General features: G+C 33.9%; 9 protein-coding genes and 3 long non-coding RNA genes across 21 annotated transcripts; 7 read left to right on the forward strand and 5 right to left on the reverse strand.

The window, feature by feature from the left end:
• Nucleotides 1-1725: 1725 nt before the first annotated feature.
• LOC142627351 (toll/interleukin-1 receptor-like protein) lies at nt 1726-11607 on the forward strand. 2 transcript variants are annotated; one of them, XM_075801196.1, is made up of 2 exons: nt 1726-2405; nt 10899-11607. In XM_075801196.1, exons 1-2 carry the CDS (start codon nt 1807-1809, stop codon nt 11146-11148), a joined length of 849 nt encoding a protein of 282 aa, XP_075657311.1. In that variant the 5' UTR covers nt 1726-1806; the 3' UTR covers nt 11149-11607. The 2 variants fall into 2 exon arrangements, 1 of the variants encoding a protein (XP_075657311.1); XR_012842813.1 differs by lacking the exon at nt 1726-2405 and adding an exon at nt 4336-5771.
• A 7379-nt stretch (nt 11608-18986) lies between these two features.
• On the forward strand, nt 18987-20134 carry LOC142629800 (uncharacterized). Its single transcript, XR_012843123.1, has 2 exons — nt 18987-19433; nt 19514-20134. It is a non-coding gene; the product is annotated as an uncharacterized LOC142629800 (long non-coding RNA).
• A 7574-nt stretch (nt 20135-27708) lies between these two features.
• On the forward strand, nt 27709-28396 carry LOC142629723 (uncharacterized). Its single transcript, XM_075803763.1, has one exon. It carries the CDS (start codon nt 27746-27748, stop codon nt 28232-28234), a length of 489 nt encoding a protein of 162 aa, XP_075659878.1. The 5' UTR covers nt 27709-27745; the 3' UTR covers nt 28235-28396.
• A 9557-nt stretch (nt 28397-37953) lies between these two features.
• Nucleotides 37954-38745, reverse strand: LOC142629100 (uncharacterized). The gene has a single exon (XM_075803088.1). It carries the CDS (start codon nt 38743-38745, stop codon nt 37954-37956), a length of 792 nt encoding a protein of 263 aa, XP_075659203.1.
• Nucleotides 38746-38805: 60 nt separating this feature from the next.
• On the reverse strand, nt 38806-39225 carry LOC142629101 (uncharacterized). Its single transcript, XM_075803089.1, has one exon. The coding sequence runs from the start codon at nt 39223-39225 to the stop codon at nt 38806-38808; it is 420 nt and encodes a 139-aa protein (XP_075659204.1).
• Nucleotides 39226-55242: 16017 nt separating this feature from the next.
• On the forward strand, nt 55243-59072 carry LOC142629798 (putative serine/threonine-protein kinase PBL28). The gene is made up of 7 exons (XM_075803837.1): nt 55243-55668; nt 55746-55930; nt 56305-56503; nt 56589-56752; nt 57002-57106; nt 58552-58674; nt 58779-59072. Exons 1-7 carry the CDS (start codon nt 55599-55601, stop codon nt 59013-59015), a joined length of 1083 nt encoding a protein of 360 aa, XP_075659952.1. The 5' UTR covers nt 55243-55598; the 3' UTR covers nt 59016-59072.
• Nucleotides 58756-64004, reverse strand: LOC142629799 (GCN5-related N-acetyltransferase 5, chloroplastic). 3 transcript variants are annotated; one of them, XR_012843122.1, is made up of 4 exons: nt 63203-64004; nt 60359-60656; nt 59948-60075; nt 58756-58891 (listed from the first exon to the last, which is right to left on the reverse strand). XR_012843122.1 is itself a non-coding variant. In XM_075803838.1 (3 exons), exons 1-2 carry the CDS (start codon nt 63898-63900, stop codon nt 60401-60403), a joined length of 954 nt encoding a protein of 317 aa, XP_075659953.1. In that variant the 5' UTR covers nt 63901-64004; the 3' UTR covers nt 59793-60075; nt 60359-60400. The 3 variants fall into 3 exon arrangements, 2 of the variants coding, with proteins under 2 accessions (XP_075659953.1, XP_075659954.1); XM_075803838.1 differs by lacking the exon at nt 58756-58891 and having other exon boundaries at nt 59793-60075; XM_075803839.1 differs by lacking the exons at nt 58756-58891; nt 59948-60075 and adding an exon at nt 62887-62961 and having other exon boundaries at nt 60524-60656.
• Nucleotides 64005-77774: 13770 nt separating this feature from the next.
• Nucleotides 77775-79775, forward strand: LOC142630053 (xyloglucan O-acetyltransferase 1). Of its 2 annotated transcripts, none has more exons than XM_075804127.1 (2): nt 77775-78169; nt 78301-79775. In XM_075804127.1, the coding sequence occupies exons 1-2, from the start codon at nt 77914-77916 to the stop codon at nt 79404-79406; spliced, it is 1362 nt and encodes a 453-aa protein (XP_075660242.1). In that variant the 5' UTR covers nt 77775-77913; the 3' UTR covers nt 79407-79775. The 2 variants fall into 2 exon arrangements, with proteins under 2 accessions (XP_075660242.1, XP_075660243.1); XM_075804128.1 differs by having other exon boundaries at nt 78304-79775.
• Nucleotides 79776-89021: 9246 nt separating this feature from the next.
• LOC142628443 (uncharacterized) lies at nt 89022-99365 on the forward strand. Of its 6 annotated transcripts, none has more exons than XR_012843020.1 (11): nt 89022-89214; nt 91412-92254; nt 93065-93093; nt 94493-94559; nt 94894-94951; nt 95106-95198; nt 96396-96510; nt 96591-96633; nt 96752-96797; nt 96963-97033; nt 98962-99254. XR_012843020.1 is itself a non-coding variant. In XM_075802547.1 (11 exons), exons 2-11 carry the CDS (start codon nt 91436-91438, stop codon nt 98999-99001), a joined length of 1386 nt encoding a protein of 461 aa, XP_075658662.1. In that variant the 5' UTR covers nt 89022-89214; nt 91412-91435; the 3' UTR covers nt 99002-99254. The 6 variants fall into 6 exon arrangements, 4 of the variants coding, with proteins under 4 accessions (XP_075658662.1, XP_075658663.1, XP_075658660.1 ...); XR_012843021.1 differs by having other exon boundaries at nt 96963-97023; nt 98962-99039; XM_075802547.1 differs by having other exon boundaries at nt 96591-96638.
• A 2685-nt stretch (nt 99366-102050) lies between these two features.
• Nucleotides 102051-103240, forward strand: LOC142626753 (uncharacterized). The gene is made up of 2 exons (XR_012842639.1): nt 102051-102452; nt 102907-103240. It is a non-coding gene; the product is annotated as an uncharacterized LOC142626753 (long non-coding RNA).
• A 920-nt stretch (nt 103241-104160) lies between these two features.
• On the reverse strand, nt 104161-107147 carry LOC142629581 (uncharacterized). The gene is made up of 3 exons (XR_012843078.1): nt 106616-107147; nt 105030-105075; nt 104161-104437 (listed from the first exon to the last, which is right to left on the reverse strand). It is a non-coding gene; the product is annotated as an uncharacterized LOC142629581 (long non-coding RNA).
• A 13671-nt stretch (nt 107148-120818) lies between these two features.
• Nucleotides 120819-121991, reverse strand: LOC142629102 (putative F-box/kelch-repeat protein At1g15680). The gene has a single exon (XM_075803090.1). It carries the CDS (start codon nt 121989-121991, stop codon nt 120819-120821), a length of 1173 nt encoding a protein of 390 aa, XP_075659205.1.
• Nucleotides 121992-144179: the final 22188 nt, after the last annotated feature.

The following is a 144179-nucleotide window of genomic DNA, read 5'->3' on the forward strand; positions in this document are numbered from 1 at the left end:
ATATAGAATCACAGGGGAATCCAAAGAATGATTCTTAATGAGAACCAACTACATTCTAGTATCTGATTCTACCTTTATATAAAAGTAAAAAATGGGTATCGCAATTGGTTAAAGTTGAATTTTCAGACAAGGGCTCTAGCAGATACGGGTCTTTGTGAAAATATAGTAGTTTAGCATTTTAGATATAAATTTTATTTTAGGCTCCATGGAATATGAACCATTCTGGTGAAAGAATTATGAAAAGATTCGCTTAGTAGTTTAGTATAAAATCAACGGGAACAAACACAGTTGGTTGACAACTCTGCACCTTCTAGAAGGTTAACAAAGGCACTTGCCATTAAAGAATCAACAGTGGTTTGCAAACTCGTTACCACTGAAGAAGTGTCTTAAAAATCAAAGCTTAACTTCTGTTGTACAAAAGTTCTTTCCAGGTAGCCAATATTGTCAATAATTAGTTATACGATATATGGTTCATGAAAACTATAAAAAATTTCAATAAAGTGTTTTGGGTTAGATAGTGATTTGTTAAGGCAAGTGGTCTTTTGACTGGTGGAAGCCGAAAGGGTGGTGGTGATTTGTTAAGGCAACTTCATCATTTGGCAGAGGCTGAATCAAAGATTGCACAGCTCATGCCTGTTCAGAAAAAGTTCTCCGACCTTAAAGCACAGTTGGAGCTTAAATCATATGACCTTTCATTATTTCAGGGCAGGGCTGAGCAAAATGAGAATCATAAGCTTGGTGAATTAGTGAAGAAAATCGAGCTGGAACTTGAAGAAGCAAAATCTGCGGCTAAGGAAAAGCAACTTGTATATGAAAATTGTGTAAATACAGTTTCATTGCTGGAGAAATCTATCAAAAAAAAGGGTTAGATAGTGAATGGGTTGTGGCTTGGGTTTTAAGAGACAAGATTTGGGCTTGAGCCTGGGATCCACGGGTTTGGAACTTTAATTGGGCTGCCTTTGAAAAACCCATTTCATCCACTTTCCCTTCATCAACGATGACCAACCAGATAAACAGGAAAAAGCAAGAATGAAAATAGTAAAAGAGCAATCAACAGATTACAATAAACATTTTTTGGAATTCTTAGTCCTCGCGTTGTTTTTGTAAAAGTAAGTAACAACAAAAGAAAAAGCTGTGCAAAACTAGAAAAAATAAAAAACAGCGTGCACAAAGTCAAAAAGTCCCACTGGAAAACTTGCACACGACACAGAATATAAAAGATTGCATTCTCTCTCTAAATAGAAACTGTGATTTTATTGATAATGAAAACGAATCAATACAATTTGCTTCTAATCCTATCTTATATACAAGTTAAGACTAAAACAGAAAAATAACTAACTCCACATTATCAGGTGAAATTGTTACAATTAACTTCCAACTTCAACCTTACACGTGTACATAGATCAGACCATAGAATTTATCAACTGATCATAATGTGGAATTGATTCTAGCAAATCCTCTATGATGCCACGTGTCAATCCCATTGTAACTACCCTTTTAGTCTCTTCCTGATGATGTAATATAAGTTGTGCTGCGCTGGATTGTATCTGTTCTTGTGTTGGCACACTATTCTGATGTAGTGCACTCTGTGCTACACGTGATGGCAGCCTGTCCTGATGACTAATGCATGTCATGCCGACCGTATGCTCTGTTGCTGCCCTGTGCTCTGTTGCTGAAGTAGACTTGCAGCTTTAACACACCCAAAAAAAAAAAAAAAAAAAAAAACTCGGAAAGCTAAAAGAAAAAAGAAAAAAGAAAAAAGAAAAAACCTGTTCTTGCTCCTTTGCTCATCTGTGTGTTGTAACCATGGCTCGTCCCTCTGCTCCATCCTTATCGGCCCTTGCTGCTTTGCTCTTGAGTTTAAGCATCGCACTACTGGTCTTACCTCAATTAGTTCTGTGTGTTGCAACCATGACTCATTCCGAGGGCCAAGAAAACTTTAATCCATCTTTATCAACACCAACATTGACACATGAATATGAGGTCTTCGTTAGTTTTCGCGGGGCCGATATCCGCACAGGCTTTAAAAGCCATTTTTTTGCTGCTTTAAACCATGAAAGGATTGGTGCGTATAGAGATGACAAAGATCTCCCAAGAGGGGGAGAGATTGGACCTGAGTTGTCGAAGGCAATTGAGACTTCAAGGATTGCAGTTGTTGTGTTCTCGAAAAACTATGCTACTTCGAATTGGTGCCTTGATGAGCTGGTGAAGATCATGGAATGCAAAAGGCTTTTAAATCAAAGGGTGCTGCCTATATTCTATGATGTGTCTCAATCCGAGGTGCTAGAACAGAAGGGAATTTTTGCGGAGGCGCTCTTGAAGGGCCCTGAAGACAAGGTTAACAATTGGAGATCTGCATTGACGGAGGCCGCAGACTTGGCAGGCTTGCATTTGGAACAATATAGGTAAATATTATATTACATTTTTTTTATTAAAAAAAAACTCTCGTTTATGCATTTATATTTTTTTTAATTGAATTTAAATTTTATTTGAACACAAATATTTTATAATAAATATCTCTTAATAGCTATTATAATTATAAAACTTCATATTACATACTAGTGTTGTATAATTTAATGTGCATAATACATACTTATTAGCATTTATCATTCTCTACATTTCAAGCCTAAAATGCAAAATTCATCATTTAAGTTTCACTTAACTTCATTTTAGTATTCTAAATTTCAAGTTTAGTCAATTAAGCATTTTCTTTCGATTTCTGTTAAATTAAAAAAAATATATAGAAAATGTTTTTCAATTATTAATTGGAATTTTTTTAATTTAAAGTTTTTGAAGGAAAAATTAAAAATTTGGAAAATTAACTGCAATATATAACAAAATTTGATAAAGATGCCTTAATTAAACAAACTTGAAACTTAAATGATTGAAATGAAAAAAAAAAAAAAAAAAAAGTTGGATGATTGAAATTGATCATGGTGAAATGTAGTTGTAGATAATGGGTTTTGCATTTTAGCATTTTTTTTTCCAATACAAAATTGTCAAAACAACCTCCACGGCAGGGTTTCTCTCTAGCGTGTATGTGCTAGCCAAGTTCATTACTGGAGATAGAGACCCAGCATCATTCTGTGTAACATTCCACAAGTGTATCCAATTTCCAAAAACAAACAAAACTATGATTTTAAGTCACATTTTGTAACTTCAAAATTTTGAATTAGGGTCTGTTTGGATAGAATTTATTGCTGAAAACTAAAAATTGAAAACACTGTAGCAAAATAATTTTTAAATGTGTGAATAATACCGTGTGACTCATTTTTAATATTTTTTTTCTAAATAAAGTGTTTGTGGGTCCTATGAATAGTGCGTAAATAATGCATAAACAGTAACTTTATCTCTCACACAGTGCTGAACAGTATTAATTACTGTTCATGTACGTTGAAAAAAAAAAAAACACAAAAACGCAACAATTATAATTTGTATCCAAACAGATACTTAAAGTTATAATTTTTCTTATTTTTGGAGAGTATATGTAGTATGTGTACATTAAGGGATGCACTCAACATTCCCCCATTCCAAAAAATATAATTAAAATGATTTTTCTTTTTTCTGAAGTTGGTTTTTGTAAAAGTAAGAAACAGCAAAAGAAAACAAAAAAAAAAAAGGGCAGGATTTTTTGGCATTTTGCTCTTAAAGTCAAGTTTACACTAGTACAAAAGTTTTGAATTCTATTCTGAAGATCTTTTCAAATTGGTTATAAGAATGAAATATTTCCCATTCGGGAGTTACTGCTTGATACATATATATTATACTGTAATAAATATAAATAAATAAATTTTATATAGTGTATTTTTAAAAAGAACTAATAAATAAATCGGAATGGTCATTTTGTAAATAAGCAAGCATCATAGGGCATTTGTACTTTCCAAGAATTTTCCATTTTCCAATTCACCGTTTCACTCCAACCCACGTGACTACCCTGCCTTACTGTTTTTTTAATTCTAATAATTATCTCACCTTACCCACTTCAATCTTATCATTTCAAACCCACGCCGTGACTCTGTGAACCACTTCTTCTTCTTGATTTCACAGTGCGTCTTTCTTGCTTCATTTTCAACTTTCAACCATGGCTCGTTCCTTTACTCCGTCCTCGTTCCTTTGCTTTTCTTGTTTTAAAATTTAAAATTTGGACAATTAACCCCAACATCATTCCATGTAACATTCCACAAGTGTATTCAATTAATTTCAACAAAAAAAAAAAAAAAAGGCAAAACTATGACCGTAAGTTACAATTTTTTACTTTAAAATCGTGATTTGAAGTCAAATTTTTTGTTTGAGAGTATAGCTGAATTTGGATACAGCTTATGCGTTTTCTGCTGCGTCCGCGTCTGCTGCGTTTTCTGTTTTCTGTTTTTTTTTTTTTTTTTTTTCTTCTTCTGCTGCTGCTACACGGGTCAGGGGGACAAAGGATACTGTTCATGATACTGTGCATGAACAGTAGTTGCATTTTGCTGACTTTTCAGCACATCTGTGGGTCCTGTGTACTGTTTACGGGACCCACAAACTTCACTTTACAAAATTTTTTTTATTAAAAATGGATCCCACGGCACTATTCACACATTTAAAAATTATTTTAGTACAGTGTTTTCAGTTTTCAGCAATAAGCTCTATCCAAACAGACCCTATGAATGTGTTTGGATGGTGCGTCCACGTTCAGCGTCTGGGCTCCTTTTTTTTTTTTTTTTTCTTCCCAGCCGCAGTTGTTGACCAAGTCTTAAGTGAACAGTACATTCATGCACTATTCACGGACCCACAAATTTCATTTTTCAACCATTTTTTCATTAAAAATAGGTCCCGCGGTACTATTTACACATTTTAAAATTATTTTGTTACAGTGTTTTCAGTTTTCAATTTTCAACAATAAATTATATCCAAACAGACACTATATATTATGTGTATGTGAAGGGATGCACTCAACTTTCCCCCATTTCAAAAAATATAATTAAAATAAGTTTTCTCTTTTCTCATGATGGTTTTTGTAAAAGTAAGAAACGAAAAAAAAAAAAAAAAAAGGTGTTTTGCTCCTAAAGTTAGGTTCACACTAGTTCACACTTGTGTACACTACCTACAACGTTGCAGAAGACAGCAAAAAGAAAGAGAGAGAATTTGAAAATCTAGAGAGAGAGAGAGAGAGATCCCAAAGAAACAACCGGTTCTTGCATCTTGCTTCTTTGCTCCTTTGCTCCTCTGTGTGTTCAACTTTCAACCATGGCTCGACCCTGTCCTCCATCCTTATTTGTGCTCGTTCCTTTGCTTTTCTTGATTTTAGGCAGCGCACTTCAATTAGGTCTTAGTGTTGGAACCATGGCTCATTCCGTGGGCCAAGAAAACTCCCCAGCGTTGACCTATGAATATCAGGTCTTCGTTAGTTTTAGTGAGGATACCCACAAAAATTTTACCTGCCATCTCTTTGTCGCTCTAGACCGTAAAGGGATTCGCGTGTATAGATTGGAATTTATTCAGACTGAACTAATGAAGGCAATCGAGAAATCAAGGATTGCAGTTGTGGTGTTCTCTAAAAACTATGGTAATTCGAATTGGCGCCTGGATGAGCTGGTTAAGATCATGGAATGCAAAAGGGTGTTCAATCAAAGGGTGATCCCTATTTTCTACGATGTGTCTCCATCCGAGGTGCGAAAACAGGAGGGCAATTTCGCAGAGGCGCTACGGAATGGCCCTGAAGACAAGGTGGACAGTTGGAAGGTTGCTTTGACGTACGTTGCAAGCTTGGCAGGCTATCATTTGAATCCCTGTCGGTAAGATTATTTACATATGACTTTGTCGCTCTGAGAGCACTTGCAGCAGTGGAGCTAAATAGCTATATAGCTATTTTAGCTCCACCAAAACACCAAAAAGAAGCGTCAGAAATTTAAATCTATATTTTTTTACCATTCTTACTGTATCTATAGATAGATGTCTGTTAAGCTAAAAAAAAATTAATTTTTTATTTTGTGTTCACATTACCTTTTTTATTGTGGTGTTTTTATTGTAGTGAGATGTATTATTTTATTGTGGTAGATATATTATTTTATTGTGATGTTTATATTATTTTATTGTGTTGAAAGCTAAAATAGATCCACTGCTGCAGCATGTGTGTAGATAAAATAGATAAAGTAACTTTTAGTGGAGCTAAATTGCTAAATTTTTAACTTCATTGCTGTGGATGCTCTAATATTATTTACGTTGCAAGCTTCGCCTCTCTCTTTTTCATTCATTCCAGCCCTAATTTTCGACTATATAGAAATTTCTCTTCAAACCCCAAAGACCCAAAAACCCTACGTGAAAGCTATTGAACTCTGAACAACGCAAAAATTAAGAAACAACGCAAAGATTAAGAAAACAAAAGCAGTCTCCACTTCCTCCCGTAAATTGTGTCCATTAATTCATTTTGGCTTTAGGAGTTGGGAGAGGAATAGGAATGCCTCTCCTACAAAATATGTTTTTAACTTCTGTTTTAATACCTGTATTCTTTTTCTTATATATCTGTTTTCGCTTTTTTGATTTGGTTCAATCTGGCACTCTCATTGAATGCCAGGTAAACAAGCCCACGCAAAATCTGGATTTATAGTGGACTTCACTTGTAGTTGACATATATGGATCACATGCAGTGATGTTTAGTATCCGTTTGGATACAGATTAAATTTGGCTGCGTTTCACATTTCTTTCTTCTTTTTTACAAATTTGTCAGTTATGATACTGTTTATGCCCTCTTCATGAATAGTGAAGTAACTTTTGATTTTTCTGTGTAACTAGTATATTTGTGTACTGTTTATCATACTTACAAATATCAGCAATTTTTTTTATTAAAAATAAGTCTTATAATACTATTTACATATTTAAAAATTATTTTATTATAATTATTTTTAATTTTTAGCAATAAATTCTATCTAAACGAACTTGACCATAAGGCTGCCTTTCCATTTTTTTTCTTTTTTCAATAAAAAAAGCCTGCCAAAGTATCATTCATAGATCAACCACTGTTACCTAAAAATTGCGGGACTTGACCGTAAAAGTACACATTCAAGCCCCAAAAAGTTTGAAAGAGGATTGAAATTCAAAGTTGTTATTAGTTGATTTGTGTTGTTTTATAGTCATATATTTTAGGAAGACAATGTACTATTCTTTGATATATTTGCTTATTAGCATTTATATGTTAGAGGAAGCTTTCAATAAATATTCTTAGGTTTTTAGACATTAAAATTGGGATTTATTTGATTTTAGCTTTCATTCTTTTGTGGACTATGTGGTTTTTTAAAAATCAATTGGCACATTTGAAATTAAAGTTGCAAAAAAATCACATTAATTTTATGAAAATAATTTTTTGTCTTTCAATTTATTACTAATGGTTCTTTTAACCTTACAACATTTTTTATATTTTGCTAAATATTTGGCAAAGTATTCCTATTAAATTATAATGATATGATGATTATAGTAAATTAAATCAAGATTAAATCATATCTCATACTCAATAGCATTCTCATGTATCGCACGGGTTAGCGATTATATATATATATATATATATATATATATATATATATATATAAAACAATTTAATTTTGATTGATCATATGTTCCATATATAATATTTTTCTTTAAATGATCAAATATATAGTTTCATATACAAATACAATAATAATAAATACTTATTAATAGTTATTAAATTTCTATTTAAACAAAAAATCATATTATATTAAAGGATAAACTACATAGATGGTTCCTAACCTTTAAGTTGAATGTCAATTTGGTCCTTAACCTTTTAAATGTGTCAATTTAGTCTCTAATTTTTTGATTTTGTGTCAACATGATCCATACTATTAAGTAGTTGATGAAAACTACTGACATGACAAACTGTCGAAATAAAATATAAGTTTTAGACCAAATATGACTGCTACTTGGACCGCTATGTCAACCATAAATAAATAATGTGAGGCTGAATGTCCTTTTTATACTTTAGTGTTGTTCTATTTTCTAAAAACGTCATTTTGGCTTGGTTCTGATCAACATGGCCTCTTATAGAAGCAAGAACAACTAATTATAGCATGAAGATCTACACTTGTGTAATTGAAGTCCAAAGGTTGGATTTGGTCTTCAACAACCATCAATTCTTGAAACAACCCAACAAACTGTGTCGTCACACAAGAAATCGTATCAACCCCATAAATTCCAAAGCCCATAACTGTAATCCCCAAAATCTATCGCCTAATCCTCAAATCCATAAAAAGAAATTACCTTTCGCGCTTTGACCGCTTTCTCTCTCTGGTTGTTCAGTCTTCTCCTACACCTCTTTCTCTCTCTGACAACAAAACCCACCTCTCAATTTCGTCGTTTGGCCGCTGTAAACCACCGCCTTGAATTAGGGAGACGGTTTTCGTCCTCTAGCCGTTTGGCTGTCTTCCATGGCTGTCACCTTTGATGATGGGTCTTCCATGGTTGTTTGGTCCTTTGGTTGGTTGTTTATTAATTGAAGAAAGGTGGAGGAGTGGATTTGGGTTTTTTGGCTCAGTTTAAGTTTTGTTGATGTTGATTTGGGTTGTATCATGTATATGAAGGGATTGATCTGGGAGAGAGAGGGGAAGATAAAAATTAGTGGGACAATTTGGGTCGGAAGGAACATAGACAGAGGGAGAAAGATTATAAATAATGAACAAAATAATATTTTAAAAGTAGAGTTTTTAGTTTTTAGTTTAACTTATCTTTATTACTTTTTTAGCAGGAGATTTCCTTTTATTTTAAATAGACAGCAGTGAATTTTAATCTCCACTTTGTATCTAGTTAGTAGGTAATATGACAGTTTCTCATTATAATAAAAGGAGAATTCAGCTAAAAAAGTAGCTGGAGGTAAGGCAAACTCTCGAGTTTTTTAAGTTGGGGTATTTTTATATATTTATTAGGCTGACATCTTAGTCCAAGTGGTAGTCTTATGTGACTTAAAACCTATATTTTATTTTGATTATTAGTCATGTCAGCATTTTTCATTCTCCACTTAACTGTAAGGACCATTTTGACATAATACCAAAAAGTTAGAGATCAAAGCATTTTTCATCCACCACTTAACAGTAGGGGATCATTTTGACACAATATCAAAAGGCTAGAAACCAAATTGATATATCTAAACGGTTAATGACCAAATTGACATTCAACGTAAAAGTTAGAGACCAAATATGTAGTTTACTCTATATTAAACCTTCTCGTGCATTGCATTGATTAGTGGTCATCAATACCAGCTAGTTTTGTTTAAGTACTAAATATAACATTTATCATTCTCTGTTTTTTCAATTGCCAAAACGGCATCACATAAAAAGTAGGCTTGTGTAGAACCTACATTTCTCCTTGGTGTGTGGAGAATTGTTTCTCTTTGTGCTATAGGAAGGAGAATGAATGCTATGTCTGATAACATATTAGTTGGAGGATGGTGTGTTTGTATGGAGACATTGGCAAAAATAGGGAAAAGCTCTCCTTTTTGGTAAGGGAAAGGGTGTAAAATTGATCTAGCCATCAAAGCAAAATAGCAATGTGCATATTGTTGCTTCATACCTAGAAGGGCATTGAATTTAGATGCGGTAGCAAGGACTTTTAACCCTTTATTGGAGAACTTGAAAGGGCTTCCAAATCTGTGATATAGAAGTATAAATTGTTGTTTGAGTTTGAGGGAGAGACAAATGCGGATAGAATGATAATGGGTAAACCAAGGTCCTTTAATAAAGATTTGGTTGTTATGAAACGATTGTCACATGATTAATCGATCAAATCGGTGAGCTTCAAGGTGACTTTATTCTAGGTGCAGATCCATGATCTCCTAGTTGGGTTCACCATTTAGATAGCATTTTTTTTTTTATCATAAACCGTTGTGGATGTGTTTGGATGATGAGAATTCTCAAATTTATAGGAGTTGACGTCCTTTTCGATTAGAAGCCACTATTTTTTAGTATGATGTTTTACTATCCATGTTTTCATCATATTGTTATTATAATCTTGACTTTCTTATTTGATTGATCAAATTTTATTACGTGTACGTATTATAAATTTAAATTAAAAAATTATTTTGAAGTATAATAATATAAGACAATAAATAATATAATTTGTTTTTTTACGCAAAATCATTACCAAAAAAATTTAAATATATTGAGTATTTAATTAATTGGGTTTTGATATATATATATATATATATATATATATATATATATATATATACACACGCTAGTTGCTAACCCGTGCAATGCACATTAAATCATATTTTTGCTTTGAATTTATTAAATTTTATTATAATGAAAAATATATTTACTAAACTATCTACTTGATTATCAATTATTCTGATTATAAATTATCAAGCAACAAAATTTGAGTAAAAGATCAACATTAATATCTAGAAATTCACTTTATTTTTTTTTAATAAGTTATACCTAGGAATGCATAGCCCTCTTCGATCTTAAGAGCTAATAACAACATGAAACATAAAGCCAAATTATAGAAATTCACAAATATATTTACCAAACGTACAGATTGTAATCTATAACTATTAAAATAGGGGAAAACCTCATTGCTCCCCACATGAATAGTTCATAACATATAAAAGAAAATATTTTAAGTAATTTTCAGTTTTATGTTTTACTAGTATTTCTAGTGAACATCCAAATTTTCATATTGTTATTATAATGTTGAACTTTTTTGGTTGTTAGTTACTTGGAACTTGGAAGTAGTTGGTTCTAGTTTGCCATGGAAATACTGCAAATCAATTAAATTTAATTTCAATGAATAGGCAATTAGATATTTGGCATTTCATTCCATTTTTCATAGCTCATTTCCGCTTTATTATATGATCAGTTGATCGCTGACTCTATTCTTAAAAAAAAAAAAAAAAATTGTGGTTTCGCTTGCATTTGCAGTCTAGAGTCAGAGTTTATAGAAGAAATTGTGGAGAACATTTGGAAAATACTAAAGGAAGAGGAATCAGCTGCCGCCCCATCCCGTCGTCAGATTGATGTTTCTGGTCAACACGCTGTACCAATCATCCCTCCGCAAAATGACGCTTCATCCCGTCATAATCGTATTTCTGAGTGGACTCCCTTTTTTTTTTTTTTGAAAAAAAACAAAATGGGCCCGTTCATAGTAGCCAAGTCCCTGTCTCCCCAATAGTTATTCTAACTTTGAATAATATAAAAAGAAATTCAAGAACCTTCAACGCCGTTGGCAAGTAAATCCTATTCCACGTGGAGTCGATTCATCCCTCCTTTTCGTTCCCTGCTTTTTTTCTTTTTTTTTTTCGCCATTATTATTGTTTTGTTTCTACGTCGGGGGGTCCACATCAACCAGAAGTATCTCTCTTCTCTTCTCTCTTTTATTTAAGAAAGACAGGTTCGTGGAAAATGCGAGACAGCATGGGGCTCACAAATTGGATCGTTCTGATCAGTCTATAACATATGTTCAAAACTTCAAATAACATGCATTTTTTTTTTTTTAAGTATGATTGCACAGTTGATGTTTGCTTAAAGGAATTAGCTCTTGGGAATTGGGTTCCACCCAATCCATCCCTTCTTTTCTGAAAATAATATATATGCAACACCTCCACCTATATGTATTTGCTAAGTTATTTACAACCACTGTTGAACTTTATCATATCACGTGTCTCATTGCAGATGTGGATGCTATAAATGCTAGTTCATTAATTAGTACATTATAATCTGATATCCAACACAATATTGAATAAATTTAAAATAATAATAATAATAATAACAATAACAACAGTAGTAGTTAGGCCATATTCTATATATGTGTTCATAATATTAAGCCTTATAATCTAACTATATTTTTTCTCATTTCAATATGTGAAATCTACCATTCAACTTGTTGTAGGTGAAATTTGTCTTCATATGTGAGATGGTAAATTAGCAAGCTTGGAAAATCCCATTTTTAACAAATTGGGTTGACCATAGCTAGCTAAATAAAATTTGATTGAACATGGTTAAATCCTATTAGCTATTGCTAGCAATTTATCCTTAACTAGTCACAAACTAATGTGATGTGTGGGAATAGATAATCATTTTATAATTGTAATATAGTGTATAATTTTTTATCTAAAATTTGTTGAAGATAATTTTGCTCTAAAAATTAAACTATTTCTAGAAATATTTTTCATCTTTCTATCTCTACTAATATATCATTCTATTATTTTGGGTCTGTTTAATTGGTATTATTCTCGTATAAGGTGTCTATATTCTTCGAAATTATGTTATAGTATGCTTTTTTTTTTTTTTCTACAACTAAACCTTTTAAGTTTCAAATAAATCATTCACACTACTAAAGGAGATTATTATGATATCAAAACTCATAACAAACTTATACTTAATATGTATAATTTATTTTCTAAATTTTATTGTACATAATTTGTTCTTCCTAAAAATTAAACAATTTCAAAAAATAATTTCCATCACCCTATTTTTTACAAATATATAATTTTTATGTTTTTTTATTGATATTATTATTCTTTTTTGAAATAGTCTATATTCTTCTTACTATTGTTATTATGCATTATTTTCTCCTAATTTCTTTCAGTACAACTAAAATTTTTAAGTTTTAAAGTTATTATTCAAATTCTCATTTTCTTAAGGAGATTATTATGATAATCAAAACTTATTCTATAATTACAATTGGTATTACTCAAATAATTGATAGTACTCTCAATCAAAACTTGCATTTTTCCATTCTTAAGTAAATATACCTAATTGGACCAAATGGACTGAAGTGAGCTAAAATGGACCAAATTAGACCAAATGGACCAAAGTGGATAGAATGGACTGAATATACCGAATTGGACAGTGTGGACTGAATAGACTGAAGTAGACTTAAGTGGACCAGAATGGATCAAAGTGGACCAAAGTGAACTAAGTAGATTGAATGGACCGAAATGGACCGAAGTAGACCGGATAGACCAAAGTGGACCAAATAGGACCGACTTGATATGTTTCCTTTCTCATGAAGAAGAAAAATTGAACCTTACTGATGATAATTTGGACCATGGATTTGAGATGCAAATGACAATGCATGTTGCTTGAGGAGTTCCATATATAGTCTGTATTTTCCAGCCTAGTGCTGCCGATTTGGAATGACCCTGTAAAAAAAAAACAGTTTAAAGTGAAAAGATGCAATATCCCAAGAAAACGACAATAGTAATCAGGCCATATTCTATGTGTTAATAATAGTAGGCCTTATAATCTAACTATATTTTTCTCATTTCAATATTTGAAATCTAGGATTCAACTTGTTGTAGGTGAAATTTGTCTTCATATGTGAGATGGTAAATTAGCAAGCTTGGAAAATCCTTTTTTTAACAAATTGGGATGACCCTAGCTAGCTAAATAAAATTTGATAGAACATAGTTGAATCCTATTGGCTATTGTTTGCAATTTATCCTAAATTAGTCGCAAATCAACGTGATGCGTGGGAATAGATAATCATTTTGTAATTGTAATATAATGTATAATTTGTTATCTAAAATTTGTTGAAGATAATTTTTCTCTCTCTAAAAATTAAAATATTTCTAAAATTATTTTTCATCTTTCTATCTCTACTAATATATCATTCTATTATTTTGGGTGTATTTAATTGGTATTATTCTCATATAAGGTGGTCTATATTCTTCAAAATTATGTTATAGTATGCTATTTTTTTTCTACAACTAAACCTTTTAAGTATCAAATAAAGTATTCAAATTATTCACACTATTAAAGGAGATTATTATGATATCAAAACTCATAACAAACTTATACTTAATATGTATAATTTATTTTCTAAATTTTATTGTACATAATTTGTTCTTACTAAAAATTAAACAATTTCAAAATATAACTTCCATCACTCTATTATTTACAAATATATATATATATATATATTTTTTTTTTTATTGACATTATTATTATTTTTTGAAATGGTCCATATTCTTCTAACTATTGTTATTATGCATTATATTTTCCTAATTTTTTTTAGTACAACTAAAATTTTTTAAGTTTTAAAGTTATTATTCAAATTCTCATTTTCTTAAGGAGATTATTATGATAACCAAAATATATCTCATAATTATAATTGATATTACTCAAATAATTGATATTACTCTCAACCAAAACTTGTCTGTTTTCATTCTTAAGTAAGTACACCGAATTAGACCAAATGAACCGAAGTGAGCAGAAATGGACTGAATTAGACCAAATGGACCGAAATGAACAGAATGAACCGAATATACCGAATTGGATAGATGTGGACTAAATGGGCTGAATAGACTGAAGTAGACTGAATTGGACTAGAATGAACTGAAGTGGACTAAATTGGACCGAAATGAACAAAGTAAATTGAATGGACTGAAATAGACCAAAGTACACCGGATAGACCAAAGTAGACCAAACCAGACCGATTTGATATGTTTCCTTTCTTTTTTTTCTTTACCACTAAAGTTTTAAGTTTCAAATTTCTTATTCAAATTCAATTCTCACTTTCAAAATAACTAAGTGTTAACTCAAACAAAAATCAAATCAAAGCTATAAGAAGGAGAGAGACTAATTGTGATGAAAAACTCAAAAATACAACACCAATATGTATTAAAACTAGATTCATCAACCTAAAATAAAGTTTTAAACAAAATAGGGTATGGCTTAAAACTGAGAGGAACTGGCCTCTTGAGAAGCATGTTTTTCATGAAAAACAAATATCATTAGTACGTGACATTAGAAAACTGCCACTGCTGCATAAGCAAGTCACCTTACAGGCAAACTAGCAATCTCTAACAACATTAGGAGAACAAATCACAAAAATATTTCTAATTTAACACTCTTGCATCATGAAACGTTAATTTTCTTTGTTGAACTTTTAAGCCAACATTATTTTTGGATATTGCAACATATGATAGGCCCAAAGACAGTACGTTTTGACTATAAAACTGAGCAAGTGATCATCAAGTAATCTTGCTGCCGATATGGAATGACCCCGTAGAAAAACACGGCTTAAAGTGAAAAGATGCACATGGTCCAATGGGTGACCAGCAATGTTCTTAGGGGCAAAAATAAAGAACACAGTTTAAGGGGATGTTTGGTGGTTGTTTTCAAACAACTATTTTCAGTTTTTAAACAGCATTTCACGCATTTCTACACACTTTTTCACCCACACGTATTTCTACAAATGTTTTCAAACAACAATTTTCAGTTTTTAAACACATGTACCAAATTTTCAGTTTTTAGACATACTACGACATAAGCCACAGCAACATCCCAGGAAAACAAAAAACACAAAAAAAAAAAAACAAAAACAAAATTTTTTATAAATCAAAGAGTAGTGCTAAGCAAACTCCATTACCAGCAATCCACAAATGATATTCAATGCCAGTCAATTACCAGATGGTACTAACAGGTGAACAAAGCACAATTGAAGAATTCCTATATCCCAAAGATTGTTTCACAAGGAAAGCCCCCTACCCAAAAGAAAAATGGCAATGATAAGGAAAACAATGTAACATACACATACAACTCTTCTCAAATAAATAAATACATAAATCTTTGAAACAAAACGTAACCGATATGTTAAAGACTTGAAGCCAGTGAGCTTGGACTCAAATGGCATTTCCTCCTCCCATAAGAATGAATAGAGTGTAAAGTCGTAGACTCATAGGTTCAAAACCCATTGGCTGTCTATCAAACTTACTAACAAAAAAAACGACATTTATTGATAGGGATAAATCCCAGACTAGACAGATTCAATTTCCCAAGTGTAAGCGACGGTGATACCAAGAGAGACGGTCTGGGCTGCCCAACAAGACAAAGGCCCTGCAGACGAAGTCATGTCTTTAACGGACAGAATTCTTGGAGCAGACGGAGCCTTTAATGTGGACATATGCAACAGAAATGAATCCAAGGGAGACAGATTGTTGAAGCTACGTGGCACCTACGTGGCTTGAGTGGTCTCCAAGAATCCTAAAATGGAAATATTTTGCATTCTACACCCAACCATAATCAGAGGAATCACTACAAGGAAAGGATCCCACGAAATACGAGCATTTATGAAGATCTTCCCTACAAGGAAATACCCTCCCCACCAAGAAATTAAGGTCGATTTTACACTACTATAAAAAACCCCAAAACCCTCACAAATCAAGGTATGCATAATTTACCCCAACTTTGGGACTTTAGAGCTGTAAAAGTTCTCAACTTAACCTTCGGAGGGTATTTGGCCGGTACCATACCGGTACTCTCTGTGAGGTCTTCTTCTTTTTTGTTTCGCAAGTTTTGTCTAGAGCACGTGAGGACTGTGCTACTTACTGATGATTTTTTGGCATCATCAGTTGGTGTCATCTGTAGGAAACGTGTAGCAACAACTTCATTGTAGTAGAAGTTGTACTACCACTTACCGGACAAAGAGTTGTATGGTACTCATTCGCTTGATGGCTACCACCAACAACCAAGGAGACAAACCACGCGCTACCACCCTTGAAAGACAGGTGCAGACTCTAGCCGCAGTCGTGGAACGCCTCACCATGCAAAACCACGACCTGGAGGAACAACTATGTCAAAGGAATGTAAAACCCAACAATCATGGGGACGAGCAAGAAGGTACCAGCACACTAAAATACCCTTAAAAAAAATCATTAGTGGTAGTGGTGGTGGTGGTGGTGGTGGTGTGTGTGTGTGTGTGTGTGTGTGTGTATAGACACACACACCACCACCACCACTAATGATTTTTTTAATTTTTCTTAGCGTCACTCTATTAAACATGAAAAATGGTAAAAAAAAATAGATTACCAAACTTTTTTTTATCTCTTATTTGATATTTATCTATTTATCTCTTATTCCTCCTACACAACAATTTTACAACATTCACGAACTAGCCAATCACTTTACACATGAACCTACCATAATCTACAATTTTTTAAATGGTAGGCTAATTTGGGAATATTGTGAATTTTATTGTGTTTTTAGGTTGTTTTGCAAAAAGATGTTCGCTGTTTATAACTCCAATCTACAACTATAAAGGTTAGACCTTTTTATAGTTGTACTCTAGTTATGTATTATAAATCCAATTTAAAACACTATTATTATTATTTTTGTGTGTGTTCTAATAAACATTACTGTTTACTCAAAAAAAAAAGATCATCTAAAATTTAGAAATCTCCAAATTTATATTTATCACTCCTTTTATTTTGTACATTGACATCAGAGGTCATAGAACTATTAAATCTATGAAGTATGGTCCCAGGTACCATATTCGCATTCATCACAATAAGAAAAGTTGCACTCAATGAATCAATGGAATGCGCATTCTGCATAATCTCCAAAAGGAGGTAGGTCACTGGTTTTGAATTTTGGGGGGGGGGGGGGGGGGGGATGTTTTAGTGGTTCTAAAAGCATTGGATTATGAACTTAAAAAAATAAAAAAATAAAAAAATAAAAAATAAAAAAAAAAGAAGAAGAAGAAGAAGAAGAAATTAACTAACTTTTTTTTACAATTTTTTATATTTCTTATGAAAATAGTGTTAACAGTTTCTTAAAATTGTCCATTAAAAAATTTCCTAAGAGTACTTGTTAACAGATTACTTCTTAACATGGGTATGGAGTTTCCAAGAGAGTGCCATTGATTTTTTTTTTGATAGGAGTGCCATTGATTTTTGTTAACTTGTCATCATACAGTCATTTCCATATATATATTTAGTCTTTGGTTAATAGGGTTCTACAATCCGAAACCGCTACAGTATATCAAGGAGGTAAGGAGGTAAGGAGGTATCAGCATATTAGATATAAGAAATAATTTTAGGGCCAAAATTTAATCTACCCTTCCCACAAGTCTAAGCTTTGTAAGAAGATTACAATGGCAAAACTTGAATTTTGAGATTGGGGTGAAAGTAATATCAATTATAAAATGAAAACAAACTTAAGAGGATCATTAACGATTTTTTCCCCTCTTCGGTGGTTATTTACTTATTTATTTTGGATACTCTTGCAGGAAGAAGAGTTGTCCATCTTGTTCATGAGATTGGTCTTTACAACTCTGTCTTTGAGAGTGATTCCGAGATATCCATTAATGCTCTTGGTCTTGGATATAGGACTCTGTTACACTCCTCCCTTGGTCATCTGATTAGAGACACTCTCTCTCATATGTTTAGGAAGACAATGCTTTGACTCATGCTTTAGTCAAGAAGGTGAGATTATCTTTTCTTTTGTTAGTCTAGATGGAGTTTGTTCGTCTTTATAATTTTCATGTTTATGATTTTGAAGTTCTTGAATAAGAAGCCGTGATGGTCTTTTTCTTAAAAAAACAAAAAGGTTTAGGTTGTTGCAAAATTAAATTGAAATACAAGGACAAAGCTTGAAATATTAGAAAGTTTAGGGAGCCATGAGCCCCCAAGTATATATGTAGTTCCATCCTTAACTAGAAGCATGTCCTATGTTCAGTGCTAACCTCGTTACTAATTGACCATTAATGATCCTAAGAAGACCATTAACCATTAAAGGAAGCTTTTTGATCACCCACATTAATGTTATAAGGAACCAGACAAGTCCAATATCCTCCTTTCTACGGAAGCCCAAAAAAACAAAAACATGCTATATGTTTTGTTGAATGCAGTTGGTGTGAACTTTTAAGAGCTCTTTTATTAACCACCAATATTTTATGCTTTTTGGTGACTTCAAACTAGAAGATTGGAATCTTAGGTCCCACAGATCTATGTGTAAATTGTAAATAGTTGATAATAAAAATAAACTTTTTTTTCCAATTGTTTATCATAGAGAAAATGAAGGGTTGGCTATGGAAACAAATGAAAACGGCCTCACAACAGCCACCATTTTCTTTTCACCAAAATAATCAAGAAGTAAAGATTGGAAGTAGAGGTTGCAGCTTCTATTTCCTTATCAAACAAAACTTCCCCACCACTTCTCATCCAAAGGTAAGCAAGCAATACCTACTTCTTCCTTTCTTTCTTATGCTTTGTTTTCTTTACCTTCAAGTACATCTCTAGCTCTCTCTCCCACAATCCAAGTTGTTGGAACATTGTGTTGTTTGAGTATTCTTTTTATCTAACTTCACTTGCTCTACACGTACTCTTGAGAGTATTCTCAATTTCTCATACCTTCCAATCTCATTTTTTGCTCATAATTTTCACCTTTTTTTTTGGTTTGAGCAAGACTTGTGAACTCACTTCCAATTAGGCTGCATTGATTTTCTGCTTCTTCCTTTTGTCTAGTGTAAATGTGACACCCCAACGGTGTCATGGCACTAATTAGTTTCTCCATCCAATTGTGTGTTTCATTAAGAGATATAATCGGTCATTTTAATCCTTAAACAGAATTATATCATATTCAAGAAAGAGTAGGTAGCCATTATGCCTTTCGGATTGGTTTCAGCGTGGAACAAGCGCCGGAGAAGCAAGTCCCAAGATCACACAGACCCTTGTATGTTCTTCACTTCTTCTCTTACTGTTTCTGCTTCTCCACAATATAATTACATAACATTCATGTCTTCAACTTTTCAGGGGTTTATAAACCTGTGGAGTTTTGGCAACTAGAAGATCAAACCCCCCCAACACATAAAAAGGCACCATGGATCAGTTTTCACACTCAGGGAAATGGAAGAGGCAACAAATTCATTCAGTGAAGAGAATTTGCTTGGCAGAGGAGGATTTGGCCGGGTTTATAGAGGCACTTTGCAATCAGGAGAGGTGGTATGTTCTGCAAGTTTCTTTCTTATAATAGGATATTAATGGTTAGCTTTGCGTTTCTTTGGAAATTTTTTTGAGGGAGGGGGTAGGTAGTATCTTCTCCACTCACGGTTCACTTGATTACATCATTGAAAAATTTTAAATTATTAGCTCTACTAATAGCCTCTTGTTGTCAAATAAAAAACTTGAGTATGAATTTTGCTTAAACTTAAAAAGTGCGTTAAAGTCTCAAGTTGATGGTAAAGAATAATCATAAGCTCATATTTTATATCGTTTAGGAAAATAGATAAAGCAAAAAGGAGTGTAATATTAGCATTCTAGTATCAACTTTTGCTTCTCTTTTGAATATCAAGGTTGTATCAGATTTTTTTTCTTCCAAATCTGTAAAATATATATTCTTTTGAAGATATATGTTTGCATTTCCTTTTCTTTGAAGCCATATATTTTCAATCTAAATTTTGCTACAAATTACGGTATACATTATTGCATTATTGCAAACATCATGACTCATGAGGCAAACGATTATATTTTTAAGGCTTTTTTTTTATTTCTTATTATTGGTTCTCTTACATTTCATTCTTCTTCTCTTTGTTGCGGATCATCGAGTTGTTCCTTCCTATGATATGGGTCTTCGAGATCTTCAACAAATACAAGAATTCGAATAATTTGATTATGAATTATGAATTATGAATTATTTTTTATTCTATTTTTTATCCAAATAATAATATTTATTTATTTTAGAGTTCTTTTTATTTTTATTTTTAGAAATATAGCGACTTTGATCATCTTTCTTTTAAAACTCTTCGATCAAGTTATAACGGATCCCAAGGATGAAACAATTAGACAAAAAGATATTCATATTGGAATAAATGAAATCAGTAAAAAAGTCTCTTTTAAAACTCTTAAAGCAAGGAGACACCTTTATTTTTTCTTTTCATTTTTTGTTCTTTAACAATGGATTCAAAAAATTAAAGTTGGTTTTGGATCAAAACTTGTTTATGTAATTCAAATTTGTGATGAATTCAAGTTCGACTTGTGTTCAAAATAAAATAAAATAATCTAATTTTGAACTTTTAATACTTATATCAATAATATTCATTTACAAAGTATTATTCATTACCGTATGTTTGTATTAACATAAGCACATTTCATATCAAACCAAATATATTGATCCAAGGTAATTTTGAACTTTTAATAATTGTATCAACAATATTCGTTCACAAACCCTGCAAGTATTATTCATATCCATAGGTTTGTATTAACATAATTATATTTTTCCTCAAACCAAATGTATTGTGCCCAAGGTTTTCATGTTACTCTCTTTTAATACTCGTATCAACAATATTCATTTACAACATTTTAAATGACTAAAGTGAGGTGTATAACTTGTCTTATTTATAAGACATCCACAAAAACCCTAAAAAGAAATTGGAAATTTGGAATTGATATCTCTAAGGAGTAAGGGACTTCAAATTCCCAATAACAATGAATTTTACAAAATTTCATAATATCCATCAATACATCATCACATTAATTACCCTTCATTATTGTAAGTATCTAATATAGGTTCATATTCATCCTCGACGTGGCCAATAATATACCAATGTGTCCATTAGTCTCAACAATGAATGTTTCCAGCTGAAAGGAAAAAAAAAAAGGAACCAAAACATAAGAAGCCTCAAAAGAATACCACAAAGACAAATATCCAGACCCATCAGGAATATAAGGGAGGAGCTCTAAAGTCTAACCAAATTTGCATGGAAGATAGACAGTAAAAAGCAAGGAAAATAGAATATAAGTCCTTTGAGCTGATTTAAAAGAGCAAAAAAAATTACCCAAAAAAAGAATCTAAGATGAACACAAAATAAGAAAGAGACATCATTTTTTCAGGTCCAACAGAAGCGACCCAACTCAGCATGATCAACCTAATCTTTTTGTTTAAAAAGACTTAATTCTACAGGAAACTCCAAGAAAGAATGCAAAAATCAACAATTGGGTGGATTTGCAATTATACAAATGCAAAGATGGGTCTTCAAGAAACATTCTTGGCGAAAATGCACTTTTGGTCCTTACATTTTGGGTCAATTTCTATTTTGGTCCCAAAATTGATTTCTTTGCTAATGTCATCCCTAAAAAAAGAAAATCGTTTTTAAAATGGTCCTTTCCGTCAGGCTAGAAACGGAGAAATCTTACGTGGCTAACGGAATGCCCTATTTGCTGACGTGGCGCTGATGTGGCTATTAAAATATTATTAAAAAAGATTATTTGGCATATTTTAAATGCTATGTCAGCATTTTAATTTTTTTAAATAAAGCCACGTCAGAAATTTTATATAAAAAAGAAATTAAATTTAAAGAAAAACCTTAAATCTAATTTAATTAAAAAAATAACTTGTTTCTCTAAAGTTTATCCTAAAAAAAAAAAAAAATCTGTAATTCATTTTTTTTCCTTTTCTTTCTTCCACTTTTTGGGTAACCAAACACAACATCCTCCTTGAAAACTCCACAAACAATCCAGAAAATCACGTCCAGATCTGTGAATTGAAATTCAAAACAAAACCCATCACTAATAGTAGCCACAACCCATCTCTAACCCAAAATGAAACCCATTCACTTTTGCCTTCACCAATCCTAACAGTAGCAGTGGCAATGGACTCCAACCCAATGGTACATCTCCGACGACCTGAAGAAACTCCTCAATGGCGACAACTTCTGCAGTCCTTGTTGGGTGGTTGAGTCAAGCGACCGCTGATCGATCGGCGCGACTGAGGTTTGGTCTCGCCGATGGTTAGATTGCGGCGTTCAAGCTCTCCCCATCGTTTGGTTTCCGAGAAATCGTGAGAAAAAAAAAAAAAAAAAAAAAAAAAAAAAAAAAAAAAAAAAAAAGATTGGCCCCAACTAACCCAAATCGCTGGTCACGATGGGAATTGCTGTTTAATTTTTTTTTTTTTGGCCACTTCTAATCAGATTTACTTGATTTGTGGTCATTGTGATTTAGCTTTAGGGAGCTGTTTCTGGGTTATACTCCTTTCAGTTTGGCTTTCTGTAATTCAAGTGGGTTTCTTTTTTGGGAATGTGGGTTTGAGTTCTTCCTGGGTTTGATGGGGAAGAACACCTAGTTTTTTTTTTTTTTTTGAGAAACAAGTTGTTTTTTTAATTAAATTAGATTTAAGGTTTTTTTTTTTAATTTAATTTCTTTTTTATATAAAATTTCTGACGTGGCTTTATTTAAAAAAATTAAAATGCTGACATGACATTTAAAATTTGACAAATAATCTTTTTTAATAATATTTTAATAGCCACGTCAGCGCCACGGCAGCAAATAGGGCATTCCGTTAGCCACGTAAGATTTCTCCGTTTCTAGCCTGACGGAAAGGACCATTTTAAAAACGATTTTCTCTTTTTAGGGATGACATTAGCAAAGAAATCAATTTTGGGACCAAAATAGGAATTGACCCAAAATGTAGGGACTAAAAGTGCATTTTCGCCAACATTCTTTTATAAATAAAAATGGATTTTGTTAATGTGTGCCCTAAGGGCACACAATAATTATTCATTTTTGGAAAAAAAAATTTCTCGGAAATTAAAAAAGTATTGAAAGCTTTTTTAATTCCCGAAAAAATTTTACCATAAATGGATGGCTTAATGTGCGCCCTAAGGATACACATTAACCGAACCCAATAAAAATTAGGCCCATTAACATGTATCAACTTTACATCTATTACTTCTTGCCACACTTTCACGGAACCTATTTTTACCATCCTTTGATTGGTAGGACTGTGTCACTTTCATCAATAAGTTCACATTCTTCTACCATAATAACATTATCAACAGCATATGATTTTAAAAATTGGACCGATCAAAGAACTGAAAAAGAGATCCGGTTCTTAACTGATTTTTTTTTGTTTTTCAATTTTGACTAGTTTTTTGCCGGTTTTGACCAGACCAGTCCTAGATCTGGTTTCTAATTCAACCAGTTGACCAACCCGTCCGGTCTAGTTTTTAAAACATGTATCTAGACGAAGCATAAGTGACAGGACCCTCACATAGATCCCTCTCCTAAAATTAAGTTGAAAGCAGATCAAAGCAAATATTTAGAAACAGAAATCATATAGAAGTTATATATATATATATATATCTGAATATGGTGATATTTTTAAAATTGAGTTAAATTTCTTTTTTTTTTTTTGAGTTGTTGAGTTTAACATAAAAACCTAAGTCCTAAGGTAACACTCAAGAAAATATACCTAATTTAAAAACTTGATCATGGAAGGACGGACTGTATTTTGAAAATAAATAAAGTCAAAATGATTTTTTTTTTCTGGGTATATATATATAGAGAGAGGAGACTAGAAACAATTAAAACCAGTTATTCAGTTCTTGACTAACATGGTTGTATGATATGCCAATTGCAAGCATTCTCAAAATTTTTAGTGTTTTCAATTCATACTTCCAACAAATAGTTTTAATTTTGACATTTTCACAAAAAATTAGTTTCAAATTTTGCTTCTCTTTTTTCCTAAAATTCTTTTAAAATTTTCACTCTTAAATATTTTTTGGACTTTCAACTTTATAATTTTCAACTTGTGTTGTCAATAAAGTTTTATAGATAATTGGTGCATATTTTTATAATTTTTAACCTGGTTCTTGACAGATTTTTTTCTCTTCGATTTTGAATGGTTTTTTGCCCCTTTTTTTGGTTTTAACTGGACCAATTCTAGATTCAGTTTCTAATTCAACCAGTTGAACCGGCCAATCCAGTCCGGTTTTTAAATCATGTATCTAGGCAAGGCATAGATAACAGGACCCTCACATAAATCCCTCTCTTAAAACGAAGTAAGATGAAAACAGATCTAAGCAAATATCTAGAAAAAGAAGTTATATAGAACCACAGGGGAATCTAAAGAATGATTCTTAATGAGAACAACCTGCATTCTAGTCTCTGATTCTACCTTCAGAATAAAGTAAAAATGGGTCTCACAATTGGTAAAAGCTGAATTTTCAGACAAGAGTTCCAGCAGATACGTGTCTTTGTGAAATTATAGTAGTTTAGCATTTTAGATATAAATTTTGTTTTAGGCACCATGGAATATGAACCATTATGGTGAAAGAATTATGAAAAGATTCACTTAGTAGTTTAAAAAAAATCGATGGGAACAACACAATTTGTTGACAACTCTGCACCTTCTAGAAGGTTAACAAAGGCACTTCCCATTAAAGAATCAACAAAGGTTTGCAAACTCATTTTCAAGTGTCCATCATTCCTAATAGGGGTGGCAATTCGTGTTCGCGTGTCGGGTTCGTGTCGTGTCAAGTCATGAGTATTCGACTACATAGGTCAACACTAACCCAACATGTTTATTAAACGGGTCAAGATTCCTCAACCCTAACACGACCCATTTATTAAACGGGTCAGTCGTGTCGACCTGTTTATCAGCTTTTATCAAAATGAAAAATAATAATTAATGAAAAAACAAACAAATAAATATTTTTAATATAAAATTCAGAACTAACGAGTAACTGCATCACAAATAATCATTCAAAATTAAAACATATCCCAATATCACAAATAATCAATCACAATATGTCAAAGAGAATAAATCACAACAACTAATAAGTTTATATACCAAGAGTTTGAAGGGTATATTGGTAAAATATCATTTAATTAAACGGGTCAGACGGGTCAAACGGGTTCTATGTGTTCAACACTAACCCAACCCATTTATTAAACGGGTTAGACATGTCAACCCGAATATGACACGAACCCATTAAGTCTCAACCCATAACCTGCTAATTTCGTGTCGTGTCGTGTCGTGTCGGGTTCGCGGGTCGTGTCAAATTTTGCCACCCCTAATTCCTAATTACCACTGAAGAAGTGTCCTAAAAATCAAAGCTTAACTTCTGTTGTACAAAAGTTCTTTCCAAATAGCCAATGTTATCAGTTCTCAACATTTTCCTTTGCTTAATAAGTAATCAGGTTTCTTGCTCATTCTCCATTCATATTTCAAGTATTAGTTATACAATATATGGTACATGAACAGCTTACTAAACTATAAAAAAAAATTAATTTCAAAACCAATAACTTTTCCAATGCCTGGCCAAGTTTAATTAAGATATTACAATGGCTTGAAGTTGGATTTTTTTTTTTTTTTTCTCTCTTTTCAAATTTATGCAACATATGTACAAGCCATGTGGAGAGTATAACCCCAACCCCCAAGCGCCCAAAAAAAGAAAAGAAGAAGAGACTTTAATTAGTTTTTTATTTTTTTCCCGGTCTCTTCCCTTAATAATTTTATTTCCAATAAAAATATTGAATCAATTCTGCTCCTTGCTCTAGCCGTAGAGCTGCAACCCATAAACCTAAAGATATATTGTGCCATGTGGTACCATTAATAGCCTGCAGAACCTTTACTAAACCTGCAACAATTACTCTGGTTCAATAATACTGCTAGAAGAACTAAAGTATCATCCACTCCAGGCAAATCAAGACTGAAGCACTGATATACAAGGATTGACTCCTACCAGTAAAAATTTCAAACGCACTAGTTGCCGCCTCCTGTGATTTATCTATAGCATCTTTTAAAAACAAATCAATAGGGAGCCCAAGTGCAAACCAACTAGTCCTGTGAACTTGATTTGCAGAAGATATCAGAGACTAAAAGAAAAGGCACCATAGAGTCGACACTAAAACCTAAAATCATAGAGTTGGGACTAAAGCCTAAAATCTAGATATTCAAGATAAAAGGGGGAGGAGGGGTTGTTACAAAAGATCCTGGAGTTCTACAAGAAACATGCTAGTTGTGGCTATCATGTAGTTCAACTAAAGCCGTAAAACATATAAAGTGTATATTTGAAGCATACCTTGTTAATTTCTTTTCCTGCTGGAACAAGAATGCTAAATAGATCCTCTACTGGAAAGTGTCAACCATGTGTTTTTTGCATTCCTTCAGCCAGCCTTCATCATCAACCCATCATGCATATTCAAAAGATCATTGAGCAGTCTCTTGGTAGGAGTAGCCTCCTGTTTCAAAATCTCCCCTCCAAAAAAACAAAAGCAATTAGAAAGTTGATACACAAAACATAGAATAGAACCAAAATTGTGTTTTCCAACTGTACTACTACGGATATATTTTTGTCAGATCTGTATCAGACACATCCAACAAGTGTACAGAAAACAAAGCAGGGAACAAGTAATATATTTATAATTCACTAAATTATTGCAAAAAAATAGTCCCTTAACCAGTTCCTCTGTCATATGGACTTCTCAAATTGGCAACATATTTATGTCAAACAAGTATGCAACATAATATTTTCATCTACTCAACAGCAGGGATGGAGCTACAAAATGATTTGGACCCCTCAAAACAAGTGAAACTTCATTCTCATCCTTTGCAGATGAGGCAGGTGCACGTTCTTTGGGCAATAATTGAAGGTCCTTCCATCACAAACTTATGAATCACGAATGTATCATAAGTAAACTAAAAACAGGCAAAGAGAGAAAACGTGGGTGAAGTTAGTGGTATTGTATATTCATGTTTCTTTCAGTGTGATAGCCAAATTTATTTTGGACCCCAAACCAGTTGAGTTTTATTAACTACAAAATAAAAAAGGCAAACAAAATTTAGGTTGCTATGTCTTAGGTTCTTCAATTAAAGAAAGCACTGTCTGTGTCTCATTCCTCCAGACACCAAACACAACACATTTTACAATTACAACAACAAAGACAATTGCCAAACTGTAAACCAAACTAAATATAGATATTAAGACATAGATATGAATTTCCTATAAAAATAATAATAAGGTCTCACACACCTGAAGTACTGCCCATAACATTCACACAGCACACCAATCTAAGCCTTGGCCTTCTCTAATAAAAGCTCTTCTTCTTCTCTCTCACAGAGAGAGCTAAAAATGGACTGACACCCTTTTTCTTCTCCTTCTTCTTCTTCTTCTTCTCTCTCACGGTCTGTTTAGTCTTGTTTACTTGTGTGAGCTGTGTCTGATACTATCGCTCAAACGCAATCGGAGAGAGAGAGAGAGAGTGAGAATGATAGCCATTACGAAGCTGCAAAAATGGCGAAGCATGTCGATGATTCCTTTGAACAACCTCATAGCTCGCTGCGACGTCGTTTGTATCCGCCGGCTCTTGCACAACGGACCTGACACCCTTGAAGAGCTCTTGGACCGTCACCTGGCGAAGGAACAAAAACCTACTCTTGACGACGATGAGGCCGAGCTGCTAAATCGTCGCCGACTCACCAGCACTCGGCGCGAGGCACTGAGTCTCTACAGGGACATCCTTAGGGCTTCCCGGTTCTTCACGTGGACCGATTCGCGGGGCTTCCTGTGGCAAGACATACTGAGAGAGAACGCCCGGAAGGAGTTCGAAGCTGCTCGGTTCGAGACCGACCCGGAAATCGTGACCCGGTTGCTTCTTGGTGGTCAAGATGCTGTGGAATCGGCTCTCGATAAGCTCGCCGAGAAACATAGGCAAGAAATTGAGAAGGAACGTCGTGATGGTGGAGATCGACGGTGATTGTTGACCTTCGGTACATTTTGATCTTGATTTCGATCTCTTTATTTTTGTATTTGTAATTGAAATTTCTGTTGTTGGTTGAGAAATGAGGAGTTGGATCGTTTACCTGTAACTGTATAACTGTTGCTGTGCATATAATTTTGGTTGAATGGAATTATGGTATTTGAATTGGGAAAAAAGGCCTTAATTTTGTGTTTAGGGATTTCGAAAAGGATACAGTTAGGTTTTTTTTTTTTTTTTTTATGCCAAGTATAAAATGAACGTAAGAATTTCTTTACACATCAAGCCATATGCAAAACCAATTGTTTAGTCTTACTATAGGCAATGTCGTTGCTGATTGCACATGCTCTCTGGAGAGTACCAGAGAGCATGGGGCTCATAAATTGGATCATTCTCAGCCTGTAATAAAAATTTGTTAAAAGAACGGATTAGGATCTGCGGCAATACCTAGGATATTGCATCGGATGCAATTCATCTTCTTTTCTCACAAATTTTTTTTACATTTTACTTTTTAAACTTTTACTTTTTACTTTTGTTAACTTTTATCTTAACTTTTTTAATAAATGGTTGAGATTGAAAGTTGTTTTTTGCAACTATCAATCTCAACCATTGATAGTAATTGCATTAGGTGCAATATGTAGGTATTGCAACACTTCCACCTTTGCATATTTGCTAAATTATTTACTGCCACTATTAACTTTTATAGTTGTCATCTCATATCATGTGTTTCATTGCATGCTAATATATGTGAAAGATGTGGAATCTATTAATAGTTCTATCTTTCATCGCTATTCTAGTTCAATAATTGGTGCATTATAATCTAACTATATTTTTTCTTATTTCAATATGTGAAATCTAGGATTCAACTTGTTGCAAGTGAAATTTGTCTTCATATGTGAGATGGTAAATTAGCAAGCTTGGAAAATCCCATTTTTAACAAATTGGGTTGATCCTAGCTAGCTAAATAAAATTTGATAGAACAAAGTGTTTTTTTTTTTTTTTTGGTAAAATTGATAGAACATAGTTGAATCCTATTGGCTATTGTTAGCAATTTATCCTAAACTAGTCACATACCCTTGCAATAAGTGGGAATAGATAATCATTTTGTAATTATAATATAATGTATAATTTGTTGAAGATAATTTTAGCTCTCCCTAAAAGTTAAACAATTTCTAAAATTATTTTTCATCTTTCTATCTCTACTAATATATCATTCTATTATTTTGGATGTGTTTGATTGGTATTATTCTCGTATAAGGCGGTCTATATTCTTCGAATTTATGTTATAGTATGCTTCTTCTTCTTCTTTTTTTCTACAACTAAACCTTTTAAGTTTCAAATAAATTATTCACACTATTAAAGGAGATTATTATGGTATCAAAACTCATAACAAACTTATACTAAATATGTATAATCTATTTTCTAAATTTTATTGTATATAATTTGTTCTTCCTAAAAATTAAAATTTTCAAAAAATAATTTTCATCACTCTATTTTTTACAAATATATAACTTTTTATGTTTTTTATTGATATTATTATTCTTTTTTGAAATGGTCCATGTTCTTCTAAATATTGTTATTATGCATTATTTTTTTCTAATTTCTTTTAGTACAACTAAAATTTTTAAATTTTAAAGTTATTATTCAAATTCTCATTTTCTTAAAAAAATTATTATGATAACAAAAACTTATCCTATAATTACAATTGATATTATTCAAATAATTGATAGTACTCTCAATCAAAACTTGTCTTTTTTCATTCTTAAGTAAATACACCGAATTGGACCAAATGGACCGAAGTGAGCTGAAATGGACTAAATAAGACCAAATGGACCGAAGTGGACAGAATGGACCGAAGTAGACCAGATGGACAAAATAGAACCGATTTGATATGTTTCCTATTTCTTTTTTCTTTGCAAATATTTTTCTTTACAACTAAAGTTTTAAGTTTTAAGTTTTGAATTTTTTTTTTTTAATTTCTTATTCAAATTCAATTATCACTTCCAAAATAACTAAGTCCTAACTCAAACAAAAATCAAACCAAAGTGATAAGAGGGAGAGAGACTACTTGTGATGAGGAACTCAAAAATACAACACCAATAAGTATTAACCCAAAATAGAATTTTGAAAAACACAATTGATGATGCCGAAAAATCACCAATGAGCTGCACGCTCTCGAAAACTAAGACAATACCTACAAAACGAAAAGAGAAGACTTCATAGAGAGCACCGGTGTGGTGCCGGCCGAAAACCCTCCAAAGGTCAAGTTAGAACTTTTTCGCAACCCTAGAGTGCCAGAGTTGAGTGAATAATGCATACCTTGATTTGTGAGGGTTTTGGGATATTTATAGTAGTGTAGTGTTGACATCCGTGCCTTGGCCAAGAAGTCTATTCCTTCTAGGATTGAAACTCTTCCCTTTTACATTCCTTTTAGAGTTCTTTTCCTTATAGGAGTCCGTTGATTAGGGTTAAACGTGTGACGCAAGAACTCTTCTTATATACATTTGCATGGAGATCAAGCAAAAGCCACATCAAACTTAATCGTAAAACGCAAATTCCATTTAGGGATCCTTGGAGTCAAACCTAGAAGGATGAATGCTATGTCGTATTCGTCCGTCCACTGTGGATCCGTGCTCCTCGGTTTCGCCAGCTATAACCCATCAGCCACATAGATCCATCATATTCATTTTTATTTCCCTTCAATTGCCCCCTCATTCCATGAAACCGTCAACTATTCTCTATGGGCTCATGGAATGACGGTTAGTTTGACCCTTGATAGGCGTGTTCTGATTGACAGGTTGGAACAGAGTCATAAATGCATCAGGGACACGTGGCGATACTCTATTGGTGGCTTGTTGGAATCGATACATTCCTTCGTCTTCCACGTCGTTCCCTCTATATATACTGTCCATCCCTTTCATTTTTATGTTTTGGAAAAATCTAGGCTGATCAGAGCGCAACTGTCCACTTTGTGTGATCCATCGCGTCAGTAAGTTGCGATTAATCGTCCTTTCAGTTCGTCTGTTGATTTTTTGTACTATCCAGCTGTGAGTACCTTCTTTGCTTCATTAATTTCTGTTCTTTATTTTGTATGTTGGTCCGTCATTAGTATAGAACTAGAGTCTTAGGTTTCCTTTACCCATCATCTATAGGTGTCAGATGTCTAGTGAAGCGTCAAGCGGTCAGTCTTTTGTCCATGAGAGAGCAAGCTACAAAGAGGCGTTCTCGTCAGGTCAAGCAGACCAGGATACCTCTAGCGAGAGGGAACCATCAACCAGCTCTCCTTCCAATGTGGAAGATGAAGGGCAGGATGAGGATGGGTCAGAGTATGACTCGAATGATGACTTAGACGGTATAGATCCACTGATCCAGTCCGTCATAGGCCCTGATGGTTTCAGGGAATTTGTCATGCTTCCTTTGTGGACGATGAACGATTTTATCTTCGGCATCTAGCAATCACACTTTAATACGCTTAGGCAGAAGTATCAGATTCCTGATAACATCCCCATCTGTCTACCTTTTAAGTCTGAGAAGTGCTATTACAAGGGTCTTGAAGACGTTGGTGTGTATGAGCAGATGCTCAAAGCGAGTCTATGATTCCCATTAAGTGCTTTGCACCATCACCTCCTTCAGTACCTAGGTTTGGCCGTCAGTCAAATCTCACCAAATGCCTAGAGGGTTTTTCTAAGTGTTGAGGTCTTGTATGGTATGATGTCTAACAGGACGAGATGATTAACAGTGGAAGAGTTCTTCCATTGTTACCATCCATCTGAGACTACCAAGTAGAAGGGCATGTATAGCTTTGTGCCGAGGAGTCCGGTGCTTAGGCTAGTGTCCGAGACCCCAGACTCCAATCGCAACTGGAAAGGTTGATATTTCTTCCTTCAGGGGGACGATTGGATGTGTCTTCCTGACGACCATGAATACATGCCAGTAGATAAGACCTGGGGGATAATGCCTCCGTCCGATATGAGCCCGTCCTACTTACAAGTTTTTATCAAGCATTGGAGTTTATTCTAACCGCTCACTTTGCAGCTAGGGACCGTCCACCTGTTACAACTGAACAATTTGGTTTCTTAGAGAGAATCTTCCAGACCACCAAGTTCTCGGAGAGAATGTAAGTTAAGTTGGTCATGTTGGATACTCTACATTGGTACTGTGACGATCCTGAACCCTCCAACGCTGCCTGTCAATACGATAATCAAATCCGCCGTCGTAAGTTATTTATGTGCCATCCGTTTTTATTTTTTATTACCATAATTTGTACCTCTAGTTATTATCTGTCACCTTTCTTGTAGAAATGGATGCCGCTAGGAGAAGGGCACTCATCAAGCAGCAAGCCGCCGTCAAGAAGAAATAAGAGGGTAACGCACCTTCCAAGACGAGTTCGTTCCATCCATCCATAAAGAGGCCGTCAGAGAAGGTTGATCGTCACTCAAAAAGGCAGAAGGTGGTGACGGGGTTGGCCGCCGTTCAAGGATCCAGTGGGTCGAAGTTGCCCCCTAAGTTGGGCAAGGGTAATGGTTTAATGACCAATCCTGATCCTGTCAAGGAGAAACCTCCCATCTTGCTCCGAGAAGATCCACAGTACGCTCTTACTCAGGTGACCTCCATCATCACAAAGGAGGATTATGAGGATTTGGGTAATCATGTGACAGAAACAATAGGGTAGACGGCTCTGTATAGCCTTACTCAAGTTAGTACCCGTCGTTTACCTGCTCTGTCATATTATTAATTTACTTACTCATTGTTTTTTTTTTGGGTGTAGACGGTCTTAATGGCTAAAGGGTTAATGGACCGTTGCCTTGCTCAAGAAAAGACGCTAGAATGCATCCGTGCAAAGTCAAAGGCGACGATGGAGGAACTTGATGAGCTCAAACTTTGGAAGGTTCGTCACGAAGAGAAGCTAAAACTGTCCGAGCAGGCTCATGAGAAATTGGAAAAAGAGGTGGAGTTACTGAGGGAGATAGTAAAAGCTAACAAAGACAATATCTGTCAGGCAAAGGTAGATGCTATCAAGGAATATTGAGATTCCGACACCCTCCTAGCCGAACTAGGTTCCTCTTTTGGTGGCGGGTTCAATGATTGTCTCCATCAGGTGAAGGCCTCGTATCCTGATTTGAATCTTGCACATATCTCCATTGATCCAAAAGGTCAGACTCTAGCTCGTCCCATTGATATAGAAGATATCGATGAGCTCTTTGGTGGAGAACAAAATGGTGGTGAGGCCCGGAAGGTTGACGAGAAGGTATCCGTTGTTGATGATGTTCGTCAACCCTCACCCAAAGGCCCTGATGACCAAGAGGATACCGTCGTAGCCCAAGAGTAATATGTAACTTTATTTATTTATGTTTAAAATGTATGGGAAAACAATTTATCGAACACATTTCAGTCCGTCGTCTTATGTTTTTAACATTGTACTTTTGATCAGATTTTTTGAAGCATTTCTTTTTTAAGCTTTTATGATCTTTAATCGTGCTATTCGTAGTTTATTATGTTGAACAAGACATGCTTGCCAAAATTGACCCGTCCTGTGCGGGGATGGATGAAAAATTTTATCCCTTATTGGACAACTTGTCAATTTGAATAAGTTTCATCCTTCGTAGGAGGACCCGTCCACCTTATGGACTTCATAAATTTTGCTTTTCATTGGACAGCCTGTCCACTTCGTGGATTTAATAAATTTCATTCTTTATAGGATGATCCGTCCATTTTGAGGACACAAATTTCATCCTTTATAGGATGATCCGTCCATTTTGTGGACTTAAATAAACTTTGTCCTTCATGGGACGACCCATCCATTTTGTGGACAAATGAATTTCATCCTTATAGGATGATCCGTCCACTTTATGGACTTGATAGATTCATCCTTCATTGGACGATCCGTCCGCTGTGTGGACTAAATTCATCCTTTATGGGACGATCCGTCCACTGTGTGGACAATAAATTCTGTCCTTTATAGGACGACCCGTCCACTTTATGGACTAGATTTTCACCCCTCCTGGGATGATCTGTCCACTATGTGGACTTGATATATTTTCATCCTACTTGGGATGATCCGTCCAGTATGTGGACAATAAATTTTGTCCTTTATAGGATGACCAGTCCACTTTATGGACTTTGTAGATTTTCATCCCTCCTGGGATGATCCGTCCACTATGTGGACTTGATATATTTTCATCCTACTTGGGATGATCCATCCATTATATGGATTTGTAAATTTTCATCCTTCTTGGGATGATCCATCCAGTATGTAGACTTTGATAAATCTTCATCCTCCTAGGGATGATTCGTCCAGTATGTGGACTTAATAGATTTCATCCTACTTGGGATGATCTGTCCACTATATGGTCTTGAGAAAAATACATTCCATATGCTCTGAATAAACTCCTCTTATTATAATGGATAGGTAGAATATTGTTCATAAAAAATAAGAAAATCGCCTTTTAGGCTCTAAAAGTACTTGTAGGAAATAAAAACTACAACTATCTACTGGAAAAGATAAACTAGAAATGAGGAGGGTGATATTACGGTCGTCTTCGTTCTTCGTCTACTGGTAGTACTTCTTCAGGTGCTCTGTGTTCCATGGATGACTTAGTCTTTTCCCGTCTAGTGTCTCTAGGTAGTACGTTCCCTTCCTATGCCATGAAACGATCCTGTATGGTCTTTCCCAGTTAGGTCCTAGCTTCCCCTGGGAGGCATCTTTTGTAGCATCGAGTACTCTTCTTAAGATAAGATCTCCAATTTGGAAGTCCTTGTTCCTGACCTTAGAGTTGTAATGCTTCGCCATCTGGTCCTGGTATTGCGCTAGTCTCTGTTTCGCTGTCGTCCACAAGATTGAGCTGCATACGCATGGCTTCGTCATTTTTGTTCTCGTCGTAGTTCCCAACCCGTAGCTTATTAGCCCCACTTCTGCCAGTATGACGGCCTCACTACCATACGCCAATCGGAACAGTGTTTCCCCTGTTGGTGTTCTTGTCATTGTCCTGTATGCCCATAAAACACTTGGTAATTCATCCAGCCATATGCCCTGTGACCCCTCTAGCCGGGTCTTGATAATCTTGAGCAAGGACCGGTTCGTGACTTCAACCTGTCCATTGGCCTGCGGGTAGGCGAGTGACGAGTAGTGGTTCTTGATCTCCAGCTGGGAACAAAAATCTCTAAATGTGTCGTTGTCGAATTGCTTTCCGTTGTCTGAAACTAGCACCCTCGGAATACCATACCTGCAAATAATATTCCTCCATACAAAACTTCGGATATTCTTCTCCGTGATAGTGGCCAAAGCTTCCGCTTCCACCCATTTAGTAAAGTAGTCAATGCCAACTACTAAGAACTTCAGTTGCCTTACCGCTATTGGGAACGAGCCCATAATGTCTAATCCCCATTATGCAAATGGCCATGGGGCCGTCATAGGGGTAAGCTCTTCTGTTGGTTGCCTTATGAAATTGCCAAATCGTTGGCACTTGTCGCAGGCTCTGACATATGTGTCAACATCCTTCTGCATTGTTGGTCAATAGTATCCTGCACGAAGTAGCTTGTGCACTAAAGACCTAGATCCAAAATGGTTGCCGCAAACTCCTTCATAGACCTCCCTCATAACGTAGTCCGCCTCTTCGTGATTGAGACATCTTAGGTAAGGTTGGGAGAATCCTCTTTTGTATAGGACGTCTTTAATCAAAACGAACCGGGCAGCTTTAACCTTCAACTTTCTTGTGGCCTCTTTGTCGTTTGGCAGTTTGCCGTCTTTTAGATATATGGCTATTGGAGTCATCCAACAGTGCTCACTACTTACCTCCTGTACGCTAGTACTATCTAATAGAGATGATATTTGAACGAAGGATAATACCTGGTTGGGGACGATCATAGGTTTTGCGGAAGCTGCTTTTGCAAGTCGGTCGGCATCTTGGTTCTCCTCCTTTGGGATTTGAACCAACCTGATTTGAAGGTTACTCGTTCGACCCTTCACTTCCTCGAGATATCTCTTCATTCTTTCATTCTTGCACTCGTAGCTTCCATTAACCTAATTGATCACCACTTAGGAATTAGAGTACATGACCACATTTTTAGCTTCGGCTACTGTTGCAAGGTCCAGTCCTGCATGACAAAGGCCTCGTACTCTGCTTCGTTATTGGTCGCGGTGAAGTCCAAACGGATCATGCATTCGATCTTATCTCCCTCCGGGGTGTGGAGTACCACTCCGGCCCCTCTTGCATGTTTATTGGAAGATCCATCTGTGTGGATCCTCCACATAGGAGTCTCCTCTGCCCCCTGGTCTTTCATGGTGAACTCAATGATGAAATCCGCTACCACTTGTCCCTTCACAGCCGCTCGTGGTTGGTACCAAATTTCAAACTCACTTAGCTCGACCGCCCACAACACCATTCGGCTCGCAGCTTCGGGGCTACTCATTGATCTTCGTAAGGGCTTATCCGTTAGGACATTTATGGTATGTGCTTGAAAGTATGGTTTTAGTTTGCGTGCCGCAGTTACTAATGCAAATGCGAGCTTCTCCATCTGTGGGTACCTCTCTTCTGCTCCTTTGAGTGCTTGGCTTATAAAGTATACGGGCCTTTATACCTTATCTTCCTCTCTAACAAGAGCTGCACTAACAGCTGCTAAGGAGATGGCAAGGTATAGGAATAATTCTTCCCCTGGCTTGGATGGGCTGAGTAACGGTGGAGTAGAGAGATACGCCTTTAAATCTTCAAATGCCTTTTGGCACTCGTCCGTCCATTCAAATAATTTTCTCAACGTGCGAAAGAAAGGGAGACATTTGTCTGTTGCCCGAGATATGAATCTGTTTAAGGCCGCTATCTTGTCGTTTAAACTTTGTACTTCCTTTACCGTCTTTGGAGGAGCCAACTCCATTATCACCTTCACCTTTTCTGGATTGACCTCGATACCCCTTTGAGACACCATAAATCCCAAGAACTTTCCTGCGGTTACCCCAAACGCACACTTACTCGGATTCAGTTTCATTTTATATGACCGAAGAGTGTCGAAAGTCTCCTAGAGGTCGTTCAAGTGGTCGGACTCCCGAATGCTTTTCACCAACATGTCATCTATGTAAACCTGCACGTTTCTCCCAATTTGGTGCTCGAACATCTTGTTCATCAATCTCTGATACGTGGCTCCTACATTCTTAAGTCCGAAGGGCATTACTTTGTAGCAAAAAAGCCCTTGACTCGTAACAAACGAGGTTTTCTATTGATCAGCCTCATCCAACTTGATCTGGTCGTAGCCGGAGAAGGCATCTATGAAGCTCAAAAGTTCATGTCTTGCGGTGGAATCTACCAATGTATCAATTTGAGGGAGTGGATAACTGTCCTTGGGGCAGGCCCTATTCAGATCTGTGAAGTCGACATACATTCTCCACTTCTCATTGGCCTTCTTGACCATTACGACGTTTACCAACCAATCCGGGTAGTGCACTTCACGTATGAAGTCTGCTTCTCGTAACTTCTGTACTTCCTCGGCTATGGCTCAATCTCACTCAAGGGCGAACACTCGCTTCTTCTGTCGGACGGGAGAGAATGAGGGTGATACATTCAATCTGTGGACCATGATTGACGGGTCAATCCCCGGCATGTCCTCGTGACTCCATGCAAAAACGTCTTGGTTTTCCTTGAGGAACAATGCAAGTGCATGTCGAACTGATTGGCTGGCCAAGGTTCCGATCCTTGTGGTCCGTTCGGGCCTAGAATCGTCAAGGGGTACTTCTAATAACTCTTCCACTGGTTCTGTTGGGGGTAATCTCCTACCGTCACGGACAATGTGATAACGCCAAGGGGGTAGACCCTTGTTCCTCCGAAACCAACGAGGGGTGCGTTTGTTGGAACCAGTCGCTCTCTTCCGATTCCCATCTGTTGGAATACAGGGTAGTAAAGGATATCAGCCGAGCTTCCGTTGCCAACCAAGACCCGGTGCATATTGTTATCCCCTACTTGTAAAGTCACAACAATCGCATCATCATGCGAGTGGTGGAGACGCTGTGCATCCTCTTCTGAAAACTCGACGACTGGGTTGTCGATCCATCTCATCTTTGGCACGGCACCTATCATCTGGACGTTATAAACCATCCTTAGGTATGTTTTGCGGGCCTTTTTGGACGACCCCAACGCTACTGCGCCCCCAATGATCATCCTTATGTCTCTTATCGGGGGCCTTAGGTGCTCGTTTTCCCATCGGGGAGCTAGGTCTTGAGGTGGATCTGTCCTTTCCTTACTAACGAACCTCTGCAGCCTTCCTTGTCTAATAAGAGCTTCTATTTGTTGCTTCAAGTCATAACAGTCTGCTGTGTCATGGCCATGATCCTGATGAAAACGGCAGTATTTTTCCCTTGGTCTCTTATTAGGATCTCCCTTCAGCTTGCCAGGAAATGTCAGGGCTCCTTCATCCTTAATCTGCATCAATACTTGGTCGATTAGGGCAGTAAGCGGGGTGAAGCTCGTGAACCTTCCTAAAGGTGGTTTGGAGTGTCGATCCTCCCGTCGTTCTCTAGTTTTAGCCATCTTCCGCCCCCTATCCGATCGTGCGTCTTCCTGCCTTTCCCTTTTTCTGGGCTTCTCTTCTCAGGCCAACAGTGCATCTTCTGTATTCATGTACTTCGTTGCCCTGTAAAGCACATCCGACATTGTCTTCGGGTCATTCTTATATAGGGAGAATAGGAACTTACCCTTCCGCAGTCCGTTTGTGAACGCTGCTACAAGTATCTTATCGTTCGCTTCATCGATTGAGAGAGCTTCCTTGTCAAAGCGAGCGATGTACGATCTCAGCGTCTCGTCCTCCCTTTGCTTAATGCTCATCAGGCACGCGGTGGACTTCTTGTACCGATGGCCCCCAATAAAGTGTGACACGAATTGAGCGCCTAACTCCTTAAAAGTGCTAATTGAATTGGGCGTCAGTCTTCTATACCATATCCTCGCAGGTCCCTTCAGCGTAATGGGGAAGGCCTTGCACATGATCTCATCTGGCACACCTTGAAGGTGCATTATGGTCTTGAAAGATTCTAGGTGATCTAAGGGGTCCTTGGACCCGTCATAACTCTCCACCTGAGGCATGAGAAACTTTAGGGGAAGGGGGCATGAACTGACGGGTGTTGTGAAAGGTGAATCAGTTCATTGGACCAAGTCATTGAGGTCGCTGGATACTCGACCTTTGAGGGCATTCATCATCACATCCATCTGTTCCCTCATCATCTACATCTCAGCGGCTATGTGAGGAGGGAGAGTGTCCGAGAAAGATGGCTGGCTAGTGTCCTGCCTCTCCGGTTTGCTCGGAGCGTGGCTACCTTCAGGTCCTTCCTGATTCCTCTTTTCAGCACTTGTCCCTTCCTGGTCTTCCTCCTATGTGCCAAGGTGCGCATTCCTTTGCTGCAACTGCTCCTCCAAATCATGATTTTGCTTGGTTAGGCGTTCGACCACTGCCGCGAGCGTTTGGACTTGCCTCTCCAAGGCCATGTTGTGTGGTTCGTCACCCTGATTGTTGGTTGTTGCCATCGATCGAGTGAGTACCATGCAACTTTTGTCTCAGGGATAAAGCAAAGGCTGATTTCTCGCTATTCCACACAGACAGCGCCAACTAATGATGCCGAAAAATCATCAATAAGCTGCACGCTCTCGCAAACCGAGACAATACCTACAAAACGAAAAGAGAAGACCTCACAGAAAGCACCGGTGTGGTGCCGGCCAAAAACCTTTCGAAGGTCAAGTTAGAAATTTTTTGCAACCCTAGAGTGCCAGAGTTGAGTGAATAATGCGTACCTTGATTTATGAGAGTTTTGGGGTATTTATAGTAGTGTAGGGTTGACATTTGTGCCTTAGCCAAGAAATCCATTCCTTCTAGGATTGAAACTCTTTCCTTTTACATTCCTTCTAGAGTTCTTTTCCATATAGGAGTCCTTTGATTATGGTTAAACGTGTGACGCAAGAACTCTCCTTATATACGTTTGCATGGAGATCAAGCAAAAGCCACATCAGACTTAATCGTAAAACGCAAATTCCATTTAGGGATCCTTGGAGTCAAACCTGGAAGGATGAATGTTGTGTTGTATCCATCCATCCACTGTGGATCCGTGCTCCTCGGTTTCATGAGCCACATAGATCCGTCATATTCATTTTTATTTCCCTTCAACAATGATTCGTCAACCTAAAGTAGAGTTGCAAACAAAATAGAGTATGACTTAAAATTGAGAAGAACAGACCTCTTTATAAGAAGCATGATTTTCATGAAAAACAAATATTAATAGCACGTGACATTAGAAAACTGCCACTACTGCATAAGGCAAGTCACCTTACTGGAAAACTAGCAATCTGTAACAACATTAGAAGGACAGACCACAAAAATCTTTCTAATTTAACACTCTTGCATCATGAAACGTTAATTTTCTTTGTTAAATTTTTGAAGCCAACATTATTTTTGGATTTTGCAACATTATAATAAGCCCAGTGACAGTACGTTTTGACCATAAAACTGAGCAAGAGATCATCAAGTCATCTCTGCACAACAAAATAAGAAGAAAAAAAATTGAACCTTGTGATAACTTGGACCATGGATTTGAGAATCTGAGATGCAAATGACAGCGCATGTCGCTTGAGGAGTTCCACGTATATATAGTCTGTATGCTCCAGGCTGGTGCTGCCGATTTGGAATGACCCTGTAGAAAAACACGGTTTAAAGTGAAAAGATGCACATGGTCCAATGGGTGACCAGCAATGTTTAGGGGCAAATATGAAGGACACAGTTTAAGTCTTTGACTTACTACGACATAAGCCACAGCAATATCCCAGGAAAAAAAAAACAAAACAAAACAAAACAAATTTTTTTTATAAATCAAAGAGTAGCACTAAGCAAACTCCATTACCACCAATCCACAAATGATATTCATTGCAAGTCAATACCAGATGGTACTACCAGGTGAACAAAGCACAATTGAAGAATTACTATATGCCAAAGATTGTTTCACAAGGAAAGCCCACCCAAAAAAAATGGCAATGATAAGGAAAACAATGTAACATACACATACAACTCATCTCAAATAAATAATACATAAATCTTTGAAACAAAACCGACATGTTAAAGACTTGAAGCCAGTTAGCTTGGACTCAAATGACATTTCCTCATCCCATAAGAATGGATAGTGTAAAGTCATAGGCTCATAGGTTCAAAACGCATTGGCTGTCTGTGTAACTTACTAACAAAAAAACGACATTTATCAAGGTGTAATTCATGCAACATTGCCTAATAAAAAAAAACCTTTAAAACTTAAAAGACCATAAACTTCAATTACTTGCCCCCAAATATCCCAACTACAGTTTCACATACCCATACAATTCAAGCTTCATAATCTTCATACATGCACCCAATTAGGCAATTACGCATAATACTCCACGCACATACATACATTTAGCACAAACATCTAAACATACAAACACAAATGCATACATATTTCACAAGAGCCCATGCAAAACCCAATGCAAGACGTAGAATGGAGACATGGTTTGAACTCAAAATCAACCGCTTTGATACTAAAATTAATTTAAAAAGTATAAACACTCAACAGTTTTCATGACTTTTTGCATAAATAAAAGTAATATCAGTGATAGATCCATGTGAAAAATGTGACATTGCTCCAATTCCAACAACCTAAAAAAGTCACATTGACTAAACACTTAATTTAAACCATTTTAACCATAATTCTAACATCGGTCCCTTCACATTCAAAAGCGTGAGTGGTGCAGTAAAAGTAACGGGTTCACAACTCTACCACTCATAACTTGCCATTGCCACGTGAGCAAGTTGTCAAAAGTTGTGGTCCTAGTATTACTCTTTTTTTGTTTTGTAATGAGCTACAAGATTCTTGGCTATTCAAACTTGTATTTACACATAAAACACCAACATTTGCCAAAAGTTTTGTAGCTCACCTGATACTCTCTTGGTGTTTTCAAAGAAGATGTCTAGAATGCAAATCTCATCTATTCTATTAAAACATCGAATTATCGACACACAAAACTCACCAACATTTTATTTTATTTTTTTTCTTATAAATTACCCCTATTAGTTATTAGTAAATCTTAATTGAATTGGCTTTAAAAAAAATGAATTGAGTTGAGTTGAGTTGTATATATTTATTGAGTAATATTAGTTTGTCACTTAAGATTTGTTATGAAATTATTTTGTATGTTGCATTTTATTTATTGGTTGCTATATCATCTCTTTCTAGCATTTTGCAAAGGCCCATCCTTGTATCAACTATCAAAGGCCTAAATGGAGTTGGGCAAATCTTCTGCTCTTTGGGGTGTAGACGCATCTCTGTCTTCATTTCGTGGACTATGATAACACAAGGCCCATCTTTTTCACATACTATATGCTTTTTAAGGTATATGTGTGGCCCAATGATCGAGCAAATTTCTAGTACTAAAGTCCTATGCTAATGGTTTTTTTTTTTTTTTGGAGGTAAAATAGTAGAAGAGGAGTGAGGTGAAGTTGGAACCAAATACAAAGTAGCAAAAGGTTTCGTTACTGCTGAGCTATCACTTGAATTTCTATCGAAACGATTTTCACATGGACTAAAATTCATATCTCAAATAAAAAAATTTGGTATATTATGTTTAAATTAAGTATTCGGCCATAGTGATTGTGTACCAACAAGGCCCATATTTTTCACATACTATATGCTCTTACGGTATATGTGTGGCCCAGACGCCCAGTAATCAAGCAAATTTCCAGTGCTAAAGTCCTGCGCTAACAACTTTTTTTAGGTAAGATAGTAGAAGAGGAGGGAGGTGAAGTTGGAACCAAATACACAAGGTGTAGCAAAAGATTTCATTACTGCCGAATTATCACTTGAATCACTAATTCACATCTCATATTTGGTATATTATGTTAAATTTAGTATTTGCCCATGGTGATTGTGTACCAGCAACTAGACCTGCAGTCTACCGATGGCTGGGCTATGTTTAAAGAAACTGTAACATCAAATTATTCAGCGTAACAACAAATCAAATTTAGTACTTCCTTTTGTTTTACTTAGTCATGTTTGTTAGTTTAATCATTATTAGCTAGTTTAATAATTTAAGTACAACTTATTTTAAAGTTCATTGTTTTTCAATGTTTACACTATACATATTATTATTAAAAAATTATAACATCACATATTTGTATGTTTGGGAACATATTATAAGCTAATTTTTTGCATTTTATCTTTTATGTACAGTTTATTAAAACTTCACTTTTTCAAAATAGAAATATACATTAGCACACTTTTAGCAAAAATATCTTTAGTAGAAAACAAAATAAGGTGTCTGGAAACGGACATGTAAAAAAATTCTCATATTTAAACAAACCCATAAAATTAATTTGCCCAAATAAACTATGTCAAAGAACACTACTCTCTGTCAAAACTATTTGATAAGATAATGTAAATGAAAAACCTTAAATTTTATAAATAAATAAAAAATGCAAAAGATGATGTGGAAGAAAAAGTTGATAGAGAAAAGGAAAAATAAAAAATCATTAGTGGTGTGTGTGTGTGTGTATATATATATATATACACACACTGAGCAACAGAAAGAATATCATGATCCTTGTCTTAATAGTGCCACTTTTTTTTTTTTTTTTTTTAATTTCTTCTACACAACATTTCTAAACTAGCCTATCACCTCACACATGGACCCACCATAATCTACAATTTTTTAAATGACTAGTGTTGGCTGCACGTGCAAGGCACGTACTGCTCCAATAGTGAGAAAATTAATACAGATTTTGTGTGTAAAACCATGAATTTTGGCTCACCCAATTTGACTATATTAAAAAAAAAAAGTCTAAGGATACAACAAAATATCACAATATTTTCACAATATCTTCATTTTTAGTATCTGAATAGATATTTTTTTATTTTATTTGAGAGAAATGCTATATTCATAACATTTTTAGAACAAATTTTAAATGACAACTTATTATTGGTTTTAAATTGATAACATTGTTATTGTTATTCTCAAAATATTTATTTTTAGTTGTGATTGGTCACAGTCTCATATTTTATTATTTTATTTCGACTTGTACGAAATTGATACTTCAATATTTGTAAAAATATTGTGAAATTTATTGTGTCGATATAACAATATATATGCCAGCTTACATAAATATTTAAAAGAAAAAAAAAACACAAATTGATTACTGGGAAAAAAAAAAACATTAGGCACGATAGAAATTAATATTAAAATGTTGTGAACTTAGCATTTTTTTTTATTTGATCTATAACAAACTAGGATCTCAACAATTGTGAAAATATTGTGATAATAATAAGTGTTGTAATATTTTCTCAAAACATTTATTTTCAGTTGTGATTAGTCACAATCTCATATTTTATTATTTTATTTTGACTTATAAGAAATTGACACGTCAATAATTGTGAAAATATTGTGAAATTTGTTATTTCAGTATAACAATATATATGCCAGCTTACATAAATATTTCAAAGAAAAAAAAAAACACAATGAAAAAAAAAATTTAGCTACAGTGCCAGTTGAATAAACCAAAAGCAGTTTAGCTCCAGTGCTATCTATCAATAATATCTTACCTATGATTTGTTATGAAATTAATATTAAAATATTGTGGATTTAGCATTTTTTTTATTTGATATATAAGAAACTAAGATCTCAACAATTATAAAAATATTGTGATAACAATAAGTGTTGTAACATTTTCTCAAAATATTTATTTTCAATTGTGATCACAGTCTCATATTTTATTTTATTTTATTTCGACTTGTAAGAAATTGGTACCTCAATAATTGTGAAAATATTGTGAAATTTGTTGTGTCAATATAACAATATATATGCCAATTTATATAAATATTTAAAAGAAAAAAAAAACACAAACCGATTACTGGGAAAAAAAAAAACTTTAGGCACTATAGAAATTAATGTTAAAATGTTGTGGACTTAGCATTTTTTTATTTAATCTATAAGAAACTGAGATCTCAACAATTGTGAAAATATTGTGATAACAATAAGTGTTGTAACATTTTTTTAAAACATTTATTTTTAGTTGTGGTTGGCTACAGTATCATATTTTATTATTTTATTTTGACTTTTAAGAAATTGACACGTCAATAATTGTGCAAATATTGTGAAATTTGTTGTGTCAGTATAACTATATAAATGTCAACTAACATCAATATTTAAAAGAAAAAAAAAAACACAAACCGATTACTGAAAAAAAAATGACTAACTAAATCAAAGCACTGTTGTAGCTACAGTGCTACAGTGTATTGTGATAACAATAAGTGTTGTAAATTTTTTTAAAATATTTATTTTTAGTTTCTGGTTGGCTATAGTCTCATATTTTATTATTTTATTTCGACTTGTAAGAAATTGACACGTCAGTAATTGTGAAAATATTGTGAAATTTGTTATGTCAGTATAACAATATAAATGTCGGCTTACAACAATTTTTTTTTTAAAAAAAACACAAACAATTACTAAAAAAACCCAAAACACTGTTGCAACTACAGTACTACACAGTGTTTTGCATTGGATGCATAGTGCCGAGGCATTGTGCGCGCATTACACAAACCGATTACTCGAAAAAGAAAAAAAAAAAAAAAAAAAAAACTCACTAAACCAAAACACTGTTGCCGCTACAGTGATGCACAGTGCAAAAGCACTGTAGCGGCATTGCCGCTTTTATTATAAAGATAGACTAATTTGAGAATATTGTGAATTTTATTGTGTCTCTATATTGTTTTTTTTGCCTTGTCAACATGTCATCTATGTCACTATGTGTGCATGACCTAAAAAATTGATTAGGCTTTCCTATATCACATTCTCAATTTGTTGTATTTTTTAGACCTATGATGCTAAATTGCTACTTTGTCGACATTTCATATTTAAATTGAAGTTTTGATTAGTAAAATAATAAAGGTTAACATTTAAAGGTCAGGCATAGGTCCAGTGTCCAATGACACTCGACCAGTTGAGAAGGTGACATGTATCGACTTTTGGACACGTGTCACCATATGACCGGGTTCAATGCACCAATGCACTAAATCTAAACCAAATCCAACATTTAATAATCTCCTAACTTTTACTTCACTAGAGGCAGCAGAAATTTTAATAATTTTGTCCTTCGTTCTTTGCAGTATTAGCCTAATCTAATGGCTTGGTAATAATCACATAGGATTGGAATTCATAAGATGAATTAATGGCTTGTATTGGGGTACTGTGACTCCATCCCTGCATAGGGAAAAATGATAGTATATTTAAAGTTTGTTTGGAATGTGATGAAAAGTTCGCTTATTTGATTTTTTAGCTTCTTTTTGGTACTATTCATGAGTCTCATTATACGATTCAGCTAGCTTTTAACTTCTTTTCTATACTTTTAACAAAAAATTTCAGTTTCAGCTAAATAAGATGTTATCAATCAGACTATTAACTTGGTTTCACTCGAGTACCATAGTTCTATCATTGTAAAGTGACCTTTGTGTAGTGGTTTTCTTGTACTGGCTTTAGTTTCTTGGCCATCTCTTTTTTTTTTTTTTTTTTTTGTGCATTCATAAGTTTTAAATGGAATTAAATCTGGTAATTAAACTACAATATTTGTCCAGTAAATTCTATGCGGATGCCAATCCCAAAATAAACAAGATTGTGATGTGACCTAGCACCAATAAATGAACATTGAAACAACTTCCAAGTCAGTATTTCATGGGTTGATTCATTTTTTTTTTGCTGCCGAGTTTCAACACACTAATATTTATTTCAATGATGGGCAAATAAATAAAATTCATTGGACAAACACATAAGCCTCGGGTTATAATTAATGAAAAATTTTGGGATTAAAAAAAAAAAAAAAACTGTGTGGCTAGTTTCTATTAAAATACCCATAGGGAAATACTTCATTTACATACATAATTATGTTTAGAACTTAAAAAGTTCAAAAGCTACACATAGTTTGTTTTTTTTAATGAAAAACTTATTATTATGAAGAAAATAAATTCAATAAATCACGAGTAATAACTTACTCAATCAGTGATGGATTTTCTTTTATTCAAGTTTCATAATTATCAAAGCTATCTATTTTTTGTGCAAGTCTATTACCCTACCGCTTCACATGGGAGACGAGCTAAGCTCTGAAGTTTATGGACTACACCTATCAGAATACTGGACACAAATACACAATCATATGCGGGGTACATAAACCCAAAGGAGCGTCAAACACAATCTTGGAATCACTCTCGATTGCCATATCCCTTATACCAACATCCTAAGCAAAGAACACTTTGATCTCCATCATGGTTTTCAGATCCGGACCGTTCAAAAAACTAGTAAAGGAGAGAGTTCAAGGTTTTTAAAGTTTGACTAAGGTTGAACTGCAATGATTTCATAATTAATTTAATAATTAATTAAAACACAAATAAAGATATTAAAATTATAAATATTGTCAAAAATGAATAAAAATATGCATAAATTTAAAAAAAAAGCTTTAAAATGAATTTTTATAATTTTTATAAGGTTATTAGAAAATAATAAAAACATAAACAAGCATTAAAAAAATATAGTTTAGTAATCCTTTAAGTAGAAAGCATTTTAATCTAAAATAAGAGAACTTTTTTAAATAAATTCATAAATACCACTTTCACCTTCAAAGATACAATTCTTATTTTCACAAATAAATTTAGTGAATAAAATTTAATGATATGTTGAATGAGAGGATATTAGAGAGGGGTGATATAATAAAAATGAAACACACCACCGCGCTGTTAGGATGTGTGCCCTTAAATCCTATTTTATAACATTCTGTATGACTTTATGTTGTGATTAATAAAGTTGTTTTATTATTATCTAAAAATAATGGTAACATAAATATTTGGACATTATCATATAGTCCATAAGATGCATAGTATGTGATTTATGTGATTTAGTCATAGAAGATATAAATCACAAGTTTTTTGTAAACTCAGAATTTTAATTCGTAGTCGGTAATGAAATTGGGCATTTCATCTACGAAAACTATAACATATCAACTAATATGATTTGTCTTAATCAAGGAAATGGAAATTTCTAGTTGGTATGTTAATATGTTTTAAGAGTTAAGGCATATTGAACAGAACCACTGTGAGATTTATTATTCTTCTAATGACTGTCAAATGAATAATAAATCTCATTACTTCTATTTACATAAACTCTTAATCCTGAGAGAATAATGGACTTGATCATTAAGTGTAAGTTGCTTTGATATATCTGGAGTGAGGTCAAAGTCACAATCAAAACCTCAGTATGTTGGGCAACCACATTTAGTGTTGATAGAACATATATTCTCAAGATGGAATTCATAATCTCTTAACGGAAATATAAAATATTCCTTTGAGATAAGTTTAATGGGTTTGGTTATTCGAAATGTTAGGCCTAATCACTTTAGTAAGGAGTTACTAAAGTATATATTTGTGAAATTGAATTTCATAAATATATGATGAATAACTTAAAGGATTAAACCGGGTACTCAAGAAATTAAGATGTAGTAATCTTCAAAGTGGCAGTCTATATTTATGACTTTGTATTATTACGAATATTTTATGAAGGGGTTGCATGTACAATAAAGTCTTGGGATATAATTTATAAATAAGGCTTAGAGTGCAACTATATTTATATAGTGGTATTAAATATAGTTAATGATAACTTTGGACTTGTCAAGGGTTGACAGAAAAGCCCAAGGCCCATTAGAGCTAGTGTCTTATTGGTCCTTTTTGGTCCCACTCCAAGCCACACATTTAGCCCAATTGGAAAGGCCCAAAAGGCCAGCCCAATTAGATAATCAGTTAGATACAAATGGAGAAACATACAAAATTTTTAAATAGCTAACAACACTCTTGTGAAATGGTGTGTATGTGTAAGAAAAAACCATTCTTATATTCTCCCTTGAACTAATTGAGAGACCACACTTTTTGGACGTTAATGGAATTGAAGTGAAGATTAAAAGTGTTCCCAAGTGCTTCTAGTCTTTTGTTTTTGAATTTCACCGCACTAAAGTACGTTCTCTTGTTCTTGAATTCAGAAATTTACATAATGCATGTTGTCTATTGTGAATGAAGTAGATCCGTTAATTTTCCGCTGCGTATGTTTTGTATGAGATACAAACATGTATTTATCCTACACGCGCACCCTTGGTACAGTAGTCACTCCACAAGTATAAGTGTTTGTGAGGTGTGGCGGGCAAGGGCTGGGATTCAAGTCTCCAGGGGGGAGCTTCACACACATATACACTTAGATTAAGCTAGAATAAAAATTCTATCTTGTATGAAAAAAAAAGTAATATATATATATATATATATATATATATATTAATCACAAGAAAAATGAAAGGTTTGTTGGCTATTAGGACAAATCTTTAGAAGTGTGGGGTTGGAGGAGGATTCGCTCAAGTTCGAACCATGCCTTCTTTCTTGAAAAATTTTCTAGTGCTGTGTGAAGTATTAAGGGGGTGTTGGTTTGTGTTTTCAAACAATAATTTTCAGTTTTTAAACAACATTACACGTATTTCTATATACTTTTTCACCCACACGTATTTCTACAAATGTTTTCAAACAACAATTTTCAATTTTTAAACATATGTACCAAACGGGCCCTAAAGAATTCTTACTTCTTTTTTTCCCTCCTCTTTTTTATTTTATAAATTTAAAAAAAAATGATATTTAGGTATGTGTCACACCCATTCAAGAATGCAAATATCCCTATAAAAAATTAAAAAAAAAAGAATGCAAATATCATTTTGATTGTATGCCATTTTCTTTTTCCTTTTGTTTGACATTGTTTCAAATGTTTCAAAAGCAATTAAATTTGAGCAAGAGTATCATATTTTAAATTAATTTTTTCGAATATAAATCTTAGAAAAATAATATCGAAATCTTCATTATACTTAAATAATTAATACACCACTTAAAATAGGTATTATAACAAAATATGTATTTATCCTATTAATGACATTTTTAATTACATAAAGCAAATAATACAATGTTGGTTCATATATATTACATGTCACTATAATTAAGAAGTTAGGAAATCTAAATGGTTAAGATTAATTTTAGTGAATTCACAAATATTTAATTTTTTATTTCTTTTGTGTCAATCATTTTCAAAGCAACTAAATGTGAGAAAGAATATCATATTCTAAATCAGTTATTATTATTCCAAATAAAAATAGTTTTTTATATAGATTTTATAAAAAATAATCATATAAATTCATTGAATATAAAAAATTACAACTATAGATATTTAATCTATGCATTTACTCTTCTTCTTCTTTTTTAGAGAGTTTTGACTTATGACGTTTGCTCCTAATAAGCGATTTTTGTCATCAGACCAAGACATCAATCAGTTTTTGGTGTAGGCAAGGATTGAACCCTAGATCTCTTATTTAACCATCAAAGACTTTAACAATTGAGCTAATTGGAACCCACAATATATGCATTTACTTCATTGGTTAATTCAATGAACTAAATAAAGATAATCTCAAAGAATGCATTATGTGGTAAAACATCATGCTCTTCCACATGAAATCTCTCTCTCTCTCTCTCTCTCTCTCTCTCTCTCTCTATATATATATATATATATATGAGTTAGGTTAAAGTTACACCTGGTGTAACTCTAAGCAATGTTACACAACCTAATAACTTGTTATAAAATTCATATTTTGAAAATCACACCATTGAATTACATTTCCTATATGTACTTAACATTCATGCTAATTTTTATGTCAATTGGATGTTATTTACCATTCGATCTGTAAACTCATTTTTTATGCATTATTTTAAACTACAAAAACTTGAATTTAAACAATTAATTGATGACATAGCTATTAATTTTTGAACACCTTGAAATTTTGTAAGCATGAAGAATATATAAAGATAATGTAATCTAACGGTAAATTTTTCAAAATTTACATCCCATTAAAAAATATTGAATGGTGGAGTTACACCAGGTGTAACTTGAACCCAACCCTATATATATATATATATATACATATATACAAAGATAATATAATCTAACGGTGGATTTGTCAAAATTTAAATCCAATTAAAAAATATTGAGTGGTGGAGTTACACCTGGTGTAACTCTTGTAAAATTACATTTTTTTTACATCTTAGATTTCTAAAAGATCTAATGGTTAAAAAAGACATCATTAAATGTTATTGCTTTCCACTTTTGTCTCTTTCCTTATTTATTTTTTTTCACTTGATTAAAGGGCATTTGCCATTTTCAACAACCCACTTTTCAAATGAGTCATTAAACTCTCTCCACCCAACCCACTTGATTTGGCCATGGTTTTGTTTTTTTGGCAAAACTTAAGTACAGTACCTTAGGTTCCTTACTTAAAATTTTGACATCTATCTAATTTAACAATCTATGCAAACGACGTTAAAACTAAATTTTTTTTCCTTCTTCCTTCTTTTTCCTGTACTGCAACTGCAAGAGAACCCACTACTTCAAATCTCCAGTTGCCTCTGATTGATGCAAAATAGGCTTCTGGGCTTCTATCTATTATGTTCGCCTTCCTACAAAATGGTAACCAATGACTTGCAAACTTTGCAGCTTCCATACTAGCAAAGAGAGTGAGCTGTGAACCACCGTCATCTGATACATAGACCGAAATCTTCTATGTTGGATAGTCAAAAGCCATGATTGATAAGGTTGTGCTCACCAACTTTATTGGTGGTTCCTTGTACGGATCTGTTGTGCAAATGAACACATCCAGTGCTAGAAAATTTGATTTCTTCATGACCACAAAGCCATTGTCACAGCCTCTTTCATTATTTTGTCTAGAGAGAGAGAGAGATATGAGATATTCTTTTCTTTTCTTTTTTTCTTTTTTTGGGTTTGGAAGAGAAGGGTCATGGGTGGTTGATTTGAAGGAAGCTCTCTGCTTTTTTTCCCATCTTCCTTATTTTTTTGTTAGGGCTTTTTTGTTTGGATGATGATATCTATTTATTTTTCAGCGAAAGGCATAGATCCTACCACTTGAAAGATTTGAAGCCATGGGTTCTTTTGCAGTTGCAGTACAGGAAAAAGAAGGAAGAAGGAAAAAAAAAATTTAGTTTTGACGCCGTTTGCTTGGGTTGTTAAATTGGAAAGATGTAAAAATTTTAAGTAGGGAAGCTAAGGTACTGTATATAAGTTTTGCCTTTTTTTTTATAAAGATAACAATGGCACGAGGACAAATCATTTTAAAAATGATAATACAATAATTCTATGCAACTTTAACTTTAAATTTAAATCCTCACAATGCCGAATCACAAAGATAAGAAAAGACTCAATTAAAATTTAAGAGTAGAAACTAATTTCTAATTCTATATCCTATCACCATAGCGAGGCAACTTCCTAAAACATATATTGGTAGAACAATTGCACTCACCCACAGCCACAACAATCTCTAGTAAAAAAAACACTTCCAAATTAATAGCAATAAACCACACAACCACAACTGCAACCACCCAGAAGAATGTGCTCTTTTAGTTTCAGTCAGCTCTGGATTGACCAGCTCAAGAAGAAAGGATGATGCCAACAATGAGACCATAGAGAGCTGATTCTTCGGCAAAAATAAGAATAAGAATCATCCCAACAAAAAGCTTTGGCTATTGTGCATTGGCCCTGAAGTAGATTAGTATGGTTTCTAGGTTGTTGAAAATGGCGTCTGCCTTTAATCAAGTGAAAAATAATAAAACATTAAATAAGGAAAGAGAAAAAATTGCTGGTATTTTTTTTTTTTTTATACAAAATAGAATTTCTATTCTAGCCTAATCTAAGTGTATATGTATGTGAAACTCCCTCCTGGAGACTTGAACCCCGGCCCTTGCCCCTCATACCCCACAAGCACTTATATGTGGAGTGACCAACGCACCAAGGGTGTGCGATGGTAAAAAATTGCTGGTATTAATTAGGAATAAAGTGGAAAGTAATAGCATTTAATGATATTTTTTTAACCGTTAGATCTTTCAGAAAATCTACGGCGTAAAAAATTTTTAACTTTACAAGAGTTATACCAGGTATAACTTGAATATATATATATATATATATATATATATATATATATATATATATATATATTGATTTGATAAATTTGAGCTTAAAATTTAATTTTTGTCAATTTAGTTTCTCACTTTGTCAAAATCAGTCACTCCAACCCATTTGTAATCCAAATATCTTAGCAAATGAAGTTGTTTAAGCTATATTTATTTATTTAGTCCTTTGATCTTTAATAATACTGGCATCTATACTAATACTGGCATCTATGTAGCATGAATGACATTATTGTAGATCCATAATCCAGAACTGAAAGAAATGTAATTTTTAGTTCCCGTGATTGAAAAGTGAAAACTATGTTGTTTTACAGAAAGATGTCCGCATGATCATTAATTGTAGAGTAAATAGTAATTGATCATTAATCTCCAAATTTATATTTATCACTCCTTTTATTTCGTACATTGACATCAAAGGCTGTAGAACTATGAAATACATGGACTATGGTCCCAGTTCCCATATTTGCATTCATCACAATAAGAAAAGTTGCACTCAATGAATTAATGAAATGTGCATTCAGCGTAATCCCCAAAAGGGTGGTCATTGGTTTTTTTTTTTTTTTGGGGGGGGTGGGGGTTGTGTGTTTTTAGTGGTTCTTTTAGTAAACGATTTTTTCGCCCTCAAGAGGTATATATAATAGTTAGTATTTAGTAATACATAAATGGTATGGTTAATGTATGCCCTTAGGGTATACATTAATATTTAACAATCCATTTTTAAAAAAAATTATTAAGAACTGAAAAAATTGTCAAAAAGTTTAACAAATTTCAATAAAAATTTTCCTAAAATAGTTACTAACATATGTCCTAAAGACATACATGAGCCGTACAATTAGATAACACACGGTGGGCCGTACCTATGGCATATATCCCATAAAATTTTTAAAAGCAATTTATGGGAGCTTTCAAGAAAGTGTTATTGATTTTTGCAAACTTGTCAACATATGTTCATTTCCATATATACATATATATTCAGTCTTTGGTTAGTAGGGTTCTACGATCCAAAACCACTACAGTATACCAAGGAGGTAAGGAGGCATCAACGTATTAGATATAAAAGAAATTTAAGGACCAAAATATAATCTACCCTTCCCACAAGCCTGGAGCTTTGTAAAGAAGACTACAAGCATGGGAAAAACTAGAATTTCAAGATTGGGGAGTGAAACTAAATTATAGAAGTAAACAAACTTAAGAGGACCAATAAGGAGAATTAAGAAAGTTTAGGTAGTGGAAAAATTAAATTGAAATAGAAGGACAAAGCTTGAAATATTAGAAAGTTTAGGGAGCCATGAGCCCCCAAGTATTTGTGTAGTTCCATCCTTAACTAGAAGCATGTCCTATGTTCAGTGCTAACCTCGGTACCAATTGATCGTTAATGATCCTAAGAAGACCATTAACCATTAACCATTAAAGAAAGCTTTTTAATCACCCACATTAATGTTATAAGCAACCAGACAAATCCAATGTCCTCCTTTCTACGAAAGCCCAAAAAAAAAAAACAGGCTATATGTTTTGTTGCACTTTGGTGTGAATTTTAAGAGCTCTTTAATTAACCACCAATATTTTATGCTTTTTGGTGACTTCAAACTAGAAGATTGAAATCGATGTGTAAATTGTTAATGAAATCATTTTTGACCCTCTTCTTACGTTGTCATATTCAAAGAGTAATAAAAATAAACATTTTTTTTCAATTGTTTGTCATAGAGAAAATGAAGGGTTGGTTATGGAAACGAATGAAAACGGCCTCACAACAGCCATCAATTTTTTTTCACCAAAATAATCAAGAAGTAAAGATTGGAAGTAGAGGTTGCAGCTTCTATTTCCTTATCAAACAAAACTCCCCCACCACTTCTCATCCAAAGGTAAGCAAGCAATACCTACTTTTTCCTTTCTTTTTGTTTTCTTTACCTTCAAGTACATCTCTAGCTCTCTCTCCCACAATCCAAGTTGTTGGAACATTGTGTTGTTTGAGTATTCTTTTTATCTAACTTCACTTGCTCTACACGTACTCTTGAGAGTATTCTCAATTTCTCATACCATCCAATCTCATTTTTTGCTCATATAATTTTCACCTTTTTTTTTTTTTGGTTTGAGCAAGACTTTTGAACTCACTTCCAATTAGGCTGCATTGATTTTCTGCTGTCTTTTTGTCTAGTGTAAATGTGACACCCCAATGGTGTCATGGCACTAATTAGTTTCTCCATCCAATTGTCCGTTTCATTAAGTGATATTATCTGTCATTTTAATCCTTAAACAGAGAATTATATCAAATTCCAGAAAGAGTAGGAAGCCATTATGCCTTTCGGATTGGTTTCAGCGTGGAACAAGCGCCGGAGAAGCAAGTCTCAAGATCACACAGACCCTTGTATGTTCTTCACTTCTTTTACTACTGCTGCTTCTCCACAATATAGTTTTATAACATTCGTGTCTTCAACTTTTCAGGGGTTTATAAACCTGTGGAGTTTTGGCAACTTGAAGATCAAACCCCCCAACACACCAAAAGGCACCATGGATCAGTTTTCACACTCAGGGAAATGGAAGAGGCAACAAATTCATTCAGCGAAGAGAATTTGCTTGGCAAAGGAGGATTTGGCCGAGTTTATAGAGGCACTTTGCAATCAGGAGAGGTATGTTCTGCAAGTTTCTTTCTTAACATAAGATATATTAATGGTTAGCTTTGCGTTTTTTTGGAAATTTTTTGAGGGAGGGGGTAGGTAATATCTTCCCCACTCAATGTAAAGAAAAAGTCACGTAGATTGCATTGTTGAAAATGTATAAATCATTAACTTTACTAATAGTCTCTTATTGTCGAAGTATGAATCCGCTTACACTAAAAAAAGCGCATTAAAGTCTTTAGTCGATGATAAAGAATAATTATTATGAAACAGATTTCATAAGCTCATATCTTACATCTTATATCATTTAGGAAAACAGATAAAGCAAAAAGGAGTATAATATTGGCATTCTAGTATCAACTTTTGCTTCTCTTTTGAATACCAAGGTTGTAGCAATTAAGAAAATGGAGCTGCCGCCATTTAAAGAAGCTGAGGGGGAGCGCGAGTTCCGGGTAGAAGTTGACATCTTGAGCAGACTCGACCATCCAAATCTGGTTTCCTTGATAGGCTATTGCGCTGATGGGAAGCACAGATTTCTGGTGTATGAATACATGCTTAATGGGAACCTGGAAGATCACTTAAATGGTTGGTTTCAAATTAATTCGAGAACCCAATTCTCATGTCAAATGTCTTTACTTAAACTTTTGGTTAATCTGCAACTCTATGTTAGGAATTGGGGAAGCAAAAATGGACTGGCCTACACGGCTCAAAGTGGCACTTGGAGCAGCCAAGGGACTTGCTTATCTCCATTCAAGTTCGTCTGTTGGGATTCCAATTGTTCACAGAGATTTCAAGTCCACTAATGTTCTTTTAAATGCCAACTTTGAGGCCAAGGTAAAATTTGAGAGAATTTTGTCATGATTACTATGTATTAGCGTCTTTTTGAAAAATACGCATTTTCGATGAAACATTAGGAAATCCCAGTTGAACTATAAAACTCTTGTATTGGTGTCTATTTTTTGTTTCTCCTTTGTGTGCTTAAAATGTATATACCTACCACCTAAGTTTTCTCTGGACTCTTGAGCCTTTTAGGCCAGCCATTAAGATTGTGACCAAAGATTGACTGACTAATAATTTTCACAGATATCTGATTTTGGGCTTGCCAAGTTAATGCCAGAGGGCCACGAGACGCATGTGACCGCTAGAGTGCTTGGTACATTTGGCTATTTTGATCCTGAGTACACATCGGTATGCATCTATGTGACTGAAAAATGCGGCAAATTTTCATCGTAATATATGTTCAAAAGCTTCAATAAAAAGTTTCATTATAGATTTTTCTCTCTTGCCTTCACATATAAAGTTTCATTAATCTTCATACATCCTCCAAGAACTCATTGCTCACAGGTCTGCAACCAAATTCAAATTAGGAATAAAAAATTTTAAAAAAATATTGCAATACACATATTATGGTAGAAACCCAAAACTCACTAGACAATATAGAAGATACACATGCATGTAGTGCATGCAGCTTTGCATAATCTGTAGACTCGTGTATTGTGAAAGCACCTATTATGCCAGTTGAGCAGAAAATAGGGTGTCATAACTTAAGTAGGTTTAGAATATTTTTTATTTTCTATTTTAGTACCCCATTTTTTAGATTTTACATTGATTTTCATGCATGCCATGTCAAACTTTAATACGAATATTTCCCAACTTCTCCAAATCAAATGCGATGAATAAAATAAAAATGCCTTAATTGATAAGTTTTGATGCCATATCAATGTGTTGAAAACCAGCCATAAGTGGTTGTGTCACGTCTAACAAGAACTTGCAACAGCACTCTCCCATGCATGTTAGATCCATGTGTGCAGATCTCACATGCATGCAATGACGGACCAAAAGGGCTCCCAAAGGGGCCCAGGCCCCCGACCCAAATAATTTTTTTTTTCTATATATATATAGTTGGCCCCCTCCCCTCCAAAATTATCAGCCACTGCCCCATATTGCTAGCTCATAATGCAACAATTAATGTTTTTAAATTAGATAAATTTATAAATTGAAAACTAGTAAATCTATAAATTGAGTAGATGATTGCACTATAATGTATTAAAAATACAATGGTGTTTTGTATTTTTTTTTCCTCTGTTAGTAGATGATTGCATCTAAATGTATTAAGAAACAATAATTTTGTGTATTTATCTTAGTTGATAGTTTGTTAATATTATATAAATGATTTTTGGATTTTTTTTTTTTTAGATCCGTCCCCACATACATATGAAATGAGAAGAGTGTTCCATACACCTATTACATAGACTCACTGAATACCAATGTCCCAATATACCCTATTCACATAATCTAAATCAAGTAATTAATTATATTTGTTTATATAATACCTTGATGTGCTTACTGTATTGGATACACTTCCAACATATTCAGCCAAAAACGGAAAACACTTCCTACATAATGAGGTGGAATTCCAATCCCCCCTCAACACTACCCATCTCATATTATAAGATTATGAACTCTAAAATATCGCACCTGTCCATTCTTACAATTTAATAATATCATTTGTATAGATTCTTGCCTTAGAAGTTAAGTTCTTTTTTACCTCTCTTTCTCTCTTACTCTCTCTCTCCACTGGATTTGTCTAACAAGAGGGCCCTGAGAATCGAATTTGCCTCCTTTGACAATAGACAGGAAAGCTAACTCTACAAAGTGATGTTTATGCATTTGGAGTGGTTCTTCTGGAGCTTCTGACTGGACGCCGAGCCGTGGACTTGAACCAAGGACCAAATGATCAAAACCTTGTACTACAGGTATGAAAATTTTCCTCTCGCTGCAACTGGCTCTGGTTCTCAATCTCCAAGAAGTTAGCAATTGAAAAATGACAATGGTATAAGTATGCTTCTTTCTATTTCAGGTAAGGCATATACTGAATGATCGGAAGAAAATGCGTAAGGTGATAGATCCTGAGCTGAGCCGAAGTTCATACACCTTGGAGTCTATAGCCATGTTTGCAAACCTGGCATCACGCTGTGTCCGTACTGAGAGTAGTGAGCGACCCCCAATGGCAGAATGTGTAAAAGAACTACAAGTGATTATTCATATAAATTCAAAAGGCATGAGCATGGCTATGCATACTCTGAGAATGATCTAATAAAACCAGATGTTTTTACAGCAGGGTGCAACTATTTATGTAAATAAAAAGATGTTTTTCTTCTTCTATTAACGATTTCTCCTACCAAGAAAGCTTGTGATCATACAAGCTCAAAAATATGAACTCAAAATTATTTGGTCAGGATCCCTGACCAAAAACAAAAGGCACTTGAACCATGTTATCAGACACATAAAACACAACCCAAGATCAAGTGGAAGGTGGCTTTGTTGTGTATTACCAAGTGAACATAGGCAGTAAACCAACAATAAGAAGGTATTACTTCCTAACATATCCAGTATCCTGCTAGTCAGCTACCATTACCATTTGTTTTGGAATGTTTTATTTACTGACATTTGCTTCTATATGCTATGCACTGATTCTATTTTCGGCATGTGCTATATGCCATAGACCAAGATCAAAAACTATATGCTAAATATCCAAAGAACGCTATAAGATTTCCATTGAGGAAATAATCTTGGACCTGGAATAAGAACTATTTAAATCAGAATTGCCTGTATTGGTGCTCTCAGATTAATTAGCAAATCTCAAAAGAGAATTTAAACATCCATACTTAAAATCATTGATGAGATATTAGAATTCATATAATTTTACAGAAAAATATAACAAAAAACTGCTGACAATCTATATTTTCTAGTTTCAGTTATGTGTATTTCAAACTCAGCAATGCAAAATATGATTCAACCATCACATCAACTTTGGCAAAGTAATAGGAAGAGTTGAAAAATCAGTACCACTATTCATGCTTGATTTTGTATTAGTGTTAGAAGCTTGGGAGAAAAAAAAATTATATTAAAATTTCAAGATCAAATATATACAAAATATAAATTATGTGTCAAAACTGTAACATGTTCTTTTTATAACAACAACAGGACTAAGATCACATTGAAATAGAGATGCCTGATGCAATTTACCTGCAACAAAATGGAACTCTACATACACATAATATAATATAAGCAAGGAGAAGCTCGAACATCAGGTTCACCTCCTAGCCAAAATCTAACCCAGCTGAATGATGATCGCAACCTCATTGGCATATATCCTGCAAAATAAGAACCAAAAAGAGCCCCAGAAAGGAATATAAATAACATAACAGAAAAAGATTCATATCTCAAATCATCACAACTACAACTTAAATAAATATCTTGCTAAATACAATCTAGATATCAAATGGAAAGAAGTGATGGGAATATACCATATCAAGTCACATGCATGTGTGCGTATGAGAGAGAGAGAGAGAGAGAGAGAGGAAAGTAGTAAATGTTGCACAGGAAGATGTGAGATTTTTTGGAATATGAATAATACATGGTAGTAATTGCTTGTACCTCTTGGATATACGTTATGATCCACAAGTCCATTCAACATATTTATTCCTCATCAGAATCTGACATATCAAAAGGGCTTCTTAGAACTGGAAGTTTCTTGCACATCAAATGCTTACGCCTCTGCAACATCAACAGGATGAAAATGCTATCCGTATTCACAACCTTATAACCTGCTTTTATGTACATGTTGAATGGAGCTGCATCAATCGTTCTGCAGTGCAAGTACACCTCTCTTGTGGAATTCATTTGAGAAATTAATTCCTCACTTGCTTTAAGTAGATGCCAGCCAATGCCCCTCCTGAAAGATAAAAAAAACATAAACTTAGAAACCTGAAATGCTATGGCTTTTAAATTAGTACTATAGTCCAGAGAAGTTTAAATTAAGATTACAGTTCATAACAAATAGAAGAAAATTTTATTTTTGTACAGGATACCGTGACTAACTTTATCATGCATCACTTTGCAAGTATAACTTTACTGCCTTTCACTGTACAATCCATCAAGAAATTTTATTTCAGAAATTTTCCATATTCAGATAAAATTAAAATAAGATTTATTTATTTTTCGTAAATCCACTATATGCATTCTGTTTCTCATTTGAACTAATCTTAATTTCTGGTATTTTTCAAATTTTCAGCCTCTTGACAATTGACATCCAATGTAAATGATACAACCCTGGAGTTTTTTTTTATAAGTAAAATCAATCGTGTTAAATAAAAGATTGTACAAAGATACAAAAGGAATAGTTGGAGGTTTTCTTTTTGGTTAGGTGAAGGGTCTAAAGGGGATGGCCCTCCCAGGATTTGAAGCCAGACATTCCTCATAGGAGGGAACCGGACATGCCACTAATCCAAGGGCACTTGGCGAGGGAGAAAATGGATTATTCTGGCTATATATTAAAAAGTTCCCCAACCAGTTCAACAGTAACAATGAGTCTATGGAAGCACTTATATTTGAAGATCTACTCCCATCCAAACGCATCCAATAGAAAGAGACCCAAAAAACTGGGATTTCTATCTCTCTATAGACATCTCTTGGCAAAAATCCTCCTATTTCTGCCTTCTACATTTGCCACATCAAACACAGGGGGAATTATATTCCACAACCTATTTCTGAAGGAACGTGGTCTTTGTTGCAAAAATTGAAGCACTCCTCTCACCGAATGATAAAATTTGGATACTGAGGAATTATGTATGATTCAAGATTTTAGAAAATTGGATGTCATCATGTTACGGGTGTAACAAGATTTCCCACAAAGGTCAAGCTTATAATGCCTGAGTAGCAGCTAGGAAGTTATGGGGGAATTCTAGTTTTATTATCTGCAGAAGAAGGAATTTAACATGTATGTCACATATCATGATGATGCCATCAATGTGCTGGAATGATGTTCACAATAACAAGACAAGGATTAAGAAACCAAGCAAATCTCGTATAAGGTAATTTTAGAGTATAATAGAAAGACAACTATACTCTGCCTAGCAGCTGTTGTCTTGACCATCTGGCTGTACGACATCAGGAAAGCTGAAATGACTAGCTCATATGCTACCATTACTCCTAGAATAACGGTAATAAATGACAGATATGGGAAAAAACTATTTCATGTGATTTCCCATAAGTTTTCTGTAAAGCCACTATATACATTATATTTCTTCTCATTTGTATTAAACTATTAATCTTACTTTCTGGTGTCTTTCAACTTTCAGTCTCCTGATGTCCAAATTAAATGTTAAAACTCTGGGTGTTTTTGATAGGTAAAGAAATTGTGTAAAATAAAATATTGTAAAAAGACACATAGGGAACAATTGGATTTATTTTATTTTTTTTGGGTGACATAAAGGGTCCAAGACTCTAAGGGGATGACACCTCATTTTTTTGAACCCATGCACTCTTTAAAGGGGGAGCAGACATACCACTGAGCAAAGGGCTCTTGTCTAGGGAAAAATTGGACCAAAGTAGCTACATATCCAGAAGTTCCAATATAAGATCACACATATTTGAAGATCCAACCCATCCAAAGACTTCCCATAGAAAGAGACCCAACAAATTGGAATTTCAGTCTCTCTATAGATAACTATTGCCCCTCAAAACCATCCTATTTCTCTCCCTCGATATTTTCCACATCAAACACTGGGGAACCATATTCTATACCCTAATTCCGAAATCTGAAGGAATTGGGTCCTTGTAGCCAACATTGAAGCACTCCTCACCAAACGATAAACTTCTGGATGTTGGTAAATTAAGTATGGTTTCCATAAATAAAGAAATTTGGATGTCAATCATTCAACAATTAACATGTTATGGGTGTAACATGGATTTAAATATTGGTAAAGCTTCTAATGCCTGACTAGCAACAAATTAGTTAAAGCACAATTCTAGTTTTATCTACATAAGAAGAAATTTAACATGCATGTGGCATACATGATGATGCCATCATTGTGATAATATAATGTTTACAACAATTAGACAAGGATTAAGAAACCATGAAAACCTTATACAAGGTACTTTTAGAGTATAATAGGCAACTATACCATCTGCATTAGCAGCTTCAATCTTGACCATCTAGCTGTATGACATCGGGACAGCCGTAATGACAAGCACAAATCCTAGCATCATAACAGCATCAATAGGACCAATTAACTCTATTTATTTATCTTAATATAACTTGCTATACTAGTAGCTAACAATAAGTCTCTAATGAAACCGTGATGTTGACTTCAACATAGCATAAGACCCCAACAAGTAAATTTTGTGTCTTAAACACTGAATTCACAAAAACAGAGATAAAAGACAAGAAATTGGTGAAGAAAAATAGCAAGAGTGGAAATCCAAAAACCAAAAACACACCTGCGAAGTGGCTTATCCACGGACATGTTACAAATATAAGGTGAATTCTTAGGAGGAGTAGGCGTAGGAGGAGAAGCATTTGCACCCCTTTTATCAAAGCAAACCTCCACAGTCCCCGCCAACTCTTCCTCCTCTTCTTCTTCTTCTTCTTCTTCATGTTCTAGTCTTTCATTTTCCTTCTCTCTGTAGAACCCAATAAGCGTGGCAGTGTGAGGCATTAGAGCTCGTCTCTCAACCAAGTACTGTTTCACCAAGAACCTCAACAACGAAAGGTAACCAGAAGGCCAAACCATGGACTCAGCAAAGGACTCAGCGAGCAAAGCAACTGTGTTGTCCATCTCCTCTGCCCTCATCACCCGAATCCACAATGACCCAGATTCCAGTTCCTGACAATACCTGAAATCCTCGAGGAGTTTGAGCTTTTCAAGCTCTTCATTGCTCAGAAACCGACCTGTTCGAAATGGGTCTTCGAGAAAAGAAGAGCTTGTTGTTGCTGTTGTTGAAGGAGTTGAGGGAGAGGAAGAAGAAGAGGATTTGAAAGCGTAGCGGTTGTGTCTGTGAGCAATAGTAAGAAGTGGGTATTTGGGGAAAAGAGGTGAGGAAGTGAAAGGAAGAGTTTGGTGGGGTTTGAAGTGGGAAAAGTAGTGGTGTTGTGGTTGTGGATCTAAGGAGAAAGAGAGTGAAACTGTTGCAGCCATAGAACGGAGGTGAGAGAGTGAGTGCCTGGTTGGCCTTTCCAAGTTGATGAGACAAACAACATCCTCGTCTAAACTCTAAACTGCTTTGGCTCATCCAAACTCCAAATTCTCATGCCTAGTTTTAGCCACATAAGGCTGAAACTATTTAATTATGGATATTAAATTTAATAAGGTAAAACTAAAAACGCTAAAGACCATAACAAAACAAACAACTTTTGTTACAATTTGTACACAAAATAAGTTGTGCGTAATTAATTTTATATATGTATATTTGTTTAAAATATACTTATATAGACTTTGAAATTGGATTGTATAAATTTGTAGATAGATTAATACTTAATATTATATCAAAGTATTATTTGTAATTTATTAATAATATTAACCTATTGTCCAGGGTAAAAGATTCATATATTTGTGATGGGTAAAAAATTTTAGCTATAATTTTATTATATATGGGAAAAAATAGGTAAATCAAATAACTAATGGACAAATTCGAGCTTGTTTAACAAGAAAATTAACTAAACTTTAACTTATATTTTTGTTTAGTGATGAGGTCAAGCTTAACTTGCGTTCGAAATAAAATTAAATAAACAAATTTTTTTTTTATAACATTTTAAATGAACAAACCTAAACTTTACAACCCTACTGCTTTTCATTCCGTATAATGTACGCAATGGGAATAAATATTCAACATATGGTTTTCATGTGATCTTTTAGGTGTGCATATGTGCATGGGTGGGCACTCCCAAATATGTTGCACTCGATGCCTTAACCATGTCTTATCTTCTCTTTTTGCTTTTGAGTATTCAATGTGAGCTAGTTGGCCTCATCTTGGCAAAATATATTGGTTTTCTTGTTCATTACCAAATACACAAGAATTCTTGGCTTTCCATATAACATAAAAAGATTACAATTGCCGTTATAGTGAATTGCTCATTTGGAAGGAGACCTCAAATTAGGTCATTGGAGCATATCTATATTGGTGGAGCTACTTTTTAGCTATTTAGCATTACAAAAAGTTATTTTAACTTTTAACGCAATAAAATAATTTAAACACTACAATAAAATAATATTTCATTCAACAGCCAAAACACAACCACAACCACCATCAAAGCCATGAAAACCACTAACACAGCCACAACTCCACCACTGTAACCATTACCCATAAAAAAAACCAGTGAAGAAGAACAAAAAAAAAAAAGTAGACAGAGAGAGAGAGAGAGAGGTAAAAACCAAACACATGCAAAGGGAGTATCACATTGACACATGCCTGATGCTTGGTTAGAAGAGAGTTTGTGTAATGAAAAAAAAAACATTATTTTGATGGGAGGTTTAATAAAATACTTTCTTTTCTTTTTTTTTTAAGTTTCTTGCTACAATGCACAACTATAAATGGCTATGCACTGTAGATGAAGAGCTAAATTTTTTAAGTTTAACTCCATCATTCCAGCTTATATTTTAGAATTGGTGGTGTTAATAATAACAATATTGCTTTTTAGCACCACTAATAATAACACTTAGCACAATACCTAATTCCACTATAATTTGTTGTAAATTCAAATTAATCTCATCAAATGCAAAACCAAAACATTTTTGTAACAGTACATTTATTACTCCATTCTATAAGAATAACATAGGTCTAATTCAGCTAATAAACTTTCAAAGGTTCTCAAAAAAAAATCAAAGGAAACGCATCACGTCAACCCTTCACAACATTATCTTTAATCTTATGGATTTTACATTTACATAATTTATTGATAGAATTTCCGGAAAAAAAAGCTCCAAAGTCCAAACTTCTCCAAACTACTTGATTTGGCCTTGGTGTTCTTGGAATCTGAATCATTTAAGATTACATTCACATAATTATTATCAAACAATTGCTCCATAAATTGATTGTGATATTGTTCATGATTTTAACATATTAGTTGGGCTAACCATTTTAATATTTTATTACAAAAATTTTAAAACTATAGTATTTTTTATATATTATGATTCTTCAATTTGATTAATAGTGTTGGTTTGAATGTGTGTGTTATGAAAAAAAAAATAGTGTTGAATCATTTGAATAAATTTTTTATCTTTGTTCTCCCTTTAGTATTGTTGAACTCAAAGGAGCTGTCCCACCAAAAGTTGTAAATTGGCTTCTCAATTTCTTCATATAAAAAAGGAACAAAACCTAAAATTCAAGAAGTAAGTACAAATAATAAATAAGCTTTAATTTATATCCAAAACTAAAGTAAAGAACAGAGATCTAACGCTAAAATGAAAACATAATGTCTAACAATAAGTTAAAACAAAATAAAGTACATTTGAAAATAAGCCAAATAAAAAACAAAATAGTTCCAAAAATTTGTTTAATTTTAGGTCCAATGGTAAAAGATCAATAATTGGTATAAACTCAACGATAACAATCACAATTTCTCAGTGAGATATTCGTGGTTTGACAAAAGGAAGCAAATGCAGCAACTTTTTTTTTTCTAAGAGATAATTACAACGTGCTGTTAACTCCATAACTCAAACATTTTTTCCCCTAAACCCCAAGCACTTTGTGCAATGAGAAGTGTCAATTCAGCTACAAGGCGTTTGGCAAATACAGCAACTTGCTCTATATTTTCAAATGAAATTTACTGTGATATCATTTGTAAAATGACATGCATGTAGCTAAGAATCCAAACCCAATTTAATTATCATAATTGATAGTAAGAAACAATAAATTTTGATAACTGGATTTAATATGAGTGCATGTTAATATTATTAATTTCATGTCTGACACCTTTTAATCTTGCAACTTAACTATTTGGGAAAAGTACTATATTTTTTCTTTTTATCATTTTGATGATATAATATCAAAATTGTTCAATAAAAAGGTAACTCATGCAATCTATATTGTTAGTTTTCGCGCAAAGTTGCAATGAACACGAACAGAAAGAAATGTTGAATTTTATATGGGAGGTAATAACTCTTGCAACAATGGAATCTAGTTGTATTCGTCACTCATGAGCATGAAGGCGGTCGGAAGGAAAGCAGGACTAGATAGGGTATAATTTTAGAAAAAATTTGGTTTAGTTCCCTTCACAATGTGCAATATATTTTGTTATTAGTTTCCTCCAATATTTCAATTATTTTTCTTGGAAAAAAAATTGCAATATTTTAGTGTTCTATTTTATAATAATATATAATAGAAAATAAGAGTAATATAGTAATTTGACCATATTATATGTATTTACAAATTTGAAAATTGCATAATAAAATGACTGATATAGATAGACATGTTTCATACTTACTCAAGAATGCAAAAATCATTTTGACAAAATAAAAATGCAAATATCCTCCTTATTTTTTCTACATTATTGATTGTGTTGTTATTATTATTATTATTTTGTTGGACTCTACTTCAACTTTTGCAAAAGTGACTAAAATTGAGAAAAAATATCATATTTTAAATCGGTTGTTTCTCATATAAATCTTATAAAAATAATATCAAAATTCATTATGCACAATTTAAAATCATTAATATAACAAAATAAATTTATTTATCCTATTATTAATTTTTTAATTACATAGAATAAATAGTACAATGTTGGATATATATATATATATATATATATATATATATATATATATATATATATATATAGATAGATATATATATATATCACCAAAAGAAGTTAAGAAATCTAAATGGTTAAGACTAATATTAGTGAATCACAAAATTTTAATTTTTTATAGCTTTTTTATCGATCGTTATCAAAGCAACTAAACATAAGGAATAATTTCATATTCTAAAAATCAATTATAATTATAATAATAATAATAATTATTATTATTATATCAAATAAAAATAATTTTGTATATAAAATTTATAAAAATAATCATGAGCTGGTCAACCCTTGTTTTAATTGGGGATGGGCTGAACTTTGTGTTTTTATCATGTCCACCAGAACTTGAAGTGAGCGTGGGCCTTGACAAATTGAGTGCCCAAATTGCCCAATCGTAATTTTTACCCTTTGAGGCCTGGACTTCCAAAGGGAATTGACATACCCTATAGTCTTGTATCCTAAAAAATGGCTTGTCAAATCCTTAATATCGGGCGTTTTCCACTCAAAACCAGATCTTTATAAATTTCAAGTAAAGAGTTATTTCTATCCACCCTTTTGGTATGTTGGTCACTTTATAAGTATAAGTGTTTGTGGATCACTTTATAAGTATAAGTGTTTGTGGGGTGTGGAGGCGCAATGACCATGGTTCAAATCTCTAGAAAGGAGTTTCACACACATATAACATATTATGACACTTTTAAATTTTTTGTTTGTCTATTTTAGCATAAAGCAAGACTTAAGTATAGTATTTAGGTGTTGTTCCTTTAATTTTCTTTTTAAGATTCTGTCATGTGAATTTTTTCTCATGGGATAGAAGTGTATTTTTTAATTAAGTAACCACATGACTGAATCTTAAGAGCGGAACAACACCTAAGTTACTGTACCTAAGTTTTGTCCTTTAGCATAATACTTAATTTTTTATTTTACAATTTCATTTTTATCTACTATATTTTAAAACAAAATTATAAAATTTTCTCAAAAAAAAAAAAAGATTCACCGCAATTGAAAATAAAAGTATGTAAAAATATTATGACACTTTTAAATTTTTTGTTTGTCTATTTTAGCATAATACTTACTTTTTTATTTTATAAATTCATTTTTCAAAACATTCACATCAAATTATCTATTTTACACTGTATTTCATTAAATATCAAACTTTCTTGATTTCTTTAAATTTTTATTTTTTTTTCACACATAACAACCATAATCTACTTTTTTTCCTTTAATGAAATCTACTTTTTTTTTCCTTTAATGAAATTAAATAGTTTCAATGTAAATTGGTAACTGTAAAATTATGTATTTTTACATAATTTTGCCTGATCATGTAGATAAATTTTAGATTTGATTGGCTAAAATATAATCTTCTCTATTATACAATCGCTAATTCGAGTGATCAATAAAAGTCCAATTTGCTGAGTGAATCCAATTTGAGGCAACCCATGTGATGGCAGGTCCAAAGAGTGATTATTTATTATTATTTTTATATTTTTATTTAAAGAGGTCCAGTGATTTGAGCACATTTTTTTTGTGCAAATTCAGACCCGTCCCTACATTTTTTACACTTCAGTTGGTGCAGGCTAACAAATGAAAACACGCCACATGGAATTAAATTTATAGAATTTTTATGGCATGTATTAGCACAATCAACCACAAATTTATTTCTCATGCAAAGCTTGGGAAATTTTTGCTTATTTTTGAGGTACACAAATATGATTCTCCACTTTCTTTCTCGTATGAATATGATGAATTTTGCAATAAATTAAATTTATAAAATATATTATTATGTTAAGAGGAAGAAATACTATATCAAATAAAAATATCGTGCTTCCAAAAAAAAATTATATAATTTTTAGGTGTAAACGTATTGTCTAGAATATTGGTGAACAATCGTAAGACTTTTCCAATCCTTTTTTTCCCTAATCCAAGGGAACACACATTCGAAGGTGCAAAAACATTGTTTTGTTTGTTCCTATTGGTATTGGGTTTTCACAAAATGGAGAAAACTCAAAAAAATATGCAATGATTCTGTGGGGTGTGTGGGATACACGATTGATGATAAGGATTAAATTATACACGCCTACTCTCAACGCTACGTTGTCATATTCAAAGGAAAGTCTCCCCACAATTCCACTTGTTCATTAAGAACACTATGTACGACTAAAACATGGGCAGGATTGTTAGAGTTACGTTGTTTTCACAGCGTTTTTCATGAAAGAAAAAAAAAAAAAACAAAAAAAAACAAACAAACACAGTGTGAGTGAGTTGTGTCTATTGTTCTTTTTATGTAGTATATTTTAGAGAGTTTTAATTTATAGCGTCCGCTTTTGATGATACTCTTTATCATTAGACTAAAATATCAATCAATTTATGATATAATAAAAAATTAAACTTTATATTTTTTATACAACCATAAAAATTTTTACTAGTTGTAGTTGACTCATACGAAAAAGACCCAAAATGGTCCCTAAACCTCTTTGTTATTCCATTCTGGGAGGTGAGCTGGTGACCACTCATTCTGGTCATCATGCTCACTGGCCAAGCATGCCGTGCATCCAAGTGGCCATGTTCTCTCCTAGGTTCAATGTACGGACGACACATATTTATAAAACCACTAAAACTTTTAAAATATTATGCTGTTCTACGATTACTCTTTTTTTTTTTCTTTTTTTTTTCCTGGAACCTTCAAGACTTTTGATAACATTTAAGCAAATTTTATAGTCAACATGTTCATGGGACTATCTAGTATAAACATTTTTTGCAATACAATTTTATCCAATACATAAATAGGGTGGTGTCCCATAATTAATCCCAAACTCTTATACAACTCTTCGTGAAATAAATTTAATCATGATCTCTAGTCCTATTAAAATGTAAAGTTTTTAAACAACTCATTGCTTGGAGACACAAGATTATATGCTGCATTTTTATAGAGATTGATTTATGAAATTTAACTCATCAAATCAAATATACCAGTTAGTTCGAGTCCTCATTCGCGCAAGACATGATTCTTGGGTGTGAGATTATGTATCCGAAGTTTACTCTTTTAGGTGAGTTCAAAGAATCTTGCCTTCGAAGGTCGTGTTATTAAAAAAAAATAGTAGACTTTTTTTTTTAGTATATCATTTTTTTTTTATCTATTTAAGGTATGGCTAAGGGCATGACACATGTCCTTGGAAGACTTTTATTTTTTATTGTTGTAATTGTCAATTTTTTTAAAAGAGCGTTTTATCTTCTTGTTTATAAAGTTTTTAGAAGTATTTTAATCAAAATTGAGTTATTAATTATATGACCCATTAAGATATGTTTAAGGTTAATTTTGTATGAAAATTAGCTGTTCTAAGCATGTTATTCAAACATCCATAAATCATTATAGATTCAATAATGTCACATGCTCAGAGATCTGCAAGCTCTCTCCAGCAAGATTTGGATGCTATATTATTATTATGTGTAGGAGTAGTAGCTACATTATTAAATTTTATGTTTTTACTTTTTACATTCATAAACTAATTGAATATGTTCTCTCAAAAAAAGAAAAAAACTTCTTGAATATGCGTTGATGCTTGGAGATTACCATGTGATCAATCGGCTAACTTGTCAGGTAAATACTAAGAAAATAATGCTCGATAACCAATGTAATTATTCCAAAACGTAAAAATTGGATGAGAATCCAAAGAAGACAACTTGTGATGGTTTTGCAGAAAAGTTGAAGACCAAGCCAGATTTATTAATACTAAAAAGCATCATTACAGTTTACACGTGATAAAAAATAAAAGCTCTATATTACCAAGACGGTGTATCATGTTTTGAGTGTCTATACCCAGACTTTCACGTACAATACGTTGAATCTACAATTGAGTCCCACGTGTTATCAGAAGCTGGATGTACACACTTAAAACATAATATCATTTTGCCTATATCGCATTCCAAATAATAGTTTTAATTAAGATGAAAGGGCACTTTACAAAATGTGGACTTTCCACTATCTATCATATTCTCATATTTCTGAAGTCTAATAAGAGCTTGCTAATATTGATATACATTTGATACGGCCCATAGGAGAAGTATTCAAGTGTAGGTGATGATTTGAGAATAAACTTACCTAGCTAGCTATATATATCGTGTTAATATTAAATTAGAAAAAAAAGATTGTGGTGCTTTTTATTACTTCTTTTTCAACTCATCACTTACCATCCATAAACTGGTTCTATTACTAAACTAATAATATTTCAACTCATCACCGGCTCTTGTAGTATCTCAATGGCTTGAATACTTATAACAAGTACCAAGATCTATCTCAAGTCTCAACTTCATTTTAGCTATTTAGTTTTTTAATCAACCTTCGCACTCTCATAATTATTACCAATGCACCTATCATGAAAATGAAACAATTATTCACCTAGTGAGTTGTGTTTATCATTAAATTAATACACATGTGAATGACTACAAAAATGATAAGAAAGTCCAAAGGGTTTTCCCCATTGGTTACTACAATCAAAGCGGCTACTTTTCAAAATAAACATGTTTTATTGAAGGATAAAATTTCTCTCGAAACTTTTCAAATTCTTACTAAAAAATAAACTTGACTAGACATTTTAAAAATCTAACAATTGGATTAATTGCTTGTTTTTTATATTTTTAATGCGTATTTTTAAAGTCTAATAATTAGATTAATTGCATATTTTTTTATATTTTTAATATGCATGTCAAATTTCGTTCAAATCATATGTTATTTACCATTCGATTCATAAACTTATTTTTTATGTATGATTTAAGACTACAAAAAAATATTCGATTGATGACATAACTATTGATCTTTGATTTTCTTGAAATTTTGCAAGGATAAAAGAGATAATAAAAAATATAATCTAATAATGGATTTATCAAAATTTACATGCAATAAAAAGATATAAAAGTACGTTGAAGTTTGGAGAGAAATTTTTTTTTCTTTATTGAATAAAACTCTACTATCATATTCTTAATTGAATAAAACTCTACATGAATACATTTCTCTTTTAGGAATCCAACATTGTGATCAAGTATAGACATGATATAGGTAGGATAAATCAAAAATTACTTGGTGAAACATAATAATATTATATTTTTATGAATAATGATTTATAATATTTATTTATTTTACACAATGAATATTTAGTAACATATATAAGCTAAAAGAAATTAATTTTTACCCCCTTGAATGAAAGGATAAAGGACGGTTAGTTGTACAAATCTTATAATGGGGATGATCGCAAACGCTCCTTAAGGTAGGTTCAACCAAAGCTTATTTAAATTAGTTTTCATCAAAAAAGAAAACAATTTCTCTTCTTCTTATTTTATTTTATTTTATTTTTAATAAAGTGTAAAAAGAAAATTTTAATCTATGTTTTTCACTTTAATATCTAATATGAGAACATTTTTTACCTATTTAATGGCTTAATAAATAAAACTAAAATTGCACACACAAAAAAAGTATTTTGTGTATAATTTTTAAGTATACTGCACAATCATTATTTTTCATATATATATATATATATATATATATATATATATTTTTTTTTTTCTTGGCCTCTCACTTTCACATGATTTCTTTCTCAAAAAACAAAAAAAACTTTCACATGATTATGAGTGGTTTGTTTGACTTTATTAGCTTTTCTTTGTGCCGTTTTTAGGTGGGACGTCTTGTAAGAGTAAGCATTCCGTGGCCTTTTATGCATATACATCTCTGCATTATGAATGTAATAACTACTAAAGGCCAAAATCATGCCGCTTACATCATCATTTATTAATGTCGACGAAAAGAATGGTTGCCAAGTGTTAACCCAACCAACATACGACTCTAGCATCATATCATCACATGCAAACTCCCTCTGCATCACAAGCATTTTGGATCATTAGCAATTAGCAAAGAGTAGCTTATTACTAAAATCATGAGAATAATTTGTTACCCACTTACCTTAACTATTGGAGTACAAATTGGTATAGTGCATATATGGCTTGCTTTCATTTGAAAATTGCTTACGATTCCTATATTAGTGTAATTTGCGTAAAATTTAGAGCTTATAATACCTATTTAGAAGCTAATCAAACAATATGGAATGCAAAAACACATAATTAGCCTATGAATATTGCTGTAGTGAATTTAGTTTAGGCCATAAATGATGTCGCGAAAGTCTGAAGAAAACATACACGATATTTTTTTTTTTGGAACAAATACTAAACTGTTTGTTTCGGGTAATGAATCTCAAATCCATGAGAGATTCCTTGAATTTACAAGGTAATAGGTTTGGAATCCGCTAGAAAAACAATAGAGAAAAATTCTGAATTCTATTGATCTGAGTTATAGTTTGACTACGTCTGGAGGTTGCATCACAAATAAACATTAAAAAGACAAAACCTTAGGACGACGAGAAAAACATGTAAAACCCAAATTCGCACTAATCACAAGATTAGGTGGCACAATACCGATTTTCGCCAAAAATGAAAATTTTGGGTTAAATGCAAAATCATAAACTATGGACATTAAGAGTCATCCAAAACAAGCAAGACCTTATTTTGACTTTTGAGCAAAAAAGTTACGCAAGAGGGCAAATTTGATGTTTCCAAAGCCTTAATGAAGGAATTCACCAAAATTAAAGTGCAGTTCAAGGCAAAGTGATGAATTTCAATCAAAATTCAAGCAAATTTCGACACCATCACTCTTATGGGTTCTATTAGTACCCCTTGGTCTTGCGCTTTGATTTCAGGCACTCTCATTTCTCTGGCCATGTGCTATCTATTCTACATCAATTAAAATGCCTAATTGCTTCACTTATATACTTATAGTTCCTCTAATGATTAGCTCTAAATGAATTAGAGCTAATCTGAATTGATTTTTTTTTCGGATATATAAATTTTTAAATGTTAATCCTAAAAGGCAGCACAATCCACTAGGGATAATGCTTTAGGAAGGGAAGAATATTAGTTCAAATCTCCCATTTTTTACCCTTGGAACAAATATTCACTTATTAGAAATAACTTCCTAAATATCACATCTAGGTTATATAATGATGGGCTAGTAATCATCTTTACTTAAGAATAAATTAGATATTTTCTTGCGCGATGAATGGATGCTTTGCAAATTCATTTGAAATAATTTTATGTTTTTTAAGACCTATTTATAATACTCATTATATAATATTTATGTTTACCACAGTATTGCTGAGCCTTTTGAAATTCAATTTTCTTAATTCATATTTTGTAATAAAAAAATTGTCATAAAATTGGTTTTCAAAGATGGAGTGGATTTGCTCTACTAATCTAAAATTTTGAGGTTGGAATAGTCAAGTTTTTTGACATTTGTAGGAGACTAACATATTATATTATTTGTAATATTTATTTATTAAATTGATTAAATGATTTTGAGGTTTGAAATTTATAAATTTAAATTCAAATCAAAAAATACTTTCATATCCTAAAATTATAAAAATTCAAGCAACCTCTCAAACACTTCCTCAAATACTTCATTTTCACAACCAAATACCAAGCCCCAAATCTCAAACACTTATTTCATTATCTCAACAAAAAGAAATCATTTGTAAGTACCAGCATATAGAGAATGTAATAATATAAAGAAAAAATGGTCAAATTTTTTTTCATTTATCAAGATTTAATTGCCTTTAGCAAAGCTTCCACATTAAAAAAAAAAACATGAAAAACACTCTAAAATCATCATTAACTTTTACTTTTATCATCATGATTCATATTGATATTGCACTACATAGAAGTAAAAAAAACTACAAAGAAACCTATAAATTTCGAGTTCTAAAACATAATTAAAAAAACAACTAATCTCATCAATAATCAATTGGAAGGTTTGTTTCTATTTTTTTTTAGTTCTAAGAAAAATATTTATGGATTTCTCACACCAACCATCTAATGATCCAAATTCAATCATAGCCTTTAGAAAACCCATAACATTTGACCTCAACATCAAAACCATAAACTAGCATCACTCAATAAATAAATAAATAAACCCCTCTTTCTTGGTTATAGCCAACTCATCCGGGTTAAGATTAGATGAAGTGATGAATTTGGAGCTAAGTAGGTATCATTGAAAGGTTAAAGATAAATGATATTATTTTTGGTTGTGATGTATTTGAGATGAGATGGCATAAAAAATTGTGGGTTATATATAAAGAAAATGTTACATCCACAACATTTTCATAACAAATCATAGGCGATAAGTTGTTATTGATTCTAATTTGAATCTACAACTTAAATTACTTTTTTACCCACCCATAATATCCAACAACCAGTTAATTAAGATTTGTTGTAAAGTATTATGAAAATGTTGTGAAGATAATATTTCTTATATATAAAAGGGTAGAAGTACAAGAGGTTTATCTTGAAATATTAAACCAAAAACAAAGAGTCTTACAAAGAGTCCCTTTTTTTTTTTTATCTTGTAGTTTTAAAATATTTAAATTATCTTTTAAAAGAGAGCGTAACATGACAAAACTTCATCCTCTCTGCATAACTTCTTGCTTTTATATATTGATGATCCCAAGACAAATAACTCCTTAATTGAGAACATATCACCCCAATCACATGATAGGGTACCATGATAAGCACGATCCCCTCAGGACAATGCATATATGTGATCTCTTCACCTGAGCTGATCATGTAATTAGCGAAGAATCAAGACTAGCAAGATCTCGACTGCTCAATTCATCACCATATATAGTATATACCAAGCTCCTCCAGTCATAACAGGTACAAGTGAATTACTTTACAAAGATGCTACAGATTTGACTCAAGTATTGAAGAAACATAAGACAGCATCACATCAGCGCCACCAGATCATTCATTTGAGTATGAAGGAAACCTATAGATGATGAATCACCGAGACATTATCATATGAAATGATGAAAAAAAGAAAAAAAAAACACGATTTGTTAGCATCTACTTAGTGCTATTTGCATGTCATGTCAAGAAAGTTGCATTTAGAAAAGCTTTTACTGCCTCTAATGATGTAAAGATTGAATTGCATCATCATACAGATAACTAGTTTTTTGCACTGTGTGGTCCAAGAAATGATTGATGATTTAAAACTTAGAACTTACAGACAAAAGAGTGGTTCGAATTTATAAATCTTTATCTAACCAAGGGGGGAAAAATGTCATGCCGAAACAAGCAAGGCTTTTTTCTCTTCTTTTTTTCAAGAAACAAGCAAGGCTGTGTTGATGACTTTGTTGCTGTCATTTCGGTCCTCAATGATCAATCATCATTCAAGTCTCAAGACATGAGGAGGCCTAATTTTCACAGCTCACCGGCTATGTATGTATTTTTTAATTAAATGGGTTGTCCTTTGATGTCCACGTAGCTCCTCTTTCTAATTGAGCGTCTTTTTCCTTGAGAGTTGATTAGAGGTTGACAGAAATAATTGCCATGTTTGTGGAGTACAAATTTTAGGTTTATAGACGATTTTATCCTTACAATGAGAGTTACATGATTTATGTCCCATATAATAAAAGGGTACTTTTGGGTTTTGACATACTAGCCCATTGATTAGAGGGGAGGCATTACTTGCACGTACAAAAAAGAAAAAAACAAGAAGTTAAAATAAGGCAATTCTGCTAGACTGCCACATGTTCCAAAAGACAACAGTCATATAAGTTCATAAACCAAGGTTGTGTTTGATTAATATTAATATTAGTTGGCCAACCATAAAGATAATTTGGCTTTTCTATGTGATTTTGACTCACTCACCTGCCCTCACAAACAAAGAAAGAAAGGAAAAATTTAGGACCACTAAATTTTTCACAACTTCTTATTACAACTATGATATGACAGAGTATGATTAAAAAAAAAATAGAAAGTTCATACATATAAATGATGATTAACTAAAATGGTTAATTACTAACAATATGATACCTCATAATTATAACAAAAAAATTGTGAAATAATTTTTACCAGAAAAAATAGTTAGAAATAAAAGCCTTCCCCTTTTTTCTCTCTCTCTCTCTCTCTCTCTGCCAACCCAACCAAAAAAAAGATTATATTTTTCATGTCTTCTATAAAAATTTTCATAACTTCTTATTACGATTATGACATAACAGTGTACAATTAGTAAAGAAAAAATAATCCGTTAACATATATAAATAATGATTAATTAAAATGGTTAATTACTAACAATATGATGCGTCAGAATTACAACAAAAAAGGTGTGAAGTAATTTTTGCAAAGCGGAAATAGTTAGAAATAAAAGCCTCCCCCCCCCCCCCCCCTCTCTCTCTCTCTCTCTCTCTCTCTGCCAACCCAACCAAAAAAAAGACTATATTTTTCGTGTCTTCCTCAGCTGGCTTGCTCATTTCTTAAAACGCCTAAGAAAAAAGGGACAGAAGAGTTGAGAAAAAGCAAGAGAAAAGATAGCTATGAAATGGGTAGTACAACGTTAACAACTCCGTTCAAAGATCAAACTCACTACTCCCTTGCCAAAAAGCTCTTACCTTGGACTATCTATGCCTTCTTCCCAATAGTTATCTTTCGCCTTTACTTTTACCCTCTTCAACTCCCTCAATCTTCAAGAGATCAGTTCTCCAATACCACCCCCATAATCATCACTTCCTCTTCTACTCTTTCTCTTGCTCCACCTCCTCGTTTTTCTCCTCCTCCTCATTTGTCTCCCCATAAAGGTACATGCATTCTTTATTTTTGTTTTCGAGTTTAAACCATTGAAATTTTTGTTGGGTTTTGTTTTGTTTTTGCGTTTTGGAATTGGGATTTTATGACTAACAAAGACTCAATACGATGTTGTTCTTTGTAGCAGAAGAGGAAAGAGCTGATGAGACTCCATGTGAGTACACTTCAGGCAAATGGGTCCCTGACAAGTTGGGACCTTTATACAATGGTACAACATGTGGTACCATAAAAGATGGCCAGAATTGTTTCAATCATGGCAGGCCGGACTTTGACTACCTCTATTGGAGGTGGAAACCCAAGCAATGTAAACTACCAAGGTTTGAACCAAACACTTTTCTTCAACTCATTAGGAACAAGCATATTGCATTTGTGGGTGATTCCATGGCTAGGAACCAATTAGAGTCCCTTCTTTGCATGTTATCCACTGCCTCTGTGCCTGAACTTGTTTACAAGGATGGGGAGGAGAACAAGTTTCGGAGGTGGCATTTTCCTTCTCACAATGCTAATATCTCAGTGTATTGGTCACCATTTCTAGTTAAGGGTATTGAAAAGTCAAAATTGGGGCCTGATCATAACAAGTTATATTTAGATCATGTTGATGAAAGGTGGGCAAGTGATTTGGATCATATAAGCATGATTGTTTTATCAATTGGGCATTGGTTTCTACACCCAGCGGTGTACTATGAGGGTGATTTAGTGTTAGGCTGTCATTACTGTCCTGGTCTCAATCACACTGAGATTGGATTTTATGATGTTTTAAGAAAGGCTCTTAGAACTACCCTTAAGACCATAATTGAAAGGAGAGGGTCTAATGGTAATGCAATTGATGTAGTTGTGACTACATTTTCGCCTTCACATTTTGAAGGCGATTGGGATAAGGCCGGGGCTTGTCCCAAGAAAAAGCCTTATAATGAGAGTGAGAAGCAGCTTGAAGGAATGGATGCTGATATGAGAAAAATTGAGGTAGAAGAAGTGAATGCAGCAAAGGACAACGCTAAGCAATTTGCAAAATTTAGAGTTGAGGCATTAGATGTGACCAAATTATCATTGTTGAGGCCAGATGGGCACCCGGGGCCATATATGCATCCTTTTCCATTTGCTAATGGGGTGACAGATCGAGTGCAGAATGATTGTGTGCATTGGTGCTTGCCTGGGCCTATTGACACATGGAATGAAATTTTGCTACAAGTAGTGAAGAAATGGGAGGGTCCATCAGAGAGAGGTGGATGAGTTGTATATCGAATTGGGTGGTGGTTGTTGCTCTGGAAGAGATCTGAAAGAAGAATAGAGAAATAATTTATTGCTTTTGTTACTTTTGGTAAAAAGAAAGAAAATGGGAAGACTAGGAGAGAGAATTGGTGAGGTGAATTGAGAAGAAGATACATTTAATGGTGTCAAAGGAAAACGATTTTTTTGGAAGATAGTTAATTTTTGTACAAATGTTTTAAATGCAAAGTTGTAGAGGAATTTTTAAAGACAATTGGATGTTCTATTGTTTTTATATGGATCCATAATGTAAAGTTTGGCCACAATCCCCAGCAACATGCTAGCCTTGCACCCTTCAATTTTATTTTCCAAGGAGTTCTTTTTGTATGTAAAGTTTCTATCTTCGTCTCTCAACTTTTTATCGTTTTATTAGCTGCTAGGCTGTTGAATCATCAAGCCTCAGATCCTCTATTTCATTTGGATACAATCTTTTACTATTCTTTACAATAAGAAAACTTAGAAAAGCATTCAATTTTGACAATTCCCTGCTATTATAGGTGAATTGAATTGATCAAATCAAGAGTAGGTGTGGTCCTTCATTAAGAATGACTAAATTCAAACAAGTTTCATGGTGATGTTAATAATTAAATTTTATCATAAAACCAGAGAATGTTTGACCTCCACCCACCCCCAAGAAAAGATAAATACAAGGAGTAAATGGCTTATTTTTCTTGCTAGAATTTGGTTGAGTGGTAATTTATCAATTTTTTTAAGGAATATTTACCAACTCTTCTGCTGTGCCTTGTGAGTTTTAAGCCTTCTTGGAATGACCCTTTGTGAATTTACTTCTTCTTCTTCTTCTTCTTCTTTTTCTTTTGAAAAAAAAAATATTATAAATTGATTTTTTTTTTTTTTTGGAATTATAAAGTGAGTTAAGCGTAGCCAATGGATAGCTTTCGCATTTGTACCAATGAAACTTGTGAGTTTAAAACTCTCAAAAAGTCAAAACTAAACGCCCTTTTGTTTTCTATATTCTATTATAATCGTTGTGGGGTCAAGTCGTTATTTCATAAGTTGTTAAGACCTAGCTCTAGGATCCAAAGCAACTTTATTTAGCTTAACATGGAAGAGTCCACATTTATCATTTATGTAGTGGGTCTTGGTCCCTCTTTTGAAAGGGACAGTAAAGCGATTGGTATCAGTACAACTTTATAATTAGGCTATACCGACAATATTCCCATCAAAATATATTCCTTTGGCACTAATTGGTAATTACTGTTAAGCGGGGAGGCAATGGACGGGTTAGACTAATTTTAGGGCCAAAATGAGCTTTTATTCGTTTTTTACAAACTTTCTAGCAAAATGTCATCTATCTAAAACTATTTAGGGAAATATCTCTGTTTTGAATCTTGATTTTCTAAAAATTGAGTTATAAATGTAAAACTCGAATTTTGGACAATCGAGTTATAGCGAACTTAGCCTTAGAATTTTTTGTTTTTTTTTTTTGTGTGTGGAACTCGAGTTTTTTTTAAGAGTTATCAAAATATAATAATAACCATATTTAGCTTATGTAGGAATTGGAAGAAATTTCAAATGGAACCTAAATAGAATGAGTTAGAAGTAGTTTTTGATTAAGTTTTTAGATGAACTTAAAATAGTTTTACATAGTTTTGAAGTTTTATACGTTCAAAATTTTATAAATGAGATTAATTGATACTTAACACAGATTGAAACTGATTTAAAATATAGAGACACTTGGCATCAAATTACTCTTTTATTGTACCGTTGGAATATCAAATTTGATATCATGTAGCTCTACCTCTAGTTAATTGGTAGTAGATTATTAGTATTACTATATCGTTATATTTTGTTTTCGTTTTTTTTTTTTTTGTTGGAAATTCCCGTTTTATTTTGTTTGTTTGTTTGGATTTTTTTTTTTTTTTTGGTGTTTGGACTACCATAGTATGGCCTTTGTTGTAGTATTATTTGGTTTTCTTTTATTATGTCTACTTTACAATTTTGGTCTTTGTTTTATATTTTAGAGTCAGTTTTATAAATTATGGTTTTAATCATTATATTTTTATTCCTAGTAGGTGCACTGGGGGAAAAAATTAATAGGTCAATTTTTAAAGGCTAACCATTTTTCATTTTAAATTTTATTCTTAAATTTCAATTTTTCCGTAAATGATTTGTTATGTTTATTATAATTAATATTTAATTTTTTTAATTGTAGTTTTAGAAAGAATTTATTCTTTAACTATCTTACTCAATTCAGATTCAAAATAATACTCCCTTTTTCAAATGATAATTTTTTTATAAGCTTTTTTTTTTTTTTCTTTTAAGAAAGAGTTGTTTAGTTGTCTTAAATTAATAAAAAAAAAATTAAAACGTAAAGTTCAATATATGCTATAAAATTCTTATATTTAAAAAACAATTCTTATTGAAAGTGGTGTCAACTTTAATATAAAACTAACAAAATCCTTGATGATTCTTAAAAATAAAAAAAAATAAAAAAAAATCCTAGATTGTTGCAATGAGTGGTAAATATTTTCACCAAAATTAATAAACTAATTTGACACATCACACAAAATTATACTTCAAATTTAGAACATAACTGAATTTTCTCATTGTTTGGTCTTTATATAAATATATGATTTGCAATTGAACCGAATTAGGACATCTCACTACATTCAAAACCAAAAAAAGCCCAAGTCCCAAAAACCCTCACTTAAACAGCACCTTCAGGTTTCAGCTGTGTTAGATAGAGAGAATGAGTAGTTTTACTCATGGCCATTGATGGTATCATGGTAGCACCAACAAGTAACAACACCCTTGTCCCTTGAGGACTTCACCGTAGGTTGCTCGTCTAAGCAAGAAGACACACAAACACATCATCATTTACGACAAACAGATTGCTCAAAACTGTGCGTTTGGTTTAATGAAAACACGTGTGAACATTAGCACTTGAAATCACGCGTGTGATCACTTACTCAACACGATGCTATTTCTAGGTCAAATTTAATAAAGGACGCATAGTCTTTGATACGATGTTGTTTGGAATAACTGATTTTCCCTGGTTTAGGTGAATTAGATCACATGGTAGAACTTAGAAGGCTTAAGATATGTATAAATAGTCACAAATGGGTTGTAGATTATTCTTTTGAGTTCATATTACATTTGTATAAGAAAATATCTTCCCTCTCTCTCTCTCGCTCTATAAATCTTTCTCTCTACTATTCTTCCATTACTAGCCTAGTTTCAAGAACTCAACAATTTCAGAATGTACCACCCTAATGGTTGCTAAAAATTATGTAGAACTGTGAAAGCAAATCCATAACAGTGTAAAATTATACCATAAGTAGATGAAAAATAAAGACTTTGTAGATAGAGAATATATATACACACACACATGGGGTGGCTTAATAGATTTTGGGGCCTTAAGCGAAAACTGAATTGAGGTCATTTATATATTTAAATATGACTTAAAAAAAATTAAATATTACTTAAACTCTATTATCTTGTTTTAGATGCAAAATTACTAATTAATCAAGCATAATTTTTTTTAGAAAGTCTACAGACACAAAAAATTTATCAAAACTTTTCACATATGTTGATGTGGTAGATTGATAATGGTAAGTAAAAAATGTGACGTTAGTAGAGAACCTAGACGAAAACTAGTAAAAGTTTGCCAACTGTTGTGAAAAATGTTGTGAAATTTTTTGTGTATTGCTATTTTCTTTTCTTTTTAAAGAAGTGTTACATTCATAACATTTTCATAACAAATTATAAATGTTAAATTGTTACTAGTTCTAATTTAAACCTACTATTAAAATTAATATTTTACCCACCAATAACAGCCATAATAATCAAACAGTTGTGAAAAATGTTGTTAACCTAGCATTTTTCTCTCTATTTTTTTTTTCCCATTGGTAAAAAAAATTATTTTATTTATTGACTAATATTTATATATATTTTTTGAAAAAACACTAACAACTCTTAAAAAAAAGAAAAGAAATGTTACCATATAAAAACTCATAATATCCTATCTCCTCATAAGTTTTGGTCTTGGGAATAACCATAACTTTACAAAAGTTGACCACATATGCAATTACAATTGTGTTGCTATGATATCTTACTTAAGGGATTTTTACATTTTAAACAACGTTACAAATTTTTTCACACACTTTTTCGCCTATAAGTATTTTAAAAAACTTCAAAAAAATTACAAAAATTCCATCTCAAACTACTCTACCAAACACCCTCGAAATCTTTCTGTCCTTGGCTTGAAATCTTAGTAATCTATCTCTTCATAAAATTTGGTTTTAGGATGAACATCACCTCACGGAATCCAACTACCCTTCCAACAATAGGCAATTTGAGTTGTGAAGTTATAAGATTCCATCCCTTAGCTATTTTCTCGCTTGTTACAACCCTTGCCAAGGGCCAACATGGAATCAAATTCCTTGCTAAAATCTTCTGACATCTTTCCACCGCGTTGGTTCTTTGGAACATGAAGATGCAAGTGATAGCTCGAACGATTCGTTCTTGGAAATAGTTTTTTGCTTTATTAAATCAAAAACAGAATCTATCCGGACTTTTGTCGCAATTCTTGAAAGAGGTTGGCGGTGTCATATACCCAATCAAGTTATGAAGCACCATAAGGGTCTGGGATGGAACTTGGAAGCCACTCTCACAAAAGGCTTGCAATCAGAAGTGACGAAATGATGTGACCCTACATTGTTTTCTTTTAAAACCTTCCAGATATCTGATATCTTGGAAGCAAAGACTTTCTTATGTACTTCAATACTTCTTTTTGAAGTCGCTGTTTCAAAAACAAGAAAATGGCAGCCAAAGAAAAACAAGAAAATGGCGGCGAAACTAGAAGAAAGAGGGGATGTGATGTGATCGAGTAAGCAAAAGTGTGAGCGGTGTGAGATTTAATTAAATGAAGAATAAAGATTAACTGAGACTTATGCTAATGCATGTACTCGACTTTATTATTATTATTTTTAATATGTACATTTAAAGGAGTATTTGAATACCGCTTATTTTACTGAAAATTGAAAATAATAAAAAAATATATATTCTAATTACTGTTCACATAAACAGTGCACTATTAATTTGTCTTGATGCACTATTCATGTCCCATAAACAATGTATTGGTCAGGAAAAAAAAAAAAAAGCCCAAAATGCTGAAACCCAAAACGCATCAGCTATCCAAGCACCCTCTAAGTTTATTGACTCAAAAATTGATTGACTTAAAAAATAAAATTTCTAGATAAAGTTATTGCTATGAAAATGAAAAGTATATAATAAATTTTTTTTATTAAATCTCACAAATTCATAAGAAATTCATAGTAAAATACATAGAAGCTAATGGAAGAGTATAATAGAGAGATAACACAAAAAACAATCATAATAATGTTTAAATTTAGAATATAACAAATCTTGGTTAAATAAAAAAATAAATCTTTTCCAAATACATTTATTTATTATAGAATTTTATTAATAAAACTCGTTACAATAGTTTATATAAAAAATTTTAATAGACTATGTCACAAAAAAGATTAAGTGAATTAGTCATATAATCAATTGAAAAGTAGATATTAGCAAAATGAACAAAGTTTATCTTCAATTTAGTTATAGAGAAACCCTTCAAATTTCTCATATATCTTTTTATTAGATATGAAATTTGAAAATGTAAATGTTAGATCGCATGTTATTTATGTTCTTAATATGCCTGTTAAATTTCATTTAAGTTGGATGTTATTTACTATTCGATCAATAAACTCATTTGCTATGCATAATTTTAAACTATAAAAACTTGAAATTTAAATATTTGATTGATGACATAATTATTGATATTTGATCTTCTTGAAATTTTGCAAGTATAAAGGATATAATAAGAACATATAATCTAACAGTTAGATTTTCAAAATTTACATCTAATAAAAAGATAAAGAAAAAGTTTGGAAAGTAACCTTTTCTGAAACCCCTTTTTCTAATACTAATATCTCTACTAATCTTCAGCAGTAAAAAGGACATATAAAAATATATAGAAAAAAAAAAAGAAAAGGAAATGTTGTTATCATAAGTTTCAATTACTTAATTAATAAAATCTGAAATTGTCAAATCTCACTTACAACCAAAGAAAAACATTGGGACCTTGGTTTGATGAAGACACATGCGAAACGTTAGCTCTTAAAATCACTTGTGTGATCACTTACTCAACACAATGCTGTTTCTAGCTCAAGTCTAATACATGACGTGTAGTCTTCGATACAATGTCGTTTGGAATAACTGATTTATAACAAAACTGTAACTAATTTTCCCTCCGGATTTTGGTACCAAAATTTGTTAGCTTAGCTGTCATTTTCTTTTACTAACTGAATCAGTTTAGGTGAATTAGATCATGTGATAGAAGGCTTAAGATATGTATATATAGTCACAGATGGGTTGTAGATTATTCTTTGAGTTTATATTACATTTTGTATAAGAAAATATCTTCTCTCCTCTCTTTCTAAATCTTTCTCTCTACTATTTTGCCATTACTAGCCTAGTTTCAAGAACTTAAAGATGATTTCTTCATGGTATCAGAGCAAATCTTGGGAAGCTCTAGTATGTCATCTTCTAATTAGGATCCGGTGCAATACCTAGGGGGTGCAATTCACTCTTCTCTCTCTCACAAATTTTTTTTCACATTTCACATTTTAAACTTTTACTTTTTACTTTTCTTAACTTTTTTTTAATCAATAATTGAGATTGAAAGTTACTTTTTGCAACTATTAATCTTAACCATTAATAGTAATTGCATCAGGTGCAATATCCACCTGATCTCAATCCGTCATCTTCAACCTCAATCTTTGGTAGTTCTACCTCCATTATTTCAACAACAGCGCGTTCAACTACTTCTTCATCTGTGAACTTGAGGAACCATCCTCTACTGCATTTGTCGAATATGGCAAATATGAGGCTTTGAATGAGAAACGGGTAGGAAGACAAAACTTCCTTGCCTAATTCCTTGTCCTGGTCTAATGTAGCCCATCTTTAGCATTATTGCTTGTAAATTTTGCATTCCACTCTATCTAGGGACGGACCTAAGAAAGGGTCGAGGCCCCCCTGGCCCAAGAAAAAGAAAAAAAAAACTATTAGGTATGTTTAGAATTTTTTAGGATTGAGCCTCTCTGTTTCAAAATCATAGCCCCTTGCCTGACCAGCCCAACCTAAAATATTAAAAGCCCTATTCAACATTAAACCCACAGTTACAACTTAACCTAATATAGAGAGAAAAAAAAAAGAATAAATTCCATTCATGTCCCTAAGTATCCATTAATGCTAATTAGGTTCAATACTTTTCAAAACTAACTAATTTGGTCCTTAAAACAGTTGAGAAAATATTAAGCGTAAATGCACTTTTAGTCCCTATATTTTGACCCGATTTCTATTTTGGTCCCTACATTTTATTTTTACCACTTTTAGTCCCCAAACCAATTAACGCGTGACATTTAAGTTCTTACCGTCACCCAACTAACAGAAAATGCTGACGTGGCTAACGGCACAGTAAAATAATAATTAAAAAATCTATTTTGGCATTAAAAAATCTATTTTGGCATTAAAAAATTGCCACGTCAGCTTTTAAACTAATTTTAATTAAATAAAAAAAATTAAAAACAAAAAACTGTTTCTTTTTCAAAAGTTTCAGATCTAAAACTGATTTTTTGTGTGTTTGAAACTCGTCACCTCTAGAAACTTTCTTTCAGATCTGTGTTTGAAACTTGCTTTCAAATCTGAAACTCGTCGCCTCCGGAAAGCTCGTCAAGGTGAAAAACTCGTTCAAGCTCGTTCCTGCCACTCCGGTGAAGAAGTCCTCAACCGTTTCTGCTCCGGCGAAGCCTAAGTCCGTTGCAAAGCCGAAGGCAACCAAAGTGGCTCCCAAGGCAAAGAAAGTTTCAACCAAGCCAAAGCCAAAGGCAAAAGCCGCAGCGTCTGTGAAGCCTAAGGCGAAGTTCGTGACTGCAAAGCCAAAGCCAAAGCCAAAGACGAAGGTTGCAGCGAAGGCAAAACCAGTTGCGAAGCCAAAGGCGAAGGTGGCAAGGACTTGAACGAGAACAACTCCGTCGAAGAAGGCAGCGCCGGCAAAGAAAGCATCGAAGCCGAAGAGTGTGAAGTCTCCGGCGGCAAAGAAGAAAGCTCCGGCGAGCGTGAAGTTAGGGTCCGGTTCTGTCTCGATGGAAGAGAGTTTTGTGTTGTGTTGTGGTTTGTTTTGTTTCTAATGGGGTTTGGGACTTGAATCTTTGTTAGATGTTAGAAGTTAGAATGCTAACAACAAAGATTTCATCTTAGAAGCCGGGAGATTGAAGAGTTTAATTTTCATTGTGTTTTAGGTTCTGGGTTTTGCATATTATCAAAAATTTCAGAAAAGATTTTGTTTTTTAGGTCTTGGATTCCTGTGATTTTGTATAGATTGTTTTTCACATTTTTGTGTGGTTTTCATTTTTTGGTATTGTTTAGAAAGTTGGGGTTCTATAATCAAATTTTGATTGATTCGTACAGCTTTGAGTCCGATTCGCAAAGAATCATTAAATTCTGTTGGGGATTATCGAAGCGGGGAAGGATCCATTCTTGTATACCTTACTGTTACAGGGTTTGTTGTTGTTGTTGGTCTGATCGGCGTGGGTTTGTTGTTGTTGGTTTGAGTGTGGTTCAGTCTGATCTATTTTGTTTTTGTTGATGTTCATGTTCTTGATTCTGGGTTTGATGTTCATGTTCTTGATTCTGGGATTGTTCATGTTCAATTTTTTGTTTTTAATTTTTTTATTTAATTAAAATTAATTTAAAAGCTGAAATGGCAATTTTTTAATGCCAAAATAGATTTTTTAATTATTATTTTACTGTACCGTTAGCCACGTCAGCATTTTCTGTTAGTTGGGTGACGGTAAGGACTTAAATGTCACGCGTTAATTGGTTTGGGGACTAAAAGTGGTAAAAATAAAATGTAGGGACCAAAATAGAAATCGGGTCAAAATATAGGGACTAAAAGTGCATTTACGCCAAAATATTACTAACTATTTACGGACTAAGGTTGCATTTGATACTGGCTTAAAAAACTAGATTTTTTTACTATTTAGCTTTTTTTGGTAACTTTATTAAAAAAAACTTATTTTTGTAATTATTTAGTTTATTTTTGATACTATTTATAGGTCTTATTGTAATTTTTAATATTATTTATAAGTCTTACTGTATTATTTCAACTACTTTTTAATCATATTTACATTACTTTTGACAAAAAATATTCAATTTTAGTTGAATAAATTGTTCTCAAACATGCTCTAAGTTGGCTTGGGACCAAATTGACCAGCGTTGAAAAGTCTAGGATCTGTTTGGATTAACGCAACCTTGAGGGTCTGTTTGGATAGAACTTATTGTTGAAAACTGAAAACACTGTAGCAAAATAATTTTTAAATGTGTAAATAGTACTGCAGATCCATTTTTAATAAAAAATTGCTAAAAACGTACATAAACAGTGCGCGAACAGTACGCACTACGCGTACAGTGCGCGTTGTCCCCCCCGCAGCAGAAAAAAAAAAAAAAAAAAAAATCAAAACGCAAAACGCAAAACTTGAAAACGTGTATCCAAACTCTACCTGAGTGGAATTTACCGAAAAATTCAAAGAAGAGATAGAGAAAGTCGAGGGAGAGAGAGAGACCGAGAGAGTAGAGAAGAGAGTAACGGTGAGCGACTCACTCCACCAGTCACCGCCGCCGCTGGCCGCTTGATCTGCCAACCCCACCTCCGACGCCAGCCTCCATCCCGAACATCAATCCGCTTCAAGTATTTTTTTTTTCTCTCCTTCCAACTTCAAAACCAAACTTTGATTTTGATATGATTTTTCTCTCTCCCCACTCCATAATGTTTGTGAATCTGTGATTATGCCTATTTTTTATTTTTTATTTTTTCTTTTCTGAGGGTGATTGTGAATTAAATTTGAACACTTGAATCTGTGGGAGTCTCTGTGTTATCTGTTTTTGCAGCTACTGAGTGTTTGAGATAGTGAGAAGGGAGTTGTCTGTGAATTAAACAGTGCTTTTCGTTTGGAAACTTGTACCCAGTGCACGAAGCTTAGACTTTTGGGTTGGAAACTTATGTTATGTATAATGTCTAGATGCTTGTTTTGACGGGTAATGGTCACATTTTTGTGACTTCATGTTGAACTTATTTACAGTTGGGTAGTACATTGTGGAACAAGGATGGGGCGTGATGTATCCAATCATTAGGAATCTCCGGTTAGGGGGTGGGGGTATTTTCATAGAGGAGTCCATCTCGAAGAGAATTATCACCCACCCGACATAGGGGCTCCCACAGAAATGGTTTGGATGCAAGAGAGAAACATTCTGGTCGTGCTAAGTCTCCAAAGCGGGCACCTTCAAGCTCTCCTGTTGCTCGGTCGCCTTCTCCCCAAACAAAGCGGTTAAGGAGAGCTCAGGCTGAAAGGGAAGTTGAGAGAGAAATTGAGAGAACTCGCTCACCTTTTCCTGTCAAAACTAGCATCTAGACATTATACATCACATAAGTTTTCAACCCAAAAGTCGAAGCTTTGTGCACTGGGTACGACCATTATAAGTTTCCAACCCACAATACAAAAAACAACCCCCAAAGTAAATATTTTCAAAAATTTGAGCACGCTATTTTCCATTGCACATTGGTTGTTAGCTAAAGTTATCAATCATTTTGCTTTCGAAAATAATGTTGGGCTTACATCACCTAAGCCATAAAGTTGAACTAAGACCTAATTAATTCATCACTAAATTTCTAAAATCACTGTAAAATGAAATTATAAAAAATAATGTAAAAATTAAATTCTGAATATTACCCTACATTTTGTCATTCCCAATGTCAAAGCACAAAATTTCTCGGGAAAAAAAAACACGTAATTTACAAATTTAAAACCCTAAGGGTTAAGGCTCCGCTAGTTTCAACAGAAAATTCACACAGAAGAATGAGAGTATTTAGGGAAAATGAAACTTGGTGAGGAAAACAAAGGAGTGAAAGAGAAATTTATCGAGTGAGTGAGGAGAATCGGAGTGAGTTGGAGTGAACTCGTCAAACTCAGTGGTGATAGGGTTTGGGCTTTCTTGTAGTTTGAATGTGTGTGTATTTGTTTTTGTGGGTTTCACAGTGATTGAGGGGTTTTGGGGAATGCTAGAGTGTATAGACAATTTTAGTGGTTTCAGTCCAGTTAGTTTTGGTGACCAATGGGCATTGGCCATGTGGGAGTGTGATTGGAGTTGTCTTGGATCAGATTTGTGTTATACAAACCAAGTGAACATTCACATTAATTCGTACAAAAATTTATGTTTATTTTAAGAATAAAAATCTAATTTTTCTATTTTACTTAATTGTTTTTCAAAGATACACACGTCAGATTATCTATTCTACACTCTATTTAACTAAAATATAAATTTTTCTTAATTTTTTAATTGTTTCTTTTTCTTCACATGCAATAACCGCCATCCACTGTATATACTTGTTGAGGTATTAAAAAGCTGAACATAAGCTATACTGTTGGAGCCTTGAGCTTCTTAGCATTTTAAACTTATCACGTGATAGATGAAGATAATCTTATTTTGTCATTAACATGACTCACCAGCTTTTCTTTCCTAATACAGATTTAGCATGTAAGGGCCTGTTTGGTAATGGTTTCATTCCTACCAACAAACATTTTACTCAAAATAAAACCGAATAAGTAGCTAAGGCCAAACATGCCTTGTTGCTGTATTAGTCTTACAAGCCGACGAATTCCTAATAAAGTTGGTAACACTAAAATGTCTAGTAAAATTGGTCACAAATAGAGACCTAAAAGCACTGTTTAATTCACAGACAACTCACTTCTCACTATCTCAAACAACACACTTCTGACTTCTCGCTATCTCAAACGCTATCTTTCACTTATGTTAAGTATAATGTCTAGATGCTTGTTTTGAAGGGTAATGGTTGCATTTTTGTGACTTCATGTTGAACTTATTTTCAGTAGGTAGTACATTGTGGATCAAGTATGGGGCGTGATGTATCCAATCATTCGGAATCTCTGGTTAGGGGACGGGGGTCTCCTTATAGGAGGAGTCCATCTCGAAGAGAAAGATCACCCACCCAACATAGGAGCTCCCACAGAAATGGTTCGGATGCAAGAGAGAAACATTCTGGTCGTGTTAAGTCTCCAAAGCAGGCACCTTCAAGTTCTCCTGTTGCTCGGTTGCCTTCTCCCCAAACAAAACGGTTGAGGAGAGCTCAGGCTGAAAGGGAAGTTGATAGAGAAACTAAGAGAGCTCGCTCTCCTTCTCCCCAAATGAAGCGGTTGAGGAGAGCTCAAGAAGAAGGGGAGGTTGAGAGAGAAACTGAGAGAGAGCATGAAAAGAATCATGGCAGGGGGAGTGATAGGGGGAGACAAAGGGAAACTGGGGATGAGAGAAAAGAGAGAAGGCCAACAAAGCATGAGAATGAGGTTGAGAGAGAAACTGAGAGAGAGCATGAAAAAAATCATGGAAAGGGGAGTGATAGGGGGGCAAATAGGGAAAGGGGTTCTGAGAGAGAAAGTGGGGTTGAGAGAAAAGAGAGGAGGTCGAGGAGGGATGATAATGAAGTTGAGAGAGAGCGTGAAAGTAATCATAGTAGGGGGAGCGATAGAGGGACACTTAGGGAAAGGGGTTCTGATAGGGAAACTAAGGGCGATAGAAAAGAGAGGTCAGGTAGAGATGATAGCAAGTCTTCAAGATCAAGACATGAGCGGTCTACTTCTCCATTAGATCGTCATCACAAGAGCAGGCACAGATCTCAATCGCCTCAACCAGCTGCTGATTCCAGAGATCGTGACGAGGTGTCTGGTGATATCCACCCCTTCAAATGTCTTTCCTCATTTACTTGTTTTCTTATGATATTTTTCACTTCAGGAAAACCAATGCAAGAAAATTGTTTTGCTTTTCATTGTAAGATGGCGAAAGTTATTTTGCAGATGATCCTTGATTCCTGAACATTCACAAACTCATTATATTAATATTTATATGTAAATTTTTTTAGGGGTACTACCTGTATAATATAGATCTGAATTGAATTCATGCTCTTGTGGACTTCCATTCATAGTAAGGAGCAATTACTGTGTAACTAGTAGACTATATAGTACCTTCTAGTCAGTTGGATGATGTCACCTGATTTTATGAAATGATGGTTTTTGTTCCCCAATCTAACTACCCGCAAGAAGGTAGGCAATTGGGAGAGGTTGTAAAGAAAATAGGATTAAAGTAGAAGCATGCCTGTTATACTGAAAGTTTTAATGGTGCCTTTATTTATTTATTTATTTTTGTGAAACTAGGAAATCATATTTTATCATAAATGTAATTCATATTAGAACAATTTTAATGAGTTCAAATTGGAAAGATTGAATTAGAGTTTCCAGATTAATTTCAGCTTGACCTCTGAGCTTTACATTTATTTATTCTTTTAATTTTGGCATGCATTTCTCCAATGCTCATAGTCATAGCTGAAAACTAAATTAACTATCAAAGTATTTCAGAAATTGTGATTCTTGATTTCTGAGCATATGATTAGTGATGCATATTTGTGGATAGTGTTTTTCATTGCATTATTTATGAAGTGACTGACTGTGATATCATTGGTCAAACCTTTTCAGGTGACAAACTTAAGAGGATCTGAAGAGCGGTAAGCTGCTGATGAACTGCAAACTCTTTACTTAGCTTCAATAAGGAACTTGTTATCTCTAGTTTAGACTTTACTTTCTATGGAAACATTAATGATATAAGGTGAGGAATTTAAAAAAAAAAAAAAACAAAGAAGTCACTTATGATGTCCAAAGTAATCTTGTAACTTGGTATTTTAGCCATATTATATACTTTAGGTGTATGTTGATTGATACAGTCCATTGGAATCATTATGTTGTTACCAAGTTGTAGTGCCAGCTTTTTCAGAATTGCTTCTGCTTCCAAAAAGCAGAAGCTACCCTGCAGCCTGTTTGGTATTTAGTTACTTTCATAAAGTGGGTTTAAGAAGATTTTAAAGAAGCAGCTCAATGGTAGTTCTTTAACACTGCTGAGATTCTCTCATTCCTAAATCTTGAAAAACTGCAGCCTGACCAACTTGCCCCATTTCATTGAGTAAGCTTTCATCAGTCTATGATGTGATGGAAGTGGTGAATTTTGCATTGGAATAATGCCATCTTTTCCTTATATTTGTGACATATTGATTCTTTTTAAATGGATGGAGAAAGATAAGGAATTTATGCATAGCGTTCCCTGTTATGTGAAATTTTCAGTTTCCTCATCATAGTTATGTATTATACCCTTGGTTCTGGATTTCAGCTTTCTCTTTCCCCTGCCAACAAGGGACAATCATGTATAGCTGATAAACAATAGAATTAATATAAAAATCACAGCAGCTGCAAAGAACAGATAGAATAAAATTGATGAAATGAGATTTTACAAGAATTTTGAAGGATTTGGCTCCAAAAGAAAAAAGAAATTTCTGAAGCAAATCTTGAGAATCACTTAACTGATGTCCTTAAAAATAAAAATGTAAAAAAAAGAAAGGCAAGAAAGTAAAAGATGTAACCTGCTGCTCTGTAGTTCAAGGATCTGAGTTCACTCCAATTACACCAAAAATGCCTTTTGAATTTGCACCTTTTAGCATAAGTAAATTAAATCTGAGTTGATAGACTTAACTTTGTCTTTGTTTACTTTTATTTTTCTTTTTTATTCTTTCATCTTTCTCAAGATTAAGAATGCACTACTATTATTGAAATCAATCTTTGATGCTGAGAGTGCAAAAAAATATTTATTTATTTATTCTTATATAATTTTGGTGTCAATTGTATTTTTATTGATCAATTATATTTTTATTTTAGGTATTAGTAGTTAATTAGGTTGCTCGTATTGTATTAAATTCTTAGAGTCCCTTTCTTGCTTAGTGCTGATTGCTGACTCCAAGCAGGCTTAGGTGTTGATGGTTGCCTATCTATTAGTCATTGTCTTGGTTTTGGTTCTGGTCTTGTCCTGCATCACCCTTGACATAGCTTTTGACTGGGGATTGCTTGCTGCTTGTGCAGGAATAATGAGAATGATTCAGTTGCTAAGATGAAAGCTGCCCAGGAGGCCTTGGAAGCAAAGGAAAAGGTATCATTTAGCTTGATTATTGTTTTTTGTCATAATGCCATGATTATGGTTTGTTTTCTGGTTATCTGTTCTAACTTATCCCTCTTGACCTGAATACAAGTTGTGGCAAAACCAGGTCTTCGTTATCCTTGAATTCTGAGTAGTCTTATCATGGTGCAAATTTTGTTGTTTTAAATGGGTAAAGGCCAATGGCCCATACACCAACCAGCATGTCTGCCCCCTTGGGTGGGGCACGTCTGGGGATTGAATCCTCCTAACCCCTTTACCTAGCCAAAAAAAAAGGGTAAAGGATATGCATCATAATCCTATTTAATCACTGTTACCTTTATTGCAGCAAAAACCTTCATTTGAGTTATCAGGAAAGCTTGCTGCAGAAACCAATAGAGTCAAAGGTGATATTTTTATTTCCTAGAAGTTGATACACTATTCTCATTGTGTTGTTTGCGTGGTAGTAAAGGACTGTGTGCTTCAATTGTTCAATTGTATGTAAAAATGGTTTTTACCTTAAATTTTATATCCTTTTCTAACTAGGTGTTACTTTGTCAGGTGTGACACTTCTGTTCAATGAACCCCCAGAGGCACGAAAACCTGATGTAAGATGGCGGCTTTATGTTTTCAAGGGTGGTGAAGTGCTAAATGGTAAGTCTTATAGAGCTTATATATGCAAGTTTCCAAGTGCTCTCTCCTTGTTCTTGCTTCCCTTCTTGATTATTCCTTTTCTTGGTTAGGCCGGTTTTCAGTTCATTCACTTTAGAGTCATCAAGGTTTGAAGATTCTGTCGAATTATTTTAAATGACCTTCCTGCCCCCACTCGGGGTGCCCTGGCGTCAACGGTAAGAGAGAGTTCCTGGACTAACTGTAAACCCAGAAGTCTCTAATTTAACTCCTAGCTGAGGAATTTTGCGATTTACCCGATGCCTGCTCAGTGGGGATGTGTAGGCACTTGGGGTTTGCCCCTCAGGGGTGGTCCCATTGGCCCATACCTTGAGGGGGTTCCTTGTCATAAAAAAAAAAAAAAAAAAATGTCCTTCCTGTGGATGAGACATAATTAGCAATCACTATAATTTTTTTAAATTATATTCTCATAATTTAGGGAACATCTATATTGAACATTACCTTTTTTTATAAATGGAAAGTACGTGTATGTATCTTATACCACTAACATCTGTGAAATCAGGTGAAACTTCATTGCTTAAGCTGAGTTTGGATACAGCTTATGCGTCCGCGTCTGCTGCGTTTTGTGTTTTGTTTTTGTTTTTTTTTTTTCTTCTTCTTCTGCTGCTGTACGGGTCAGGGGACAAAGGCTACTGTTCATGCACTGTGCATGAACAGTAGCCGCATTTTGCTGACTTTTCAGCACATTTGTGGGTCCCGTGAACATGAGACCCACAAACTTCACTTTACAGAATTTTTTTTATTAAAAATGGGTCCCACGACACTATTCACACATTTAAAAATTATTTTGGTACAGTGTTTTCAGTTTTCAGTTTTCAGCAATAAGCTCTATCCAAACGGACCCTTATAATTGTAACTGAAAAAAAAAGCTTTTCCGTAAGAGGAAAGTTTTTTTGACTGGTCAATTTTAGTTCTCCTAGCCTTAAAGGATTAATCCTTTATCCTGCTTTCTTTTCATTGACAACTTTGTGTTTGATCATGTTCCATATGATGCAAGCACATTTTTTCATTAAGATATTTTCTTGTTTTGCATGTAATAAGTCCTTTCATTCTTCTTGCATTATTAACTTATGTTTGTGATAAATATTCTTAATGATCAAAAATAAGTTTTTATTAGTTCCTTGCTATTTATGTGCTCTAAGAAGTGCATATCTTCAACAGAGCCTCTTTATATACATCGTCAAAGTTGTTATCTTTTTGGGAGGGAACGAAGGGTGGCAGACATTCCAACAGACCACCCATCCTGCAGCAAGCAACATGCCGTTATTCAATTCAGGTATATTCATATTCAGCAGTTTTATATTTTTAATTGAAATTTTTGAACACTGTTTTAACTTTTGCCCCCTAAATTGTTAGGCAAGTGGAAAAGGAGCAACCTGATGGTGCAGTATCAAAGCAAGTAAGGTAAGACTAAAACTGATATGTGATTACTTTAATTCATTGGATAGAGATTTATTTTTTGGTAGTAGGAATATCTTTGATCTAATATCTAAGAGCCTTTTTTATTACCATGGCAGGCCTTACTTAATGGACCTTGGAAGCACAAATAAAACTTATATTAATGTAAGTTGCTCATATTGGTATCTTGTTTCCATTTCTTTATATATATATATATATATATATATTTTGGTTTTATGTTTTTTTTTTTTGGTGTGAATAGTGTTAACTAATTGAAATTTGCTCATCTTTTATTGCAATTTTGTGTAACATGTTCTCTTGTGTTTGCAGGATAATGCTGTTGAACCTCAACGCTATTATGAACTTATAGAAAAAGACACTGTTAGATTTGGTAATAGTAGGTAGGCCACTATTTAACAATTAAGATATGCTTTTGATCTCATTTAGTATTATTTTATTCAATTTGATGATGAAATTTGCAATTGAATGTGAATGTTTGTTTTAATGTGTTAGTGGTAGTTTGTGACTTTATTTTTTTTCAAAATGATTTGATATTTGCTTAAAAACACGTTATACTTTTTTGCCCCCCTTTCTAAAATGGTCCAAATAAAAATTCATCCATTTTCACGTAAGATTTGTAATCTCTACAACTTTTTTCTAATTGAAGGAAAACATTGGTTCCCTCACCCCTCTTCCGTATTTAGTACTGGGAATATAGTCTGCTGAATAGATTAAGGTGGAAGAGGTAATTCCTGTGTCTAGATGTGGTGATGTTCTTTGAAATATTTAGGTAATTCTTGGTCTAAATATGGGTTGTTGTGACTCTTATACTGACAACTCTTTTGAGTCTCTTCAGCAATATGCAAGTCATCTATTCATATTTGTACCCAGGGAAGTATGGAATTTCAGCTGTAGGTTTGTGGTTTTACTTTGGACTACCCAATTACTGTTAGCTAAGAAATCTTGTTTTGGTTTACATTTGGATTTTTATGACAGAAGCTGGGTGGGTGTTGATGGAAAATACAAACTGTAAAAAAGAGAGGAGGGATATTGAAAATGAGATATCTGTGATCAAAGCTAATTAATTGAGTGGAATCTAAAAGCATGTAAAGTTCAAGTGATGAATTATGATGCTTCCTTTAAATGTAGTGTGGCCCATCTCTCTCACATTCACACAACAAAGTTGGGTTTGTTCTTGAAAGTAAAGAAAAGGGAAGTAAAACTTAGTTCATCACTTGTCAAATTCTAGATATATAATATTGTGCAGCATGAGGGTAACTGAGTTGAGTGTTATTTTATCATTGGAGTTTATCCAGGCAGAAAAAAAAATTATTTACAATGGTTCTTAGAAATAGTACTGTTTGTATGCAAACAGTTGTTTCCTTGTGGGATTGATGAGTTTCGTTTTTCATTTAGTAGTTATATTAGGTAGTTTTGGACTTGTAAAGGAACTCCTGATCTCCTTCACCTTAAATTTTAGGGGTTTGATTTTCTTAGAAGATGAATTTGGTCATATTGTTATGTTGAATCAGAGGAATAAGGACAACTGGAAAATGTTGAATACATTTCAATTTTTTTGCTTAAGCAAAGCTGAATTTTTCTTGGCCATAGGATAACATAAAGATTTATGGTGTTAATTATAAGCAATGATTTGTTTCCTTGAAAAAAAGGTTCCTATCTCCTTTCTAAGAGATAAAGATAGAAATTATTGTGGTTTTTCTGCCAAAGGAATTCTTTTTGTGACGACCCCAAAAGCATGTTTTCTTGTAAAGAGGGAGCACTTGTTTCCAGAAACCTTTGTAGGCTCAATCTACCCCTTCCTTCTCTTCCTCCTCTTCCAGAACTGGTTTTTCCTGTGACCTTATTTGTGTGTGTTATGAGTTATGACAGTTTTAATCGTTTTCTTGTTCAGAAATTTAAATTTTTTTATAGAAAGAAGTAACTAGAATGAGCAGCTTCGAAATATGTAAAGACTGGATAAAAGAGTGTTGAGCTTTTTATATTGGATTCTGATGTGGTGAATAAGTTTGAGCATTTCTGCCTGATAGGCATCCTTGTGCACTATCTTACTGTGTACTAAACTCATTTAAAGAAAAATTCTTCCTTAAACATGGGAACTTATTAGTCATGTGTGTTTGGGAAAATTGATTTATTCATTGCTTGTCATGTGAATGTGTATTGAACTGTCAGAATTTTTTTAGAGTCACTGCACTTAAGACTTTCTTGTGTTCTGCTGCTGTTATGGTTTCTTGACCTTACTGTAGTAATCTGAACCGTTCCTGTTGCATAATTTTAATTTGTTTATATATATTTATATTGGTTTTTGTAGCCGAGAGTATGTAATACTGCACGAGGACTCGGCCAAGTGATGGGCAAATTTTGGCTACTCCAATGTGCCTCCTTTCAGCATGAGGAATGTACTGATTCATTGATGTGTGGGAACTATTTAAAGTGTATTTGTGCTGCGTTTTCTATGGATGCAATTCAGTTTGATTGTCTTTTTGCCAATGGTGCTGGAACGAACAGTTTAAATGGCTTAAGACATGTCTCTTCATATACAAATTATGGTCTACAGTATTTTTGTGGCAGAGTCTCACCTGATTCAATCTCTTTATTTTTCATTGCTTTGTGTCAGATGTTATTACTCCATTGATTAGGACTGTAGCTGCTAGGCGTATAGCTTGCATGAATTCTTGCTCTGAGATTTTTGGAAGTAGGGGCGAGGTTGGATCAGAGTTTTCTGCGAATTTTCTAACCCAATGTGCTATTCTGATGTTGAGTTTCACATTTGGCCTTAACCCCCATTTTTCCCTTTAATTATCGATAACTTAACTTGCGTATGCACATACTGAATTTTGAAACTACGATTAAAACCTCATCTTTCTCGTTCTTTTAAGGAGAAAATAAGTGTCATTTGGGAGAGATGCCAATTGAGTTTCTATCAAGGTTTACCACAAAAGAAAAGCCATTTGATGAATTTGATATTGTACACTAGTAAGGACCTCACTTCAAAGATTTATTTGACAAATTTGAGGCTATTTTAGCAATAACAATAGAGGATCTTCTAGGTACCCAGAGACAGACTCAATTTTTTCATTGCGATGACCTGAGCTGAAAAGGCAAAAATTGGGAATTCCAGAAATTTTGTACTTGCTGAGCAGATTTAAAATGGGAAATGTATTTTAAAGGTCATTGTTAGAAGTCATATTCGGTAAAGAAAAGGTTTCCAAAGCCGTTCCACATTTAGGAACAACCTAACAAGCACCATAATCTACAATGTATCGACTATGCACAACAAAATTTTTAGCATTCATGTGATTAGTGGGTTATTTTCTCATTGAATTATAACAAAATATTGAATCTCAATCCCTTCATACAAAGTTGTCCTTGTTTCATATGAAAAACCATTTAGCTGAGTTTGGATACAGCTTATATAGGCTGCGTCTGCGTTTTGCTTCTTTTTTTTTTAAGCCAGCCGCAAGGTTGGACTTTTCAGCCATGAACAGTGCACAAATGCACTGTTTATGAGTCCCACAAATTTTACTTTTTAGCAACTTTTTCATTAAAAATGAGTCCCACGGTACTATTCACACATTTAAAATTATTTCGTTACAGTGTTTTCAGTTTTCAGTTTCAGCAAAATAAGTTCTATTATAATTACTTGTTAGATGAATATCGTAAACAAAGAATGTACTTTTTATTTATTATTCTATTCTAATTATGTTTTAAAAATTAATATAACTAGTTAAATGGCTGCTTGATGTGTGGTGCAACATATTATTAGTTTTTTCCAATACTTTAATAAGTTTCTTAAGAATCTTGTAACTTAATTAGTTGGCACCTCAATACATTCATGATTTAGACCCCTTAGTTATTGAAGTATAATTTTTTTTGAATAAATTTCCTTTTTTAAAATATTGTAATCTTTAGTTAGTTTATAGACAAAATAGAAATCACACTATATATTCTAATATAGATAAGCACGTTTCATTCCTATTAAAAAAATGCATATATCCTTCAATTATTATTTTTTACGTTCTTGATTGTGTGCTACCAAATTTTTTCCCCTTTCTATTGGACATTACTTCAATTGTTGCATAATATAGTGTTTCACTTGTTTCTCACATAAAAAATAAATAAATTTGTAACTCATATAAATCTTAGAAATATTATATTAAAATTTCATTATGTTATAACAAAACGAATATATTTATTCTATTTCACACACACACACACACACACACATATATATATATATTACATGTGACTAAAAGAAGTTAGGAAATTTAAAGAACTAAGATTTATTTTTATGGCTTTTGTGTCAATTGTTGTCAAACAACTACATGAGTAAGAATGTCATATTCTAACTTTATTATTATCATTCCAGCTAAAAATTATCTCTTATATAGAGTATAAAAATAATCATATAAATTCATTCGATAAATATAATTAATGTACAACTATAGATAATTAATATAAGCATTTACTCTATTGGCTAATTTTAATGAACTAATACTTTGATATAAATGCAAACTTTGTTGATTTAGAACCCTAAATAAAGAGAACTTCAAGGAATGCACTACACAACACAATCTCATACTCTCTAATGTGAGGTCTCTACTTATATATATATATATATATATAGATTACTTGTCAAGGTCATGGTTGATGGTTCAATAATTAAGCTCTTAATTTGTTGTATATCCCCATTTGAATTATCAACTTGGCACAGATGGTGGAGAATCCGTAAAATGTGAATGTGTTAAGCTAAAAATATTATTAGTGCTTGTCAAAGTCATGACCCCTATAATTAAGTTATTGATGTGTAGTATATTTCCGTCCGAAAACCACTAAATGTAAAATGGTACTGGATGTGTTTAAATGGCCTATAAGAAAATTACAAGATCACAACCAATTCCACTTCAATTTTCACAATTATTTGATGTGGCAAATTGTGAGTGGTAGAAAAAGTGACAAGTTCATATGAAAGTGACAAACGATCAATCACACCCTATCACATAAGATTGTTGTGAAAATAGATGTAGAATTAGTTGTGATTCTAAAATAATTCATAATGTAATCCATATGATGGACTGTTTACATATAGATTACATTATGAGATATACGTATAGAGCATTTACCAAACACTCTCGTGGGATACCCAAATACATTAAGTACCATATATAGAGGCAACTATCATATTCTTCCATATTGGTCTCTTGTTTGCAACCTCTTTCGTGTAGTCACAGAGAAAGTATATAGTGTTTTAAGAATTTCACATCAGCACTTAGTTGGTGTTTCTAAGCCCAATAAAAAAGTGACATCTGTCTACACCTTATACACCTCACTAACTCAGGTTACATTAAACAAAAAGACAGAAATACCCTCTAATTTTCACCCCATCCCGCCACTCTCCTTTTCCCCTTCTCCAAAACATAAAATTTCATCTCTCTCTCTCTCTGTTTCTCTCGCCGCACTATACCACTTCAGTCACCACTCATTAGCACCTCCATCTTCCCTCTCTCAACTCCAAACCTTGACAGTCGCTGCCTAGTATCGCCGGTCATCATCAGCTCCGACGAGACCGACCTTTGTCTCGTCGAAAAGCGCCCTCTCTCTCTGTTTCTCTCGCACCACCGTAGCACACCAGTCACCAACACCTCCATCTTCCCTCTATCAACTCCAAACCTAGATAGCTGCTACCTAGCATCGCCGATCATCATCGGTCTCATCGGAAAACGCCTGAAATTGTCTCTCCGTTGTTTCCAACCATGATGCCGAAAGTTTTCTTGCTGCTTTCAACTCTGACTTTGCAAGAAGGTTTCTCCTCACTCTTTTTCATTTTATTTTCTGAATTTTCTGTTTACATATGTGTCCTGTTTTTTTATTTTTATTTATTTATTTTTAAATTGACATATACATTCTTTTGTAAAAAGGGAACTTTTACTGTTTACTAAAATGCTTAGTGAGGATGGATGCACTAATAATACAGTAAAAGGTTTTTTTTTTTTTTCAAAAAATTGTTCTTTTGGATTAAATTAAAAGTGGTTAGTATGATGTAGTTTTATAAGCTTCTTTCTTTGTTTATTAGTTGATTTAATGTATTTGATGGTTGTGCTTGATTTTCAGGTATTATTTATTTGTTAGATTTTTTTTTTCTTTCTTTTTCAGCTATTCATGTAAACCTTAAACTTTTTATGTTAGAGGGGGAGAAGCTTTAATATGTGTTTTTGTTTTTTTGTTTTTTACCCTAATATTGTTCTCTTTTTTTTAGGGCCCTACTAAAAATTTCTGAAGTATGAAGAAAAACTCTTTTGGATGGTATTTTGGACAATATACTGCACAGCTCATGGACAGCATCTTTGGACAGCATTTTGGTCATTATTGCACAGTGGAAGAACCTCTTAGATAGTATATTTGACTTGAAAATTTTATAGATAACATAGCTGAAAATTTGAACAAGTGATTGCTTAGTCAAACACTAATTATAGCTGTCATGTTGTAAAGCTTTTGTAACGAATGACATTACTCAAACATGATAGATTTTGTATATGTTTGAGTAACTTTTAGTTAAGGACTAATTATATGCAAATGATAAAAGTTTTTAATGCCAGAGTACTTTTTATTCTTATATATTAGTTTCTATATGTGCATGGTGGTGGAATTGCAATGCTAGATTGTTGCAGGTGTTATATTATTTCAGTTAAGGGAATGATATAATGAATGACAATATTTTAGTGCTAGACTTTTTTTGTTGTTGTTATTTTGATAATATAGTGAATGGCAATATGTTGTTATACCTAAAGAATGTTGATTAGATGATGTATTTATATGGGATTTGTAAACATAGGAACCAGACTATTTTTTTTTTATAGATTTCTTACAGGGGGGAGAAGGGGATTGTTTTTATTTTTATTTTTCCAGGGTTGTGTTTACAAGAAGACTTTTAGAAGCATGGCAGGTTCATTTTGTGTGTGAAGGTTGTTGACACCACTGCTACCACAAGGGATGGAGAAGCAAGGGTTGCTGCTACAAGTGCTGGAGTTGCTGCTGTTTTATGTAATCCACATACATTTGGTGGTGATAATTTTGGAGCTTTAGGTGATATAGTGTATGTACCTGCAAATAATTCTAGATTTTTTTTTTTTTTTTGTTGGTCTTTAATATAATTCTGCAGCTTTAGAGTATGTACCTGCAACATTACTATGTTGCTACATCAATAGCATAGAAACTCTTATGGGAATACCTATTCTGTCAAAGTTGAAAATATGTCATTGCAAATTGAAATACTTATTCTATCAAAGCTTGAGCAAGATTTTTTTTCTTGGACACAATTCTGGAATTTAGATTATATATAGTGTTGTTGTTTGCTGTAATACCTATAATTTAGATTATAGAAAATGCAACTTCTTTAATTAATGGTGCTGTTTGTCTTTGGTACCCAATGATTATACAAAGGTAAATTTTCATTGAATCAAAAGCTAACATAAAGATAAATTTTCATTGAACCAAAAGCTAACATAAAGATAAATTTTATAATACATCACTATTATTGGCATCAATATTCAAAAAGTTACATCAAGGTAACAACATATAGGCTGCTTTTGTTTTGCCAGCATGCATAAACACACCAAAACAAACTACAAAAAATAGCCAAGACCCTATTGATGCCTACTTTAGCTGCTTCACAACTATTGTGTAATTATCCATCATTGATTGATACTTCAGAGCTTCAATTTATCCCATTGCTTCATATTTGACATCTTCATCACTTTAATGAAAAATCTTACATAGTTGACAACCCCCTACAATAATCCAACAAGAAACAAAAATTTAATAATTAGTATAGCCAACAACAATACCAGATTTTTTTTTTGGATAGGTAAATAAAACTCCTCTGCCATTATGATGAAAAAGTACAAAGAAAAAGACAAAGCAGGCAATGTGCTAAGAAACATAAAAAATAGCAAACTAATATGTGGGAATACAAACTGTGTGATATCTTGAAGAGTGCAGAAGTGAAAAAACTCAAAGATGGAAAACTTGGATATCATGTTAGAGTTATGATACAAGGATCATTAACTGAACCTTTTGCTTATAAAACATTGTAAATAGTTTGAGCCATTATTCAAGTGCAGAAGATGCAATAGAATAAACTAAGAAAAGTGGGCTAAGCATTTATCTTCTCAATTGAATTTCGGAAGAAAATATGTTGGTATTATAGAAAATCATGGCTGAAAGAATAAGTGAAATGAATGTAAGTATAAGCCTTTAAATCAGGAGATAGATCAATGAGCTCTGGCTCAATGGCACTCATGGGTTCAAAAATCAAAACCCACTGGGTGCGAGTAACCTACAAATAAAAAATTAAAGTCAGGAAATGGACATATAACTTACCACACAACACAGTTACCAGCGACTAAAGCAATGCAGGCATTCCACCCTAAAGCAATAGAGAAAATAATTATTAATGGCTTAAAGGCAGGCAGTAAACAAGTGTCATAACATAGGCACCTAAATAAAAATTTCACATCCAAACAGACATGGAATTTTACAATCACAAATAGTATATGTCTAATCAATAAAAAAATTTCCCATCCATCCATCTACATGTTAATCTTGTATTATGTTGTAAAGACATTGAAAAAAAAATAACATGGCATATTATAGCGGACAGGCATTGCCAGTTTACATCTACTCAGTGTACGATATAAAAAGGAAAGCTAGACAAATGCACCCAACCAATGGCCTGATTAAAAATAAACTCAAAATCTAAACTATTTTTTTATTCATTAGGAATATAGAAAACTATACTTTAAAAGAATCCTTTCAATGTAAACTAGTAGCTAATTGCCCTGCATTCATGGCTAACCTGGACAAGTAAATAATCAGATCCAGCAAAGTTTATTCAGTCTCATGCTATACTCATAGTATACCAAGGCAGTAAATATACACAAAGAACCAATGATGATGCTAGACCTTTTGGAATCACTTTTCCCTAATTTCAAAGCAGCCTCACCAAATAAGTTACAACTTCAAGACATAACTCATTCATGTGGACTGTGGATGATGAAGAAAATTTATCAACACTGGTTAAGACAAGTGAAGGGACATGATCAGTGAAGTTGAACCTGATTGGGGGAAAAAGGTACTCACCACTATATTCAACAATTCCATCAGATTAGCACTTATCCTATCATCCAATAGAGGAAGCAATAAACATAGATAACCAGAGTTTTAAAAAAACTTTTGGACAATGTAGAACAGGTTATAGCTAATTCTCATCAATAATCTTAACAAAAGCAAGATAGATATCCAAATAATAGCTAAACGCATCACAAGTTGGGCCACATTTTATGTCTACACATGCTCTTTAACTGGACTTAAACTCAAAAGACATGCATCTACCTAAAGTTCATATCTTCTCTAATTCAGGAATTTGCTAACAAAAATGGTAGAACTGACTATGGAATACAAGAGTTTCTTGATATCCAAATCATTAGCTACAATGTACGAGTCCAAATCTTCTGTCCCACTTTTCCTGCTCCACTCTATACTCTACCAATAAAAACTTGCCACGTGTTCACCTAATTAATTAAATACTACTATTAATTAATAACGGGAGCATTAATAAGTCAATAATGATAGTATTTAATTACTTAAGTGCACATGTGGCAAGTTTTTATTGGTGGAGTATAGAGTGAAGCAAGAAAAGTGGGACAGAAGCACAATGTACCTGAACAAACATGGTGACCTTAACACATATCATTCTGCTGTAATATCTCAAATTTGTAAAAATATGTCACAAACCCATTATAAGTAGCATAATATTATGCAAGAATTATTCTTAAAATTCACAAAAAATTTAGTAAAATTATGGACTATGCGAAAAAAGACATTTTGGCCAAATATAAAGTTACCCACAAAAGAAAAATGGTAAATTTGACATGTATGAGAAAATTATACAAGAGAAAGAGAGTGACCTGGAATGTGAAAGCACCGGTTTTGTCATTGATGTTTGGTTACTCTGTTTCTTCATCTCTTTGAGGGTCGAGAGCTTGGATGGGAATCGTGCTTTTGACCGTTGTCCTTGAGAAGTGAACTGGGTTCTCGAAGAAGAAGTTGATTGTACTGGTTCTCTTTGCAAATTCAGGTGTTAGAAGCGGCAAGAAAACTTCTGCCGTCGGTGGTTGGAAACAACGAGAAAGAGAGACAGTTTTGGGCGTTTTTCTGACGAGACAAAGGTCGGTCACCAGCGACGATGCTAGGCAGCGGTTGTCAAGGTTTGGAGTTGAGAGAGAGAAGATGGAGTCAAGGAGGTGCTGGTGTGCTCTAGTGGTGCCGAGAGAAATAGATAGAGAAAGAGATGAAAATTTTTTGATTTTGCGAAAAGGGGAAAAGCAAGAGAGGGCGAGTCTTCGAAAAAAAATTCAGCGGCAACGCTAGGCAGTGGATGTGGAGCTTTGGAGTTGAGAGAGAGAGAATACGGTGGTGCGGTGAGAAAAAGCAGAAATAGAGATTGGAGAGAGAGTTTTGATTTTGCTGAAGAAGGGGAAAAGGGTGTTAAAGGCGGGGGTTTGAAATTTTTCAGGGGTATTTTTGTCTTTTCAGGTGTATAAGGTGTAGTATACTGATCTGTTTCTTTTAGACAGATGTCACTTTTTTATTAGGATTAGAAACACCAAGTAAGTGCTGATGTGGAGTTCCTGAAACACTATATACTTTCTCGTAGTCACAAGTCATCAAGCCCCTGCAATTAGAAATTAAAATAGCAATATCCGATGCAAGTACACCATTAAATGTTAACCAATTAAAATACAACTATTTGTGAATCAAAATTTCAAAATTAGTACATTTTTTGATAAACTTTCAAAATTAGTACATAATAGTAAACATTCGGTCAGGTTGTGGCGTAAAACCATTGTTTTACACCAGCTAGTAAGAGGCTGCCACGTCTTCCTTTATTTTTTTTTTGTCCTTCATTCAATTCACTCCCTCACTCTCTCTCTGTTTCTCAGTCTCATAGCTCAGACCGAAGCTTGCCCAAACTTCCACCACACCACACATCGAGTTCGCCGGAGCTGTACGTGGCGAACTTAAAAGTGGCTTTTCTTTTTATCTTGGATGGACATAAACGCCAAAATTTATAGCCAAAGGGGAAATTGAAAAGCAATTCATATCCTAGTTTAATCACACAGACCCAAGACAACCCACACAGCCACCATCATCCAACCACCATCATCAAGCTACACAAAAACCCAGCCACCATCCCATTCAACCACCATCAATGAAATTCATATACCCATTCAAAAATCCAAAGATCCAATCACCATCACCAAGCCACACAACAAAAATCCAAAGATCCAAAACAAAAACAAACCAAACTGATTCTCTCTATAACCCCAAAAAACCCACAACCATGTCTCCCACACACTCTCTCCCCCTCCTTCTCCTCATTTCCCTTCTTCTCATCTCAACCTCAACCAGCTCCTCCGACTCAGACCGAGTCTCGAAGCTCCAATCCCGATCCAAATCGGGCATTATCCACCTCGACGACCACTCCGTCTCTCGCTACCTCACCTCCACGAAAACCCCAAGACCCTACTACCTCCTCATCTTCTTCGACGCCACCCAGCTCCGAATCGGACCAGGGCGATTTCTCGTGACTCGCCGAGTCGATGGCCGATTTCGTCTAGGCCATGACCAAGCTCGCCGTCAGTTTGATTCACTGGCCTCCGTTCCTCTCCACCAGGCAACTGGGCTTCATCGTGGTCACAACCCTGATTTGGATCCCCTTCGCGATCAAGAAGATCGTCAAAGGCAAGACCTTGCTTCACGACCCGAAGCTCATGCTCGCCGGCTTGGTTTTCGTTTACTTCTTCAGCTCCATGACAAGTCAGATTGAGAAGCTTCAGTCAGAGACTGAGAAACAAAGAGAGAGAGTTCAAAGAGAGTGAAGGACTTTGAGAGAGTTCGGAGAGAGTGAGAGAGTGAATTGAATGAGCGAGAAAAAAAAAATTAAAATAAATGACGTGGCAGCTTCTTATTGGCTGGCATAAAACAATAGTTTTACGCTACAGCCTGACCGAATGTTTACTCATATAGAAACCCTTTTTGTGTGGTTATTAATATATATATATATATATATATATATATATATATATATATATATTTGTTGAGTGTGGTTATGAATAAAAAAATAACACAACAATGTTTATTTTATAGTATTCACAAACTGACAGCAATGGTACCTGAAAGGCTGAAACTATAACCTTTACCATCATTTTCGTATATTTCATTTATTTTCTAACATTTCTTGAACTAGGCTGCTAACCCCTATTGTTTGTAGGTAACCAATTCTGTTAAGGTGGAATACCATAGGCAGAACTTAATTAACACAACAATTTTCATAGAGCACTGATCTACAAGCACAAATAGGTTTCCTCACATTTCCAGATGCAACAAAAAGTATCTGCCGATTTCATATACTCAGCCTCTAAAATTGCTTTTTAGATGAACCCTAAGATTAGATTAAGAGCTTTACTTAATTACTTTACTTTGATGAGATCATGGAGACTTATGCATGAAACTCTGAAAATGGAATCGTAATTTTCATGAGGGAAAATGTTTTCTCTTGAAACTCTGAAATGTCTGAGACTCTGAGGGCTGGGTCTCTTTTTTCTTTTTTTCTTTTTATTATTATTATTATTATTATTTTGGGTGGGAAGGGCTGGGTTGAATTTGGGTGAGTTGTTTTTGGGTTAAATGGGCTTCAATGGGTTTTTCATTAAAACCCAATAATTACTGGGTCTAATTGAGTCGATGCCTATTTAACCCAACTAATAATTGGGTGGGCTTGGGTTTAATTAGAATGAGTGGGTTTGGATGGACAAATGGGTTTGGACTTATTTTGCCACCCCTATGCATCACCCTAAGGAGAGAGAGAGAGGGGTTCAAATTCTATCAATGGGTAGTATCCACATATACTGGTGAAATAAAATCTGCTAATAGATTAACGAGGTCAAGCAAAGGAGCAAGATGATTCAAAACTGCAGGACATAAATGATGGTGCAAGAGTATGGTGTGGGATCCATGTTGACTAAATTATTGGGGCAGAAGAATCCAAAAGATTGAAATGAGATGAATCCACTACAAACCACATATTAAATTTCATTTTCAACGTAAATTTGTGTAAGAAGTAGAAAGTAGTTCCAAAATTGTGCTTCATATATATACTTTTTTTTTTTTTTGCAAACTAGGAGAAATTTTAACCTGCAGGAGAGACTGCATTTTCCTAGTAAATAGAGGAAAGAGGGAAATATGCTCTATGTTTTCAATACTAACAGTCGATATTCTCCCTAGTTAGGTTTCACATTTTGTTGCAGAATTTATATTTCTTCTGATCCCAAAATTTTTTCAATCTCTGCAACAATTATCAAACACTGATAATGGTTGCTAAAAATTATGTAAACCTGTGAAAGCAAATTCATAACAGTGTAAAATTATAACATAAGTAGATGAAAAAGGAAAGACTTTGTTGATGAGAAGAGAATATATATATATATATATATATATATGGGCTTGAGGGAAAACTAAATAGAGGCCCTTTATATATTTAAATATGACTTAAATTTTTTTTAATATAACTTAAATTCTATTATTTTGTTTTAGATGCAAAATTACTAATTAACCACGAAATTTTTTTTAGAGAATCTATAGACAAAATATTTGACAAAACTTTTTACACCTTTTTTTTTTTTTTTTTTTTTGAGAAGCAACTTTCTACACCTGTTGATGTGGCGGATTGATAGTGGTAAGTAAAAATGTGATGTTAGTAGTAAACCTAGATAAAAACAAATAAAAGTTGCTATTGTAAAAGTTTGCCAACTCAATTATTTTGAAAAATGTTCTGGAATTTTTTTGTGTAATGCTCTTTTCTTTTCTTTTTTGAGAAGTGCTATGTTAGGTTAAGATAGACTGACCACAGTTAATTAATCCAATTACTCAAGTTATTTAATTAGGTCAAATTTTATGCAAATTGTGGAGGCACTAACAAATTACCAAATGAACTAAATGTAGTGGAAAATAAAATGACATAGTGATTTGTTAACAAATAAGCAAAACCTCTCACAAGGCAAAAATCTCACCGGGTGAATTTAAGGTCACCACTCCCAAGAATCCACTAGTAAATAATCAAGCAGTTACAAGTATAAGGAATCTTACCACTACCCTGGCTTATCTCAAAATACCAATCTACAGTTGAACCTTTACTCCAATACCTAATTGGACTTGATCTTGTAGTAGCTTTCTTTCCTTTGTTGCACAAATCTTCAATCTATGACTAACTCCTTTGCACGGATCTTAGTACGTGACTAACTCTAGCAACTTGAATGATTGTTGTTGGTTGCAAAGTTCTTCACTTCATAAACGATGAAGATTGGGAAGCACTTGGTTACAAAATCTTAATGCGTTTAGTATATGAGTTCTAGATCTCTATATTCGTATATGATAGCTTTTAAAATTTGCCTTATATATGACTAGGATTGTGAGAAAAGAAACCCTAATAAAATAAGACATCATGACTGAATTCCAGATCTGAAAATTCTGAAATCGTAATTCTCGATAGAACGAGCTTATGTCAAGTTTCTTCATTTAACCTCGATAGCAGTATCTATCGAGCTTAGGTCGAGCTTTTGTCAAGACTTAATGAAATAGCTTTTCTTAACTTGTTTCTTCAATCAATCTTCATGACTTTAAAAATACCACTTGATATGTTTGATCAACATACTTCTTGATATATTAAATCCATCTTAGATCTACCCAATTACAAGTAAAGTGCATTTTGTCAAATGATTAACCAATTACATAGAAAATATGATCCTAACATGCTACATTCATAATAAATCCTTAAGTGTTAAGTTGTTACTAGTTCTAATTTAAACCTACCACTAAAATTACTTTTTTGTTCACCAATAACAGCCATAACAACATGATACTTAGGATTTATTGTGAAAAATACTGTGAACGTAACATTTTTCTCTTTATTTTTCTTTCTTTTTTCATTTGATAAAAAAATATTATTTTACTTATTGGCTAATATTTAGGTTTAATTAATACTATTACAATAAAAGAAATAACCCCATTAACTAAAATTTGAGAGCCTTTTTCTACTTTGGGACCTTTGGTTCATTCGCTTGTACCTTAGAGCCGACCCTGATATATATATATATATATATATATTCCTTCAAGTTTATGCTATCCATGTGAGAATAGCTCAGGTGTTTAGTTCTTGTTGAGGTAGGCCACGTGGCATCATAATACGTAAACCATTGAAAAAGGCAAAAAGGCTCTAAGAAGCCCAAGAAATCAAACCGAAAAAAGAAGAACTAGTGTGGGTTCCAGTTAGCTCAACTGGTAAAGTTTCTGATAGTTGTATAAGAGATCTGGGATTCAATCCCTGCCTACACCAAAAACTAATAGGTGTCTTGGTCTAATGATATAGAGTTATCATCAGGAGCGGACGCCATAGGTTGAAACTCTCTCAAAAAAAAAAAAAAAAGAACTAGTTGATCAAGAAAAAAAATAACAAAAACCAAAATAATATTTTTGGAATAACATTTTTTGAACCAAGAATGGTGCACTTAAGGATGGTGCATTTGTTGAAACCTTCAAAACAATCCAAATTATTAGGACTACCTTCTAAAACATAAATAATAGTTGCAAAATAATCCACATTATTAGGACTATCTTCTAAAACATAAAGAACAGGGCGGCTCAATTATTAGGCCATTTAAGCAATGACTTAAGCCTCCAAATTGAAGATGGATCTTAAAATAGAATATATCATATCTATTTGTCTTATAGCATTGCACAAAAAAAGAAAAAAAGAAAAAGAAAAGAAAAAGTAAGGCCTCTCACTTAAGAAAAAAAGAAAAGAAAAAAGACATCTTCTATTAGCCAATGGAATGTCTTGCCTATCTGTCTTAGGATGTAAAATTGTTAATTAAGGCAAAAAATTTTAATAAACATAAATTATTTTTAAAATATTATATTCTTTCCAAATGTTCAACATTTTATTAATACGTTTTACTCATGGTTTAAAAAATGGGATTGGGGACAAAATCGGATTTGTCTCCGGTTCCCGATTTTTACCGGTTTTTCTCGGTTTTTTTTTTTTTTTTTTTTTTTTTTTTTTTTTTTCGGTTTTTGGCCTTTTTTCGGACCAAACTAGCCTTCGGTTCTCAGTTCAACCAGTCACACCGGCTGGTCCAGACCGATTTTTAAAATCATGGTTTTACTATATTTGTGGTAGTTTAAGAGTGTAAAAAATTTTACTCTTCATTTCTCTCTCTATCAAAATTATAATTATAATTAATAGTTTTTGAGACAAATTCATTACTAAAAATTCATTATTCAAAAGAATTGTTGTCTAACATTACCAAGAGAGATAGTGACCATTTAAAATATGATATTTACTATGATACTAATTGTTTCAATATTTTTAGAATTAAAAAGTTTTAAAATATGTTTTATAAAAATATGAAAATTAATAGTCCAATTAATATATTAAATTCTATAAAAAGGTTGGATTTTTTTTCTAATTTATGTATCGCTTATGAAATATTAAGTAAAGTATTTATAAAATTTTAAAGTATTTAATAGAAATGACACCGTTTAGAATTTACAAAATTTTAAAATTTTAATTTTATTTTTAAATACTCTACGCATATGAAAAATATTCATGGAAATGTTGCCATAATTTGCATGAAAGACATTTAACATGCCAATAACATGGTTAATATTGCATAATTTTTTGCAAGATCATATTGGTATTAATACAAAGAAACCAATTTAATCGTGTCTAAAGTTGCTAAAAAATATATATTAAATTGATAGTTTTTTTTTTCTTCAAAGAACTGTTCAACGGGTACTACCACTGAGATATTGGAAGAAACAAACAACTCTTAAAAAAGAAAATAAATGTTACCATGCATGTAGAAACTTATAATATACTATCTTCATGAAATCAAAAATTTTCTTCTTCCACTGGGTAATCTTTATTATATTTGCATTATTTTCTGATTATGTTGAGACATGTTAGAAGAGTTGCTGCATTTTTTTTATTTTATTTTTTTTACTCAGTTCATTATTTAGTAGAGACAAAAACAAGCCAAAAATAAATTAGACACTAAATTAATAAACATTTTTTTTTTATGGGTAGTCATTAACAATTGTTTGTGCAAGATGTGTTTGAGGAGTGCATGTGTAGATTTGTAATTATATCTCCTTAAATATTTCTGCAATATATTCTAATAGGATTTCTTCTAATGCGTAGATGAGCAATTTACAGTTACACTTCTCCAAGTGGTTCCCTTTCTTCTTGGTTCTTCTAGTAGCAAGTGTTGCAATTGTAAAAAATCAAAATGCTTGAAATTGTACGTATACTTTTTAAGGTTTCATTTCTTCACTTGCATTTTACTTTTTTAAGCTTTCATTTATCCATATGCATTATGTGATGATTTTTATTAGGTATTGCAATTGTTTCACCGAGGGAAGCTACTGTACTCCAGGAAGGTGTTCCTACTTAGGGTGACAAAATAGTAGCATGTAGAAACTATTGACAAAGCACGTGTTAGAGTTATATTAGCTTAATGTAATAGGTCCAAACCCACTTCTACTTGTACTAGTAGTTTAGGGTTTAGTCGCTTATATATACTCATGTTAAGGTTCATTATAACATAGGTTGTTGTACTACACCTTTACATAATAAAGATGTAGCCTTTAAGAGATTCCTCCATGGACGTAGGCCGACAAGGTTGAACCACGTAATTTTCATATTCTCGGAGTTCTTATTCTATACTTCCCCTTTTGCATGCACTCTAGCATATAGAACATGATATAACACATCGCGTCGCTAATATATTTAACATGATATCAAAGTCAAACTTTGTTCTTGGCATTAAACAAGCATCTCTACACAGCAAAGAAATTTCCCATGTGCACAACAACATAGATCAACCCTCTCCATCACAGCCGCTTGCCTTACTGCCTCTCGGATCTGGGCTCCATGCAATTATGCAGCCACCATTACTCACACCCATGTCTAAGATCCACAAGCCAAGAAAGCCGTGCCCCTCCAATCACAGATCTGTGCAAATCAAGCCTTTGCCTGTTGAAACCAACCACATAGACGTGCTCCACAGCATCCCGTGACAGAAACCTAAGAATCCGATCTCCATCGGAATAAGCACGCACTTCCACATGTGGCTAAAGCTCAGGCAACAATCTTACGCGTCTCTCATGGATTTCACTCTCAACTGATCTATCCACTGCACGCACCGCTCTATTGGCCTCTACATTCACCGATCTACAAAGCGGTGAAATTCAGAGGTCATCTGCTATTGCACACACCTATACGCGCCATGTGCTGAAAAACTAGTTGACATCAAGATTGACGTCATTCGATGACGTCATCTTGCCACCTTACTAGACATGCAAGCATAGCCACGTCAACCATAGTCCTTGTCACTGATACATCATCATATGACGTCAATGACTTTGCAGCCCAATCTTTGACCCAACCCAGAAAACCTAGAATTGACCTAGACGGTGCTGACCATTGACGGTGTTGACCATTGACTTTGACTTATTGTGTTGACCTTTGACCAAAAGTCAAAATTTTTGAAATGGCCTATCTTGCTCAGTAATTTGCGTAAATTCTGATTTTGGACTCTGTTACTTCATTTGAAGTTCCGAAATCGATCGATTGGCACATTCTTCATCGTGATTTCTTTAAAGGCATTCTTCAAGGCATCTCCAAGGGATCTTCTTATGCTTATCCAATCTCAAGCCTTCATCAAGCTTCCGCCTTGAGTTTGAGGAAGGGTGTTAGAGATATATTAGACATATTAGCCCAATGTAATAAGTCAAAGTCCACTTCTACTTGTACTAGTACCGTAGGGTTTAGTATATATACTCATGTTAGGGTTTATTGTAATACAAGTTATTGTACTACACTCTTACATAATAAAGATGTAACCCATAAGAGATACCTCTGTGGACGTAGGCCGACAAGGTTGAATCACGTAACCCTTGTGTTCTTGGAGTTCCTATTCTATGCTTCCCTTTCCTCATGCACCCTAGCATATACAAATGATATAACACATCGTGTTGTTAATATATTTAACACGAAAGCTAATTCAATCTGGTCATGGATTTTCTGACAATCATGAGAAGACACATCACCCTTTGGAGCTTAAAAAGGGCTGCAATTGCATAAAATTAGAGTGGTTGAAGAAGAATTGTGAATGTTATGAGGTACATATCCATCCTTCCCAAAAAAAAAAAAAAATGATTCTAAGCATTCTTAGTTATAATTTTTTGTTTGTTTCATTTCCAACAGGCTAAGCTTTGGTGCTCGAGTGAATGCCATTGCAAAGGGTGCAGAAATGACAATGGGATGAAGAAAGGTATGTTTCTCAGCTTTACATCTGAAACAAATTTATATTCGGGCACTTTTTCCTTAGCACTCATTGATGGGTAAGGTCTTAGGGTGGTGAAGATGATTGAAGGTTGTATTAAATATTATGCGTCCATGTTTTATTGATTTTCAAGCATGGAGGTACGGGTGATGCCAGACATGATCTCTAGAGGACAGCAACTTCTCCTTACAGCATTTCACTAGGATATACCCACTTTTTCATTAGCCCTGATTTGTCTAACCAAAAAATAGGAATATTGAGCCTCTACTTTCATAGCCTATTCTGCTGCGGATGAATTTTTGGTTTTCTATTAACTTGTATCTTTGCTGATGAATGTGATCATTTGATTTGTGGAAGTAAATTGTTACTAAACTATGTTACTTGATAATATTTTGGAAAGATATTAAAAAACTTTTTACACACTCAATATGGTGGTCCTGGAACTCTATTGGTCCTTCTGTTTATTGGCGTGGCTGATATTATAAGTGAACAGGATTTCCAGGAGGATCAAACGCTGCACGTATAGCAGTCAAATGGGTAGAAAATCATGTTGACAAGGACTGAATTGAATGGACCGGTGGTGATAGCGATTAAGCTAAATGCTTGTCACCCGCTTTTGTATTACTTAAATGACATATGTGTTGAGCTTTGATGAAAAGATTTGTCTAAAAGTGTTCCTTTACATTTGGTTTTTTTTTAGGATTTAATTTCAACTGAAACCAGCTATTCTTAAAGCTGCCGGTAAGAGCACAATTAGAGGTTATCTAGAGCACTTAAAATTTTGAACAGAAATCAAAATCTTTTTTTTATTTTTTTATTGGATGGATATACGATGGCTAGTGATCTGCTTTTGTTGGGTGCATTTGGGTGTTTAGAAGTTTGAACATCTAATGATGTTGCTCTTGTTCCTACATCTGACCCAATTCTCTCACCTTCTTCTCCCCTTCCTGATATTTCTCCTATCACTTCTTCTCCCTCTCTTATTGAACACTTGCAAATCTCACCATCTGCAGATCACTCTGTATCTAGTTCTCCCATAGTTCCATCTGTTCCTTCCTCACCTTCACTACCTCTCAGGAGACCTATTCGAGTCTTTAAACCACCCAATTACTTGAAAGATTATTCCATTTGCAGGTCAGCCTTACGACCTTGCTCCTTCCCTTTCCTATGATCACCTATCCCCAAAGTATCAATCTTTTGTCTTAGCTCTTCAACCTGCAGTCTCAGACCCCGACTTCTTTTACCAAGCTGTAAAACATTCTCACTGGAGGGATGCTATGGACAAAGAGATTGCAGCCTTGGAGCTGATTACCACTTGAACCCTTACTCCTCTACCTCCTGGTAAGAGTCCCATTGGGTCTATAAGACCATTTAATCTGACCAACATCGTTCTATTAATAGATTTTGTGATTTATATATTTTTCATTCTGATATTGATTGATTCATTAGATAATGGTGGTTTGCTTTTGTTGATTTTGATGTAATCGGTGGCTTATGGGATAATGCAAAACGTACTTTGTTCTTCCAACTTTTGATTTGAATGCTTTCTAATCTAGTCTACTATACTTCAGAGTAAGACTTTATTTTCTGCTCATGTTTGAGTCGTGCGCTCTTTTAATCAGTCTTTGAGTTCGCCTTTTTATTTTTTACTCTGATATGGTACTTCAAGCTGGTGTAACATGCAAAGCACTAGGTCTTACTATTTTCTTTTCCTGAGGATCTAGCCCCCTTTTCATTGTATAGACACACTTTTTTCCTTTGAATTTTTGAAAATGAAGAGAAAAGGAAAGAAAGAGGAAGAATTGAGGATGATTTCTAAGTTAAGAGAAATGAAGAGTATAGTAGATGTCTATTGCCAATGTACATTGTCTTTTTGTGATGCGTGGAGCTCATTTTGTTAAAAGTAAAAGTTTATTTTGGTTGATACATGAATATGCCCTGACCATCCTAATCCAGGAGAAAAAAAGAAAAAAAAGAGGAGATAAAACTACTATCAATATGTCTATTGCATTCTCTGTCTCATAATTATTCTTGTTTTTCTTTGCTTTTGAGAACACTTAACACCCATAGTGTTTGTATTGGTGAACCCTTCTAAATATATTGCATCAATGTTGGCAATGCTTAACAAACCCCTAAATGAGAACAACAGCCCAAAAGTCCAAAGTTACTTAACAAACTAAGAGCAGATGATCAGTTGTTTTGGCCATCTTCTTATAAATAAGTTATTAGTAAATATATGTTGAGTTGGTTTCTTCAAATTTGTCAGAAATTAGGAGTTATGTGTCTATAAAATAATAATAGTTTATTGTAGCCTACTATTTATGGACTTTGTAGGTGTCTTTCCACTTTGATAAGTTTCCAGTGCCCTGTGTTTCTGAAAAGAGTGGAGGGAAACCAAATGGCATATCATGAATTATATTATGTGAGTGTTGACCTTTTGTTGTTTTAAGTAAATAGAAAAATTGGCTAATGGCGAATTAAATCTATGAGATTACCCTAATTTGCTATGATAATTTGATTTGTTCCAAGCTTTAGATAATCGTGCAAAGCAAGAGTGCCTTGTTGGCTATTAAGGTTAGGGGATTAATATAGGTGAATCCTTACTCTCCCTCAATGTGACTAGACACTAAAGTGAGAAGACCAAGTTGCAGTATGTACTAATTACATCCCAATTAATTTTGAGGTGATTTTTTGTTTTGTTTTGTTTTGTTTATGCTTTTTGATGAAAGGTGTCTGTTGTTGCCCAGTTTAGCAGATTAATTCAGCTTCCATAAAGAAAGCCAATTTGTTTTTCTTATACATATAGTATTTGGTTCAAATTCTCATCATGAATTTGTCCTTTTAATGTTAAACTATTGTTATTGCCTGCAATGATTTATGATCGAGTTTGGATGAGATTTTATTCAACTCGGTGTAGAATATTTGAATCTGTGGAAGCATCTTGTTCTGCGTTTGGTTCAAACTAATAAAAAGTGATGGAAGCTCAAGTATTACAATTTTCACTTGATAAAGCAGACTTGCCTTTAACAAATTTTATTTGTAACTCCAGTTCTACCCAAACTTTTGAGCCTTCAACCTCTATAACACACCCACAAAACCTTTTATAGTGTCCCGCGCTGGTATTTTTTTAGTTTGTTTACTTTTGTCTATTGAAAATTGTAGAAAGAACTTGGTGGAGGCAACTCCACTAAGAATAGGAATGGCAACAGGCTGGGTATGGATTAAAAGAGCCTTTCCAAGTCCAAATGCCTCTAAACATTTTATATACCAAACCCTTTTAAAATTTAATAATTTCATCCCAAAGCCATTCTATTTATATTTTGAAAACCCGAACTCTTCATGAACCCACCTGTTTATGTAACCATGAGTCAGGTCAAATGATTTGAATTAGGTCGTGTTAACCAAACATTGAATATCTAAAATATTATTTACCTAGGTTTAGGAATTAGTCAGAATTTTCACAATAAATTAACTATTATTAAAGGCTCTTTAAAACCAAATGCCAAGTATTTAAATTGTTTTTTAAATGGTAATCAATTTCAAGATTAAATTCAAAATGAGGTAATATCCTTTTGGATAGGTGTGTGGGATCCTTAACACATTTCCCACACATAACTGACCTTCTAAATCTATGATTTCCGGTTCGAGCCGTTCTTTTATTTCCTAGTTTAGCTTAGGAGCTTTAGGGTTTTCATAGTTAATTTAGAAGATAAAATTGATTAGACTTAGGTGATCAATCACACCAATGGTTGGTGATGACTCTAAAACTGAATATAATTAAGGAAGTTCTCGCACACACTCTACAGCTTTGTTCTCTGGTACAAGACCTACTTGGAGACTATGTGGGTAGCATTCTGATTCTCACAGAACATGTCCATAGGGTTCTCTGTGATTGAAATCCCAATTTAATCAAGTCAGAGAGATCCAACTCATACAAGTTCACTAATAGTTGATGCCACTGCACAATACTCGGCTTCAGCATTACATCTAGTCCTCATTATTGAAAAAGAAAGGGCCTACTTTTTGCTTTTCAAGGGACAAAATTATCCTATGGTGGATTTTCTATTAGAGGGAAAGCCTACATTAATACCTTCCTTCAGGTTTAAGAGATAGGGGCGGGGAGTCTCACTACTACTATACGTCTATACCACTAGCACTCCACGAGTGGGTTAGTTGAGTGACTGAACTGGGATTTTTATCACCCTACTGTTGCACATATGTTACGCTTTTTTCATCGCCAAGTAAACTCCCAACAATGTGCAGGCGAAATCCGAGTAAGACAATTAGCATTACAGGTGACAATCAATGCTAATATTAATACTAATACCTAAGATACACACTTGGTAATGCAAAGATAAAAAAGAAATCAGCAAATAACCATAAAATATATATAAATATGATTATGGTTTTATCCATAGAAATAGTAATATAAATAAATATAGACAAATCATTATACACAAATGGAAGCAAGCGAACCATAAGTAGATGACATTCTATGAGAGTGAAGGCATTGGAGTCGGCCACCACATGTGCACAAAGGTGAAAACATCGAATAAATTGCGGTAAGAAATAATAAGATTACGAATTCTTGGCATGAATGTATTATCATAGATCACCTCCAATGTTTTTCTCCGCATGTTGCATGATATAACCATTAGTTGTTGTACATCATTACCATGCATCCAAAATTTGAGAAAGTTAATAATCATATAGACGACGTCCTGTCGTTTGGATGATAAGCTATTAACATTGGACAATAATCACTATTTATGTATTCTCTGAGCTGAGGATATTTTTCCAAAACCATCTCATCAAAATGCATCTCGTGCTCCAAGCACCATTTACCTCCTCCATTATCATCATAGTCTTTGAGCTCCCAAAGGCGTAAAATCATTTGTGGATTCTTTAAAATTTGACATATCCTCAAGCAACCGTGACACGCTCCAAGTGGATTTTTTATAATTTGACATTGACGCAAGCAATCAACATACACTCCATGACATTTGATACTGTGGTATGGATCCAACTTTATAGGGTGCTCAAAGAAACGATAGCATTCACGGTTATATGGGTCGAACCAGATAAGGCGTCCACAACTATTATCCCACCAAAAAAGCAAATTCTTATAAGGAACACCACGACGGCCAAAGTCACCTGGACACAACACCATTGACTCGCTCCATTCACCCATTTCAGATATGAATGTCTCTACTTTAATTTCCATTTCCATTGACTCTGCATCGTATGGAGGAATGTATACCACCCTATAATTGAGGGTGTCATTATTGTCATAGCGGCATATGAACCCGACCCGGTAATCAATACCAAATAAAGGTACAGGAGGGAGTACCACCCATTGCTTAGTAATTGGATTTACCACATAAAATGTCAATTGATATGGAGGCTTAAACTCGCTACTGCTGCATAAAAGCAAGTCATTACACGAAGCTTCAACAATGACAACACTCTTATTGTTACTGTTGTGTACTGGATTTGGCGTTGCTATGGAATTTGGCGATTTAAAGGATTTGAATTCGGGTTTGTTGAGAGTTAAGAAGAGATCACAATTTCTCTGGATGAGCAAGGTAAAGGGCGGATGTGGATGCATTGAAGAGCTGTGGCTATTAAAGTGGTTAGCAAAATAGGAAGTAGAGATTAAATAGAACCAGCGACTTGAGACGGACTTACATTGAAATACCGACCTTAAAGGTAGCCGAATCAGAATTTCCACTAATACACTGTCGTGAAGATCATCTAGAGTTGTTGTTATTATGCCTTGGTCTAACAGATTGGACCTCTTACTGTGTCTCTTACTGTGTGGAAGACACCAAGGCAACAGAGCTGCCAATAACTCTTTGATGCATGGTATCAAATCCATGGCAATATCAGTCAGAGAGGAGAAGAGGAAGCGAGATTTTTTTGTTGTTGTTATAACTCAATTTACACACCACGTTAATTATTTATACAAGAGAAAAGAGAATTGAGAGGTAAATCTAAACCAAAACGGGATTGGAACAAAATATATAAAGAGTTAGAAGTTGATGCAAATGTAAAATCATGTATTAAATAAGAGTTGTTTGGACTTTGGAGTCCTTGTTTTTAGTCGGTGGTCCTATTTTTATGCTTTTGAAATGTTAGTGGATTTGTATAAATTTGAGAAGTTCTCTTGATTGAGAGTTATCTAATTATAAAGACCAATAAGTTTTGGGTTTCCTGCAAGAAAAACCCTATTATGTTTTTTAAAATTTATTATTATTATTATTATTATTATTATTATTATTATTATATATTAAAAACTGAAGCCTCTAAAGTTTTCAAAATCTTCCACGTCAGTATAATATTTAAATAAAATTATCATTTAATTTAAATAAAATTATTTTTGTTTAATTCAAATTTAACAAGGAGTGAAACTCTATTTTTTTAATAAGTCCAACTTAAACACAAACTCATCATTTTTTTTAAACAAAATTAAATTTGTTTAATCCAAACTTAATAAAGAGTGAAACTTTATCTCTATAATAAGTCCAACTTAAACTCAAACTCAAACGTTATTATTATTATTATTATTATTATTATTATTATTATATTTCACTAACGTGATATTTTATGATAATGTGCAAACTTAGAACCATGGATTATTCTTTTGAACGTAACCCAATCTTTTTCTTATATTTCTCTATTTTTTAGTCATATATATATATTTTGTTTTGTTTCAATAATTTCTAAGCCGTGAATCATTTGATTCTTTAATATTTGAATTTTAAAGTTATTTTTTGTAGTATCTGAAATTGTCTGAAATTTTTTTTATAAGCCATTGCACGTTCAAGTAATGATTTTTTTATCAAATAGTAACAAAAATTGAAGTCATACAAGAGCAAATCATGTAATGGTGTAGTTTCTTAATCAATTTAAGATTTTATAAAATTATTTTAGTTTACCTCACAAATAGGTAGGTTCCCGTGCATAGCACAGGTTAGCAACTAGTTATAATATAAAACCGAAACCTCTGAAACTCTCACAATTTTTTACGTCAACACAATATTCAAATAAAATTATTATTTTTAGTCCAACCTTAATTAGGAGTGAAACTCTATCTCTTTAACAAGTCCAACTTAAACTCAAACTCAAATTCAAACGTTGATAATCTATATAAAGTTGTTGAATTTGGTTTGGTTCTGAAGCCTCTGAAACTCTCACAAATTTTTCACGTCAGTACAATATTTAAATAAAATTATCATTTTATTTAAATAAAATTTTTTTTTTAGTCCAACCTTAATCAGGAGTGAAACTCTATCTCTTTAATATATCCAACTTAAACTTAGACTCATCATTATCATTTTTTTTAAATAAAATTATTTTTATTTAATCAAAACTTAATAAGAAGTGAAACTCTGTTTTTCTAACAAGTCTAACTTAAACTCAAACTCAAATTCAAATGTTAATAATCTGTATAAATTTGTTGAATTTGGTTTGATTCTGAAGTAGAATTTGAGGATTCCATAAATTTTGAAGTTTTAAGTCTTGGGGTTTTTGGTATTTACAACTCAGTAGATTGATTTTAATTATTCACCTTAAATACTTTTTATATAGGTTCATGTGATTTTTTATTTTCTTATTAAAAACTATATTTTTGGTTGATTAATTATTTGTTTGGATTAATTTTAATTAATTTTTTTTTCAGCATGTCTATTTACACATTGTTGGATTTTTTTTTTCTTCCGAATTAATAGTTTTTTCGTGCATCGCACGAGTTAGCGACTAATTATTATTATTATTATTATTATATATATAACCGAAACCTCTAAATTTCTCACAATTTTTCAAGTCAGCACAATATATATATATAACATAATAAAACTTTTCTAAAACCTGAACCCGATGCTCTGCCTTCTCTTTCTCCAAAATGCACACCCTGCCTTCTCTCCTTCTACCAGCTCCCCCAACCCAACGCTCCTCCATGCTCCTCCTCTACTAGCTCCCCTAACGATCAGACCCACCGCAAACCAACAGCAAAGCATCTAAAGACACCATACCCACAGATTCCTCAATTAAAATCCACCATAGCCACCATACCCACAAACCAACAGACATCTTCTAAAACAGATCTATTATAAATGCTATATAACTGAAACTTTTGAACCTTTATTAATCTCTCGAGAGAATGCCACATCTTTGTTGGATCCTTACTCACCAGCCACAGCTAAGGAGATCGATAGCGTGCCGTGCATGATAGAAATTTTCGAAAGTGAAAAAGAAAAAGGAAAAAAAAAAAAAGTTTAGTGGCAAAACTCACGTCATTGCCGTTGTTATCACTTTTTTCCTCTTGTCATCTCACGTCACCGGTCATCTCCCTATACTACTCCAGTTTTCTCAGTCTGCCCTACCTTTCTATTTTGTCTCCTTCTTCTCATGTTTTAAGTCATACTACCATCCTTTATTTTTCTTTTATATTATGTGGTAGTTGTGGGCTCTTGGTTTATGAGCCGCTTGACATCTCATGTGAATTTACTGTAATGTTTTGAAACTAGAAACAACTTTTTGAAATTTTAAATTTCAATTATACATGCTTTCATTTGTTAATAAAAATAATGTGTTTATTTTTTATTATTATTAGTTTTTTTATTATTATCATCCAAGTCCATTTTTTATATCACCACGTTTATTATTATTATTATTATTATTATTATTATTATTATTATTAATGCTGAAATTTTAGTACTAATAGATAGGTATATTAGTTAAAATATATGCACGTATAATTTTAAGTATTTTAAACAAATTATATGAACTCTAATTAATAAATATTTAAATATATTCAAAGTCTAAGTACTCCAATCAAAAGAATTCAGTTATTTAGTTTACGACTTCATGCCTACAATTTGTCGTTTGAATTTTATATTTGCCCTCACATAACGCATAGGGTGTGTTTGTTATTGTTGCTTAAATAATAATTTTCAGCATTTAAATAACATTACACGTATTTTCACACACTTTTTCACCGATACGTATTTCCACAAAATAATAATAACGTTACTAGAATTCTCTTACAAAACGAGCCCTAATAACTGGGACTTCTAGAACCTTTTAGACATGAAGAGAGTTCAGCCTCATCATTACCATTAAAGGTGTTTGACAAAATGTCTTAGAGAAATTTGAAATTACTTCAATTATTTTCTTTTAAATGTTTTGATCTATTCATGTAGGGAGGAATGAGGGTTTTCCCTATTTTAATAGTCATAGATTACAAAATGAACATTTGGTGAATATATCTGTAAATTTCTATAATTTGGTATTTTTTGTTTCAAGTTGTTATTAGTTCTTGAGATCAATGAGGGCTATGATTCCTAGGTATAACCTATTAAAAAAATAAACTGAATTCCTAGGCATTGATGTTGATCTTTTACTCAAATTTTGTTGCTTAATAATTTATAATCAAAATAATTGATAATCAAGTAGATAGTTTAGTAAATATACTTTTTCATTATAATAAAATTTAATAAATTCAAAGCAAAAGTATGATTTCCCGTGCATTGCACAGGATTAGCAACTAGTTATTATTATTATTGTCAAAAGCGATACTATTCCTTGTTGTTTCTGAAATAGTACTATTTCAGAATGAAATTATTAAAAAAACACTTAAGGGGGAAATGCAAATAACCCAATAATTATAGGTGTGCAAATGACCCAACAATAACTAAGAAATAATAAGGTTGTGTTGTACAATAGATTTCTCAATTAAATAAAACATCTATTTATATTAAATTTAATTGTCATTAAAAAAATATTACTTAGGTTTTATTGGTTGGTGCACATGTTTAAACTGTTAAACTTGGTGAGAACCTAATCTCCTTGACTATACCTAAGGTTTTTTTAATTTTTTTTTTATATGCAAACTACCATGTTTAACCTTATAGGGTTAATATTGTTTCTAAAATTTTTGTTTAAGAAAAAAAACTTTAAGTTAATACCATTTTGGCCCAAAGTTTTAAATTTCAATTGGTTGGTACCTTCCAAATTATACACATGGCAGATTGAGTTGGATTCAATAGATTGGAAAAACTATCAACCCAAACTACACTCGACCTAAAGCTCAAAATAATATTTTTACCTTACCCAACCCACCAACCTATGAAAACCAACTAAAGACGTTGGGTTGGGTTAGGTTAAGTCAATTTTGCCTGGTAGGGAGGTTTGATGCATAGCCCCAGTTTTAACGGAGAAGCCTTCACCTCCTTGTAACTTCCATTCAAATATAGGCTGTTTTTGCTCAACAATAAAGTTTCACAAAATATATGGCCAAATAGAACTATTTTAAACTTATATTGAAGAGCCAAGTTCCATTTAGTGAGAGAAACAAGTTTAGACAAGTAAGATATTGGGCATTTGATGGATTTTGAAAGATGAGTGTGTGTAGTGCCAGTTCATTGTCTGGTGATAATCTGTTTGGCCTATCCCATAAATAACCAACTTTAATTGAAAAAAGTTGCTTATATTTTCTATTCAAATTATTTGGTCGAGTTTTTTAGGTTGAAACCAAATTGGGATTGGAACAAAATATGTAAGAGTTAGAAGTTGATGCAAATGCAATCATGAATGCAAAGCTGGACGTGAGATCTTTTTGTTTGTTTGTTTGTTGATAATTGGTGGACGTGAGGCCTTTACTATGAACCCCTGATATATATATTTATTTTTTATATTAGAATACGTTTGGCAAAAATTAATTTTGTCAACTTATTTTACTATTTAGCTTATTTTTACTACTATTTATAGGTTTTACTGTATTTTTTGTACTATTCCTAGATTCCATTGTACTATTTCAACTAACTTTTACCTTTATTTATAGTACTTTCAATAAAAAATGCACCACCGTCTAAGACCCACTTGAAACCCACAGCCACACTATCTGCAACCCGCGAAACCTCACTTGAGACCCGCGACCACACCATCGAGCTCGGCCAAACGCACCACTGTACCCATGAACCATAACACCAACCCAGAACGCCAATGCCGCACCCACCCACCAATCCGACTACCACAAAGTTCAAACTCATATCACAACCAACAAAACCCACCCACCATACCAAAACCCAGCAACCACGAATTCGATCTGACCTCACCAAATCAAACCCACAAATCTAATCTCACCAAGTTAGACCCACGAATCCGATCTCACCTCTTGACCACAAGTTAGACCCACAAATCCGATCTCACCTCTTAACCACAATTGCCGGACTAAATCGCCGAACCACCAAGCACAAACAAAGGCACAAGAGAGAGCGAAGAGAAAAGAGAGAAGTGAGAGAGGAAGGAGAAGGGAGAAGAGTCTGAGAAAAAAAGAGAACGTTGGTGATTAAAAAATTGGTTTTTGTATTTACCTTCTTGCTACAGTGGGCTGTTATTCATAACAGCTCATTGTAGCATGAACGTAAAATATAACTACAGATTTTAGCTATAGCAACTTTACTGTGGGGCCTTTTTTGTTGGATGAGATGCTAAAATATCCTTTGAGTTATTTTAGCATCTTTACTATGAATGTTCTAAGCGGATCTCAAATGCACCCTTGGTATTAAATAAGAATTGTTTGGACTTTACAGTCCTTGTTTTTAGACGGTGGTCCAACTTTTATGTTGTTTGAAATGTTGGTGGATTTGTATAAATTTGAGAAGTTTTTTTGAAAGTAAAACATTAAAAACTATCTAATTACAAAGATTGATGAGTTTTGGGTTTCCTGCAATGAAAACCCTATTATGTTTTTTGGACTTAAAAAAGAAGAAAAAAAAAAGTGATCCTAAACCTATTGTTATACACATATACTCTTTTTTGTTTTGAGAAGAAATACCTTGAACTTTTATTGAAAAAATTAGCCATAATCAGCAAGAACAATTAAAAGATGTGATGGAACACCCTCTATCCATATTAAAATACCACTAACATATCTCGCATGTTTAGCTAGGTAGTGAGCTATAGAATTACTTGCTCTGCGAGTATAAGAAAAAGAAATAAAATCAAAGGCATATATAGTATTCTTTAAAGAAGAGAGTAGGTGTCCAAGGGAAGCAAAGGAGTCCTCGTAGCTTTGTAGAGCTTTGATAACAACTTCAAATCCCCCTCAAGAATAATAAAAGAAAAGCCACAATCATAAGCAAAGAGGATAGATTTGGCTGCTGCCAAAGCTTCAACATCATCTGTGGAGGCGGGTAATTTGATATTCTCTGACAAAGAAGCTAAGACCTGTCCTTACTAGTCACGAACCACTACACTCAGCCCAGCCATACTAATATCTTTGAAAGTAGCTCCATCGAAGTTCACTTTGAGAACTAAATCTGGTGGAGGTTGCCAATGAACCCGGGTTTGCGTTTGATGAAGGGGTCAACTAGGAAGAGCTAGTTGAGCCCGATAGAACTCATGGAGCATCGGGGATGCTTGGGACATAACCTAACTAGTAGGAAACTCCACATTGTTGTATATATAGGTATATACAAGGATAGGTTGTAATAATGATGTTTGAATTCAAAGGATTTTGTTTCATAAAGTGAAAATTCAAGTTCTGGAATTTTCTAAGTGAAAATTCGAAGATCGTGAAACAATATTTTCTGCAGAATTTTCTAGTGACTATTCAGAAAGGTTAAAGAAGTTTTAAGCCTTGTTAACGGTTTCAAGCCTTATTAACGGTTTTATGAAACTCCACAAAATAGTAAGTTAGAGAGAAACACAAGAAATCCTGTGGTCATTCTCCCGAATTAATATCTGTAGAATCCAATATCTTGGTCGTATCCTGAGGACAAATTTGCGATAATCTTTTAGCAACATTAGTGTGGGGGCAAATATTGTTTAAGGAAAACAATATAGTGTCTCCAAGTTATCTATTTTTTGTTTGTCTTTTGTGTTAACCTTGCTCTTCCATTATTAATTTGTGTAATATCCCTAACACACATGCTTGATCCTGATTTGGTTTCAACGATGCCAATTAGTCCATACTAACATGGCAAAACATTATAAATCTTTTCCTTCCTCAATAACAAACTGCACCAGCTCCAAAAAAATATTGAATTTTTTTTTTTTTTTTTGACGAAATAACCAAAAAGAATCAGTTTCCCAAATTGCCGAGAGTGCAGGACAGCTCCATAAAGCATGAATGATTGTTTATGGACAGGTTTGGCAGTGCCCACAAATATCTTCTGTTACACTTTTACTCTGATTTGTTATCTTTTAATTTATTTAATTAAAAAAATTGATTTAAAATATTAATTGAGCTTAAATTTATTTTAAGAAATATTACACATTCCTATCCCAAGAAAAATTACACATGAATTAATGTAAAATATTTATCTAGAATTACATTAAACTGACTTGATCGAAAATTTGTGTGTACAAGAAAAATAAAACACACACATATATATGATGGATGTTATATCCATGATATTTTACAACAAATTTTAAGTAGTAAATTGTTACGAGTTACTAGTAGGTAAAAAAGTAATTTAAATGGTAGATTTGAATTGGAACCAGCTATAACATACTACTTAAAATTTATTATGAAAATATTATGGACGTAACAAATCTTATATATTAATACATGGGCAACGGGTTTAAACTTTAAACGAACCTTATCAGCATGTGGCCTATGCTATAAAATGTTGAGCAGGAGCCCACATTGAAATAATGAAAGCCATACCTCCCCTTAATATATCGTATATAAGTTTTCTAACCCAAGAAATTAACATTCTTTCATATCGTGAGGTGAAGCAAAGACATACGTTGTAGCAGCAACCTTAAATTTCAATTATTGCAAGATTTTTTATCTTGTAAAAAATGGCTAAAGAGAGTTTGGTGATTCATATACGGAAATTACTTATTAAAAAATGCATAAAAAGCCATAAAATAATATATATATTTTTTTAACAAAGTAGAGGAGAAGAAAATAATAGAAGAAAATCTCATACCTCTACTCGGTTATAAAAAAAATATTGGGGTTTGCACTTTTATAATGTTCATGGTTAATTTCGCAAATTTGAAGATAAATTATCAACGTTTGAGTTTAAGTTTAAGTTGGACTTGTTAGAGCATCCACATCAGTTCCTTCATTTTACACATCCATTTTTACACTAAAAATCTACCTTTTCTATTTTACACATCTACTTTTACAAAACACCCACATCAGTTCATCTATTCTATCACATCTTTTAATTAAATAATCAATTTTCTCAAATTTTTTTATTATTCCCCTCAACCACCCCCTTTAATATGCGCGCGCTCTCTCTCTCTCTTCCCATTTTATCTGATTTTTTTCTCTCACTCTCTACACATCTCTCTACCCACTCTCTACCCATATCTACCCATTTTTTCAGATCAACTCTCTCGATTACGATCAGATCCGACCAAATCAGACCCACGACAAGGCAGCTCCGACACCGTGACCCACGATCCACCACTCTGACCTTGCTCCTGGGCCGCGGGGCGTCGCGGCCCGTCCATGCTAGTGCGGGAGATGGCGGCGCAGCAGCTGGAGGAGCGCAGGGCCAACTGGAGGTACTCGAAGCCCGTGGTGGCTCTGGACATCATGTGGAATGTGGCGTTTGTGGTGGTCTCGGTCTCTCCCTAGCTCCGACTAATCTCCCTAGCTCCGATCCACAAGCACCGATCAAATTCGAGATCTCCCTAGCTCCAATCAGGCTCCGATCAGGCAAGACCCATCTCCAATCCATAAGCACCGACCGATCTCCCTAGCTCCGATCCACAAGCACCGATCAAATTTGAGATCTCCTTAGCTCCGATCAGGCTCCAATCAGGCAAGACCCATCTCCGATCCATAAGCACCGACCAATTTGTCTCTTTGTGTGTTTTTTTTTTTAAGCAAGTGTATCTCTGTTGATTTTTCTGTGTGGATGTGTTTGTGTATGAGTGTGTTTGTATGCATCTGAGGAAAAAGAAGAAGATGAGGAGAGGAGAATTAACTGGGTTTGTTGAGCACGGAGAAGAGAAAAAAAAAAACAGAAAAAAAAAGAAGCGAACGGGAAATTAATAGAATAATGGATAAATGAGATACAGTAACCGTGTAAATATACACGATTATTGTAGCTCATGGATGGATTTGCACAACTTTATCCATTTTTACACCCACTGATGTAGGTGTTTTTTTGCTCAAAATGTGTAAAATTGGTAGTTTTTTCTAGTTTAGAAGATTACAGGAACTAGTGTGGATGCTCTTAGAGAGATAGAGTTTGAATTCTTGTTAAATTTGGATTAATTAAACAAAAATAATTTTGTTTTAAAAAAAACTGATAATGATGAGTTTGAGTTTAAGTTGAACTTGTTAGATAAATAGAGTTTCACTTGTTGTTAAGTTCTGGAAAGGTCAATAAAAATTCAAATGCTTCAGTTATATATATATATATATATAATAAAAAGACCAACCAAGCCCTTAAAACTTGAGAACTCCACCACCAGAATGCCCACTCCACCAACACCAAAATCTGTTACCACCACTTCTTTCAGCACATCAACTTTGCAAATGCTATCCTATGCATTATTTTGTGATACTTACCTTCATTGTAGTTTGATTTATGAGGCATTTATCACTCTTGTGGTTTGCTTTATAAGGCCTTTCGCTACTTTTAGTGAACTTTGATGATGTGAAAGGCACCAACAACAACTATTTGAAAATTTAACATCCATGTTGGAAATATGTTTGTAGCACAATGAAGAAACAACAAAATAAATGGAGAGTTGATTGAATAACCAAAGGCTTAGAGGCATGAAAAAATCGTTGTACTTGGACAGTATTTTCCTCCATTCAAATGATGCTAAAGGATTGTTGCAAATTTGTCCCCAATTTAAATTCTCCTTTTTTCCAAGGAGCAAAAGAAGGGAATTTCGAGGAGCTATTGTAAGGATAGAAGGCCCATGAATGTATATTGGATCGTGGGCCTTGTCCGAGGACATATAGTAGTCCGAGGACAAGTAGATGTTAATGAAGAAGTACAAATCAGTGAATTATGGAAGGTTCTGGCCATGAAGGTTTAGGAAGGTAATCCGAAGAGAAACTCCTCCTTAACTTGGCAAAGCAGAGGTCAAAAGGTTTGACTTGCCATCAAGGGTAATACTCCAGGTGATTCTACTAGTAAGGATAAACATCAAGAGGGAATAGGAGTATAGGACAAGAGAAAGCTAAGAAATATCTAAGGGGAAGCTGCTACCACCGAATTAAATGCTCTGTAGCTAACTCTCTGGCCGCATTAATGTAGATGTGATATCTGAACAGTGATATCAGCCTTACAGCTATCTCCAAAGACTTCAGGAATGTGCTAATGGGACAGGGATCAAAGCAAGCAACTTGACCTACACGTGAAGGGTGGATATGAAGCAAAAGAAGGGAATATAAGAAAGAAAGACACCATTATATAGAGATCCATTGGAGAATCTAGAGAAAAAACACTATAGCAATAAGAACTGGACTTGTAACCAAACTCAAAAGAGATATATACAAGAACTATTCTCCTCGGACTGTGCTGAGAAAGATTTTCTTTGAATAAAACCTGTTTATTTTTGTTTTCTTGTCATCTGGACCCACTATAATTGTTATCAAACTTATTAAAACCTAGTTTTGAACCTACTCTCTACAAATTCATTGTGTTGGGCTCGTTGGACCTTAATCCTATTACCTTGTGGGCTTAGGATCCAAAACGCGTCCTTACAATAATAATAATAATAACAATAATAATAATAATAATAATAATTTATTTGGAATATGACATTCTTATTTGTATTATATATTAAAAAAGCATTTTATATAATTATTCTTCTTGTTATATATTAAAAAGATTATTATATGTTTTCATATAAAAAAAAGACTATTATATGTAGTTAAAAAGATTACTAATAGGATAAATATATTCAATTGATTTTTACATTAATTATTTTGAGTGGTGCATTAATTATTTAACTATAATGCAATTTTGATGTTGCTTTTCTAAGATTTATATTATAAAAAACTGATTTGAAATATTGTATTCTTGGTCAAATTTAATAACACACAATTAAGAATGTAAAAATAATTTATTGAAGCATATTTGCATTTTTATTTGTCAAACTATATTTGCATTTTTTTTATCAAACGATATTTGCATTCTTGAGTAGGCATGAAATATGTCTATCTATATTGGTCATTATATCATGAAATTTTCAAAGTTGTATATACAAATAGTATATATGATCAAATTACTACACTATTCTTATTGCCTTTTTATTTTGTCTAAAGAAATAGAGCACTAGAAATATCAATTTTTTATAAGGAAAATTATTGAAATATTGGAGGAAACTAAAAACAAAATGCATATGCAGGAGTTTAACCATGTCTTCAAGAATCATCATGCATCTGAACTCCAAGAATCATCACCTTTTGTCTTATCTGCCAACCATGTCTTTAAGAATAATAGAACTGCATATACTATTTAATCAGAAGTTCATGTCCAAGATTTTAGACCTCAAGATATCCATCACTCAATGCCAACTTCTTCCTAAATTTCTACCCCACATAATTCTCCTAGGTTGATGTCACTGTTGAATTCATTCACAATACTCGAAAAATGTTCAATTTTGGCCACTAATGAAACAAATCCACTAACAACTATTGGAGATTCAATACATTGGTACCGTGGAGGCACTGAGGATGGTGATCATTGAGGCCAACTCTGGTAATTTTTATGAAATCATAAAATTTTCACCGGGTAATCTTTTTAATATTTTCATTATTTTCTTATTAGGTTGAGAATGTTAGAAGAGTGTTTCCATTTTGTTTCTCCTTTATCCATAAATTTAGTTTAGTTGATTCCTAGTGAATTTTTTAGATAACCTTCTTGTTTCTTGGCTCATGATCACCCAAGTGCTACATGGAGATTACATAGGATAAACTTGTTAAGTACTTAAAAGACTTACAACCTAAAGACGCTGCACCTTGTTGCCCTAGTTATGATCTCTTAGGTGTGATAATCTCAGATTATCCAATCCCTGCACATTCCATTTTTTCCAGCAGCTTCCACCCAAGTATCAATCTCAACAACATGTCCCCTATTACGTTCCTAAATTTTACTTCAGACTGTGTTGAAGAATGAACTAAAACTCTAAATTTGAAGAAAAAACAATACTATGAATCTCTAATGAATGGGAAATTGCTACATCTTTGATTTTACTCCATTCATTATTCAGTAGAGAAAAAAACCAAACCCACACTGATTTTTTCCTAAACATTTTTTTTAGGTAGTCATTAACAATTGTTTGTGCAAGATGTTTTGAGGAGTGCATGTGTAGGTTTGTAATCATGTGAATTCAAATGCTCAGGTAGCTGATGTATTTACCAAAGCTTTAGGCTTCAATTCTTTCATAAGATTGACACAGAAGTTGGGTTTGCAAGATATTTTCATGCCAAAGCAGTTGCCAACAGAGCTGTTGACTGAAACTCATCTTCAAGTCCATGATCTTCTAGTTCAGGACTTGAGGGGGAGTATTAAAATTGAAGAAGGTCAACATGGTGGAACAAGCAGAGTAAAGAAGAAAGAAAACAGAGGAAAGAAGAAAGAAGGAATGACTAAAGAGGAGTACACATCTCAGAGAAACAAGAAGAAGGAAATAGAAGAAGTGACAGTTGTCCCCACGTGTCAAAGAAACAAGAAGAAGGAAATAGAAGTGATAGATGTCAAATTGTAATTGGATGTATTAATAATTAGCCAGTTAGTTATTTTGGTAGAAAGATTTGTTAGCTTCCATTAACATCTGTTTGTGTGTATAAAAGGCATAAGTGATAATTATTTTGTAACTACTTTCATTTTCTTGAAATCAAAAGAGGAAATTCAGTTTTTCATTCTCTCTCTTTTTCCTCTGTTTCTAATATGGTATCACTCCTTAAGCAATTCAAACTTCCCAAGAGGTTTCCTTCTTCATTTATACACATGCATTATTTGCTGGTTTTTATCAGGTATTGATAAATTAAATCAAATTGCCTAAAGAAGTATTGCGTATATCCATCATTCTAAAAAAAATTATGATTCTAATCGCTATTAGTTATAATTTTTTGTTTGTTTCATTTTCAACTGCTAAGCTCAGGCGCTTGAGCAAATGTCACTACAAGGGTGCAAAAAAGATAATTGAATGAAGAAAGGTATGTTTCTTAGCTCTGCATCTAAAACATATTTGTTTTGAAGCACTTAAGGTCTTATGTGGTGGATATGATTGAAGGTTCTAATAAGTACCCTCACTTCATGTTTCATCAATTTTCAGGCACTGGAGGTACAGGTGATGCTAGGCATGATCTCTAAAGGATGAGCACTACTCCAACTTAGAATGTTTGCATTTCACTATTACACACATTTTTTCTTCGTTAACACTTGCAAAATGTAACCTAGTCAACAAATTATAGGAAATTTTATTTTTCTAAAAGTTTGTAGCTTAATCTTGCTCTAAATTAGTTTCAAGTTTCATACTATACAACTTAGATTTAACCGATATTAAGGGCAAAACAATAATTGTTCACCAAGGGCATAATCGTAATTTCAACATTTAGATCTTCAAGTTTGTGATACAAAACAAATCTTGATGCTCTTACGGTCACAACAATATGTCATAGGACTCGATCAGACTACTTGATCAAAAGTTATCATCTAAACAGTTTTCAATGGTCGTGACGCTCCTACACAATGGGCCTTATCACGTCTGATTTTAAATACTTAATTTTGATTGGTTTCAACAAGAAATAATTTAAAATTGATTAAGTATACTTTTGATTGGGTTGAATTTTATTTTATTTTTTAAATTAAAAAAAGAAAAAGAAAAAGGGTATTCATATGCATACATTATACAACTGATTATAAATTTGAGATTTAAATTAGATTGTGATAAATTCCTTTCTGGCACCTTATCTGCTCTTTTGAAAAACAAGTTGGACATTTTGCAGAAAAGAAAGATACATTGGAGAAGCCAATTTCATGACAAATTTCAAAAAATAAAATAAAAATAAAAGTTTTGGCTAAATCCAATTATTACCAATCAATAATTTGAGTTTTCTAATTAGTACTGACCAGTATTAATTGAGAAATTATTAGTTCTAGTCGGTAATAATTGAAATATGATTAATACTGTTGGTATTAATTGGAATCTGAATATTACCAATCGGAATTAATATGATTTCCCTTCAAAGAATGTTCATAAAACATTACAATTTTCAGCAGCAAGTTGAATCGCATTTTTTGCCTAGAAAACATTGAAATTTGGTTTTCTCTATTTCTAGAAAGGTTGTAGGGAATTAAATTTCCTTTCTTAAAATACCAATTCTGAATCAATTAGAATTTTATGTTGAAAGTTATAGCCAAAAAATCAAACAGGTGCAGAAGATAACACAAGGTCAACATCCTCTGCAACTTCCTTTTGAATTTCAAATAGAGATCAGACCCAAATCCATTCCAGCTTATTTGAATAGGCTTATCTAAAAGTGTAGTTGAAATTCAGGAGGCTGAAAATTAGGAGGAAAATATTTCTATTTCAAAACCACCTAAATTGTAGAAGGTAGATAGCCAAAAAAATTAAAATACCATAGGAGCTGTCCTTATTTCTTATTGAAAGTCTAATGGCAGTTACACATGATTTACTCCCTATTTTTTTCCTTTGTACAAATACATCTAAATGGATAATATACAGAATGTAATGGTTTCTATATAAATAAAATACCAACTCTCTCTATCTTATCCACTCCCCTAATTTCAGAAGAAAGCTAATAACTTAGTTTTAAAGCTAAGCCATCACTTCCTTTATAAATAGAAAATACTTGTTCCATTTGCCGTTCTCTACTTCAGTTGTTCTCCAATTTCCCCTTATCTTAGCTTTTAATTTACACTTGCATACAACCTGTTTGTTAATTTTTAGACTCCACTTATTTGAGAAATTTTATATTTAAAATAGAATAATATAGAACTGTATCTCTTAGTGTGTCAATATGTTTTAAATGCCACACATAGTTTTCAGCAAAAAACGAATTCACACTTTGCGAAACTCTTTGACTGCCATTGAATTATTGGGACAAAAATTTTCACTCATTTTATTTGCTACTGAACTATATTCTTCTTCTTCTTCTTCACTCATTTTCTTTGCTATTGAAAGTTGAAACTCCCTCACATTAAAGGTACTAAATTCTTCTTCTTCTTTTTTCTACTTTCTTCTTGGTTTTTTTTTTTTTTTGATGTTTGGGATCTGCGTTCCTCGCGACTCCACTTATTTAAAAACTTTTATATTTAAAATTGAATAACATAAAAACCGTATCTCCTAGAAACTCACCCTTTGTGAAACTCTTTGACTACCAAACATATTTATGTTGGAAAACTTCTATATCTCTTTATGTGTCAACATATCAATTTTCACACCTCCACTTATCGGAAAATTTTTAATATAAAATAGAATAATATATATTCATTGGAAAAATTCCATATCTCTTAGTGTATCACCATATCAGTTTTCAGCAAAAAGCAACTCACACTTTGTGAAACTCTTTGACTAGCATTGAATTTTTGAGACAAAAATTTTCACTGAAATTCTTTTTCTTCTTTACTCATTTTCTTTGCTACAAAGTTGAAACTCCCTCACATTACAGGTTTATTCTTCTTCGTAATCAAATGAATTGGGTTAGTTTTTCCTCTCCTGAGCCCTGGGGTGTTGTTATTTTGTTTCATAGCTTTCTCTTTTAATAGAGTTTCTATTATTTACCTCAACACAAAAAAAAAGAAAAAAAAAAAAAGAAGAGAAATGAACTTCTTTCTGCTTCTTCTCAATGGCAGAGCCATGTTAGGAGTTTTTTTTAGAAGAACCACGTTAGGAACCAGGTGTTGTTACATTGTTTCATAGTTTTCTTTTTTAATAAAGTTTCTATTGTTTACTTCCAAAAAAAAAAACTTCTTTATGCTTCTTATCCGTAGCAGAGCCATGTTTTTTCTGTTTTTTTTTTTTTTTTTGAGAAGGACCACGCAAGGAGCTGTAGGAGCTAAATTTTTTTAAAATAATATATACTAAACTGTCATTATAATAAAATATACTAAAATACACAGTTTTTTTCTTCACTCTTCAGGTACATATCAATATACTAAACTATCATTAATTTGATTAAAATATATAGTATTAGATCTTCTTCTTTTGTTTTTGCTTCTTCTGCTCCTGCTTCTTCTCATTATGAGTTTTTCATGAATTGCAATACCATAGTTTAAGCTTGGCCTACCCAAACAACAATTCCTGATTCCATTAATTACTAATGGGTGGTTACAGAAATATTAAGGCTTGTTTGGTAGTAAAGTTTTTTTTTTGGATGTGAAGTAGAGTTTAGAGCTTTAGGTCATAGTTTTTGGTGTTTAAGTGCTACAAATTGTGGGTAAAAAAAAAAAAACATAAGCTTGGTTACAATGCTCAACAAAGAGTGTTTTAGTCACAATTCTCAATTTTGAGTGTTCAAACTCGATATTTTGAAAACATCTCATGTTCTCAGCTTTTCATAATTGAGGTTTTGTTTAGTTCGGTAGAAAATATTTTCAGACCATAAAATTATTTTTAAGTATTTTGTTGTGTTTTTGAAAATGGTATGGAAAACATATTTTTTTTGTTACTGTTTTCTTACATTTACTCATCTCCCAAGCATAAATATAATAAAAAAATGAAATTTTTAAATAAAAAAATTCATGATAGGAGACCAACAGTGGCGGTGGCAAGTGACCACCTGTGCCCACTAGCAATGATGGTTGGCCATCGGAAACCGGGGACATTAGTGGGGTTTTGGTTGGGTGGTAAACAATAGGGGGTTGGAGGTTGGTTTGAATGAGGTGGAAATGGATTTACGAAAAATGAAAACGTAAACCAATTTTTACCATAAGTGTCTTTATTCTACAGTCAACCGAAAAACAATTTCTAGTTGACTACATTTTTCCTCATCCTAAACACTTGTAAATTCAAAAAGTATTTTTAGAAATCAATTTTCATTGAATTGACACACCCTTAATTGAGTATTTCTCAGGTAGTATACAACAAATAAATAGGAAAAAAAACAAACTTAGTTTCCATGTTAAGGATAACATAAATATTTCATGTGTCAAAATTCAAATGAAAACTCTATATTGTGTCTCGACCTATTTATGTTATTGTATGTGTGGGAAGTAAAAAGACCCAAGTGGGCATATGGGCCTTTAGGCTGTAGCAAGGAGGGCCGACCTGCTCTTAAGCTAAGAATCTGTTAGTACTGCGAATCGGTCCATACGCCGAGGGTCCGAGGACACATCCGAGGGTAAGTTTCTCCTCGGATACACCCAGAAGAACTCGAAGCTTCACCATGAAGGTCAAGGCAATATTCCGGAAAGATTGTTGGTTAAAGGGGGGAAACCCTGAACCTTCGAGGTACACCGCTGTTAGAAAGATACCAAAAGCAAAGGCTGCCACCTCCACATTAAAGACTCTGCACCTACCTCTCTGGCCGCATTAATGGGGAAGTGACCCCTGAACAGTAGAACTGAAACTTCTGGTCACTATTCAAAGGCACTAAGAAAGGGAATATTTAGGAGGGAGTGGGTTGGAGCAACACGTGGATAAAGCATGAGGAAAAGAAGTATTTAAGGGGTATGAACGCCAAAGAAAAAGGGGGGGGGGACTGTAACTAAGAAAGAAATTAAGAATTGTAACCTTTAAGAAAGAAAGAGAAATAATACAGAAGTAGTCCTCGACTCATGTCCGAGGAGGTCTATTTGCAATTATCATTTATTATTTACAAGTGTTTGTAACTTTTAACCTGTTATCAAGTTCTCAGTACTTCTAATCTAGATTTCAAGCCCACACTCTACAAATTTCATTGTTTAAGGTTTATTGGGCCTGAGCCCGTGATTGTCTTTGGGTCCAGGTGCAATTGTGCACTTACAATTGGCGCCGTCTGTGGGAATCTAGTCAGAAAATGAGCTGTGATACGATGGCAGGCCTAGGTTCTCACCATGCAGAATCACAGGGATCACAACCGGAGGATCATTTCGAGCGTCTTGAGCGTCAAAGGGATCGTGAGGGAAGTGTCTATACAGAATACCCTAGGGCTAGCCATACTCAGGGCGGGGGTAGCACCACCCACGAGGATGGTGCTAAAGCCATGCAGAAGGAGATTGGTCGTTTGAAAAGAGAGCTGCGCCGCGCCAGACGTAAGCCTTCACCGTCCTCATCTGATCCTTCTTCAGAGGAAGCTCGGGGAGGTAATTATAGCTCAAGGTCATGCTCACCCCCCAGCGCAATGTCCTCTTGTGAGGAGGACGACCAGCCAGCTCGCAGACGCAAGAAGCTTCCTTCTAGGGGCTTAGGGAGCGATGCTATGAGTCGGGCATTGCAACAACTCTCCAAATCTCCATTTTCACGGAGGATTGAGAAAGGGAAGCTTCCTAGGAGATTCACCCAGCCTGCCTTCACTATCTACAATGGCCGGACTGATCTGGTGGAGCACGTGAGTCACTTGAACCAGAGGATGGCGGTGCACTCTCATAACGAGGCTCTGATGTGTAAAGTTTTCCCCTCTAGCCTGGGACCTATTGCTATGAGGTGGTTCAACGGCCTTAAATCGGGGTCTATAGGTTCGTTTGGGGAGCTCACTAGAGCATTCGCTTCGCAGTTCATTATGTGTAGCAGAGTACCTCGGCCATTGGACTCGCTGCTATCCATGACCATGAGGGAAGGGGAGACGTTGAAAGCGTATTCCGACCGGTACTGGGAAATGTTTAATGAAATAGATGGTGACTTGGATGAGGTGGCGCTCAATACCTTTAAGGTAGGTCTTCCTACTGATCACGACTTGAGAAAGTCTTTGACCAAAAAGCCCGTCCGCAGCGTACGTCGCCTCATGGACCGTATTGACGAGTACAAGAGAGTGGAGGAAGACCAGCAGCAAGGAAAGGGTAAGGAGAAGGTTATCCCGCAGGAGAGAAGAGATTTCAGGTCGGACAGGTACCACAACAACAAGCCGAGGAGAGATTACGTTGGGCAGTCCGGCGCGGCAGCACCTCAAGCCGTGAACACTGTGTTCTGAGAACCAGTACATCAGTTGCTGGAGAAAGTTCGTAAGGAGCCCTTCTTCAGATGGCCTGGCAAGATGGCAGGAGACCATGCGAAGAGGAATCAGAACCTCTTTTGTCAGTACCATCAGGATGTAGGCCACACTACCGAGAACTGTCGGACCCTTTGGAACCACTTGGAGCAGCTGGTCAGTGAAGGAAAACTAAAGCAGCACTTGTGTCAACCTGGTGGACAGGGCAGTCAATCAGGCTCAAACAATCAGAGGAACGGTTCATCTCGGCCGGCGTTAGGAACAATCAATGTTATTTTTGCTGCACCTGGCAGGACCGGTTCAGGTCCCACCAGGGTGATGGCAGTTTCACATCCTCAGGCCGAGGAGTCAGGCTGCATGCCGAAGAGGGTGAAGCTGAATTTTCCCGTCTTGGGATTTTCCGAGGAGGATAAGGTGGGGACTATCCAACCCCATGAGGATGCTCTTGTAGTTACTCTTAGGATAGGGAATTATGATGTGAGGAGGGTGATGATAGATCAGGGCAGCAGTGCAGACATCATGTACCCTGATTTATTTAAGGGGCTAAGGTTGAAGCTGGAGGATCTCACTCCTTATGATTCACCACTCATAAGTTTTGAAAGAAGAGTCGTTGTGCCGAAGGGACATATTCGCCTACCCGTTCAATCTGGTTCAGAAACGGTTGAGGTGGATTTCATTGTGGTTGACACGTACTCCCCGTATACAGCTATCCTTGCTAGGCTGTGGCTGCACGCTCTAGGAGCCGTCTCCTCTACCTTGCATGTTAAGGTTAAGTTCCCTTCTGGGGAATATGTTGAGGAAATCATCGGCAATCAATCGGTGGCCAGGAAATGCATATCGGCCGCAGTGCTTCATCAAACAGAAGTTGAGTCATCAGCTTTGCCCATCCAAGAATCATAGCAATTAACAGCTCCCAATGCACCTGTAGTGGTGACAGGGGAGGAGGCTCATTGTGAGGAGTTAGAAAAGTTTTTGATAGCCGATGATCCAAAGAGGTTCTTCCAAGTTAGCATACGCTTGCCGCACCAGGAGAAGATGGAGTTGTTGGAATTTCTGAATGGCAATATCGATGTTTTTGCGTGGGACCCTTATGAGGCCCCCGGCGTGGACCCGAGCTTTATTTGTCATCATTTAAACGTCAACCCTGCTATTGTTCCGAGAAGGCAGCCACCTCGGCGTTCTTCCAAAGAATATTCCGAGGCCGTCAAGCAAGAGGTGCTCAAACTCAAGAGGGCTGGAGCTATTAAAGAAGTTTTCTACCCCGAATGGTTGGCGCATACGGTTGTGGTTAAAAAGAAGAATGGAACGTGGAGAGTATGTGTGGACTTCACAGATTTGAACAGGGCCTGCCCCAAGGATTCGTTCCCAATGCCGCGTATTGATCAACTGGTGGATGCCACTGTCGGACATCCTCGGATGAGTTTTTTGGACGCCTTCCAGGGTAACCATCAGATTCCCTTGGCGTTGGAGGATCAAGAGAAGATTGCTTTCATTACTCCAACAGGGAACTACCACTATAAGGTCATGCCATTTGGGTTGAAAAACGCTGGGGCTACTTACCAAAGAATGATGACTAGGATGTTCAAACAGCAACTAGGGAAGACTATTGAAATATATGTGGATGATATGGTGGTGAAGAGTAAAACAATACCTTCACATGTGAAAGATCTGGCCGATACCTTCCAGATGCTAAGAAAGTACAAGTTGCGCCTTAACGCCTCACAGTGCTCTTTTGGCGTGGGGTCTGGAAAGTTCTTGGGATATATGATTACTCATAGAGGCATAGAGGTAAACCCAGCGCAGGTTAAGGCTATTCAGGATTTGCAACCGCCTCGGAACCCAAAAGAAATCCAGAAATTGACTGGGATGATTGCCGCATTGAACAGATTTATATCTCAGTCAGCTGACCGGTGTCGTCCTCTCTTCCAATTGTTGAACAAGTGGAAAGGGTTTCAATGGACCGAGGATTGCGTGTTAGCTTTCCAACAGCTTAAGCAGTATCTTTCTCGGCCACCCATTCTGTCTCGCCCCGAGGCGGACGAGGTTCTGTTTGCTTATCTGGCAGTGGCCGTCCACGCGGTCAGTCTGGTCCTCATAAGGAATGAAAGCGGGGTGCAAAGACCGGTCTATTATGTTAGTAAGTTTTTGAATGAGGCTGAGGTGCGCTACCTACCCTTGGAGAAAGCACTTCTGGCCATAGTTCATGCCACGCGGAAGCTTCCTCATTATTTCCAGTCCCACACGGTCGTGGTCCTGACCCAATTGCCTCTCAAGGTGGTGTTACGCAGCGCCGATTACTCTGGCAGGGTGGCAAAGTGGGGAACCATTCTGGGAGCCTTTGACGTTAAATACAAGCCCCGCACCTCGGTGAAGGGCCAGGTCCTCGCTGACTTGGTGGCAGAGTTTACTGAACTATTACTAGAAGAAACTCTAAAAGAAGCACACATGGATGGAAAATCAGTTGGCGTGATCACAGCCGTAGTGCCTTCGACTTGCAAAATGTATATGGATGGGGCAGCTAATCAGAGAGGGTCTGGTGTCGGACTTGTCCTGATATCCCCTGAGGGAATTATCTTCGAAAAATCTCTAAGGCTGTCATTCTCGGCTACTAATAATGAAGCCGAGTACGAAGCAGTCTTGGTGGGCATGAACATGTTACATAAGATGGGTGGGAAGGAGGTCCATGCGTTCTCGGACTCTCTGTTAGTGGTCGGCCAGGTCACGGGGACCATGGAGGCTAGGGACCCAAGAATGCAGCAATATTTGGCCCAGGTCAAGCGTCAGCAAGCTGAATTTGACTCCTTCGTCTTAGCTCACATCTCTAGGAGTGGAAACACCCATGCCGATTCTTTGGCTATGTTAGCAACGTCCTCGGCTCAAGGTTTGCCCAGGGTTATCCTTGTGGAGGATTTGCTAGAGCCAACTCTTACCGCTGTCAATGCGGCTCGCATCCATCTAATAAGGCTTGGACCTAGTTGG

This window comes from Castanea sativa, chromosome 3 (assembly GCF_040712315.1).
Source record: "Castanea sativa cultivar Marrone di Chiusa Pesio chromosome 3, ASM4071231v1".
NCBI lineage: Eukaryota > Viridiplantae > Streptophyta > Magnoliopsida > Fagales > Fagaceae > Castanea > Castanea sativa.

Coding starts and splice junctions, on each gene's coding strand:
- LOC142629101 (XM_075803089.1), bottom strand. CDS start 39,225: ATGCACCTTCAAGGTGTGCCAGATGAGATCATGTGCAAGGCCTTCCCC.
- LOC142627351 (XM_075801196.1), top strand. CDS start 1,807: ATGGCTCGTCCCTCTGCTCCATCCTTATCGGCCCTTGCTGCTTTGCTC. Junction 2,406..10,898: donor TTGCATTTGGAACAATATAG/GTAAATATTATA, acceptor TTGCATTTGCAG/TCTAGAGTCAGAGTTTATAG.
- LOC142629799 (XM_075803838.1), bottom strand. CDS start 63,900: ATGGCTGCAACAGTTTCACTCTCTTTCTCCTTAGATCCACAACCACAA. Junction 60,657..63,202: donor GTGGATAAGCCACTTCGCAG/GTGTGTTTTTGG, acceptor TTTATCTTTCAG/GAGGGGCATTGGCTGGCATC.
- LOC142629798 (XM_075803837.1), top strand. CDS start 55,599: ATGCCTTTCGGATTGGTTTCAGCGTGGAACAAGCGCCGGAGAAGCAAG. Junction 56,504..56,588: donor CCTGGAAGATCACTTAAATG/GTTGGTTTCAAA, acceptor ACTCTATGTTAG/GAATTGGGGAAGCAAAAATG. Junction 56,753..57,001: donor ATGCCAACTTTGAGGCCAAG/GTAAAATTTGAG, acceptor TAATTTTCACAG/ATATCTGATTTTGGGCTTGC.
- LOC142630053 (XM_075804127.1), top strand. CDS start 77,914: ATGGGTAGTACAACGTTAACAACTCCGTTCAAAGATCAAACTCACTAC. Junction 78,170..78,300: donor TCATTTGTCTCCCCATAAAG/GTACATGCATTC, acceptor TGTTCTTTGTAG/CAGAAGAGGAAAGAGCTGAT.
- LOC142629100 (XM_075803088.1), bottom strand. CDS start 38,745: ATGGCTAAAACTAGAGAACGACGGGAGGATCGACACTCCAAACCACCT.
- LOC142628443 (XM_075802545.1), top strand. CDS start 91,436: ATGGGGCGTGATGTATCCAATCATTCGGAATCTCTGGTTAGGGGACGG. Junction 94,560..94,893: donor CCTTGGAAGCAAAGGAAAAG/GTATCATTTAGC, acceptor CCTTTATTGCAG/CAAAAACCTTCATTTGAGTT. Junction 96,634..98,961: donor ATGGTGCAGTATCAAAGCAA/GTAAGGTAAGAC, acceptor TGGTTTTTGTAG/CCGAGAGTATGTAATACTGC.
- LOC142629723 (XM_075803763.1), top strand. CDS start 27,746: ATGATAGCCATTACGAAGCTGCAAAAATGGCGAAGCATGTCGATGATT.
- LOC142629102 (XM_075803090.1), bottom strand. CDS start 121,991: ATGGATTTGATACCATGCATCAAAGAGTTATTGGCAGCTCTGTTGCCT.